The sequence below is a fragment of the Serinus canaria genome, chromosome 9 (genome assembly GCF_022539315.1).
Source record: "Serinus canaria isolate serCan28SL12 chromosome 9, serCan2020, whole genome shotgun sequence".
In the NCBI taxonomy this organism is placed as follows: Eukaryota; Metazoa; Chordata; class Aves; order Passeriformes; family Fringillidae; genus Serinus; species Serinus canaria.
In genome coordinates, this window is record NC_066323.1 from 13248271 (window position 1) to 13392449 (window position 144179).

At 40.8% G+C, this 144179-nt stretch overlaps 1 protein-coding gene across 3 annotated transcripts; it reads left to right on the forward strand.

Moving 5' to 3' along the window:
- Positions 1-11817: 11817 nt before the first annotated feature.
- PLOD2 (procollagen-lysine,2-oxoglutarate 5-dioxygenase 2) lies at positions 11818-60748 on the forward strand. Of its 3 annotated transcripts, none has more exons than XM_050977817.1 (20): positions 11818-11956; positions 27386-27477; positions 28917-29053; positions 34488-34651; positions 35722-35834; positions 37727-37790; positions 38521-38618; positions 40374-40475; positions 44176-44301; positions 45869-45990; positions 51152-51256; positions 51516-51641; positions 52809-52950; positions 54154-54216; positions 55525-55638; positions 56036-56101; positions 56579-56683; positions 57999-58145; positions 58373-58498; positions 59539-60748. In XM_050977817.1, exons 1-20 carry the CDS (start codon positions 11833-11835, stop codon positions 59692-59694), a joined length of 2292 nt encoding a protein of 763 aa, XP_050833774.1. In that variant the 5' UTR covers positions 11818-11832; the 3' UTR covers positions 59695-60748. The 3 variants fall into 3 exon arrangements, with proteins under 3 accessions (XP_050833774.1, XP_050833775.1, XP_030082990.1); XM_030227130.2 differs by lacking the exon at positions 11818-11956 and adding an exon at positions 13339-13836; XM_050977818.1 differs by lacking the exon at positions 54154-54216.
- Positions 60749-144179: the final 83431 nt, after the last annotated feature.

Below are 144179 nucleotides of genomic sequence, written 5' to 3' on the forward strand. Positions count from 1 at the left end.
GAGCTGTGGGCAGCAAATGCTGCATGGAAACTCCCAGGCTAACTGAGGCTTGTGCTGAAGGCTATAATTAAAGCTATTCATAAAAAGAGAAGTATAAACAAAAGGTAACTTGCTAATTTAAATGACCCAGTCATCTGTTTTGGCCCTGAAGACACTCAAGACTTTGGGGCTGCCTTGACCTTGGGGTTCACAGCAGCATTTTGCTGGTATTGTGTGTGACCAGCTCATCAGTACAGTAGTGTTTGCTAATTGAGGTCCTGGCTGCATGCTCCTGCTCTGAAGTGTAATCCTGCTCTTGTGGAAGTGTACAGCCTCTCCTGAATGTGGGGATTTTTTTTGCACAATTTGAGCAGCAGAACCTCCCAGGGTATCTGACCTTGCCCAGGCATTTCTTTGTGCTGCTCTGCTGTCTGTTCAGTTACAGCCTGCTGTACCACTGAGCTGTCATGTACAGCATTGAGGAGCTCCCTCCAGCAGTCTGTACATGCTGCAAGTTGTTCCTTTGGTTCTTTATGACCTTTCCCAAGCCCAGGCAATATTTCAGCTCAAGTTCAGCCTCCTGCTCTTACTGTGGCTCTCTCCAGCCACACATAACCACGCAGAGCAGCACTTGCTCTGGGGAATGTGAACAAAATGAATCCTCATACTGCAAGAGTGTGTAAATCTGGCAAAGTCCTACACATTAACACCTAAATCCTGCTTGCCTTTGCCCCTGCAGCCAATCTTGCTTTTTAACTGGTATAAAACTTTTTTTCTTTTTTTTTTTTTGATCCCACTGCATATGACTGGATGAAGGGACTGAGGCACACTGTTTTATAATCTATTTTTCTGAGAGCAGAATTTGTGGCTCGTGGAAAAATATAGGTCTTTCAGCAGACTGAGGCTGAGCTTGCAGACACTGTTTATGCCTGTGTTCTGCTTGGTGCCAGACTGGGACAGAAAAGGAATACAAGCAAAGTTGTTCAACACAGACAAGGGCTCACTGTGCCCTGTCCTTTCCACTGAACAAACTTTGGAAGGGCTGTTAGAGGTGGTAAGCTAATATTAGATTGCACCAAGAATTAAAGGTGGCCATTGAAATGAACAAGAACTTACCTATGTGTTGCAGAACATAAAAAAAAAAAGGAAAATAAAGGAAAATAAAAGAAAAAGAGAATTAGCTAGTGGGGTACTGGTAGAGAAGAGAGCAAAGACAGAGGAAGGCAAAATCTGCTGAATAAATCAACTAAATTTTTTGTGCAGTGCTTGTGCTCCATTTATGGTGTTCAACTTTTTAAGCAATATGCATAGCTGAATAAAATATGTGTGCAAAATTGCATATTAATGAAAAGGAATGAAAATAAATTTTAAAAAATCAGTGGTTATGCATGCTCTAAGGAAAATACTACAATTTGTTGCCAGAGTAAAACACCAGCTAATCAGCATCTCTCAAGCTGCAAATATGAAATCTTTTCAGCAAATTGTTTTTCCTGGGGATTTGCACTTCAGTAATTATGTGGTGAAATTTAGCAAAAGTTCTCACTATCAGAGAAACTCAAACCACATTTGCAGAGAGAAGTGTGCACAAGTGAAGTTTTTATCTTTTCAGAAAGAGGTATTGAGGTGTAAACATCTACAAAACACGTTTGACTTCACAATCCTTTGAGCCAAGATGGGCAAAGTCAAAGGCAAGGAGCTACCTGGTCCAGAGGTACCAAGAGCACTGATAAATCTCTGCATCCCAGATCACATCCAGCCAGAGCAGTATTTCTATCTGGGTACATTTGGGGGGATTTTTCACTGATCTACATTTATTATTAGAATTTGACTACTTAAAAATGCAAATATACCTGCTGACAAAGGGAAAAAAGCAAGAAAAGGATGCTAAAAATATCAGGGCTTGAAATCTCAGCTGAATAATCAAGCTGCAGTCTGGAGTGACTGGATGAAGGAGCATGATGAGAGCTTTTTTGGAGGTGTGCTGCCTGATTACAGGTAAAAATGGGAAACCTGTTGGAGTTCCTGAAGCTTCATTCCTTCCCTGAGACTGTTAGCTTCCACCCCAGACAGCTCCTGAGCTGTTTCCCTGCAAGTCATTTTGATTCTGGTGCTTTTTCTTTGGCTAGGAGGAAGAATGAGGCATTTTCCACCCAGGCTGCAACAAGTGATGCTGTCTGTCCTTTTGCTGCTGAGGTAAATGTGTATTGATAAAGCATTTGCAAATGCCCTCCTGCAAAGTCCCACAGCAGTTCTGGCAATAGCTGATGGCTCTTATTGGGCTGTCAGTGTGGCATCAGCACTTTACTCTGCTGAGGACCAAAATGTTTTAATCTGCACATGTTCATGTTTGGCTGTACTATGAGTGTCTGAAAGAGAAGTGCAGTGAGTGTGACATTCTGGTCAGAACACCTGATCAAGTGTCTCTTCTCATGGTAAATATAAGAACTATATTTCTTTTTTATCCCCCAAAGGAAAAAAAAAAAAGGCAGGTAGAACAATGAGGATACTCCTGTTAATCTAGCAATTTTGTGTTTAAAGTTTTTGTATGTGATGGAATAATGATCCTTGAATTAATGAGTATATTAGATTTAGTTAGACAGTGCCCTGTTTGTTGGAGATTTCTGTGACTGTGGAGCAGTAACTGAGTTTATTCCAAGTCCCATCAGTTCCATGCTATTAATGGAGCAGATCCCAAGTGCAAAAGATTTCTTTGGTTTGAAAGTTTATATATGCAGCTCCCAAAGGTGTTTTAGAGCAAGATTAAGAATTCATTCAATAAATTTAAAATCTGTAGAAGTCTGGAAAGCATTTAAATCCATAAGAGTAGCTTTCTCTTCCTCATCACCTCTGGAAAGGCACAGGATTCCCTTACAGCCCTGCTCTGGGGGGAGGGCAGGAGGACCCAGGTGCTGTGCAGGGGGGCTGGGGTCCCATTGCCAGTGTCCCCCAGGGACCTGCCAGCAGCAGGCACCTCAGGCACAGCACACATGGAGGAACAAAGCATATTTGCTGGTACCTGCTTTCTGCATCTCTGCTTGCTGACAAGTATTTTCCAGTGGGTTGTGGGTGACCACGTCACAGAGAAGTGCTGCTTCCTTGCTCTCATCCACCCACCATCTAAATTAGGTGTTTTATAAATATTTAATCACCAAAGTATCCAGGTCTTTGCCCAGTCATGCTCTCTGGTTATGGAACCCCAAAATGATGGGAATCACAGGCTGAAGTTTGCCTGGAGTTAGAAGTGAATGGACAAATTCAGAATGAAGCCTCCTCCATAATGACAGACTGATAAATCACGTCTGTTTTCCTCTACAATACAAAGAGGGAAAAAGCAAAAGAATGACCTAATTTAGTCATGGAGATGAATGGTGTGACAGGAGAGTGTTCCTAAAAACACACATGAAATGTAAATCCTCCTTTCCTGTGAGTGCCTGGGCAGCAGTTGACTTCTGTGACTCACTTTAAAGAAATTACATGGGAAAAGGTTTGGCTTTCTCTGGGATGAAAAGAACAAGAGTAAGTGATAGAAACGGTGATTGTAAAGAAAATTCCTGCCTAATATCCCCTGTCTGCACGATATGAAAAACAAACACAGCCAGTAAAGTTTTGATTGCTGCAGCAAGTTCCCTGTCTCTGGAGAGGTGAAGAGGACAGACTCCACAAACAGGGCTGCAAGGCTTTGAAGGTTGCCTGGAGAGTGCAGATCCCTTTCAGAAGAGAAAAGGAGTGCAACTCACCTGAGAGTCCTGGTGTGCTGACTGAGAGCTGTGGACATTTAGCCAGTAGCTTTTCCTCACTCCAGTTGGTCATTGGTGTGATGTGGAACCAGCCACAGGGGAGGCACAGCCAAAACAACTTCCCCAACTGGATGCAGGGAGAAAGAGTCAGAGTGGAAAAAGTGTGTGGATGGCCTACATGCAGCTGAGTTCCAACTCACAGCGTCTGTTTATGGAAGTTTATATTCAGCTACATACATCATCAGGTGTCTCCACACAGTCATAGGGCATAGGGGGAATAAAAAGCTAGAATTATGTTTGAGAACTTCAGAATTATTTGTAATAACTCAACAGAACAAATGTATATTGATAAACAGCAATGCTTCTGCTCATGAACAGCAGAAGGGAGAGATGAAGAGCAGGATTAAATGGCCTGGTCTTACTAAAACAAGAATCTTCATTCTCTCTGATGCTCATTTGGAACTAGACACAAGAGGTGTCAGGAACAAAAAAAGGCTCCCACTGAGATTTTGCAGAAGCCTGACTTTAGCAGTGTATAAATTTATCTGAATATCTGTTATTTAGAGGGGAATTTTTTTCTGCCTTTATATTGTCTCTGGTAGGTTGGAAATGGTGTCATAGAGCTCTCTCTGGCTTTGGTAGCTATTTGAGCAGGGTCCAATTTAAAGATTATATTTTGTTTTGGAAGCAAGTGATTCCCATTCTTTAGACTGGAAAGCTGGGGATGTTATCACTATTACCTCTTGTGGGGTGAACTTTTAAATTGGGTAATATGAGTGGCCTGTGGCAATAATAATACCTCACAATAGCTTTAGACAGTGATTTGAGGAGTCCTGATGGCTCAGTAAATATTTAGTAACAGTCTCAACATCATCATTCAAACTGCTAGCCCCCTGCTAGCCCGGGTGGTGCTCAGTAGATTTTTGCAGGCTGTCACTACAATGCTGTGCACAATGTGTCTGATTCTCTCTGGAGTCAAACAATACCGTATATACCTAACTGATACCCATAGTAAAATCTAATTAACAATATTCTGCTAAGATTACCCAATGTTCCTGCTGAGGAAAGATGTTTACTAAATACTTTTTATCTTCAAAAAACTTCTGTCAGGAAGCATCTTGAAAATGAGGATACATGAAAGGGAAATAATATGCTAATAGCTGATAGAAAGGGAATTTTCTGTTTATAATTTATATCACATATCTCTGGTTAGGAAGAATTTAGTGGGTTAACACAAATGTTTATGTAGCTTTTCCAAGCAGAGTAACAAATGCAGTATTACTGACCTCAGTATTTCCTGAATCACATGTACAAATCCCACTCCAGGAACCCGAATGCAAGTAATAATCAGTATTCTCAGTATGTGTGGGGAGCATTATAGCTGAGCCATAGTGAGTTCTGCAGTCACAATTTCAATAAATTCTAGACTGTAGCAGGCAGAATGTAAGCACAATGGGACAGCCACACTAATAAGACTTTCCTGTATGTAAGGGTTTAGGAGATGTGATAATTTGCTGGATAGCTGCCTGCCAGAGTTAGATACAGGGGCTGGAGGTTTCTCTTTATTTCATTCTGGCTTCATCAAAGAACACTGTTACTGTGTAAATGTCTCAAAGGCCAGCACAGCCTTACAGTGGTACAGGGATACAAGGAAAAGGAACTAGTGTCAACCCCTTTTCTTTGCCATGACAACAATTTGGCTTTTTCCTGGCCAAATTGGAGTAGGAGCCTCCTGGGGATGTGTGCTCTGTGCCTACCAAGTGTCCCTCCTCCTTGAGGTACCTTGGAACAGAGGCTGCCTGCACAGTTTGTCTGAGGGTACTTGGGGACTGTAATTTTCAATCTTCTAAACTCCACAAAAGTGATTTTGGCTACAGCATTTCATATTGCACATATCCTCTTGATGGAGTGAAAAAAGACTGAGAAAGAGGGAAAAGCAGAACAAGATGGAGACCCAGGTATGTCAGCACCTGATATTCAGTTTATGTGCCATTTTGTCCACTTTCTTCATTCTGCCTGGAACTTTATGAGCAGCCATTCAGAGTGCAGGGGTACTGCAGGGTACCTGGGACTTCTGCTGTTTATCCATCACAATTTTCTCCCCACTCTGGAGGATATTGCTGCCTTCCAATACATAAAGTTGGTTTAGTTTTCTTTAAAGAGAAAGGAATTTCTTTCCATCATGTTCCCTAATGCAGAATCAATCTGTATGTTGCCTTGAACACTCCAGGCTTAGGATTGTCTGGATATGAAGAGCCAGATCACCCCTGAAACTACCCTCCTAAAACCAGAACCAAATGTACTGCCAGTGTCAGGTTTTGCCAATCTTGACAAGTCATCAGAATTATTTTAGTTAGAGACTTCAACTTCTTGAGCATCCAAACTAAATAAGCACAACTTGCAGTCTCTGAATTCAAAGTAGCCATCCTCCTGGATTCTGTTGAGTGATGTGCTAAAAAATAATTAAATTTCAAAATCTTTTGAAAAGAGTTCTCTTGAGGTTCTGTTGGAACTTCTCAATTTATTTCAGTCTCTCTTTGAACAGTAGAAAGGTGAGTTGTCTTGAACACAGAGTGGATTACATTCATCAGAACTGCTGCTATTCAAAGTTTGCCTATTCTGTGCCCTTTTCTGTGTAAGCTGAGAACAGTCAAGCTCCCAGCATTAAAAAAAAAAGGATGTGTGCTTTTAGTCACTGGTCTAAAAAATACAGTGGAGAAGAACCATTCAGACTGGATGCATTTCCCTTTCACAGCACACAGCCTGTGGCCTAACACTTTTTTCATCCCTTCAGTAACTCCTGGCCATTTCAGTGTTAAAGCTCTGAATCTGTTTTGCTCTCACACTTGCCCTCTCAGCCACTGAGTGAAGGGATGGGGTACACAAGTGTGAGCTGACAGGTGGGATGCCTGCTCTGCAGAGAGAGCTTTCTAGGAGTGATCTGAACCTAACAGCCCTTCACATTCCCTGGTAACAAAAAGCTGTGTACACACACAGTGCAAGATGGGAGAAGAGGATTAGAAGGAACTCTCAAAGGTGTAAAGCTCCTAAATGTCTCTAAGTTTGAAAGCACACTCCCCTACTGATTGAGTCATGAGATTTTCTTGCTTCTTTGGCTTGTGCCAGGGACACTGCTCACAGCCTCAGCTTTCCTGGTAACTGTATTTAACTGTTCATTTAAATATGCTATTTTTGCTCTCCTTGTTTTTATTGGCTGCCACCTTTTTTCCCTGTAAAAGGTTTTTTTGTCAAGAGGCAAAATAGTTGGGTATTGAAAAGCCATATAATATTTTGACCAGCCACTAAATTAAGAAAAATCGGTGGTTCTTAGCTTTCCTTTACCTTTCCTGAGGCTGCTCTTTCACACACTGCCTGCTGAAAAGTGGGAGCTGAAAGGCTCTGTGGAAAGGGACTCTGCAGCAGCCAAATAATGGCCAGTCCATCTCCTTTCTTTTCTCTCCTGAGTCTAGTGCTCCAGAAATGCTGCCAGAAGTTGTTTTTGAGCCATCTGGGATTCCTCATTTGCATCATACAGGAAGTAGGAATAAGACTAATTTAATGGCAGTTTTGTTATAAATCAAACTAAATTACTAAAAAAAAACTACCTGTCAAAATTAGGACAGCAGTTTCTATTTACCTCAAACAAGTCAGCTGGAGAGAATGAGATCATTGTGGATAGACAGAACAGACATAAAACTCCCAGAGCAGGGGAAGCAGGAAAAGAAATTTTGACCAAAACCATTTCAGTAACAGAGGGTATGAAATCTGATGTCTTTCCGTAGGGGAATACTTGTGGGACATGGTTCTCTGCTCCAGTGGTTTTCCCAAATTGCCACTCTAGAACTCTCCTCTGCTCTTCTGAAATCACAAAAATAGCCAGATTTAGGGGAACTATTGTAAAACCCATCATGAGCTCCCCTCCCCTATGGATCACACACGTGTGACACCCCTCAGCCTGCTCAACCCCACAGGCTCACTTCAGTGGAGCAGCTCTTCAGTGATGGGGTTTTGACAGACACAAAACTCCAATCACTTCCCAGCTCCAGAAAATTTCTTAAAGGCATTTTTTCTACTAGTTTCTATTAATCCCACACAGCAAATGTTTAAAATTATTTTTCTTTTTGCCAGTTTTCTTGAATGTTGCTTCCTTTTCTATTATATTCTTTTCTGCATCCCCAAACTATAACAAAAGCAACACTTTAGTCATGTTGATGAATTGTGCATTTCAACACCTCTCATTTGAGGCTCTGGGAAGTATTTTATAGTTTATTGGGTGATGGGAGTGAAATCTTTACAAGATCAACCATGATCAGCAGGGATTACTCTGCAGGATTTAATTCTCAGTTTCTTTGCTTATATAAATCACATAAAAATGAATGCAATGGAAGTGAAAAATGAGGATCAGACCTTTATGTCCACTAGAAGCAGTACCAGAGGACTAATGCATCTGGTTTAAGGCCAGATCAGCAGGATTAACACTGACTTCTGTACCACAGGATAGGCCCTTGAGGCTGGAGCAACCATGTCCTAAATGCTAAAGGATGGACCACAGACAAAAATTTAGCAGGGCTTTTCATGGGTATTCATGTTTTGCTGCTGCCATCTCAGTGAAAGAATGCAACTCTCCTTGTAATTTCAAAGCCACTCGTTCAATCTCTTTGAGTAATTATGGGACGACAGCCGATTATACCCTGGAAATGCTTGCTAGCCCTATTAATCTTTTGCTCATAGGAGCTGTTTATAGCTAAAATTATAAATGAGTGAATGAAATGAAGTGATTTCTGATTGGGTGGTTTGGGACAGAAACCCTGACTCCAACCCAAAGGTTCCCCCAGAGCTCCACAGTGGAAGGTGCTGAGCATCCCTGGAAATCAGCGGGGGCTCAGCATCCCTGAGGAGCACTTGGCAGCTCTTGGCATGGTTGGATCACACCCATAATCACACCACTGCACCTCAGAGAAATATTCTGGTTGAAATTGAGGGTAAATTAAAGGGAGGAGACCAAAGGGAAACTATTTTCAGAGAGCGAGACTAGAATTTCAGTGCCATTTAGCCTGATTCTTAGGAAATAATTTGTCTGTGGAAGAGTTCTTATTAGGGTTGAAATACTTAAGAGGCCTTATTACAGGCTTGCACACACACACTAAGTCAGGCAGTGGGATGCACAGTTTAATGCCATGTCATTGCCAGATGGACTTTCGTGTCCCTATTGATATTTCTTTGAAAAAGAAGAAAAGTTAGTTATAATTTAATGTTAGTGTTTCATTGGCTTGTGGTCAAATTGAAACAACTTCAGGCACCTAAACTAAATATATCTGAAGAAATTTTTTTCCTATGACAAGGGGTTTTTATTTTTTTAAATTAATTTGGAATGTCAATTCCTATTAGTATTATTTTATAATAGCGAACATCTATTTTCAGCTAACTCTGACTCATGTAAAATACTGATATGTGTTGAATTTATAATTCAAAACTAGTGTTTTGTTTTTAGAAATTACACTAGGTAAATAATCGAAGTGGAAAAATTGGTATGACTTACTATCTCAAAGGTCTTTTAGAAATCTAGTTTCAAAAGTGAACTCATGTAACTAATATGATTAATAAGTTAGATCCATGATTTAAGCAAGAAGTCAAAACCTTTAATTTAATTTTATAGTTTATATCCACTTGATCCAGGCAGTGAAATCACTGTTATGGATTTACTGCTGTAACACACAGAGAGGACGAAATTCATGAAACAAGAAAGACATTTGAGAGGAAAATCTGGAATAGGAGATGAATCAATTTGTTCTTTATAGCAAATAACTAATGACTGCTGGTGTTCAAAATACATGGGGAATTTCTGATTTTGCCCAAACAAAACTTTATTATCTGTTAGAAAACTATGATCTTTATTGAGGTTAGGGACTTGGGATCCTTGCATGATGATTTTATATTATTCTTGGAATGCTGCTGGGGAATTGTTGAAAATCTCTTCTGTCTCTGGCTTTCCACTCATCAATCTTGTTATTTTTCTTTTGTTTTAATTAATGTATAATGAATAATTTTAGTGTTACAAGGTTAGGGAAGGAAGTTCATGTGACCGACACTTCTCCATTTTAGCATTTGTGGAAAAGGTAATCTAGTAGGGCTCCAGAATAAAAGAATGGTTTTGAGGCCAAGATGCAAGGTGAGGTAAATTCAGGGAGAGGAAAAGCCCTGCAGCTGCACACACTGGGTTTTGTTTTAAGGACAGTGAGATGAAGAGTAATTAGAGGATGTGAGAAAGGTCTCATAAGAAGTTCCTGTGGTTTAGAAAGCTTTCTGCAGCAGGACCTCCCTCCCTTTGACAGCACTGGTGGCTGGTACTGCAGTGAACTGTCTCTGTTTCCATTCCACGTGGCATTGGCTTCATGCATTTTGAAATACGAAATTGGTGGTGGTTTGGGTAAGATGGGTTCTAACCTCACGATAATTTCCTACAGACAATTAGGAGACAGGGAAAAGGAGGTACAGATGGGCAAATACAGACAGGGAGTTACTGGGACTGTAAAAGATCTCTCTAAATATCCAGGAAGAGCTACCGAAGGAATTAGGGTTAGAAACAATTCAGGAAGCTGTTGGCTTCTGCACAGGTCCTGTAGAATTTTTCTCAAATACTTGCCACCTAATTTCAGATATTATTGCTGAGCTGTTGAAAATACACAGGGTCTGAAAAATAAACAAATTTGCTAACTGATTATGAGATTAGAAAAACACTTTACACAGTTAATTTTGGAACTGAGGACTGCTTGCAGTTGCTCTTATTCTTGTTTTCCTCACTACTGTTGTAGTTTTAGGACAAAAAAAAATCCTTGGGCTCCCATGTTCAAGGCCTCACAACTAAAACTCTCTGCCATCCTCCATGCCTACTTAACAAAAGTTATTCATTTCTTATGAAGAAATTGCCTTGTTGCAGAGGAAAGGGAAAAAGGCTCAATAAAGTAAAATAATCAAAGGAACAAATAGTGAGAATAGCAAGAATGTGAGCCTGTTTCTTGGAACATCCACAGGAATTGCTTCAGGAGTTAACCTCTGTAGTTTAACAGGCATACTTTGACATTTCACTCAATACTGCCTATGTTATTCTTTAAAATTGTTTTGGTTTGAGAGTAAGTTTCATCTTAGGAGCTCTAATATTTAAATGTTTTAAGTGTTGCAGATGCTACACTAGCAATATATTCCTGAAGCAGCCTGCAAAAGCATCAGGAGAGCTGAAGACCCTGCTAACCACCAGCTGCCAGTTCAGGCCTTGAAGTTGGTATTTGTGCACAAAAGCAGCATTTCCAACCCAAGTGTCTGTGAGAGCAGGGCAAGAGAGAGCCCCTGGGCACTGCACAGCTGGTGCAGCTCAGTTCTGGAGTTTCACAAGCATTTTCCTTTCCATCAGCCAATGTCCGAGTGAAGCCTCTGGGGGTAGGAGAAGTCTTGACCACATCTGTCACTTTGAAAGCAGTATTTTGGGTAGCTTTCAGCTCTGTTTTCTCTCTGGGGACAAAGCTTGCCTTTTCTAAGAAGAGTCTAAAATTGAAACTAGCCTTCAAGAGACCATGGAAAATAACAAGAAAATGCATAAATTTCTAGTCCAAGTCGGGGCTTGCACTTACAGGTATGAGCTGTGTTTATATCACAGTCCCCTCAACCCATTTTCCTCCTACTTTAGAAATCTGTCTTTGCCAGCTATTTCCTTTCCTTTCACTGTTGCATATTTACAGAGTTCTTTCACCAATTCTTTTCATTCTTCCCTGCTACTGTTTACTTGTACATTTTGATAACAAAATGCCTCCAAGGATTCCTCTTGGATGCTCTCTCCTCTTTATGCCCATTGGTTTCCACCTAACAGTGCTGTTTCAGGACCTGTGTATTTTCTCTGGTGAAAGCAGCTGCTTATGGCTGTGATTTCTCAAAGCACTGGCTATGTACGTGACCATCAGCCCCTGATTTTACTCTCAAGTCTAGGGGCTGAAGCTTTGTCTGATTTCCATTCCATCCCTGGGAGCCATGACATCATCTCCATGGTATTCTGAAATTATACCCAATGGTCCTGTTTTTTCCTCTCAGACTTTATTGAAGAAATCTGTGATTTCTTTCAGGGTTGATGGTACTAAGTGTGTTCTACATGTCTTTAGTGATTTCTTCCCAATTTTTTTTTTTTCCAGCTTTGCAATTACACTTTCTATCTCTCAGTACAAGTGATGCCATTAAGTTGTACTGGATCTGCGGTGAGATTTGATCCGTGGAGGATCTCTTTTGAAATGCTTGTTTAAACTATTTTCTACCTTAGAACTACAGCTGTGATAGATTAACTATTTTTTCCATCTTCATTTTCCATTAGCCAAATTTCTTGAACTTGTTTATTGAAAAACCAAAACTGAAGATAGATGTATTGCAGGATTATCCCAGTCACGGCGTTGCTCGTTTTCAGCTAATGTGATGAGGTGATCAGCAGCAGTGGTGCTGCTTCTTGGAGGAATGAGCAGAGGCTGTTCATGGATGTGTGCAGTGCTGTGGTCATACTGTCTGCATTCAAAACATATTTGTTCTCTGCTGTGCCTGGAAGAGGTGGGAGGGAAAAGTACATAATGAGTAATTTCCCAAGAACTGGAGGATCGTTTTTCTTTCTCCATCAATTGCATAATTACATTTTTAGTTCCCAGCTGCTGCTTTCATGAGCCTCTACCTTGCAGAAGCTCCTTCAGACCAAGGACCCAATCTTTTTATTTGGTTTGCTATCCATCTCTGTTATCTGTGCAGTCTGATCCAGAAAGAATGAGCTCTTCCAATTGACCATAAAGGCATCTGGGAGAATAATGCAGGTTCTGGTTTCTGCCCTTGGTTCCAAATAGCAGCACACACTTAGAGCCGTAGTAGCCTAGGGCAAGTTTTCCCTTTCTTTCCCCCCTTTTTTTTTCTCTTCTCTATAGGTCCAAAAAAGAACATCTGTTAAGCCCATAGAGACATTTGGGATTAAAAAAAATGAGGTGTCTATTTGATGGTTATATACGTGGAACTCAAATACATGAATCTTGCTTTCACCACTAATTTTTGTTTTGGATTATGCCTTTGGTCTTCAAATAGTATTTCCAAGGTGTAAATCTACACTGATTCCAATAGGTTGACATCTGCTTTTAAAATTTTGTGTCACTTTTAAACATTTATGGTATTGAGTATGCTTTTTTAATGTCACTTTTAAACATTTATGGTATTTATTTGAATATGCTTTGTATCACAATAAGAAAAAGAGTGAAGGTGGGCCAGTACACTTTATCATCACCGATCCTGCCTGCAGTGATTTTTTTGGCTGTTATTTAACGGTAAAAATGGAGCAGTCTTGTGTGTTTTGACAAACGAACCAAGTCAGCTGAATGCTGAGCTGATGGAGGTTTTGACAGACGTGTCCTTCTCAAGCAGAGCGGATGGGCAGCGCGCTCCCGATGCCATCGGGGCACACCGGCGGAAGGCTCGCGTCGTTTCCAAGGGCTCACGGCGTAGCAGCTTCAGGCACTCACACCCTCTCAACCAAATCACACGTTTGGGAATACGTTTATCCACACATAAAGGCACTGAGCAGTGTCGGCGGGGCAGACGAGAGTAACTGCTGGCCCGGCAAACAGCACGGGGCTGGCACGGCCGAGCCCCCGGCCCTCCGGCCCCATTCCCGGGGCCGCGCCTGTGCGGGGCCGCGCCCGCGGCGGGCGGCGGGGCCGAGGCGGGGCTTGGCCGCTCGCCCCTCCCCGGCGGCGGCGGCGGCGGCGGCACCGTGCGCCGACAGCGGCTCCTGTTGCGCCGCCGGTGCCCGGGCTGCGCCGGCCCTCCCACCGCCGTATAAAGCCCGGCGCGGGGGGAGCGCCCGTGGCTGCTGCCCGCCGCGGAGGAGGAGGAGGAGCGCTGTCTGCCCGCCGCGGTCCCCAGGCGCCTTCTCCCCTCTCCTTTTCCACGCCCGCCCCTTTCCCCCGCTGCCGGGGGCCGGTGGCGCGGGCAGGCCGGCGGGTGCGGAGGGCGAAGATGGCGAGGAGCGGCGCCCGGTGGCCGCGGCTCCTGCTGCCGGCGCTGCTCGCCCTGGCGCTGCCGGCGGCGGCGGAGCGGCACCCCGGCCCCGCAGGTGAGCGCGGTGCGGGGGCTGGGATGCGGTGCGGGGGCCGAGTTGGGATGCGGTGGCCGCGGGAGGTGTGTGCGGGGGCCGGGATGCGGTGCGGGGGCTGGGATGCGGTAGCCGTGCCCGCGGGAGGTGTGTGCGGGCGGCGGGGATGCGCTGCTGGCCGGGCGACATCGGCCGCTTTATGCCTGGCGGCTCGGCAACATCCGCCAGGAAGGGAACGCCGGGACCCGCCGCTTGGCCGTGTTATTTATTTATTTATGTATTTATGTATTTATTTATTTATTTATTTATTTCCCACCGGCCCGTCCCTGCCCCGCACGGTAACGCGGAGCGGCTCGGAGCTGGGGGAAGGGGCTGCCGGGGCAGCGCTCTCCAGGTTGTTGTCGAGACGAACAGCTCGGCTGAAAGCGTCTTAACCCGCCCTGGAGTTCATAGATGCCTAATTCCATTTAAGGGAAAAAAAAAAAAAAGAAAAAAAAGAAAATGATTCCATAAGGGGAATTGAGACTCCTAAACTTTCTCGTTGCCTGCTCCCCCGCCCTTTTTCTCCCATCTCCACGAGGCAAGGTGTTGATGAACATATTTTTCCAGTGCTCGGAAAAGCAATAGCATCAGTCACTGCTTCCCTGAACTTCAGCAGCCGCTGATGAGGTTTCCTACTTCGTGCAAAAGTCAGCCGGAGCCTCCAGTGCCCCTTCCCATCCTGCAAAGCCTTCCCTGCCTTTCACTAGAGTTTGCTTCAAAGAGCCAGGATGTAGAAAGAAATTTCATCTTCCGCATGTAAAATAAAGAAATGTATACAGGAAATTCCCTCAGAGAGAGGTGTCCAAGCACATGTATATCCAGCCATATGCCAAAACCTATTTTTTGCTCTAATACTGTTTAGAGTATGTACTTCTGATTTCTATTCTAGGCATACAAAGGTATTTCATCCCACTACATTCTTATCACATGAAATCCAAAATAGTTTATTTCTTGAAGAGTTATCAAGTTATTTTAATATCTAGCTTAATTTCTTCTGGAGTGAATCAAGGAGGCTTCTTTATTTGAGCAACAAGTTTTGTCAGCAGGTTCTAACTTTGATATTAAAACTACTACTTTAGTTGATAAGTAGTATAAAAAGTTAAAATAATTTAAAAAACCCAAAACTGTTGAAGAATACCAGACCACTCAATGAAGTTCTAACTTCCAGTTTTTGTAGTACTCTGCTACTTTTGGTCATTCAGAGTATTTCTCTGAAGGCTGTGGTGTGGTTGCTGTGTGTTGGGAGGTGTGAGCATTGCCGTTCAGCCTTTGCTGCCCTTCGGAATGCACCCCCCGGGAACAGGTTTGAGCAAAAAGTTGAGCTCCTATCCCTGTTTTCAGGGCAGTGAGATTGTAAGTTGAACTTCTTTGGAAATTAGTTATGGTAAACAGTTATTCTCGCAAACATATCTGTTCAAATAATGTTTTGTTTTACCTGCACTTGAAATGTGGGCTCTCAGGCTGGTGTAAACTAATAGCTGACATGGTAAGGATTCTTCTTTATTCCTTCAGCTTTTCAAATGTGTGCGAAGCAGAGTTCCTATTCCAGACAGCAATGTATGATTCAGCAGCCCAAAAATAGACTGCTTTGTCTATATCAGTAATAGAAATGATTCCACACAAGTTACAGTGCAAGAAAGCACTGGTAGGTTTATGTGGTGTTCATGCAGGAAGACCTTAATTCTTTTAATTTAGACACGAGCAGCCTGAGTTGTAGCAATTCTCTGCTGAACTGAAACCACTCTGAGAGCAGTTTCTTGACCTCAGACACTGCCTGCTGTGTTACTTGTTTTTATTCGTTTTAACCCTTCAATGCTTTCCCTAAGTCTGTGCTGTATTACTTGAAGGAGTAATACAGTAAACAAACCTTATGGTGCCTCTATTTCTAGAAATCTGTTTTTCAGTTTCTAGTCTCTTGATACTTTGTACAATTCAGTGTAAAACAGCCGGAGAAGGCACAATTTCCATGTCAGTTTTTACTGCAGTCCATTAGTGTTGCTTACTTGCAACAAAAGCTCTAACAAGACTGTCTGGAACCAACTGCCAAGCTGCATCTTTATTTCTCAATCAGACCTTCCTCAGAAGGGTTTGAAAAAGTGATTTTGGGAGAGCTGCCTGTTGCACAGCGCTGCTCACAGGGAGCAATCAGTGCGGCCCTGTGGCAAAGTGTGTTTGCAGAAATCCCTCCTCTCCTTCCTTGGCCGCAGGGTTATGTTTCAGGCAGTCACAGAGAAGAGCACTGTTGAGCTCAGAAACACTGGCTCCTGTGTGGTGGAGATGCAAAAGTTTCTGTGTTAAAACATCAGGGCTGAAATATTTTCATTGCGCTACGCTTGCTGCTTGCAGATTGCTCATTGTGACACGCAGAAAGTCAGTAGAAACAGCATTTGTGATTGTGTGAGAGGCACACACTCTCTTGGCAGCAGATGTAAATGATGTTCTCACCTAGGGTGTTTTATCAATCAGCTGTTTGCAGGAAAATGGCTTTGCAGACTTGGACTCTGCTCCCCAGAGCGGCTGCGGTGGCTCGGCCGGAGCCACGCTGAGCATCGGGGCCCGGGTGGTGATGGTGGCTGTCAGGAGGAGGTTGAAGTGGGCCCCATGGTTTGTGGCTGTCTGTGTGCCCTCCCAAAGCAGGACGGGTGGCCCGGGGTGCTCCAGCAGCGTGGGTGGCTTCCCAGAGCAGCTGGGCTGGGAGGTGTGGCGGCTCAGCTGGATGTGGAGCACTGAGCCACCGGGCTCTCCTCCACCCCAGCATCCATCAAGTGCTGGTCACAAATGGTTCAAGCAGTAACTGCTGGCTGGTCTAGCTCTGCAAGGACTGCCTTTGATACAGCATGTACTGCTGCCATTTCTGTTAATTGGGGCTCAGCCCAATGCTCTGAGTGACAGCGGTCGATAGGCTTTTCCTTCTGGGTCACCTCTGGAGCCCAAACAAGAAAATTTAGTCATTCAACCATCCTGACATACTTATTAGAAGTACTGGCAGACTCGGCATGCTTGGGGAAGGAGAGGCCATAAGCACAGCTCTCTGTGCCTGCCTCTGTCTCTCTGCCCTGTTTTCTGTCTTTTGCCTCTTTACTGGTGCCACGTCTGTCTCCCCTTGTCACCACAGTACCTAAAAGTGCTACATAAACCTGTGTTGTGGAAAAACCTCCTCCGGATATCTTGGGAGTTTTGTACCCTTTTTGTGAGGACTGTATGAAAGAGCTGCTCCTTAGAGGAGAAGGGGAAAAGCAGAGGGTGGTGGAGCCAGAGCTGACTGTGCAGTAGGCAGTGCTTGGGTTACCTGTGTCTGGGGCACGTCGTGCAGGTACCGTCAGTGTGCACCACTTAGATGGAATTACCTACTCCTGGAGATATCTTTAGCTTCCTGCTTTGAAATAAATAGTGAATGACAAATGAAACTGTGTCTAGTGGGAGGTCTGGGTGTTTGGAAGTTAGTTAAAAATGATCAAGCATTGCGGTAGAGGTGCAAAGCAGTGAAGTTGTGCTTTAATCGTGTATTCTTTCCTGGAAAATACTCATCCTTGAAGATACCCAAGGTTTGCAGTCTGAGTTCTCCGTAGCACTTGGGTTAGAGGCTGCACAATGCCAGTCTCTTTGGCTAAAAACAAACAAAACAAACAAAAAAACCCCCCATAGATTAATTTCTTTCTTTTCATAGGTGAAGGTAATAATTAAGCTGTGAAAGTACACCACAGGGTTGGTTGTGTCATTGCTTTGCTCTGACATATGGTGGGGTTACTGCAACTTTGATTGTGAACTGCATTTTCAGTTAAAGGAAGGAGAATGAAGCAGTTGTGACCTTTTCCAACAGCACTGGGTGCTGTAAATTGCACTGAAGGGGTGCAGTGGGATGACCACTGTATTTATCTGAGCCGGGGGGGGTTTGTGTGAAATGTGTTTCTGTCAAGGATATAAACTAGCATTATTTCTCAGGGTTTTCTTTAGGTTGGTGGCATATTCTGGGGAGTTATCATTAATGGGCAAGTTTTTAGCTTTTTCCTTCAGTGCTGCTTACTTAAGCATAAATGACTTTGTCTTTTCATGGGGAAATGTTTAGTTTGCCTGTTGAATTAGCACTATTGCACTGTGTAATCAAAAGCAGTATCTTTCCATTTGTGTAGAGCTGCCAGTCTGAATTACAAATTAGTTGACATGCTGTTTAAGTGAATTCCCTTGTCATGGGGAGTAAGCATGCTCACAGTAAGGGCATTTTTGTTTTCATTTATAATGTTAATTTTTTATAGTTTTTGAGGGACCAGTTGCAAACAGATTGGAAAGGGAAGAATATTTTTGATCCCTCTTAATTTGAACAGTAGCAGGATTCTCTCCAGCACAAAAAACAACCAAACAGATTAGCAGCAGGTTTGCGTATCATGTGTAGCAATGTACCTCTAGAGAATAAATGACACTTAACTCGCAAGGAATACATGCTTGCAAGCACAGCCTGACACTACAAGTAGCTTTAGGATTAATAGAACTGCTTCTCAATTTCTTCCTTAAGGTGAGTTTGATTTTAAAAATATGGATTATAGTAATGATAAGGGGACTAAATACATGAAGTCACAGTTTTATCCCAGATATCTGTTTGTGTAAGGAAAGAGAAAGTATATTTTTGAAGCTGCAGTATTTGTAATAAATGGAAACATACTGTAAGGGAACAAAGACCAAAAAAAAAAAGCTAAACAAAAATAGGCTTGTCATTTAAGTGCCACTCCTCTGAGAATGGATTCTGTACATGTGGTTCTGTGTTAATGTGCTGAATTAACCCATTCTTGCTGAAATCAGCTGTGTAGAAACTAATCAACATCTGATAGCATTTTTCTTTTTTTTTAAAAATAAAAATAGATTCTTTAATTTTGTAATTCACATAAAACTTTAATACAGTATCTTTGGAAGCATTTTACTTAATTTTGCCTTACTTCACTGCAAAGCCATTGTGTTGGATCAGAGCCAGGCCCATAACTTTAATACCTGAAGCTGCTGGGTGAAATGTATGATGTTAAAAACACCTTTAAATATCCATCATACGTGCCATGTCGTGGTGTCTTGTGTCACAAGTAGCACAGAATTTTTATTTCACGATTTGAAGGACCGAGTTGTACAGGACAGGGCACAAGTGTGGAGTTTGAATTTCTTGTTCACTCGGAAAAGGGAACTGGGAAAAGTATGGGATTTTTTTTTAAATTTGTTTCTGGGGTAGCGTAACGTGTGTGAAGAATTTATGTGTCCAGTGTTTGGACACAGGGCCAGATGTGAAGCTGTAGGGCAGCTTTTTCAGATGAACTGACTGATCTGGGTGGTAGCATCTGCTCACAACATGAACCACAGAGAGGCACGAAGGACAGCAAAGGACAGCTGTGGGTCTTCAGGGTGGCCCCACTTCCAGCTCAATTCCTCTCTGCTTTCTTTTTTCTAGTTGAAGGAGAAACTATTATTGCAAATCTTATCTGCTGAGTTTCATCAATGGATTGATAAACTGTCAAAAGATTGACTTCAGCAATGCCTGGGGCTGTGTGCCATCGCTTCTGTTTAAACAGCTGGGTTTGTGAAACAGCAGCCCAAGAAGGAGCATGCTCTTCTGCAGATACATATTTATGAGAGAGACAAGAGAGGGCAAGGCTGCAAGAAGGCAGAAGCTGAGTAAACTTTCTCACTTAGCCAGCTGATGCTAATTGTGTCCTGCTCTCAGCTGCACAGCCCTGATGACAGTTTATAGCGTGGCTGTCCAAGCTGTGCGTTCAGGCAAGACACAGCCTGTGCCATGACTCCATCCACTCCCTCTCAAGATGTTTGTGGTTTCGTTTCTATTTGGGCACCCATAAACAGCTGCAACCTGATCTGCTCCCCATTTGTCAGGAAGTTAGGCAGCTAGGAGTTCCTTCATGCATGGCAATGATGTCATTTACAAACAGTGGATTTTAATTTTTTTCTTAGTTTGGGAACTAAGGCACACGTCTTATCTTTGCTTTTCTGCAGAATAACTGACTCAGTATGCGGAGTCTCATCCAAGTCCTCTGAAGCTGATGGAAAAGCACTTTACTGCTGCTTGTATTTGGCTTTGTTTAACTATCAAAACAAGGAAATCTTGCATTAGAGTGAGGGCAGGCCTGAGCCCTGGCCAGTGCTGCACTCAGGGCTGACGGGTGTGATTGATGAGTGCACATACAGTTCTTAATGAGCTCTTGTTGACTATATAGTCAATACTACTGAATTAAAAGAAAGTAAGTTAAGAGCTGAGATGTAATCAGCTTTCAAATGTTTCCTGAAATCAGTTGTATATTGGGAGTTCCTGCTAACCCTTGAAAGTGTGTGTAGGTATGGATAAACACACACAGAAGGAGCTGTGGTTTGTTTGTCACAGATTTTTATTTAATTGGTCTTGAACTGGCTCTGTTCAACATTTGACCATTTCAATGTAACTGTTTAAGCTGCTGTATTGGTGTGACATCAGAAGCAGTGTGATAACAGACAGCAGTGAGCAGCAGCTCTGTACACTTGCCATGTGAGTCAGTCTGCCCGGGAGAGGAAAGTGCCTGTTCTCACCACTGCCTGCTGAGAATTAAAGCCTGAGGGAATTTCAGTTTGTAGGGGAAAAAAAAAAAAAATTGTGGTGTCCTGTCCAGGGGCTGTGTGTTAGCAAGTGCTAATCTAACATAGATTCTCTACTGTGAGAAAATTGAGAGCAGCTCCTGCTTAGTGCAAGGATGTGTTTTTTAATTCAGCTTCTCTGTTCCTGTGAAACGCCTGAGAAGAGGGAGAACCCTGTAACAGGCAGCCTGTACTGTGGCTGAGGAAGCTGCAACTGTACCAGCCATTTGAAACTGGGAAATGATACTTTGTGTATTTCTTTCCCTAGAGAGCTCCTGGAAGCTTCTCTCCTTTATTAGGTCTATTCCCTATCTTGGGACAGTGTTGGCAGCTTCAATACCAGCAGCTATAAGATTTACAGATAACATGGAAGAGCACAGGAAGGATTATCCATAGAGAGCCCATGCATTGAGTGATCCTGATAAATGCCAATTTTGGTTATAAACTGTTTGCAACGGCTTAAAGACAGAAGTACCTTCTATTTTTTTTTTCTTTCCTTTTTTTTCTGCAGGTTGAACCAGTATAAAGAGCAGGTGGTAGCAGAGGTGATACCTGTCTACCTCTTAGTTCTGCCATCAAAAGAAAGATTGATACAAATCTGTTAGTAGGTGGCCAAGAAGAATCTCATAAGTTTTTGGAAATTACAAAAGTAATGTTTGTGTTACTGTCTGTATTTTGCAGCAAGACCTGCATGCATAGAAGTGCAGTGATTAAAGGGAGGTTTGTCATACAGAGGAAAACAGATCAAACTGAGGTCTCAGTAAGGTCAGTTTCTTCAAATTCTGGCTTTTAAAGGCATTGGTTCCTAGAAAACCTTCTCTCTCACACAAGAATTGCATTGGTATAGAAAATCAGTATGTACTAGGTGCTTGGTAATCCATGACTGCTCTTAACTTGCTATCTTTTCATTCCAATTTTATAATTTATTTTAACTTGTACCACTTTCTGATCTTTCATGAGCTTTTCAAGCATATTTTGTCTCCCATCCAAGGACAGTTTTTAGCATCAATCCAACCATACTGCTGAGCTGCAGAGAATCCAGTCTGATTATGTGATCATGGCTATGGTTAGTGGGACTTTGAAGCCAGTCTGCCTCTGGAGGAAGCAGTGAAGTGTGGGATGAGTGGAGGCATGCAGCACTGTTCTGAGCTTTGGATAAAGATCAGATTAAAAAAACTTCAGGACTCCCAAGTATGAAGTAGTATTGTTTTATGCCCCAGTCATCTTTCCCCCTCCTGCAGTGTAATGCACATTTATTTCCTGAGAAAAGAAGATGACCATGTTTGCTATTTCAGCACATTGTTGTGTTTCTAAAGAATCCTAGGGGGAAAATAAACAGCTGTCGGATGGCTCTGTCTTTTCTCTCCTTATGCCAAACTTTTATTTGACCAGAAGCTCTTCTGTTGGCTTACTGCTTTATTTGAGCATATGTATGTCATGAGCTCTCACTGGATGTGTATATACATATATATACACATATAGTTTGTGTTTTTCTCATTGTGAACTTAAGATCTTTGTTTGCTGCTGGATTACAGTAACCAAGCAGATGTCTGTAGGTATAACTTATAATCATGGTTACATTGTATATGATGGGGTTTTCCCATCTCCAGCTGTTTGACATCTTTACAGAGTAGGCGGATTTTCAAATATTTTGACACAGAATCCTAAGTTAAGGCAATAACTCCTATTCATAGTGGAAAATCCAAATTCTTTTTGCAGAGTCTAATATTGCCTTTGTCAGTGATAAGTGTAAGATTGTGTTGTGCTAAAAGATCTGGGTTTTGAAAGTGGTCTGTGGTATTTTAGCTGTCTTAATGGTTCTTGGGATTTTGAGCATACAGGCTGAGTCCATATAAATGAGAAAGTTGCTCTTGGCACCACTGGTGATTCTCTAGTTATCTGTAGAGCTTCAGCTTGAAAGCATGTGGAAAAATTGTGTTTTGTGCTCTTTAAGTTCAACAAGAGGAATCCATGCTGAAAACAGTTTTTCAGTTGTGTTGAGCTTTAATGCATTTCTCCAATGATAAAGAAGCATGCTTCTATGAGTGTCAAAGCATGCTGAATCAAGTCTTTGCTTTGCTTGGAGTTTGTTTGGGGTTTTTTCCCTCCTTTTTTTCTTTTTTTTTTTTTTTTTTTTTTTTTTTTTTTTTTGGTTTTGTTTTGTTTTGTTTTGTTTTTGGGGGAAACTATATTCTGTTGGTTTCCCACATTACCAGAGATTCAGGAGACATAGTAGATACTTACACAGCTTTATCAATGAGCCTGGATACATCCATGTGCTTCTTCCAGGAATCTGTTCAGCCTATGCTTTAGTACTACCAGACTTTTTTTTTCCATTTTGTGTGGGTTTTTTTTTTCTTAAACCAACAGAAATATTCCTAGTATCCTTCCAGTTTCCAAGCTTTTTCTGTGATTTCTAGCAACTCATTTATTAGCTTGCTGTTGATTTATTTTGCATATTGTAATAAGTGACTTTGGATATCAATCTTTCCATTAAATGAGCAATCATTCCTGTGTTGAGCAGCTCAGGGTGGGATGTAATCTGCAAACAGGAAAGTAGGCTGTTTTATGTAGACACTAGAATATGGATAAAAATGTATTACAAGTACCAAACATCATTTGTTTACCATTATAAGCCACTAGTTTTAATGATAGAGATAGATTTTAATGTCATAATGTGGTACCATGAACAGATGTCTTTTGATCTTGCAGCTCACTTCTACTCCAGAGGAGTCTGTAGTAGAATCCAAAGACTAAATGTCAGCTTCTGTGTGGCTGTGAGCAATATCCTCAGTTTTGGCTGCTCTGAATCTGCTATACCAGTGCCCACAACCCCTGGTAGAAATTATGTAGTAATCTCTGAGTGTTCATTCAAGATAAATAAGAACCATGTGGGTGTGTGAGGAATGACTGTAGTTCTTTGCATGCTTCTTTGCCAGGATACGAGGAGAAAGGTCACCGCTACTTAAAGCAGTCCTGCCACACCAATTCCTGGCTTAGCCCCTGCCAGGCAATGCTCTGAAGGCAAAGCCTCTGGTTTATTGATCTTTTTTCTGGAAATAAATATTTATGATGCAGTCAGGTCCCTGGTGGTAGCAGCAAAAAAAGACTAGAAGTTTGTTTTGATAAACTTTCACTGGATTTCCTAACGCGCTGCATGTGCTCCGTGTGCAGTGTTGTTGTCTTTCACAACTTGTGTGCTAGAGGGTTTCTAATTTGCATGTGAAAATGAATTCTGTTAGTCACTGGATATACTTTTCTTGGCTAAACTCGTGCCCTCTCAGGCTTGTTTTCAAAACAGAGCAGCTGTTTTGTGGGTGTAACTATCGGAAATCTGTCTGACACAATTTCATCCTAGTAACCGAACGCATACCTGGCATGGAGCTCTTGGGAGATTTTTTTTTCATGCCTTCCTGTTGAACTTCAGCATAGGGTTCACATTTCCTTTTTGCTCAAACTGACTTGTGGAAATAAATGCCAAGCTCAGCAATGGCCTGGGTGAGTGCCAAGGTGCCTCTGGCAGGCTGCGTGCGGGGGAGCCGCCAGCCCGTACCCTCTGTGGCACCTCAGCACCCTGCAGTGGGAAGCTGGGGAGCCACCTGCTGTGCTCTTGGTCTCATGGAAGCTGTCTTCATGGTTCTTGGGGTTTTGAGCATTCAGGCTGAGTCCATATAAATGGAGAAGTTGCTGTTGGCACCACTGGTGATTCTCTAGTTATCTGCAGAGCTTCAGCTTGTCTTGAAAGCATGCAGAAAAATTGGGTTTTGTGCTCTTTAAGTTTGTGCACTTTGAGGATGCTGTTCCTGTTGGAACACTCCCAAGATTGGATTTGTCCCTGTGTGGGGTGGATAGTCAGGCTGAACTGCAGAGCTGAAGCCTGTGTGTAAGATCACACAGCAGAGCTCCTGGGGGTGCACACCTCAGTGGAGGGGTGGGGGTTTGTGGAGGGCATGGTGAAGCAGGAATGGTGTCTAGCTGCAGCTGGAATTCCATGGGGAGATTTTGCAGTTTTGTTACTCACTGGGGAGTGCCAGGCTGCAGAGGCAGCTTGGGGTCTGAGTAATTGCAAGCACGCTTCCACTGCTGTGCCTGGGTCTTCCCTGCACAGCTGGAGACAGGGATGCTGCGGGGGGCTCACTCAGGAGGGCTCTGGTGCAGCCCTGAACCTCTGCACCCCCAGGGCATCCTGGGGCCAAACCTGCACTGTGCTCAGGGACACTGTGAGTGGCAGCAGCTGAAATAGCTGAGCACATCCTGAAATGGAAATGACACCTGGATAAAATTACTGCCTTGGGAATGTTGTGCTTCACATTGACACTCCTGTGAGATCATGAAAGTCACTGTATCCAACACACAACTGGGATAAGCGTTCCAAGAAGTTGTTGAAAATGTAGTAAGCAAGGAATAGATTTTTCAAAGTGAATGAAGTTGAAAAGGTTGGAAAGAAATTAGCAGAAGTATTTAGTGGTCAGAAGCATTCTCTTCACTCACTTCCACTGGAAGAAATAAACATCTCCCATGCTATGTTTAGTGGAAATCTGCCAGTGAAATTGTTCAAGTTGTCACATCTAAATATAATCACAGCAACCTACAGGAACTAGGTTAATATTTTTATTAGCTGGAGGAGAATGGTTCTGCTTTTCTCATTTGGTTAATAATACCCTATATAATGTGCCAAGGTAACTATCATTTACTGTAGTTTCCATTGTCTCTCTATTTATACTATATATAGAACAAAAGCATGTTTCTCTGCTCTTTGGTCAGACACAGCTTAAAAAAAATGAAACCACCACAAAAGCCAAACAAACCAAAACAAAAGAGGCCCCAGTGAAGACTGAGTAATCAAGACAGAAACTCTAATTCTAAGGGGACTTCAAATGCTATAATTACAGTTCTGCTGCACTTAAAAAATTATTTAAGTACCACCTGCACTTAAGAGTCAGTGGTGCAACAGACATAAAATAAAGCCTCTTCAACTACTTCAAGTCTAATTAAAAGAAAAGACCATGGGTAAGCATGTTAAAAAGAAAACATTTTCCATGTAAATAGTACCTTTAAAATAGCTTTCTTTTGTTCTGTGGCTGTTTGCAAACTCCAGTCTGGCAGCCCACTTGGATTGCTTCATTGTCTGGTGGTGCAGTACAGGCTCTTTTACCATTTCATATCAGTATAAACTGTATTATTTGCCTGCTCAGCTTTCTTCATTTTGTACAGTTCAGGTTGAAATCCTTTATGATTTGGCACGTTATTCTTTTTCCTCCTGTTCCACAAAAGTCAAGTAACATACCAGACTCCATAGTCAATCTTGAAATACATGAATAATGTGTATTCCATTAAGAGAGAGTAACAATATCCATAAAGAACAGTGGATTATTTTTTGCTTGCCAAACTGTACTTGTATGTTAGTTTAAACTTTCTTTGACTTGGTAACTGTGGAAGGAATCTGATGCAGCCCACATTGAGTCATTTACATCATGTTGTCAAGTACAGATTTTTGAGATCTTTGCTGTTGGCATTTCCTAGCAATGTGTAGGTGTGAAATATGCCTTATTCAAACCAAATTCCATCCAGACTTGAATTTCATTAGAGCAGGGGGTTTTGTTCTGCTCTACAAACTGTTCTGTATTCTGACAGGTATTTCTGCCTGACTGAGTCAATACACTTGAAGTATTGGCTGCAGAGCATGGCATGAGTGAGTTGCAAGGTGAATTTCTTCTACAGCGTGGGAACTGGGTCATCATCTTTTGTGTTGACTTTTGTTGGTGTCACATAACAAAATGGGAAGGTGTGAGTGGTTTGAATACTCTCAGGATGATGTCCTGGCTGTCTGAGGGCTGCTGAGCCTGTAGTGGTGGATGAGGCTGAAGAATTAATAGGAATGTTTTCCATAGCAGACCCTTCTTGCACATGTTACTGGATTAAGGAAGGTAAATCCAGAAGATGTTTTTTAACAAGTAATGCAGTAACAGGCACTCTGTCTGGAATACTCATCATAGGTGATTAATTTTATTTTATTGTAAGGATTGATCTCATGGGCTCTGGTTAGAGCACAGCCATTGCCTGAACTTGGCCTGAATTGGGGAAGCTGCAATGTACTCTGACATCCAGGCTGCTCTGATGAAATACTTGATTTTAGGTAGAGATGAAACCTTCTCATAGCTCCAAATTATTTAATTTCATTATGCAGCATATTGCATAGGATTCTAAATGTGTTTCAGTAGTTTAATTGGGAAGCTATTTAGTGGAAATTCATGACCCCATTTGAACTGTGTTAAAAGCTCTGGAATGTGAGGAGGAAATTGGTTGCATGGTCACTTGCCTGTGTGCAATAACGGGGCAAAATCAGCTGTGCTCTGATGTATCTATGCTCTGGATAAAAAAACAACCAAGCAAACTCTTTAATCTTTTGTCTTTTCCCAAGGATTTAAAAGCATTAAACACTGTTTGTTGGGGGATTGGTTTCATTGGTTGGGTTTTTTTACTTAATTTCATGAAGAGTATGCACTGTTGGTTTTCAGGGGAGCTACTGGGGTTGGGTGAAGTTCTCTTGCCACCACTCAGTCCTATGGTAAGAGGTAACAGGATTAGCTCAGACTGAAAAGCAGCAAGTTATTTTTGTTTTGAAGATTTCTTCTTGTCCAGTAGTCACACTAGCTTTGTTTTTATGTCTTGAACTAGTTGTTTACAGAGCAGACAGACTTATTTGCTTTGTCTTCCAGAGGGTAATTTTAAATGCAGCACTTTGCCCCTAGCAGTTGTTGTTTGGTAATGTCTCACACCTGTACTGTGGCAGGGTATTTGCCTCCTCTCTTTGAATGAGATGCAGAAAGTCATAGAGCCCCCTGAGCTAGTGCTGCTGTTCATTGCATTTTATGTCACAAACTGTGCCCTGAAAGCATATTAATACATGTTCTTTCCTTTTCTTCCTCAGATAAACTTCTGGTCTTTACTGTAGCAACTAAAGAAACCGATGGCTTTCACCGTTTCATGCGAACTGCAAAGCACTTCAACTACACAGTGAAGGTATTGTGTCTTTGGTAGCAGCTGTTTGTGCTGTCCATGCTGTGAAACAGAACCAGTAAATGGCAGCTGACCTTGCCTTGGCTTCACTGTGTGCTGGGACAGAGGGAAACAGCAGGGCTGGGGGGCAGGAAGGGCTCCTGCTGCTCTCCCTGTTGCTTACCTGCTGCTGCCCCTCTGAACCACCATGGGAGGGAGGTGCTTCCACTGCCTTAGGAGCTGCCTCTGGGGTTTGTAGCTATCATGGTCAGCATCTCCTCACTCACAGGTTCTGGCATGTTTTATCACAGAGCCTTGTTTTTCAGTGTGGCCCATTTTGTTTGTATGAACACTTCTGGGAGCTGTGCTGCACTCAAGGGCTTTGGATCTCTCTCCTTAAGCAAGGCTGCAGCACTGCTGCAAGGAAGGAGGAAGGCTCACAACTGAAAATTTCTCTGTGTTTCCCAGAAGCCTGTAATTTCTGAGAGGACAATGTGTTTCTATCATTCTTTCCAGCCTTTTCTGCCCCTGTATGTCACGTACTTAGGTTGGCCTCTGCGTGACCTTGGGAGAAAGGGAGGGCACTAACCTTCTAAACTTTCCCCAAAATTGGTTCTGCCAAGAGAAAATCCAGGAATTCAGATGCTGTTATGAATTTTTTGTTCTTACTTACCACAGTGCCTGCACTATAAATAGGAAATTATTTGGGTCTTTGACTTCTACCACTGAATTTAGAGGACTGAGAGAACCTTTCTTAAAATGATAAAGCTGTAGTAGAGCCCCTGAGCAGCCTGAGCTCTGGACACATCTTTTAGCTTTGTAGATTTGTCCAAAACATCATGCAATGTAGTTCTTACAGGCTTTATATGTTCTGAAAACCTTATGTTCAAAACAGGTAGAGAGCTTTTTTCACTTTTTTCTTTTTTTGACATGCAATCTGCTATAGTGCTTGGCTGGGGAAGAGTTTTATGTTTAACTTAGTTTTAGCAGTGAGCTGTGTACTAGAAAACTTATCCTTTCCTTTTTGTACAAAAAAACTTGCAATTTGTATTAGTTATACCCTGATCCACCCAGGTCTTTTGTGCCTCCTGTTCCTAAAGGGATGTTACTGAATTTTAAAGGTCTCATTCAGAATGTTTTTCTAATACAGATTTTGAGACAATCCTTAGCTTTCTTCCTATTTTTTTTTTCCTGAAGGAGACGCATTTGAGTAAATGGCAGTAGCAGGCAACTGCTTGATTCTTATTTGGTTAAGAAATGTCTCTCCCATGTTTTTGTAGTGATGTCATTGTGCTGAATGTTGCCTCAGACATGGAAAACCTAGGATGCTGGAAGTGCTGGCTTGCTATGCTTTAATGTGTTGCTTCTGCTTTAGCATCTGTTTTCAATAAGGGTCTGCTTTAAAAAAGCCTCATGGGTTTGGGTACTAGCAAAAAGTGCTTTTTTTTCCCCTCTTATTGCAGGTTCTGGGAAAAGGTGAAGAATGGAAAGGTGGTGATCTGCCCAACTCTATTGGCGGAGGGCAGAAAGTTCGGCTGCTGAAGGAGGGCATTGAAAGCTATGCTGATCAAGAGGATTTGGTTGTACTGTTTGTGGAATGGTGAGCAAACCTGGCTTCCTGTCTGTGTTTGAGTTTGGACAGACATGCAGCACTAGCTCCTGTGACATGCTGGAAGTTGCATGATGCCTTTGTTCTTCGCTGTTTTATTTGAGAGAGTTGGTGTCTTTTTTTCTTCATTCATAAAAATAGTGGATTGCTTTTGGAGCAATCGTTACTTTTTAACAGATTTACAGATGTAAGAGTTGTTCATAGTTTTGCTGCCTCGAGGGGGTAAAAGAATGTTGCTGGGAGCTGACAGGCTTGCAGGCAAGCATTTGTCCTCTCCCTGTTCAGCTGCAGTGAGAGCAGGATGTGGCTGCAGGCTGGGAGTGTGGATGGGAGGGGGTGCAAAAGCAGCTCCAGAAATAGTGTCCAGGAGGGAGCAGAGACATAATCTTGTTCCATGAAGTAACAGTGATATGGAGGCAGCAGGAAAAGGGCTCCCTGAGGAAAGCACTTAACAGGAGAGTGTCTGTGTGTTAGAGAGCTGAAACAAGAGCTGGTGTCAGATGTAGCCTGGTGCCTGTGCTCTCTGTGTGATGGAAGCAGGGAGAGAGAGTGCTGCTGCAGGTGCCAGATCATAGCTCACAGCACAGCTATGCTTGAGCATCCTCCCTGCAGGCCAGATAGGCCTCTCCTGTCACAGAAAGCATAGACCTCAAAACACACTTTCTCTGGTGCTTCCCTCTGCTTTTTCTCTTCCTCTTATTTTCCTCCTGTGACAGCAGCATGACCAGAGTAGCTCAGAATCCAGCTTGCAGCAGATACCAGGCTCTTCCACACTGATGTTAACCAGAGCAGGGTCACAGCTCTGGAATAATCACTGCAAGGAAGGTGTGGGACCAGGTCTGGAATCAGGGACAGGAAGCTCCAGTGGCAGCCTTGGAGAGGGGCAGCTGAGTGTGAGCTGGGAGAGAGTCATGGATGGGTTCACCCCTGCTGCTGGTACCACGACATGCTGGAATGTCTGCTCCAGAATTCTCTATCAGCTTGTAACCTGCTTTATGTATTTAAAACTTGACAGTTGAAGAAACTTAGGGGCACTTTTTTAAGGCTTGGCAGGTTTGGCACAGCAGACATCATCACAAGGCAAAGTGGCTGGACACTGGCAATTTGTGGAAAGTTAATTTGTTTTTTATAAGTTAACTTTTTGGGAAAGTTGGAGTAGCCATTAAACTGGTAGTGAATTCAAATATGTTACCTTATTTTCTGTTCCAATTTTACCTCTTGTGATGAATAAAAGAAATACCTAGAAAGCAAAAAATCTAAATAATTGTCACTAATTTATGAATAAGCATTATAAGGGATGCCTATTATGTTGAGTATTTTTTATGCATGCTTAGGTCTCTAAAGTTACCTAGTTTGACAATACACATCCAGTTTTTGAATCTCTTTTTTTATTGACTTGTTCAATTTTGCATTTGCTAAATGGAAAAAAAATCTTTCTAAAAGTAAATACATTATGTGTTTGTTCATAGTGTTGTCCTACTAATCATACAAGAACTGAAACTTTCAAAGGTTAATTTCACAGATTTTGTTCTGTGCTAAAGCTTGAATAAAACAAGCATTTCCCAAATGTTTTCTATTTCCATTGAATTTCTTTGTTTCTGAATTTATTACCCTAATTCATAACTATTTTCTTCCTGTGTGGTAAGATATGCAAATTTATTATCACATTGGTGCAGAGGTCTAGCTCAAATTTTTCTCCACCATAATTTGCTCTCTGGAGGGCCAGGCTGTCTGCTGGCACAGATGGGAGAGTACAGAGGACCGTGTGTGTCGAAGTGCAAAAGCCATAATCTTTCTTCCCATGAAAAATCACAAGATTTAAGGCTTCCCAAGTTCCTAAAGTCCAAAATCCCAAGTACATATTTGTTTAAAGCTGGTGGAACTGATTCCAGACAGGAGAGAAAAAAACAGTTTGCTGATTCTAGCATTATATTTTAATTCTAACAAGCTTTTGCATTTCCAGAAATCCTGGTTTGCAATTTAAACACTGATCAATGTAGCAGTAAGTTTGGAAAAGACAAATGTCATGAACTTCCTTTCTTCTTCAAGTGTTTTTTATTATATTCATTGTGAAGCATTTGGAATATTAATCTTGGGGGTGGGGAAAGGAAATGTCTGGTTTGCTTACTGTAACTAGGAAAGTAATTTCTAGGGAGCTGTTTACTTAACAAACTTGGTTTCTTGGTTTGTTTTTTTTTTTTTTTTTCCCAGCAGTTTTTTATATGGCTCAGAATTCTGGTAATAGTTTGATCTTCTGTGGACAGCTTGTGCCTATGTGTAGATAGCAAAATGCCTGCAGATGGAACACTATTTAAATTAGGCTTGTTTTTGCTTGAGCCAACTTTGGGTTTGTTTTGGACCATTTCAGATTGGACTGGCTAATGGCCAATGTAGACTGGATAAATTGGTTGGTGCTGTGACTGTTCATCCAGAACTCTCACAGGCATCTCTTTGTATCATGGAAGAAATTTGAAGTGTCTCAGTTTGTTGTTTGTTTTGTTGTGTTTTTTTAACATTCATCAGAAACTAAGGGATAATTGTATTTTCTATGTATCTCAAAATGGTTAAGGTGTGGTGCTGGTGGGGACACAGTCTAAGTGACAGAATAGTTTGGTGTCTGTTTTGTGACATTGTTAGTCACTACTAGGGACTATCTTGAATTGTGAGCTCTTACCCTGCAGCTCCATTAGTGGCAAGTTCTGATTGTTGAAGTTGTGGGTGCCAAACTTGCATGGTCATTTCTAGAGCACCTGAGTCTGCTGCAGTTTCCCTGTGTTGCTGGGAGTGCAGGGTGCATAGCCAGGATGCTTTGCTGCTGCAAAAGACAGAGAGGGAGGGGTGGGTTCCAGTCCCAAGCATCTGCCATCTGGGAGCTTCAGGAAATGGGATTAGGTTGTGGAAACTTTCTGGGTTTTTTTTTTTTTTCTTTTTTTTTTTCTTCTTGCTTTCTACTTAATTTGAAGGATTTGTGAAGAATAAATAAAAGAGTCTCTGAGCTGTTCCTGCTTGCCAGGGAAGCCTGCTTTTTCTTTTTCCTGGATATGTCCACACTGTTTTTCCCTGTCAAATTTTGAAGTCTTGTTTAAAGTAAGTCATTGTGTTACCCTTAATAACAGTATAAACTGTCAAGGATAGTCCTGGGACCTGTTTTGTGATGGTTTTAGTGGTGCAGACCTGAAGTGAATCCCCCCTTTCAGCAGGAGGTGGGGTCTGACTGGGCTGAATGTAATCTGACAGAGCAGGTAAACAAAGCAAATGATGCAAATTTAACACACTTTACAGGTGTTAAGTTTTCAAAAGTGGGAGCCTCCTAAAGCAGCTGGTGAGGGTGCTGGCAGCAAGGTGGAGGTCCTGCCCAGGAAGGAGGTGTGGTGACAGTCAGGACAGGAGGGCCTTGCCCATTAATGGGGAGTGCTGGGTTAACAGAGCTGCATGATATCCATTGCACTTTAGCAGCTCAGCTCTGGGGTTAGGATTACAAACTGTGCTCTGTTAAGTAGCATGTCCCTTTCACAAGCAGAGCCTGTGGCTGGCCCAGCATGTTGCTCAACTTTGGCTTTCTTTCACAGAATGACAGTCCTTGGAAGCAATGTTCCAGGGTGTTTGGTTCCTTCCTGCAGCTGCAGGTCCCAGCAGCAGCAGCAGCACTGCCCTGCTCACGGAGGAGAAGCACAGCCTGCCATGAGCTGTTCAGTTAAAGGCTCAGACAGATCTCTTTTTGTCTGCCCTCAATGTGTCTCCTGTTTCTTGTGTGTTCTACAGCCTTGGTCTGGCATGGAGTCGGGCTGCAGAAACTGAATGGAAAAGGGAGTGAAATGTATTCCTGTAAATTTGGGCAGAAAGAGGCATTTTTTGTGAAACTGGGGAAGGTCCAAAATGTACTATTTCTTTCATGCATTCTTCTGCCAAAGTTGCAGAAAAACATAGCAGTTTTCAGAAAACCACTTACTTATATAGACTACATAACAGAGTTCCTCTCCAGGGTTTATACTTTGCTTTGTGGTGAAAATATTTTTTTACATTTGTGAGCCAGCTGTTGTTCAGTTCTCTTAGGCCAATTTCATGAAATCCTCTTTGAAGAAATACATCTTGAATAATTTCAGAACTGCAATAAAGGAGGACAATAGGTCAGTAATGGTTGATCTGTTGGCACTATTGCTGGGTAATCCATAGCAATGCAAAATATTCTGTGTACTGCAGGTGGGGCTGCTGCTGTCCTAGTTAGTCCAGCTAAAAGGCTTTGCAAGAAAAGTCTTGGTCAAGGTTAGACCTTGGTTTTGGTAGCTCTACTGTTACTTTGCCTGTTATCAGGGCTAGTGATTTTCAATTTTTAAGGTATATGTGTAGGGCAAGAATATTCCTGTGCTCAAATGAGGAAACTGCAACGCTGAGATGCTGCCATTAAAATATTTTGCTGTTTCATCCAGAGACTGATCTGTGATGGGATTCCAATTTCACTGTGACATTCTTCATGCTGTGTAAAGAGAACCTTGAAGTGGGAGGCATTGGCACAGGTCACCCAGAGCAGCTGTGGATGCCCAACCCCTGGCAAATTCTGAGTCCAGACTGGATGGGGCTTTGAGCAGGCTGGTCTAGTGTGTGGCATCCCTGCCCATGCTGGGGGGATTGGTTTGTTTGCTCGGTGGTGTTCCCAACCCCCTGTGCCCACCAGGCATTGATTTAGATTTGGCTCGGCCAGAAGAAACCACCAGGCTTGGGATGCTCCATTCTTGCAGGACCTTGGCCAAACGCAGGCAGATTTCATTCTGGTTTGGCACACTGTTGGGTGTCTAACAGCCAAAGATGAGCCCCACCTTTAGGCCTTTATCCTCAAAAGGAATTGTGACTCAAAGGCAGGTAAAGTTTTTCATAAACAGGTATTGTGATACTTTGAGCCTTTTAAGTCCTCAGCACATTAAAGAGGTTGAAGGAGAAATCCTTGCCTTGTCAGGGTGCAAAACACTTTTTATGGGCAACTAGACTTCATTGAGATCTAAGAGCCAGTGCTGTTGTGTTTAGGAACAAGATCATCTACATTTTCTCTGTGAAAGTCATCTAAGTCATCCTTCAGTCCTACTTTTCATCTGTTAAAGTTTGGTATTTTAAATTGTTGTTCTTAAAAACATAAGCAAAATACCTGAAAAAGGAAAATCAATTTCAGAGAAACAAAATGTGAAGAAAAAAGAATGTCCAAGATGTGGAAGACTAAGATGCAGAAGGAGAAACTGCTTTGGATAAGTTGTACTGATTGAAGTTTCTCTCCTAAAAGGGTTTAGAATTTTTACATGGTGGTTAAATATGATTTAATTGAGTCATTTTTCAGAATGAAAGGGCTGTTTGATTTTTAAATTTGAATATTTCAGTTTTGAACACAGAAACATTAAAATGAAGCCAACCTAACGGATGTATTTTCTTTCCTTTTAAGCTATGATGTTATCTTTGCTGGGGGCCCTGAAGAGCTGCTAAAGAAATTTCAGGAAGCTAATCACAAAGTGGTGTTTGCAGCAGATGGGCTGATTTGGCCAGATAAAAGGCTGGCTGACAAATACCCTGTTGTCCGGAGTGGGAAGCGATTCCTGAACTCAGGAGGCAAGTGGGATTCTCAAACCCTTGAACTTGAGCATGGCCCATCTCTGTTATCTGCCCTGTGTACTTGTTGCATGTGGAGCTGCTCCTGAATTACCCAGTACAAAGCTGATTTCTGGACATGCTGTACAGCTCCTCTTCTCTGCTCAGGCCCGGCTTGCATTCACATTTGCAGTGTGTGTTTGGCAAAAGCTTGTACAAAGCAGAGGAGCAGGGTCAGGGTCTAGCCAGCAGCTGTGCATGGCAGTGTAAGGCTGTGCTGGGGTGAGCCCCTTGCTGCAGGAACAATGCAGTGCACAAGCCCAGCAGAGCAGGAGTGCTATTTATAGCCTGGCCACAGAATTCCCAAACTCTGGAGATCTCTGCACACAGGGTGCATGTGCTGGCAGCTCTGCCTGGCCTGGCAGCATGGCTTGCTTACACAGCTCCTTCTGCAAGGCATGGGAGCTGCTCCCTGTAATCTCAATGACAGATGAATTCTGAAATACTCCTTAAATGCCAGCTTTGCTAATAATTTAGCACTTGATTAACGCATGCACTGATACAAGCACTGTGCTGTGTGAAGCCATTGAGTGTGTCATTTCTGGGGCACCCTTCTTCAGAGTGCAGATCTGGGAGTGTCCCTGTTTCTTTCCCTCACCTATCTGTCCTGTCTTTTGTTATTTTGGTGTATATTGGTTTTGAGTTGAATTCTCATTGTATTTCTGGCAGTATTAGATTCAGGCATCTCTGCCAGTAAGAAGTGATTGATGAAAAGGAAACTTTTTCCACAGATGGGCTTCTTGGGAAAGTGATAGTCTGATATCATGCTTTGGCGTTCTCAGAACTATCCCAAGCAGTTCTGATTTATTTTTTTCCTTAAAATACCATTAGTATAAAAATAGCCAATAATTATTTACTTTTTGAAACAGACCTGTTACATACCACAGGAAGAAGATTGGATTTTGAGCCAAGTTTCATAAATTTCATAGTTTTTCTTTACTGGCAGCTCTCAGAATGAAGTTCCTGGTTGTTGGACAGTATTGGCAGGGTAGTGTTTTTTATGGAAATAACCTGTGTGTGTGATGTTGCAGGATTTATTGGTTATGCTCCATCCATAAATCGTATTGTGCAGCAATGGAATCTGCAGGATAATGATGATGACCAGCTGTTTTACACCAAAATCTATGTTGACCCATTGGCAAGGGTAGGTAGTAACTCGCTTTCTCTTTTCTTCCTGCTTGAAATAACACGCTGCTCCTCATAAAACACCAGGAGATGAAAAGACAAGGAATGCTGTCTGTACTGGAGTGCCATGTTGACAGTTGTTTGTTCTCCTGAGGTTCCACTGCTGGAATGATGAACAGGCTCCCCAAGGGTCGTGACTTGATATATTATTTCAGGCTGTTTTCAGCCCCAGGCAGGTTGTGCTTCATTGTTAGAAATAGCAGCTCTGAGGTATATGATCAGACACGTTTATCTCAATGAGGGTCCCAGGTACTTGGCAGTTTGATGGCCAGAGAATGTGGCATTTTGCCAGGGTGTCACTGAACTACTTGCTGATCCAGTGTTTTATACTTTGGCTTGCTGCCATTTCAGATCCTGCCTTCAGCTTTCTGTGCAGATAGGTTCAGTAAAGCTGCATTGTAAATTTTGGGTAAAGACCTCTCTGTGTCCTCACCTAAAACAAAGTTCTCTGCTGAGTTGCAGTGTTGAAGCATGACAGGTGTTAGAGGCGTGTCCCTGATGCTGCAAAAAGAGGGATAAAGGAAGCTGACAATATATTGATGCAAAAAGAGTTTAGAAGGTGATATAGAAGAATTTTGAGAAGGATTTTGGTAACTTGTATGCTTAAGGCAGATACAAAGTTTTTGAAATATATGCATGTTGTTTCTGGCATAACTTCATGGAAAATCAGGCTTGTTTGGATACAGATTCAGAAACAGAATAGAATATTTCTGTTGGAAGGGACCTGCAGTGATCATCTAGTCTGACTGGCTGACCAATATGGGCCTGACCAAAAGCCAAAGTGTGTTACTAAGCTCGTTGACCAAATGCTTTTTAAGTGTTTGACAGGCTGGAGGTATTGACCACCTGTCTAGGAATAGATCCTGGGTTTGACCACCCTGTTCATAAAGAAATGTTTCTGAATGTCCAGTCTGAACCTTCCCTAGTGCAGCTTTGAACCATCCCCCCCAGCTCAGCACCTCCCTCTCCCCTTGCCCTCCTCAGGAAGCTGCAGGGAGCACAGAGGCTCCTCTAAACCAGACAAACCTCAGCTGCTCCTCATGGGGAACTCCCTCCAGCCTTTAATGACTGAGTTGCTTTACATGCAAGTTCAGTCAGATGCCAGGTATGCAACTGAAGAGACAGGTAGAGATATTAAAGCTGATTCTGCATCCAAGTCAGAAGTAACATAATTGGTTGTCTAAATGGATTGTCTTCTGGTCCAAAGCTGTGTATCTGCACAGCACTGCTGCACCATGACTCAAAACACCCCCATGGTGCTTCCTGTCCATCACCACTGATTCTCTGGGTAGTGATAATGTGCCCAATGCTGTAGAATGTGTAAGAAGATCTTGGAAGACCAAAACAAAGGATGTCATCTGTTTTTAAGTGTGTTTTAAATGTTACATACTTGAATCAGCATTTTGTAAATGGTAAAGCATGGTATTTAAAGTAAGCTAGGATTAGTAATACAACATTAGGAACATACTTTAAAACCACCAGTGTTTTCTATCCTGACATGATACTTAAATTTGACTTTTATATTCTTGTGACACTGAAACACAGCATGTTTTGTTTCTTGGCCAAGACAAGTTAATTTCTTTTTTTTTTTAAGACACAAATTTTCTTTGGCTTATACTGCAAAATTGCAGTTCCTGTGGAGAGTTATGACCTTTATCCTTCAAGTTTAAAGTCTCTGCATATGCAAAACTGCTTGCTATAGAACTGCACAACTTGGGAATGCAGACAAATCCAACAATTTGAAGAACACATTTTCCCTGATTCCTTGCTGCCACTGTGGTATAATTGCAGTGTTGCTGTACAAACATTGGCTTTTAGCATGCCTCAACAGCTTTGGTACTTTGATTTCAGGAGCGCATTAACATTACTTTGGACCACAAATGTGCAATTTTCCAGACCCTAAATGGAGCTGTTGGTAAGTGTGTGATTGGCACATGGTGTGTTTCATTAACTGTTATTGACACTTTTTTTCCTGCCTAACCATGAATGTAGTTCTTTAAACGTGTGCCTGTTTTAAGGAAGTGTTTGCATGGGGAAAGCTGATCACCAGATTAGTTACAGGTCTTTTGGGTTGATTATTAATTGAATTCTCTCATTGTAAAATATTTGATTTAAAATGGAAAATATCGTCTGAAATAAATGAAGTTGGCAGTAAATATAGAGTTGAGAATAATTTTTCTATTTGCCTTTCCAAAACCTAATTACAGGAGTAAGATTAGTAATTAAAATTGCATTTTAGATGTTCTCAAGCAAATGGCTATACATAATGAAGTTGAATAATGTAGACTTTCCTTTATTTAATTGTCATGAACTTAAATGGAAAAATGCATCTGTGCAAACTTCCTTTCTTACATCTGACTTTTAATTTTGGAACAACTTTTTTGTAGTCAGATCATATCTGAAATAACTGATTTCTCTATAAATAGCAGTGCTGAAGCTGCTGATGAGAAAATCTGAAGTTTGATGTCACCTTTTTTATCATAAGGAGCTTGGAATTCAAGATCTAATTAGAAAAAGTGAACAAAAGCTTCTAAATTAATAATACTGACAATGATACAGCAAGGTATATTGTGTCATCAAAGACTTAAAAACTCTGAAATTTTAGCTTTTTAATGAACTTACTGTACTGCTTTGATGATTTGCAGATGAAGTCCTTTTGAAATTTGAAGAAGGAAAAGTAAGAGCAAGGAATTCAGTGTATGACACCCTACCAGTGACCATTCATGGAAATGGTCCAACTAAAGTGAGTGACAGTTTGGTTTTATTTTCATGTAAAACCGAGACATCCATGAAGGCAAAAAAGAAAATAGAGGAGTGTGAAATACTCATAGCACACTACCAGTGCACATTTCCATTTAATGTTATTAGGAATTGAGAGGATAAAAGCCCCCTTTGAATTCGTGTTATTCTGCTGTCACTTTAACTTGCTATTGCTGCTGAAACAACGAATTTTGCTCCCAAATTCATCATAGCATGGGATATTGGAAGCAAGTAAGCTTTTGTTAATTTTTTTCGCTAACACAGAGCTGTTCTTGAAGGCAGTGAAGAATGTCCATCTGGTTATTAAATCAGAATAATAGGGGGCAGGTTAATCTAGCCAGGAGTGATGGGCTGGGATATAAAACAGTAACACATCTGTTCCTACCCTAGACCCAGGTGTGTGTATGCACATATGTAAAGAGATAGATTGCATTTAGGCTAAAGAAGAAGTCTCTGTGCAAGAGTGTCTGTCTAGGTACAGGTGTGGCTTTTGCCATTGCCCTCAGTGTCACTGGTCACTGCTGTCACTGTGCCCAGGTCAGCTTTGGGCCCGTGGTGGAGCCCTGTCTGCCCTGTGAAAGAGCTGTTTTGGCAGGTTCTGTTCTTGTGTGAGGATTCAGTGGTTCTGAGGTGCCTGCACAGTTTCTCAGAGAAGTGGCTGTGTTTTGGTAATGTGGCAGCTGCATCTCTGTTCTGTGTGAAGAATTGTACAGGTGGATCCTTTGCAGTGCTGTCTGTTGGCTGAAGGATTGGGCATGGCTGCTTTCTAATTGCTTCTGAATAAATGTTCCTTACTGTAGCTCCTTCTTTGCAGAAGAATGCCTTTCAGGAGAATGGAGTAGAGTTTGAAACTCACTAATATCCCAGGGACTGCTGCTTCTTTCTTTGTGCCCTTGTATTTTGATTTTGGAATCAGTGAATACAGTGATGCCTTTATCTGTTTGCCTTATAAATGCTCACTAGGGGTGAAATGTGTCACCAATTCCTTCCATTTTTGCCTCAATTCAATCCTCAAATTCTGTCATCATTGGCTTTGCTGACATGTTGCCAATAAAAGGGGAGGTTCTGTATTTTACAGTTGGGCAAACAGCTTAGGATGGAACTTCTTATAATAATCCAAGAGTTATGCTACATAAAAAAAAAAACCCAAAAAAAACCCCTCCACCTCTGCCTGTAGTGATGTTTTAAAAACAAAGAGGAAACTTTTGTTATGCATCACTTTGTCAGTGTGGTTAAATTTTTCTGTTTTAAACCCAGGGTGGAATCAAAGGGACAATAATATATTAGGCAAAAAGTTTTCTCTAGTTAGTAAATAAACTGGCATAAAAAAATTCCCAGAATTCACTCCCAATAGTTAAAAATATTTTATTCATGAGATACTCCTGCTTTGTACTAAATCTCTCCAGTCTGCAGATTAGTAAATTGCACTGGTTAGATACACTTCTTGAAATGTATACCAAATAATTTTTATATTCTGATGTGTAATGCTTTTATTTTTCACCTCAAGGGCATGTCATTTTTATGAAATACTCATTTTTGTAGACTTCATGGTACATAAGTAATCTGTTATTTCAACAAAAAGAATGAGATAGCTTTTACCTGCTATTTTTTATGTTTGTTTCCTGTCAGTTGCCTTTAGTTGCAAGTGATTGAATGAGTAAACCTGAATTGTTTGAAATGCACAGATCATCCTTTGCATGCATCTTTCATTAATTTAAATTGTTCATTGCTCTATCAGATTCACCTGAATTATTTGGGAAACTATATTCCCAATGCTTGGACACGGGAAACTGGCTGCAGTGTTTGTGATTTGGACCTTCTAGACCTGTCAGCAGTCAAGGTAAGAGCACCCTGCACTGGAGCAAGGCCCTTGTGGTGCAGCTGAGAGGTGTTCAGTGATTCCTAGGGCCAAGTGGCTTCTTCATGCCATATGGTTCACTACTTTCAGGAATATTTTTATTTATGTATTTTAATATAGGTTTGCACAGTGCTGAAGATGATGCCATACCCAAAAGACCTCCAGATCTTCACCTCTGTTCAGTGAGGGTGAAAGAAAAATTTTTGAATTGTGCAAGGTTCTAGAGAGTAATTAGGATTTTGGAAGAGGTAGAAAGACTCTGGGTATTTCAGATTTTTTGACTTACAAAACAGTCAGTATGCATCATTCGAACGACTTCTGTTGCAAATAGAGTTTAATGCTTAACTAACATGATTACAATTACTGTTTTCTGAGATTAAGCAGTCCAAAACTGCTTTGCCTTGTAGAAGAAAATGCAAATATTTGTATTGTGTAAGCAAATGTGTTCCTGTAGAAGAAGATCTGGATTTCAGTACAGTTTTCAGCATTCTTGTAGGACAAATACACACATACACATGGCATGTGTGTATATCCAGTACTTGGCAGCTTTGGCTCTTCCACTCCAGGCATGATGTCTTTCATGTCTCTGTAAATATTTCAGCTTGTACACAGTAAATTTGAGGCAGAGTAAATACTGACCTCTACCATGTGGAGTTGTAAGACTTGGATGAAAAAGTAAATTCTGATTATGTCTAACAGGATCTTTCCAGCAGATGTTTTGTTTCTGTTCTGTATTGAAGGTTTGAATGAGAACATGTAAAGGACAGCATGAAAGAAATAGTGGCTTGTTATCTTTGTCATGAAAGGAAAAGGTGAAAGAATTTGTGGGCAATAAGTACCTAATGGACTGGAATATAAACTAAAAAAGGTTTTGCTGGAATTTTAATAACTTTCAGATTCTTTCTCTGTTTTAAATTTTATTTTCTCTTTTAAGATAAACATTTGAATGGTGTTATAATTAGATAGCATTTGCACTCCCATTATAAATTTCACCTGAGGAAAAGATGTTGTCAAAGATGTTTTTCCAATGATGTTGGTGTTTAAGATGTGGTTTTGGAGCAGTTAAATCTGAAAGTCAGTAAGGGGATGCAATGATTTACTGGATAGCTTCCTATAGTTTGTGTGCATCTGCTTGGAATTTGTCTTCTTTACTGTAGTGCATTCTTTGGACTTCATGCCTCACTCAGCCTGCCAGAAGAAACAACAAGGCTTTTCCTTGGCCTCAGTGGAGGTGTTTACTTCAGGCATTTCTAAGCACCAGCAGGATTTCATTTTCTGAACGTGCTCTCTGTTCAGGCCAGTCTGGTTGCTACTAAACAAGAAATTTTCAGTGAAAAGAGCAGTTCCTGTTCTGTGCCTTTAATAATTTTCTCCATATTGTTTTATTTAACTGCCTGCATTTATACATTCATATCTTCTGAGGATCTTGCCTTTTTTTTTTTTTTTTTTTTGATTGCCTACAAAGGAGCTCAGAGGTACATATGCAAGGTCTTTGCTCAGTCCTTGTCCTTTTGACAGAAACAGGATCTCCTTGTCTGCAAACATGACTGAGGTTGGAAAAACTGCTCTCTTCTGGTAATGTCAGCAGCCTGTGCCTCCCCCAAATTAACCACCTGTTCAGGTAGAAACAGCATAATGGAAAATAAGTTGAAGAGGGCACCTGGACTCAATAAGTGCAAATTGTTTCTACTTTCTTAAGGGGGTTTTGGTTTTGGTTTTTTTTTTTCCTGAAGCCTAAATTAAGTTTATTGCCCAACTTAGACTCCCTAGAAGTGCTTTTAGATTCTAAAGCTTCTCACTGGTATGGAGACTTTCCGATGTGGCTGGAAAGGATGATCTCACTCCTCATTTCACTGGCAACTCCTGTGGCAAGAGATCCTGGACTTTGCTCTGTGCAATTGTACTGAGACATTGTCCTGTGTTTCTTCCAAAAATTGTCTTACACTCAACTACTGTTTATTAAAAAGTAAACTTTAAAAGTCAAAAACATGATCTCACTGAAAATGAGAAAATCTATCAGAGAAAATGCAACCTCTGGGTGCAGACTGGGTATTCCCAAAGAGGTTTTGCTGAGAGGCAACTTCTGATTTCACATACTCAGAATGCTCATTGTGACCTAGATTCAGATGATGCAGTGACAGCTCTTTGTGGTAAACCAAGGTCTGAATTGATGACCTCTGTGCTTTGAGGAGATGCAGTTTACAGGAATTCCCCCCCTAATTTTTTAAACACCATTGTGCTTTGGTCACTCTGAGATTTCAGTGTGGAGCCCAGCAGTTCATGTTTCAGTGTAACGAAGCAGTGTCAGCGATTCCTCATTGTCCCCCTTGCCTTTGCACATCCAGCCTGAACCTCTTCTGTTTCCCCTGGAGAACAAGGGCAGAATGACTCTGAGTTAGAAAAATGACAAAGTGCAGTGCCTGCAGCAGTTGGAGTCAGTGTGCCCAGCTTAGCCCGGGCAGCTTTCCTTGTCCCTGGCCATCAGTGGCACCAGTGCCCGTGCCAGCCCCAGCAGTGCCAGCAGAGGGGTCACAGGTGCTTTGCTGGAGACACAGCAGTGCATTGCTGGTTGTTCTGCAGTTATTGGGGTGTCTGTGTGGCTGTGCCTGCCCAGCAGTCCTTATGAGGTTTGCAGCTGTGAGCAGGGGGGTCAGGGCAAACACGGGCTGTGTCTGGGTTCCCATGCAGACAGTGACTCTGAAACCTCAGCATGTGTTGATGCTTTATCCAGACACTTCTCAAGTGGGTGTTGGCCTGCTTAGAAAGCTAGCTGGCAGCCTTTTATGCTCATATAAGGTTTCTCTCTGAGAAACCTTGTAATGGATTAGATTTTTATAGTAATTGTCTGGTTTAGAGATGGAAATAATCTTTAGTCAGTGTATTTCTTTGTGTAGGAGTTGAGGCCTTTGAAGGTTAAATTTTTTTGTCTTGCAAACTGCAGTGATACGCTTCAGGACTACAGAAAAGTGCTGTCTGTGTTTCTTTTAGTGGTCATGATCTCATGCTCTCTATCAAGCACATACAAAGCAGCCAAATACCATCAAAAGATGTGAATTCACTTTAAAATAAGGTCCACGAAAGTTGAGTATCTTGGATGTAAGGATAGCAGCTCCGTTAGTTTATTAGAGATTTTCTAAAATCAGTGAGTAGGGAAGGAATGCAGGGCCCAGTTAAAATGAGTGGGGAGAAATAGTGCATATACATTTATAGAAGGGTATTGCAGTCTTTGGCTTAAAGTACAGCTGAGTGAAATATTTTGTGGTATTCATTCTTTAGCTATTTTTTTAAAAAAACTGCTCTCCTCTGTATTTTCTTGTAAATGTAATCTGTGTCTGTACCTTGTTTAAAAAAAAAGAAAAAGATTTGCCATTCTGTTCTAGGTGTATGTCCTTAAATGATTCTTTTGCTGTTTTAGTTTTTTTAAAGTAAGAATTTTAAAACCATTTTACATTATTTCCTACTTCCAGTGTGTGCTTCATACCAGTATTAAATCCATTATCTTTGCTTATTTTGTGAAGCCAGTGGGAATAAAGGGTGCATAGCACTTCTGAGCCCACTGGTTTGGATTGTTTGAAAGCTGTGTGGACTAAGCTTACTACATGACGTTAGTTGCTCTTTACTATAACTAATCTTAGAAAAGAGGCAAGTCTTATTGGTTGTATCAAAATATCATTTTTTTTAGGAATATCCAAGAGTAAAAATTGGTGTTTTCATTGAACAACCCACTCCTTTCCTAACTAAATTTTTAGACAGACTGTTGACTCTGGACTACCCACGGGAGGCACTCAGTATCTTTGTTCATAATAATGTAAGTATGACTTTATCATTGTACAAAGCTCAATTTTGGAAATTATACAATGAATCAGAGTGTGGAGTACATGGATTTGATATAAGAACACAGTTAAAATGCCTAGAAAGAGATAATCCTTCAGAATTTAGTATGCAGAGCTGGAAAAAAATGTGTCAGGACTTAGTGAAGTCTATTTAAAGAAACTGCTTAGATTATTTAACTAATGAAAAAATGTAATTTGAAGTGTGTGCTTCTGGAGGAAGTACTGACTGACATGAAACAGTGGAGTAAAATAAGAACAGAACAGTTCCAGCTGGAAGGGGCTGCAGTGACCATCTGGGCCAGCTGCTGACCACCTCAGGCCTGAGCAACAGGGACACCAAATTATTGACAACTGTCACCTGATAGGTGACATGGGACCTTTTTCTGATCTTGCTGATACCCCAGTGCATTTTTGTGTCTGTTGGCACTCCTGCTGGGTGCCATGGAAAGATTGGTGTGTTCAGATGTGTTTTGCCTGGAACTACAGATAAGTTGTTTTTGAATACTCCCTGCTAATTACCTAATGATCTGGCATTGCTGATACTTCCCCAGTGACTCCATCAGCATTGCTGTTCTGGTCCAATGCAAGCTGTCCCTGCCCAAGGCAGGGGGGTTGGAAGGAGATATCTAAAGTCCTTTCCAACCCAAATAATTCTGTGTTTCTAATGAGTGAGGTGTCAAATGTTTGCAATTATTTTGGAAAAAAAATGAGGCTGGAAGAGAAATGGGAGTAAAATTTAGTTGTGCTCCTTTTCAGTGTGCATGCATTGCTGTTGGTATGACAGAAAAAGGGAATCAGTAATAGAAGTGGAGCTTATCTCTAAGTGCTCATTGTGGTTTGTAAGGGGATTTTGAGGGTATAAATGTGATGGGCACATGGGAATTGTAGGCTGTGCTGGTTTTGTAGCTTCAGCCTAAAGTTTTATGGTGTTTGAAAGGGAATATAAAGACTGAACAGCTTTTTATTATAGAGGGGGAAAACCCCTACCCAATATTTCAATTATTCTAATGGCAGCCATAATAGGCAAAAGCTACAGTGAGGGCACAGGTTTGGAATGACTGCCTGCAGCTGAGAGCTCTTAAATAAATAGAAAATTAAGGAGGAAGGTGAATAGAAGTTAAAGGAACAATCAGTGGGACTGCATTTTAAAGAAACAATGGCTGTGCCTGTGCAGTTTGGTACAGGTTCAGCTCCCTCTCTAAAGTGGTTCAGGAGGAGCATACAAAACTCCTGCACGCCCCTGAGGTTGTAGATGGGTTTTAAAGACTGTAACATATATATTCTGAAAAATAATGCATAGCTAATTTGTGAATCTTGAATTGTTGTACAGCTTTGATTAACACTGCTGATGTGTTGGATTATTTTTCTGAAGTTTTGGGCAGAGGAAGTTCATTTTAATGACAGATATACTGGAATATCTTCAGACACTGTTTGCCATCTGTTTCTTTAGGACAGAATACAGTGTGTTCTTGGACACTGTGTTTGTGATTCATAGTTACTGGTGTCTTGCATTTGCAATAAAAAATGTTTACGTGATTACAGGAGGTTTACCATGAAAAGCACATCAAGAAATTCTGGGAAAAAGCCAAGAACATTATCAGAAATATTAAAATTGTTGGGCCTGAAGAAAACCTGAGTCAAGCAGAAGCCCGGAACATGGGAATGTAAGTTCTAATTTATAAATCTGTAATATTGTATACACTCACATTTTTTCCTCTTGCCACATGTATTATTTTGTGCCTTTAATGTTTACATCTTCATCTGTGAAAATGGGAGCTTTTGTGGTAGAAAAGATCTAGACAAGACATAAATTGTCAAGTATTTGATGGTTTCTGTCTAATATAAAAAGCTGTTGATCATTGTGAAAAAAATCTCTCTGGTTTGGGCTACTTCAATAGTCTGTCATCTTGTCTTGTGATGATAGCCTAGACAATGCATAGTATTTTTATTTTCCAGCTACCTTACTGCAGAATTTTTTTCATTTTTGTGTTGGATGTGCTTTTAACAATTGCTCTTTTGTTGTCCTAGTGGTTACTCTTTTTTCTAAAGTGACATTCTATTTAAGTACACATATGGTTAAGGCTTGACCTGGATGTGCAGGTGACTGAATTCTCTTTCCTCATGTGGTTCAGAGGCAGCAATATCCTTCAGAAGTGCTCAAGATGAAGTTTCTCACAAAGGCAGCTGACTTTATCTTGTGTTTGGTCTTGCTTTTTTCTTTTGTTCTTGTTGAATATCCAAAACTTTAGCTTTTAAACCTGTCACTTTCTGTGCCCAAAGTTGAGCCTTGGGGTTTGTATCCCCTGTCAGCCCTGCTGGGTCTCTTCAGTGCTGCAGCTGGCTCCTGCAGAGTGGCTAGTGGCTCTCCCAGCACACCAGCCACACGATGGAGTGTCCCAGCCCAGGATCCCACCGAGATCAGGGGCACCTTGCTGTGGCCCTGCAGCAGCATTCATTCCCTGATAACACTTGGACTCACTCTTCTGACACATCTTCCCTGAGTGGCAGAGCAGAGGAGTTAATTTCAGAAGGCCATTTCTGTTCAGAGGTTGAGCATTGGCTGTTCGTAGCCTCAGCTGAAAGAATGAAGGCCTTGAGTCTCTGTGGTGTTCTTGGAAATTTGTTTGAGTGGGGCTTTGTTGTGCTGAAGCCACGGGAAGGCTGATCTCTGGCTGAGGTCCACACCTCTCCCCTTGCCTTTCTAGGAAATGCTGCAGATGTCCAGTGGTAGTCTAAGCACCCATCCACATGTTTGTAAATCATTCTTTCTCTGTTTCTAATGCTCTCTAAAGCAGATGTACATGGATGACAAACTTTTTTTTTGGTGCACATTACGTGGAACTGATGTGGAGTTTCTGGAGTTGCCTTTTCCTTTTTTGTTGTTGTATGGACAACCTAAGGCAGAATCTTCAGTGTCATCAATGTCTATGGTCATACTAAATCTCACCCAAAGACCTGCAAACCTGTCATCTTTTTGTAGATCCTACTGACTTATAGCAGCTCTTGAAACACTTGAGTGGCATTTCCATGTCTTTTTTTAACCTTTTTTACAAAGGTTAAAAAGAAAAGCCAACTAAGTACGAGTTCTTACAGTTCTTTTTTTCTTGAAGGAAAAATCATCTTTGTTTTTGCCTTGGTTGCAGATGAGATTTCAGCCAGCTGTTACAGAATTTGTTATGACAGAAAACATGAAAAGCAATTAAATATGTTCAAGTAATAACAGAAAGTTGGAAAATATTCACTTCTGAGCTTTTATTTATAAAAAGTATGTTTTCCATAATATTATTTCTCCTGGTACTTACAGCCTTCAGGATTTCTCTTTTGGGATAGTTGGTTCTTTTTTGTTCTTCCCTCGAAAATATTAGTAACAGAAGAGGGTAGGAATTTTCCAAAACTTTATAAAAAATGTCATTTATCTCAGCTTCTCAGTGGGAATGTGCACATCGTGGCTGTCTGGAGAGATGCAAAATGTAACCCTAAATGGCAGGAGATGTCACCCAGGCTTTTGGTTGCAGACTTGTATCTGGAACACCTTTTCTTTCAGAGGTCTGTCAGATGATTTAAGTGTCCTCCCTCTGGACTTTCAGTCCATATTTAGAATTGTATTTCCAAACTGAGAGGTCTGAAAATGATAACTTGATTAATTGCAAGTTCAAACTATGTCTAAAAAAAAGAAAGATGGCTCAATGGTAGAGAAGTTGGGTGTACAACATGTCTCTGTCACAACCAGACAAGCAGACCCTTGGACTATCTCAATGGAAAGTGTGATGAAGGGAAGAGCTGTGACATTCTCCCATTTTCAGATGAGGTCACTGTTCCAGATGGACTTGTGGTTTGTAAAGTCAGTCAGACATCACTCTGATTGCAAAACACTTTCAACTGATCCACTGAGCTTCACTTCACACTGCCAACCAAAAACCCTGGCTTTCTTTGAATTGTTGTTAATTGCTGCTCTGAAATTGCTCTAAGGGGTGTACAAGGACACAGCTTTCTTTTCAACATTTGGTCTCACTTCAGAGCAGGTGGAAAGCAAGGAGATTGAAGAGTTTAGCCTTTGAATGTAGATAAGGAAGCATTTTACACGTGAGCTTTGCCAGAAAGCACTTTCCATGTGCTCCTTGGAGTGACCTGGATATGCATACAGATAGATTCACATCTGGAATTTCTACATCTGGAGAGTTAGCATGGACTCTGAGAATGTAACACTAAAGCATGGGAATATAAAGGGTTACATTTATTTCCTTGGGCAAAGCTGCTGGGCAGCACTGAAAGCCTAAAGAGAAGCTGCATTAATTTCTGGTCAATGTGTTTGCTTTATTAATTTTGACTGAACCTTTTATCACTTTCTTTCCCTCCATGTGAAACCTGTGGTGTTTTGGGGAGATTTTTTTGCACTTTAAGGTTAGTGACCTTAAAGTGCAAAAGATCACCAAATGGCAAAACTTCATGCTTGCAGCATAATTCTTCCAGCATTTCCAGATACAAGCCACCATGTCAAATGTGAAGGAGAAGTTCTGCCATGTGGTGATCCAGTCTTCAACACTGCAGAGAAGGAAATAAGGAGGAAAAAATAAGTCAGAACAGTAACCTTGAAATTTCCTGACTGTTTAGGACAGGAATGCTTTCAGAGAGTTCTCAGTAGAGTTCTGAATGACTGAGTGTGACTTAGACCAAAACTTTTAATTTAGTATTTTGTGGTTTGGATTATAGTGTGAAAGAGGCACAGGAGGGTTTCTAATGCTAAGCCCATGGCACCAGTTGGAATAGAATTTTCTGGGTCTGGATTTAAAAGGGATGGGGGCAGAAGAAAAGACAAAAGTTAAAGGATGATGCATTTTGCTATTATGTAATTAATCTTCCAGGTATATTTTCCTATAACTAAATATAAATTTGTTCCACTTTATCACATTTTTATAATGAAAAAAAATAAATCTGTTCATGTTTTTGTTAGCAGCAGAGGGTTTACCTGCTTTAGGGGTAGTGCTGGCAAGTGTTGTGGCTGGAGCCCTGGACTGGGATGAGGTCTCAGGTCTATTTTCCTCACTAGAATAAGGATAAAGGAGCTGAATGTTTTTGGAAGAAGTTTTACATCTAATGCCAAGTGCAGTACAAAAGTCAGGTTACTGTTAGTAGTAGTAATTAAGCCAATGATAACTCTACATGTGACTTGTGTTCAGTGCTAGTAAAGCTTTGAACAGGATGGATTACTAAAGGAAAACACCACAAAGACTGAACCATGTATAGCCAAAATAAAACCTGCTGGCTTCAGGTGGGGCCATTATGTGAGAAGGTGCTGATTAAGGGATTTCTGTCATAAAAATGTCTGTAAAAGGTGTCAGGTAAGGCAAGCCCAGAGACTGACCAGGGATGTAAACTGGGTGTGTGTTCAAACACAGTGATTCTAGCAGCAGTGGGAAGATCATTTCTGACACATGGGTATTTTAATTTTTTTTCTGAAACTATTGCTAGATCTTTAGTGATCAAGCTTAAAGAGGAAGGAGTGCTTAAAGTTATGGAATAAAAAAGCTCTGCCTTCCACTGTGATTCCAACAAAGTCATACCTCTTGAGTTCTTTGAGCAGAAGAAAGTTTGAACAGAAAGACCCAGAAGGGGTTGATTAGTAGTAATTCTGATGGAAGATTTAGTGCCAGAGTTGGAGGGGGATGCAAGAAGAGCAGGCAGGCAGCCATGGCAGCCCTTAGCTTGCCTTGTATGTATCTGTCACACAGAGAGCTTTGCCTTTGCAGAAAACAGTCACAATCAATCAAATCAGTGGAACTTGAACTGAAGCACTGATTGTAGATATTTTAAAACAAGAACTAAGATAATGTTTCAAGCTGTTATGTTGGAATTAAAACAGGGAAAATAGACAAATTCAATAGTGCCACCTGCATGATAGGAAGCTATTGCTGTAGTATTGACTTGAGGAAATTGTTCCACCTTCTCTAAAAGTATATTTGATTTCCTATTTCCTATCAATCTCCTATTATTCTGATGGCATAGGAAAGCTGAATTCACTATACCAAGTTTTGGCCTAGCAAGTCCACCCTTCCAAAAGCCTACAAAATAGTCTGTGTATCTTTCATATTTACAGTAGAATGTGTTTTCTTTGTCTTTCTCTTCAAGCCATGGGAATTTGTGCAGTTTATTCTTCTGAGATCAAAATCACAACTGATAGAAATAGTGTATGGAGACATTCAGTTTTTTTCTCCAGTATTAATTCACTGCCTTTGCAATTGGTTTATATTTCTCTTTACCAACTTGGTCAAAAAGACAAAGAAAAGGTCTTTAAATATATGTTTCTTTATAAAAGTTTATAAGTTTTTGTCTTACACTCTCCATAAGGTTTCAATTACCATTCAGATTGTATCTGTGGAATCTTTTTCCAAAGACAGCATTGCAGCCACTTGCTAGAGGAGCTTCCTAAATAAGGTCATACTTCACTCTTAAGTGATTGTACTGCTACCCAGCTATATAAATTAATGGCATCTCCCCCTGCCCCATTTTCTATTAGGACAATTTGTAGAAGGTATTACAGAACTTGGTAAAGGCTAAAGGCCAGTTAGTTAATTAAAAGAAAAATATAAGGTATCTAATCCATGTATTTTAATCTTCTAGTTAATGAAACTGCTGTAGTCTAAAGGCACCTTTCTTTACAATACTTTGCTGCAGAGGACTTTTAATGTAATGAATCAGTTCAATACTTATAGTTTGGGGTTTTTTTAAATCTTTTTGTCTGTTTTGTTTGTGAATTTTGTCTGGACATGTGTCCATGTGGACAGTCTTATTAACATGATCATTAATAATTCTTCTTTGTCTTTTTAGGGACCTTTGTCGCCAGGATAAAACATGTGAATATTACTTAAGCATAGATGCAGATGTCGTGCTGACAAACCCAAAAACTTTAAGGATACTGATAGAACAGAACAGGTATAGTAAATCTCTTATTCTGTAGAATTTCCTCTAAATTGAAAGGATTCTCTGGGGTCTGTCCAGAGAAAATAAGATCCTGTTTGTTTTTGCAGAGTTAAATCCTCTTTGTTTACTTGTGGTATTTCATTGCCATAGTTCATAACAGGCTCGGGTGCCAGCAATTCACAAAGCATTTTGTTCCTGTCAAACAGCAATTCCTGATGTGAATTTCAATTTCAGATTTTCATGTGTTCTTATTCAATATGTCACTTCACAGGAAGATAATTGCTCCCCTAGTAACTCGCCACGGGAAGCTTTGGTCCAATTTCTGGGGTGCTCTGAGCCCTGATGGTTATTATGCTCGATCAGAAGATTATGTGGACATTGTCCAAGGGAACAGAGTGTAAGTAACTGCAAACTAATTGTCAGGGCACCCAGGATGGTTATTAGCAACATATTGCATGAAGATATATGAGCATGGCATTACTCCTGGAGAGATGAGGTTAGGTATATTGTTTTGTGTTTTCTGTTTCATAGAAATTCACTTGTTTGTTCCCACTCACAACTTGAAAACAAAGCCAAGTGTTTATGTGATGAGCTGGTGTTAGGTCTGGGCACAGCCATTAGTGGTACCTGTCTGATGGTGTCTGGTTGCTCTACCAGTGTGCAGTACAGAAAAAGGCAAGATAAACAAATAGCAAACCCAAAACTCTGCATCCCTGGAACCTCAGGCAGAAGGAATGGTTGTTGTATTCATGGAATGACTTTGTCATCTCCTTGGGGCAAATGCTTAATCCATGGAACAGCTACAACTTCTTTGTGTGTTTCATCCTGTCTATGATGTCATGTATATGCTGAGGAGTTCCTCAGCAATACTTGTGTCAAGGATAAACTTCTGGGCTTATCCCTCCCCTAAATATAAGTTGTTCTAAGCTTGACTGTTCCATATGGGGATGCCTTTTCTTTGCTCTGGAAGAACAAAAGGGTCTGAAACAAACTGCTTTGATAGGGCTGGCTTGTTTTCAGTCCTGCTGTACTAAAAGATGTGCTTGTGTCACTGAGAGGGGGGGAATCTGCAGAGGGAGCATTTTGAAAGCAATGCTTTTGTGTTGATATTGGCCCAACTCACATACATACATGGCCTGCTCTGGTCTGTGAGTATTTGTGTGAGGAGGTCAGACCAGCTGTGTGAAGTCTTTAAACTCATTTAAAAATCTGTTTTGGAGTTACTTTCTCCATCTGGTATTGTAAAATAATATAAAAGAGAGTTTGACTGATGGCATTAACTATGGAAACATGGAGTACATGTGTAGTTAAAATTCCATAGAGAATTTGACCTTGCAATATTTTTATAACAGTATTTCATAAAAAATTGAATTACTGCCTACGCCTGCTTTTGAGATGTCCAGATGTAGTTTTCCAAGTGTCTTGGGAACCTTTCAGCTTCTTCTCCTTGCAACTTGTTTAGTCTTGTCAGCAAATACAGAGATGCTGATTTCATAGAATAGGCAACAAATTAGTTTTCATAGCTTTAAACTATTTCTGTGTTGTTTTTTCTTATTTTCAACAGAGGAGTATGGAATATCCCTTATATGGCTAATATATATTTAATTAAGGGACAGACTCTGAGATCTGAGATGAAAGAAAAGAACTACTTCATGCGTGATAAGCTGGATCCTGATATGGCCCTCTGCAGGAATGCCAGGGAGATGGTAAGGTGTCCCTGCCACAGCTTGCTTCCAAATACACACATTTCTTTGTGTCCTGCTGTACTCAGACTGCTTCACTTGATTGATCTGGGATATTATATTTTACTTCTAATTCAAAGTACTGGCCAATTTTTGTGTGATAAAACTCTTCAGGTGTATTATTTTAAATTGTTGAGAACAGAGGTTTTTTCAAGGCCAATGCACTGATGCAATGACTGCATGGTGTTTTCTAGTTAAATTCCCTGAAAATTTCTGTTGAGGTTAAAATACCTTTCTCCTTGGCACAACCTCAGTAGATGAAAGAGGGCTCAACTGCTCTGCTATGTATGACTTAAAATTTACCAATGCATTTGAGGCATCTCTCTTGTGCACATTTTTATACAGTGTGAAACTTCCAGCAGACAGAGTTGGAGTATTTTGCCATTTTTTTTAGGTAGATATATATTGGAACTAGAGATGGGCAGTGTTAAATAAAAAGCTTAGGTGATTTAGGAAATGGTAGAAATCTTCTTAGGGAGCATGAATTACCCATTAATTTTTCTAGATAGATTAAAAATGTACCAGATAAATGCTACTTGTGTTAACCTGGAAGTAATGAGAGAACTTTTTTGTACTGTGAAGTTATAAATCTGTAAATCCATATTTCTACTGATATTTACACTAGTTTCAGCACAGAGACAAATCAGACCTAAACCAGACCTATTTCCAGACACTATAGCATTGAAAAAAATTTTTGCTGAATTGAACAAGAAAAGTTGGCAAGTATTAATTTTTTTATTCCCTCATAACAAGGCATGATCTCCTCTGTTTGTACTGATTCTTCAGAACATCCCCGTCCAGTCCTGTTGTATTCAAACCTCCTCAGCACCAGTTCCTGCAAAACCTCTGCTTTCCATGTGCTCATTAAACTAATCTGACTGGCTCATGAGAAAATTGCTTCCTCTTTTCCTCCTTGTCAGCCTGGGCTGTAGGAGGGTTTGGAACGTGCTTGTTTCTGTACTGCAGCAGATAAGAAGGGGCTGGTGGAAACAGCTTTGACATGTGTGTGGAGAGCTTTGCTTGGAGATGCATGTTGTCTGGAAAGGCATATCAGCTTTGGGCAAAGGCTGCTATTTCCCTGGTGTACCTGTGGAAACCTAAAACTAGCTGGGAAAAGAGCAAGAGGTTGTGTCAGAAAACTGATGTGATGATTCTCCTTCATTTTAGACTTTACAAAGGGAAAAAGACTCCCCTTCTTCGGAAACATTCCATATGCTCAGAGCCCCAAAGGTGTTGCTTTATTTGTTTTTTATTAATTAGTTATTACTACATGCAGTATCACTCTACCACAGGAAGATGCTCCTCCTCTGTCCACTTCCTCTGATGAAATACTGCTCTGGCTTTCTCTTCAGTCTGCTAAGGGTCAGGTTTTTGCCAGGGACAGGTTTTCCATGCCCAGCTGAAAGCATCTCAGAGAGGCTTTGTTTCCTCAGGGGGGTTTCTCAGTGCTTGTAGGGTCAAGGTGTGCTGGCACTGCTTCTGTAGCTAAAGTGGGGGAGCAGTCCTAGGAAGGAGAAAAGCTCAGATCACCTGTAGCTCTGCCAGGCCCCCTCAGTGACCACATTGTCACTTGAAGCTGGTTTTTTTCACCCAGGCCCTCCTTATTCTCCCTGCTGCAGATATTTTATGATTTGGTAAGTGCCCAGAACTGGGCATGTTTAACACAGTCATTACCTTTCTAACAGTTTAACTCTTTTTCAGACAAAAACATAGACAGACATACCAAAGTACCCAAATGGTAATGTCTTCATCTGCTGCAAATCCAAAAGTCACTAATATTTCAGAAAAAAAGTTTTAGTCTGAAAAACAAACTAAGAAAAATCCCAAAAAGAACCTAAGTTTCTTTTTAAAAATACTATTTTCTGCTACTACTTCTAATCAAGAAAGTACTGTTAATACCTTCTGTTAATAGCTTGATAATAAAGCTGTATCTTACTTGATATCTTGCATATAATTACATGAACAGACTTCAGAGTGCTCAGCTGTTTTGGATGCTGATCTGAATATTCTTGTGTGCTGTATTTGCCAATATCTTTTATTTCAGGCCAATTCACCAGATGGATCATGTAGTGAATACTCTGAAATAAGTTTCTTGTTCTGACTCTCATGAACCCTTTGATTGTTAGCTTATTCTTTCAGATTTGAATTGGAAACTAAACCCTAGATGTTGGTATTGTTGTGTGTGAGCAATTTCAGTTTGAGATCAGATTCTTTCAGTGTGTCTGCTTAAGTTTTCTGGAAAGCAAATCAACCAATCCCTCCTCTGCTTTTTCCTTTCTATAACTCTACATGTGTTCTCAACAATAAATGTTTTGTTCTAATGTGTTTAGAAAATAAATGCAAGTAAATGCTTGTAAACAAGAAGTTATGCAGAGTAGTTGGTGATTAGAGTCAACCCTTTGAAAATTAGGATGCTCTTTTACAATATATGTGTACAAATGTGTGATTATATTTTATAAAAGCACAATCATGAAAACCTTTTAAAAGCTTTGCTAAGATGGACAGTTTTGCTAATGATGCTTTCTCTAATTGGCATAGGGTGTTTTCATGTACATTACCAACAGACATGAATTTGGAAGACTTCTTTCTACAGCCAATTACAATACTTCCCACTACCACAATGACCTCTGGCAGATATTTGAGAATCCTGTGGTAAGCATCTAATTATTGCTAAAAATTTATTTCACTTTTAAAAAAGTATAAATTTATATATTATAAAGGATGTGAAATTAAAGGCTTTATGTGGAGAACTTTTGTTTACTGTGTTAAATATTGCTTGTGTGCTTAAAGGTGTTGTTACCCACCTAAGCAAATGACAATATATCATACCAGCAAGCCAGCTGGTGACCAGAGCATGAAATTGGAGATATGGCCCTGAGGTAACAGGTTTCATGATTTTTGACATGATGGGAATGAGTTTGTTTGAGAAGAAGAAATTTTTAAATTGTTTCTGTTGCTTTCAGTAAAGCAAATGAATGGAGTATAAATAATTTTTGATCACTTGCAAATGTCAGTGTTCTGTTGTAATATTTTTAAATAATTTTTTTAGGATTGGAAGGAAACTTACATAAATCCAAACTACTCAAAGATATTCACTGATAACATAGTAGAACAGGTGAGTATAAGTAGTTTTTTAGAAATTTATGTGACTGATAATAAATTGGCATGCAGTAAATATTTCCATGCAAATGCTGCTTTGGTCTGTGACCAAACAGTTTTTTGATGTTTTGGATCAGAACTGAATTTTTGCCATTTGATATAGGCTGCTTGCTTTTATGCAACTGATCTGGGCAGAGCACTTGTGTTGGATGGCGAGCTGTGACAATTAGGGACAGTGATTTCATGAACATTGCCTCTCTAAGAAGCTGGGATAAGTTTTCTCTGTGTAAAGCAACGTTAAGTTTTAAGCTGTTTTCCCCCACTAAGCTGAAATGTGGAAGGCCAGGGTTGTTAGAGCCATAAGGCACAGGAGGGGTGGGTGCACTGACACGTTCTTGTGCTGGGCCAGGGCTTAGAGTGTAGCTCATGGTTTTTGCTTTTGTGAGAATGTGCTTGAGAATCGAGTTTTTAATTGTTTGGGGTTTTCTTGTAGCCCTGTCCAGATGTGTTTTGGTTTCCCATATTTTCTGACACTGCCTGTGATGAATTAGTAGAAGAAATGGAACACTTTGGGCAATGGTCTGGTGGAAAACACCAAGTAAGTGTCAGCCTATATAAACGTAATCTTAATGAGAGATCTTAACTACTTTTACAACAGTAGGTCACAGTGTACTGCAACAAACAAACATCCCAACAATTGCCAAGGTCTGTAACATCTGCTCTGTGGTATGAAGTGCTTAGTTTAGTCTACCATGTAGCTGCTTCTTCAGTAGATTTAGAGGCATTCTTCAATTAATTTTGTGGTATGCTGACCCGGGCTGGATGCCAGGCACCCACCAAAGTCACTCTGTCACTGCCCTCAACTGGACAGGAGAGAGAAAGTAAAAAAAAAAAGTGACTTGAGAGATAAGGGCAGAGAGAGATCATTCAATAGCCCACACAGGGCAAAACAGACTCAGTTTGAGGAAATTAGTTTCTGCTCTGGTTCAATTGGTAATACAGTGAGCGATGAAACAACATTTTAAAAACACCTTTCCTCCACTTATCCCCTTTCTGAAAGGCACTGCCACCACAGGGGTGCTGTCCCTGTCACTGCTGGGCTCAGCCTGGGCAGTGGCAGCTCTCTTGCAGTGGCTGGCATTGGCTGCACAGGGGAGGTTTGCAGGAGCCAGCCCTGCAGCCCCTCTGCTGCCCCAGCTGTGCCACACCAACCCAGTGCAGACTTTGAATCTGCAGGTTAGACACTGGCAGTGGTGCAGCTCTGTAGCAGGTACCTGACTGTTACACAGGGCTGGTTTTGGATAGCTGTTGATAACTGTTCAGACAAGTTGTACTCATTTACCTCTGAAGTACTGATTTGTCAGACTTGTCCCCCCAAGGACCTGAGTTACCTGAAAATGTTATGAGCTACTGTGTCAATGTTCTCAGAGAATTCAAGGTATTTATTAACTGCCACTAAAATCAGAGGAATGTTTCTCTTATTCACAAATGTGGTACCGTGAAAAACTATAGTCATAATTGTTATGTAGGTAGGAGCCTCTGGAAAGAATTTTAACATACTTCTACAAATTGTTTCATCTTATATTACCCTGTCAAGTTGAGGCCTGCAGTCTCTTGATCTGATAGCATTTCAGTTGCATCTGCAGCTCAATAAATAAAACTTATTATCTCAAGAAGCCCTTTTATCTACAGATGACACATCTGAATATTGGCTCATCCTGTAAAAACTTTGAGTTTTTGCTCTCAGCACACTTTTTTCCTTGATGTTCAGCTGTGGAATTGCTGTACAGACAGCCCCTGAAACGTTGCTTTGTTGCAGTTCTGTGATTCTGTGGATTTCAAAAAAATATTTGTTGAAATGTCAGAAGCATGCCCTGTTCCTGTTTCCAAGCTGTTTGTGGTGTTTTCCCTAGGACAGCCGCATTTCTGGAGGTTATGAAAATGTCCCAACCGATGACATTCACATGAAGCAAATAGGACTGGATAATGAATGGCTGCACTTCATCCGAGAGTTCATTGCCCCAGTAACACTAAAAGTCTTTGCTGGCTATTATACCAAGGTATGGGTTAAAAGCTTTTGCAGAAATTGCTCCATGGTGGGACTAAATTTAAGTATTTTAATGAATACTTAAATACTCTTTGGTTTGGTTGAGAGTTTATATCTGGCATAGCTGTAAAGATGAATGTTGCTGATTTATTATTTTAACTCAGATTTAAACAAAATCCCAAGAATCCTGTGTGTGACTTGGCAGGTCACAGCTTGAAGTCTGACTGTGTTTTGTTGCAGGGCTATGCTCTGCTGAACTTTGTTGTGAAATACAGCCCTGACAGACAGCGCTCGCTCAGACCTCACCACGACTCCTCTACCTTCACCATCAACATCGCCCTCAACAAAGTAGGAGAGGACTTCCAGGTGAGTTACTGGCTTAAAAATGTTGTCCTTTGAGTATCTAACAGTAGAGGCTAAACAAATACACTTAGAGACCCAGCTGAGAAGGAAAAGATGCACATCACCAATTGAGATGCGTTATGCCTTGTGGTTTTTTGACCAGCACTAAATTTGCTCAGCTCCAGGATCCAGAATTGTTGATGCAGTCAGGCTGAATTGAGCAAACTGGTTTCAGATGGTGGGAGAGAAGGGGTTTGAGAAAAACTTAGGAGATGTTTTAGGAGTAATTTCATTTTTAACATTTCTGAAATGCTTCATTTCTGTACAGTGAAAAACAGTTTTTCAAAAGAGTTTAAATTGTGCCAAGTTGACTCAAGTGCCTTCTTTTCTGTAGAATTTTTTAATGATTCTTTATTAGATCAGCCACAGAATGAAAATTTTTAACTCTTGTGTCTGTTTAGTTTTTTTCTGAGCTAAATTATTTTCTAGTCTGATATTGATTCAAATAAAACAGTCCCCAGAGTGTGGAGCTAGGCAGGGCAGTGACAACAATATCCAACTTCTACTCACAGAGAGATTTAACCTGTTGTGTTTATAAGCCTTTATCATTCATAGTACTTAACACCAATAAATATGCTTGGCACACTTATTTTAGAAAGCACACCTTCAGAGTGAAACCAGCAGCCAGATTAATTCATTTAAGATTCCTTTAAATGCTGTCCTGGGCAGGGGTGGAGTCCTGAAACAAGGCCTGTGAACACAATTTGCTTCTCTCTGGTGGAATCTATAGTGAAGTTATTGAAGATCTGTTTGTCAGATTTGTTGCTTGAATGAGTTGCTATCCAGTGAATGCTGAAGCAAGACAAGGGGAAATCTGATTGCAAATGCTTGTCTGTTAATTAATGCTCTAAAGATGGTGTCATGAAAACAACCTTGCTAAGAGATGGTAAAAGAAAAAAACCCAGCCTATTAATAGCAAATTATTGTGATGGATGTACAAAAAGGAATTTATTAAAGCACAAGTTAAATGTTTGGGAATTATTGTGTTTGTGTTTTTGCTACAGGGAGGTGGATGTAAATTCCTTAGGTACAACTGTTCCATTGAGTCCCCCAGGAAAGGATGGAGCTTCATGCACCCAGGAAGACTTACACATTTACACGAAGGACTTCCTATCCTGAATGGCACAAGATACATTGCAGTATCATTTATTGATCCTTAATTTTATTTTTCTTTGTCCTCTTCAACAGCAGTGTTCTTTGCATAAACATTTATTTATAGATCTCTTCTGGAAGATGGTGATAAAAGAAACTAAGTTACTGTTACTACACAGCAGAGGTACTTTGGGCTAAAAGGAGGAAAACAGAAAATGTTCTAATAATGTTGGAGATTTCTTGATATCTGCTCTGAGCCTTGAGTCCCAAAGTAAACTTGTCCTACTTGTTTTTCCATTCTGCTGTCCTAAAGAGTGGGTAAGGAGAGAAAATGGAAAAGCACAGTGAACCCATTTCTTCGTTGAAAAAACCCCAAACCCCAAGGAATGCTAAATACAAAATCACCGGGAAAATTGATCGTGGTTTTCACCCAGTTAAGTGACACAGCTCAAGTTTGGTGGTCTGTATATTTGGTGCCAACCAAAGAAAGGAAAGTCACAGCATAAAAACAAAATCAAATGAATCTTGTTTACAGTTGTTTCTGGTAAGCAATAATTCTATATGCTGGTTTATACTGAAGGGAAAGCGTCTCTGTAGCCTGGTCTCTTAATTCATTGCCAATACTGAAATGTACACCCTTAGAAGAAAAAAATAAATTAATTGCGGAGATGGAACGAGGATGAAATCCTTTATCTAAGGAGGAAATGTTTTATCATTTGTTCTGAGAACTTATCCTGTTGAAAGCTTACTTTTCTTCAGCAAGTGACCTTTGTTTAAAGTGAGTTATTTTTCTAAATGTGTAGTTGCACCCAATGGATACTGGAAATTTGATGCTTATTTTCAGAACGCTGGTAAATTTTATTAGGATGTTTTATAGGGACAGTTTTCTACTCTTAAAATTACTTGAATTTTGTATCAGGAAAATGAAACGGTGGCAGTCTCTTTTAAAGCTAAGGGTCTTAACTTGACATTTATTTTGAAGAAATTGGTTTAAAATATTCCTACTGTATCTACTGTTTGTAATTTAAAGAAACTTGAAGCTAACTGTCTCAAAGTCTACCGTGCCAAAATGCACGACGTGTTGGAAAACCTTGAGAAAAATAAAGGGTAATTTTAAATTAATGGAGCAGCTGTTACTTGACTGTATCAGGTAGTTTCTTTGCACTCGTGATTGTTCTTAAAATACTGATTTACTGACAATATTTCCTAATGATCTGTAGGTGGGAGATGGGCATGTTAGATTTTGGGTTGTTTGCTGTTGGAGTTATTTCAGTGAGTGCCTGTGTCCCAAGCCTTGCATTACACTTTCAGAACAGCCCCAGCAGGAGTGATGGTTCCTGGGTTTGTGTTTATATGGAGGCTGTTTGATGATCTGAGCAGTCCTTCACTTTTTAACTGTGTGTCTTTGAAGAAGCTTTATATCACATTTTCTAAACAGAAACTTTATGTGCAGCTGTCAGGATTAGGAGAGAGTTTCAAAGATTTTTCTTTTACTGAAAATACCCACATTTGCTGATGTCCCTGTTCTGCAGTTTTGAGGAATGAGTTTTGCCATATTTAAAGTTATGCTGAAGCAAATGCATCAAAGTGAATTAACCTCAATAATATATTAAAATGGGCTGGCTTGAAAAGGAGTGGCTTTTGACAGGAAATTTTTTGCTTTCTTTCAATTTCTCTTTACACTGTCATCTTTTTTGCTTTTCAGGCTAATATTTGGGGGTTGCTATCCCTCTGCTTTGTTTCCTGGTTGTGGAACAGCTGTCTCAGTGTCTCTCTCTCTACTGCCTGTGCTTAGAAAAACCTTACAGATAAGAAAACCTTCAAGCCTTCAGAATGAAAACAGCCTTTGTTAGTCATCTTTTCCTGAGCATTGTTCTGGGGTCTCTTTGGCTAACTTAGAACAGAATAAGATTTCTTACCATTGGATCAGTTAACAGGCAGTTTATTGTTTTGAGATTTCTTGGAAAAAAAATCACAAAAATACAATCCTGTAGCACAGGGGAGTTTATGGATTTCTGCAGAATTTTTCCTCCCCCCCATAACTGGTATTTTAGTTATGTATTCTGTAATTCTCAGCAAAAATTCTCTTTTTTTTTTGTGTGTATTTTGCCTCAAGAAAGCCCCGAGGGCTTTAATTACTGCTAAACGTTTGTGTTTGCAACTCTTAGTTGACTCTGTCACGTAGTGACAAGTAACTCTGTGTTCACTGTGCTGCACATTTGTGGGAAGGGAAAATGTGTTTGCCATGCTTGAGTTACTAACGTTCTCTTATTTCTTCTTTCAATAAAATATTTGCAAAGGGTGGCAGCTGCCTCTCAAGTGGACAGCAACAGGTATGGAAGGGTTCTCATTAACTTCTTGGGAACTCACACACACCAGGAAAAGAATTTTTTTCTGCAGAGTTCACCTGAATTAGTTCTGAAAGCATTGACAAAACAGAAGGGCCACTATTAGAAGATTCTCTCTATATTTCATTACTTTTAAAAGTACTTAGACTCTCGTGTCTCTTTAGCAAAGTTTGTTTTGGGGCATAGAAGGCATAGAAACAGCAGCCAGCTAAATTCCAGCAATGTATGAGAAACCTCAGGAGTACAGGGACACAAGGGTGCTCTGCAGCAGATGAGGCATTTGTAAAGTATTTTGTTTGTTCTGCTTTCATCAGGCCTCACTTTTCCCTGGTAAGTGCTGTGGTGTGGGTAAGAGAACAATATATAGGCAATAGATTTCTGAATTATTCCTTTTGCTTAAAAATACTGAATATTGCTTGGTTTTATTTTGTGTTTGTGAACTATTCCAGCTGTACTCCTAAGAAATCTTCAGTGCTTTTGCTCATGTTTTACACATTGAATCTTCTTTAACATCACTGTTCAACAAGTAATTCCAGTGTCTATTTGTCAGTTCATTTCCCTGTTCCCAAAGGATTACTGTTTCATGCTTACTGTCAGTGGGTAGGAGTAAGGCTGACAAGCCCCACAAGAATAGTTTTTTTCAGTGAGGCAGTAATAGTGAAATCTATTTGATTGTGCCTGTTTCTTTATGATGACTTTCCCCCCACATCTGCTGTATTCATGGACTAAATGCTAATTCCACAGCAGCTTCTCTTCTGCAGCAGATAAAGATATTAAAGAGACAGAAGATCTAGTAAGGACCTACTAGATTTAGTAGGATCTACTTCTTTCCTCCCACGTGTGTGTAACCAGTTTTGCTTTTGTTTCTCTGCTTGAAAGAACTGGTTTAGATTTTTCTCTTTAGCTACTGCAATGAGCTTTTTGAAGGACTTCAGGTTTATCTGATTTATTTCTGATATGGGCTTCAGTGGATTCAGTTCTGCAATGAGTAAGTATTTTTTTGAATCTGCCTCTGTGAATTCTCACTTTCTTGCATGGCAGACTAAGCTGCTCTGCTATTTTTGAGAGTGGAAGGGAAGACAATACCTGACTCAGCAGTCCCTGTGACTGAAGTGTCAAATAAATTACTTGACTGTTACTTTTTTTTTGGGATTTTTTTTTTTGATTCCACAGCCAACTATCAATTGGATGGCAGAGCTTTCACAAAATACAGTTGTAGAATTGATATTGGTAGTTCTTAGAGATGAGATTCACACTGGTAGTGTTAACTGTAGAGTTGGATAAATAAGTAATTAATTTATGACTGCCAGGATTTTGTTGTACCTAGATGGTGGAAGTGCCACCTAAATGGCTTTCCAACACAAATTCTTTCTGTATCTTAGTGTAAGAAGGTGGAATCTGATAAAGCAGATTGTCTTGTTCAACAGTGCTGAAGAACCTAGGTCAAAACCTTAAATGCAAATGGAAAGAGAAGCTTTTATTTTCTTCAGTGAAATATTTGGCACTTTGTCTACTTTTTTTTTTTTTTTCCTCTTCTGTGTGTAATTCTCTTCCTATTTGACATATGGGTCAAATCTGTATAAGTGCATCCCACTTACAGGGTGGTGGCTGTCTTTGGTTGTGTTTCAGGGCTAGGGGGAGGAAGGGGTGGGTGGAAGTTCAGAATTCCCCCCACACAATTCCTTCCTCCTGCAGCTGTTTGCACAGAGCCTGTTCCTACTAACAAGGAGCTAACAACTAACAGGAGGAGGTCTGAGAAGCACTTGATATCCTGGCATGATGCAAAGGCTGTTAAATGCAGGATCATCTTTTTCTCTTGGCAATTTATTGCTTCTGGAAAGTGAGTTTTCTGAACTAAGCTTCACTGCACAAGAGCTGTTTTGGCTGTGCTAAAGCAATGCCCCTCAGGATTATTTTGCACAAGGATCAAATGTAAGATCAGCTCTCTGATAAAATCATATTAGTCTTAAGATATTTAATAGAGTGTGGCAGGAGTTCAAAAGTAGGATTTCAGTCAGCATGATTACAGCCTGTGCTGGCATCAGTGCAGCTGCAGAAGCAGCAAAGCTGAGAGCCTGGCCAGCCACGAGGGTCTTGGCCTGGGGTGATGCTGTGCTGCTTAGGCAGTGGAGAGAACTGTGCTTTCTAGAAAAGACCTGCTGGTCTTGTGGGTCCTGTGCATCCCTTTGTACTTGCCTGCTCCACTTACTTGTGTTTTATGGTTGTTGAATGTCTGAGTGCCTGAGGTTGGCAAGGGAGATGTATAGTCATATAGTAACAGACTCAGGAACTGCTCTGCTGGCCTCAAACCAGAGTTCTCCTATTTCCCAGAAATTTACTTAGTTGTTAGAGGAGTTGCTCAAATACCAGTGACTCTGTACCATTTTGTTTCTGCAGCCTGCTGAGAGGGAGGAGCAGAGAAAGAAGGAAGGGAGCAGAATAAATTTATTAGAAGCTGCTTCCTTGCTGCAGTGTCTGTAGCGTGGACAGGGCATGGAAGCATTGCATTTTCAGAGCCTGAGTTGGAATGACAATCAGCATGAGCAGCAATGTAAACCCATGAGATGATTTACCATATTTAATAGTTTAGAACATCAGGACCTACCTCTCAGAGTGGGCTTTGACACTTGAGGCTTTAAGCTTCCTCAGAGGTGAGTCAGTGGTCTCCTGTAGCGTGCGGTCATCACCGTGTGCGAACAGAAGCTTGGCAGCCTTGCTGTTTCCCACTTCTCCACATCTCCAGCAGCAGGACTAGCAGAATAACTGCTCAGCTCTTTGTTCCTTAAAGCAAACTGCTGACTGCTAACAATTATCACTCTTCTCTAAGGGGAAGGTTCAACTTCAAAGTGTGCAGCTTGTGATGTTAATGTTTGAATGATAGGTCTTTCTCCACCTCTTGTGCTAGCAGTCAGGATGGAGATGGAATTGGTGAGGGTAGCAGAGAGAGTAAGCTTCATCCTGCTCTGATCCCGCAGTAAGCACACTGATTAAAGAGAAATCTAGGGTTTACTGCTAGAGTTTGATCCAACTTAGTTGCCCCAGGATGTGTATAAAGAGCTTAGAGAAAATGGAGTGTGCTTTTTAAAGATTAACTCCTCTGATGTTTTAGCTCCTAAATTATATCAAGTCTCTGAGCTTATGAGATATGAAGATTTTGGGGAGTTAACTTCCTTTTTTCCTCAGAGACCTCTAACACAGATATGGTAAGAAGTGTATTACACTTATTTCTGGAAGAAGTGCCTTCTAAAGGAAAGTACTCCAGCATGAGGTAAATAGAGTGCATGAGAAGCTGGGGCACAGAGTATGAAGTATGAGGTACTAGAAGCCAGTTTTATCTCTGGCAGGGCTGGGAGAATGTACGAGGTGGGCGGGTACAGAGTGCAACAATGAACTTCTGGGACAGCCAAATTTAGAGACTCATCATCTCTGAATCACTTTTGTGCACTGTGATTCACCCAGGCAGATATTTCAAGCACTTGGTCATTGTTTAAACATGTACCACGTAAAGTAGGCTGGGTCCTGGTATATAAAAGAGTTTGCTATAGAATTCCTACATCCAGACTTGTCTTTGCTGTGCCATCAGGAATTGTAAACTGGAGATTTTGATAGAGTTACTTGACAATAGAGGAAATTCTCAGTTCTTATACTTCAATCACATGTGTTAATCTGCATGAGAGCATTTTGGCCACATGTGCTATGAACTTTTGGTTCTCTTAGCCTCCTTGCCTGTGTTGCCATCACTCAGGCATACAGTGCACGTCTCTCCATCCCAACTGTGCCCCCTCCACATCTCATGTGTTTGCCAGATGTCAGCTTTCCAGGGACACAAAACCAGCATGGGTGGCCAATGGCTTTTGCATGAATGCAGGCAGGAGCAAGGCAGAGACAAGGGATCTTTATTCTCAAGTGTTCTTGAAGTGTAAATTTTTAAGCTGCTTCTTCAGAGCTCTGCAGAGCTCTGCTCTGTGAAAAAGCACAGATGAGGTTTCCTGATTTCTGTGAGAGGTCTGTGCAGCCCGTGGGATGAGGTGGGCACAGAGGGCTCCAGGCAAGAGCAGCTTCTCAGGTGAGCCCTTCATCCTGAGCTTGTGGCTCCTGGAGCAGGTGACCTGTGCCATGTTTCACTGCTGTGGTCTGTCTTTGGTGAGGGCTTTTAGTCTTCATCTCATTATCCATCAGTGTATGCACATGAACAAAACCTATCTTTCATTTTCCCTATAGCCTGGCTGTAGCTTAGCCTTGTTCTGCAAATAGGGATTTTTCATTGTGCAGCTCATACTGAAAAATATTATCCCTTTTTCTGAAAATTAGGGCACAGAGAAGAGTTCATAGGGATGGCTTCATTTTTCTGTAAATATTTCTAAAAAAGAGCACATGAATATGAACTTCACATGAATTAATTGATCCATGTTAGTTGTTCAAACAGCAAAAGCAGAAAAAATGAGATGTTCTTTAGCTTGAACACAGTGGTATGGGAAATGCTCTGTTTTCCCACATTAGGTAGACATAATCTATCTGAAGTTACACAAAGAAGGAAAGGCTGAATGGACATCCCAGTATGTTTCCAAAATTGCTGTGCAGGTGTTCTTGAACTGTTTTTTGAGCAAATAAATGGCTCTGTTCTTGGCAAGCTGTTTCCATTTTTATTTACTTTTAGTATCGAGGCAACAAAAGTACATTAATGTACTGCTATAGCAGCATTTGAGAGATGGGAATCAGAAGCTCAAAATAAATAAATAGAGATTATATTGCAGAAGAGAGAAAAACTTTGCAGCCATTGAGACAACAAAAATATTCCCTACGTGGAGGATTTTATGACCAGAACCCTGAGATGGCACTTGAGGAATGTCATCAAATTACCACAGCCTGAAGAAAAAAAAAATTTTTTTGGGCATAATTTTAACTCTCTTTAAAAAGAGCTTCTAGTTTCAGACTGTATTCCTGAAGGGTCTTTTCTTCATGTACAACCAAAATGAGAGATTTCATTAAAACATATATATTCAGAAATAAAGCCAAACTACCAACCTAGTCAAGGTTCCTTATCTCAGATGCCCCTACTTGCAATGCTCTAATGCCTGCCCAGTCTCATGCTGGGCATTAACATTCCAGGGTAAGTTCTGCTAAGCTAGCAGGCAAGTTTAGGGACAGGTGTATTTTTGACAGGTTTCATGCAGTACTGGCACTGATTGCACCTGTGAGTGCAGGTTGCTCATTTAAGCATTAATTTCAGCTTTTACACACAGCTTCTACATGTCCCCTGCTTGTGGGTACGTAAGAACAGGGAAGAAGTTTGCAAAACCCTTGGGCCTAAAGTGCTACGTTATCTATTTCCTGCAAAGCAGGAGGTGTGGTTTGATAGTGAGACCACAGAGGCCAAGGGTTGAGAGTCCACAATTCTGGTGTCTTGCACAAATTTCACATTTGGGGTTTAAAAGATGATTGCTGAATGGAAGGATGCTAATCTCAGAGGATGCTGAAGTCTCACCTGGCTCTTACAGCTGGGAATTAGACACTCTTTTCCTGAGGATGGGAGCAAATGAACCCTTTCTGTCTTGGTAATTAGGAAATCCAGCTAGAGCTCCTTGTTTTTTTCTTGTGGATCTGTGGGAGCAGGATGGCAATGGCAGAGTAGCACCAGGGCTGGATGGGTGTCCAAGCAGAGCACTGAGACAGAGCAAAGCCTCTGGAAGAGGGAAGGCTGACACCACATCTGTGCCTTTTCCATGGCCCTGGTCAGGGCTGGCTTCTTATGCCCTTCTTATTTACTTGGTTTTTTGTTTTTTTTTTAATTGGGAAATGAAGGAAGCTAGTACAGTTCTTGAACAATGTAAATCACTAGAACTATAGAAATGAGAAGTGAATACTTCTTTCTTTCAGAGAAATAGCAGAAATACATATGTGTATCTGAGTGTTTACATATGAACAAACTCTGGTTGACAAAGTGTAGGAGATCTGCATTAAGCAAATCTTATTCTTTTTTTCTGGAAATGCCCTTACAGAGTTATTTGATTCCTGCAGATAATGGAGTAAAATATGCACAAAGTAAAACTGCAGCTCCTTGCTAATGCAAAAGGAATTGGTCTCATAAGGCTGAAAAGTTTTTTGTTTTGCTTCCCAAAGAAACTTTAGAAAAGGGTACTCATGTATTTATTGTAAAAACTCAAAAATAAATTTTGCTTCTGTGTAATTCTTTTACAAATATTCCCATCTGCTTCTGCCCCTTTGTTTTTGATGTGCTTATCTCCAAGCTGAGGATTTTATGTGCAGCATGCTGTATTGTAATGCTGCTTCTTTACTTCAAAGGCAAGCCAAGGAAGCTCTTTTGGACTGAATATCTTCCACAGAAAATCTGCTCATGATAAAAACTTACAGCAAACTTTACTAGATTTTTATCTTTTCTCTTTTAAATGTCTAAGAAGTGATGAGTGTTTGTTGCTAATGATAAGAATGTTTTCCTCTCACTACTGAAGTTTGCAGATTTTTTTAAAAAAACCCTACTAAAGAAAACTGATCTGGGATTCAGTTTCATTTTTAAAAGTAAAGAAATAAGTTTGTGTGTTTGATTTTTTGGGGTTTTTGTTTGTTGGGATTTTTTCTTTAATAATGGAACCAAGTAGATGTATACAAAGCAAAGTTACAAATCTTAATCCATAGGAAATGAGTTTGGAAAAAGTGCAAGGCAGTGGAATTGAGTGAGCAAGTGTCAACATTGCATATCATGGTCTATCCTTCATGCAAAAAATAACATTAAATGTCTTCTTTCAATTGACTTGCTCAGCTGTAATGGAGAGTGAAATATATTGATCATGTCAGAAGTTAACAGATCCACTGCTATTCCATTTTATGTTCTAAGGGGCTGAATTCCCAGTAGGCCCCTCTGCTCATTTCTAACATTTGGCCAGTGGGAATAGTAGGAATTATTTATAAGGCTACTAATTGGAACCCCTATGTTCTCCCACCCCAACTTTAGTTTACTCTGTTTCCTTGCCAACAGTTTTTAGATGCATTTAATTCACTAATCTTTGCCTTTGCTGTGCTGCCTTCCTTGTGTGTTGCTGGTGCAGTGTCCTGTGGTCCAAGCAGAGCCCTGCTAAGCCATGGCACTTCTCCATCCCTTGTGCCAGCTCCTCTCTTGAACCCAGTGTTTTCCTAAACGCCTGTGCTCCACTGGTAAAGAGATTACAGAGATGCCTGCAGTCCTTCCTCACTCTTTTATGGAACATTTCACTGCCTCCCTTGGATTCCTGGAAGTTGGTTGAAGATACAGAGCTTCATTGTGTGTTCCCACCTGGCTTGAGTTCAGCATGTTGGTAGCCCTGTGTATAAAGTGAACCTTGATAAAGAGAATATTCTTCCTTTTCATCTAGCTTTCCAACTGCCTAAGCTTTGAATTATGAATGTTTTTCTGTGTAGTAGAGTGGTGTGGGAAAGGAGAAAACAGTCCAACAAGGCAGCCAACACCACTGGCAATAAAAATGCTACTTAAATGTGAAGCATGGTTTCTCCATGGTATGCTTCTGCAGGCTCCAGTTCATCTCTCTTCATCCCTCCTTCAGTTCAGAAATAAATATACTGAAACCAAATGCCAAAATAGAGATTTCCTTTTTAGAGTAGCTGTAAGGTCATGACTGTCTAAAGACTTGCATAGATAGTGGACTAACAGCTTTGCATAGTGTCAATTTTGTATTTATTTATCATTCAGGAAATTGTTTGAAGGTGTGTTAAAAAACTCTTTGAACTGAACTTCAGCCCTCTGCAAGCTGGAGTGCATTATGTTTTAGTTAAATGATAGCACATGAAGCTCAAAGAAGGCCCTCTGAATATGTGTAAAGTTGCTTTTTGTGCTCATTTCCATGAGAACTTGGGGCAGAAGGCTATTAGAATTCTCATATTCACTAAACTTAAACCAAGAATAATAACAGCATTGAAAAATGCTTATAATTTAGGAGTGAGTTTTGGATAGTCCTACAATAGTCTCCTGTCTGCTTAAGCTTCTGGTAATTTATTCTGCTATCTTGGGTATGTGTTGCATAAATATACCACAAGAACATTATTTGATTTATTTGGTGGTTACTTAAGGCTGCTTACAGGAATAATCTTTAAAACTCTAATAAATAGAGACTAAATAACCATAATTTTGAAACAATGTAAGTGTATGAACAATGAAATTATGAGATCTGTTTTGGGGCCGTGCCTGCAAAATGCTGAATTTCTGAACATTTGACTTAAGCTTATTAGAAATGACCTTTCTCAATTTCATTTCATGATCTGTGTGTTCTATCAACTCTCTTCTGTAATTTGCTGGGGAGGTCAAAATATTTAAACTAGTTAATAAAAATGTGAGCAGACATTGGAAGACAGTGGAAGGGAAAAAAGGCTTTTTCTTATCCAGGTAATTTTTCTCTGGCGAGTAGAAGTTGCAAATAAAGTAGTGCCTTTATCCTCTCTGCCATCCTGCAGCCAAAATTGCACAGATGCTTGTTAAAACCAGGATGGGGTCTGGATAATAGAAATTAGGAGAGAAGGAAAAGCTGGAAAAACACTTCCACCATAATACTTAAGGTACAGTTGTAGGAGACAAGCAATATAGTCACATTTGTAGAGTGTGCATTTGTCCACATACACCTAAAAATGCCATGAATAATACTTGCATGCCCACATTTTTAGGTGGAAGTTGCAATTTACAACCTGGGAGAGGATGAAACAGTGTCTGGCAATGGAGCGGCGCTCGCACAGCCTTTCATCTACGTGCGTCAAAGCATTTGATGGGAAAATTGTGGCTCAGAACTGATTCCTTCATTCCATTTGGCAGCAAATCTGGGAAGAGGCTGCAGAGTTTGGGTTTCCAGCCTTGGCCATGGCCCCTGGCTGAGTGACTCAGTTGCCAGGCGAGCGCTTCCCGGCAGCGCGGCCGGGGCTGGGGCTCCGAGCAGGGACAGCAGACACAGCCTCTGCCAGCTCCGTCTGCACAGCGAGGAAACAAACACAGAACCTTCCCAACAAGCTGATGTTTGGTGCGGGATCTCTTTCCTGGTCCTATTCTGTTACTTTCTAAAAATGTCTTCTGGTATGAGCCCAAAATCAGCCGGACTGCGGGAGCCAGGAGCGGCAGCAGAGCCAAAGCGATGCCGTGGGAGCATCTCTTCCCTTCCCTGGTCAGCAGAGAGCCTGCACCTCCCTGCTCTGTGCTCAGCCTCTCCTGTACCTGTTCTACCTTCCAATGAAGTGCTACCTCTGAGTCCCATGCTCTCAGGTGTTTGCCAGATGTCAGCTTTCCAGGGACACAAAACCAGCATGGGTGGCCAATGGCTTTTGTGTGAATGCAGGCAGGAGCAAGGCAGAGACAAGGGATCTTTATTCTCAAGTGTTCTTGAAGTGTAAATTTTAAAGCTGCTTCTTCAGAGCTCTGCAGAGCTCTGCTCTGTGAAAAAGCACAGATGAGGTTTCCTGATTTCTGTGAGAGGTCTGTGCAGCCCGTGGGATGAGGTGGGCACAGAGGGCTCCAGGCAAGAGCAGCTTCTCAGGTGAGCCCTTCATCCTGAGCTTGTGGCTCCTGGAGCAGGTGACCTGTGCCATGTTTCACTGCTGTGGTCTGTCTTTGGTGAGGGCTTTTGTAAATTAACATATAGAGGTTGTGTTAATACATGATGGGGCTAATTATTTGGTTAATGTTTTCCTAGATGGTGGTTGAATGTGCCACTTCCATGTGGTGTATGGTGGTGAGTATGAAGTTACCTGGAGAGCTTTTTGCTAATTATTTGGATAAAAGAAAATAACAGTTACCTCCCAGAAGTAAAATGTCATCATATTTCTCTGAAATTATTTACTGTCCCAAATATTGAAACCCCTTTTTTTTTTTTAAATATCTTAATTCCTTACCAAAACACTCAAATGTTTCAGGTGACCACTGACATACATGTTTAGTTGTACATTTTTAAAGCCAGGTCAAAAAAATAATATAGAACTTAAAACCATATTAAAAAAAAAAAATCACAGACCCATGTCTTGAAGTGTCTTAACAAGAGGCAGGTGAATAGAGCAATTTTCATCTGCTCTAATTTGATGGATTTTTCTACTCAGTCAGAAAAATTTACATGGAAATTTTGCATACTTCAGTGAGTGCATTAACCAATTATGTGGTTTTTAGGCTTCAGTGAAAAATACAAAAAGAAAAAATGATGTACATTTTACACCTTAAATCTGTAAAATGCTTGGACTATTATGTTTTATGAATAGTTTATGAATTAGTTTTTTTACCTGGTCTGGAATTAAAGATCTTGGGCTGCTGACTAATAGAATGTGAAATCTTTGTGTTACCTCATAAGTTCTGTGTTGGCAAAGTTCAGTTGTTTCAATGTAACTTTATTGTCAAAGGAAGTCATTATCAGAAGAGGCAGTTTCTTGGTGGGTTTGGAAAGCCAAAAATCCATTTGGAACTTTTTGGATTGGCTTTTGATTTTATGGGTGTGGCAGATCAGAGAATACAACTGCAATTTTTTCCTTACTTGAGATTGCTGATGTCATCTTCTGTGTGAACTGAAAAGTTACAGTTTTGAGCCTTTTCATGCCTTTCCTTTCTAGATATGGTAAATGGGAAGAGCAGTTTCCAAAAAAAAAAAAATAGCTGGAAAATAAGGGAATTCCCAAACTGGCCTTAAAGACTAATCTAGAAAAAAAAATTTCCTTATCTTGCTTGGTGGCTACTTAGTGTTTTGCTCCTTTAAATGCACTATAGGAGCACATGAAGGGTTAAGAACCTTTTATCCTGTAAGAATGGAAAATGTAGCAAGTATCTTTATTTATCATAGCGTTTCTGTGGTTGGTAGTAATGAGTCAGGTTAAATCAGACTGATGGGGCAAGGGGGGAAAGGACAACTTTCCTCAGAGAGAAAGCAGAGTGTTGGAAAGAGGTGCATGGAGTGGCTCTTGTGCCACGTGTCAGCACTGCTTCACCAGGGCCACAGTGCTGCACACCCTGGTTATCCTACAGCCCTCTGCAACCACAGCTGGGCTGTCAGCTGGGTAGGTCATGCTGTGTTTGTCCTGAGAGGTCATTCTTGGCCAGGGATCAATGCAGATCTGGCACTCCCAGATAGTTTGGAAAGGACGGAGCAGTGCTGGAGAGCCGAGCTCTCGTCCCGTCGCTGGAGAGTTTGGAGGTGTGGAGTGGGTTCAGTGCTTTGGGCTGTGGGTGGGTGCAGGGAGATCTCTTTGTGGTGTGGCTCTGCTTTCCCTCGGCAGCCATCCTCGCTGCAGGAGCACAGGAGGAGGTGTGGATGCAGGAGGTGGGGCTGCTGTGCCACTGCCAGGGCATCTGCTTCCTCTACCACCCGCACAGCTTCACTGGGCTCGGCTGACACGCCTGGGAAGCAACAACAGAAATGTCCTCCTGCCATTTTTAGTCCTGACTGACATTTATAGCATCAGGCACAGAAGATGTTCCTCAGCTCTGGGTGAATGAAGCCTCTAAATCAAGAGCTGTATGGCTGCTAATAAAGCAGCTGCTTACTCATCAGATCTTGCATCCTTGGGAATTCTTCACGTCTCTGGTCAGGTTTCATTTCTTAGATATATGGAAAGTATATGTCCATCAAGGAAGACACTCTTAAGGACAAATAAATGTGTGTAGTATATTTTATTTGAAATGTCACTTGGATGGAGGTGCTTTCAGAAATTACTTTTTAACTGGACGAGTATTTCAGAGCTGAAGTGATTCAGAGGAAGAATAAAGCCTGTGAAACTCACTTCCAGCAGGGGTGGAAATTTGTCTCCTGCTCCATTGTATAATCCAACAGTAGGTTAGAAGTGCTTTCAGCTGCAGAACCAGGTCTTCTAAAAGCAGCTTGTACAGACAACTGCTTCTTCCACGTCCTGACTCTAATGGGTGTTGGCTTCTGTGTTTGCAGCCATGAGGAGGAAGTTCAGCTTGAGGGCTTGTGCCAAAGCTATCCCTGAGAACAGAGGCCACGAGTCCTGGCTGCTGCCAGGCTCTCCCCACAGCACTGGGAGCCTCAGGCTCCTGCAGAGAGGCATTGGGAGCTGGGAAATGGGAACCAGGCCATGGGTGCTTTTGGCACCATCCATCACCCTCTCTTTTTATATGACAGCATACCTGGGGTTTGGTGTCCCTTAATTCCTCCCTTACAGCACAGAATAAATATTTGTCCTGAATGTCTCTCTATCTCCTAGTATTTGGAAATCTCTGAAGGTGTGTGGGTATAAGAACTGGACAGGGAATAAAGAGGAATGTTTCTGTTAAAGCTGCTGCTGAAGAGAAGAGAAAAGTAGCTTTTAATCTTTTTTTTCTCCCTCCTCCTCCTCCTCCTCAGAAGCCAAATCCAGCAAAATTACCATTTCAGGAAATGCACAGATTTGCTTTAAAATTTTCCTTCTGCTTCAATGTATTTTCTTTGCTGGCTCACCTCTGGAATTCATCTGCATTCATTGTGTCAGCAGTCACTATAGCCTAAACACCACTGTAAAAGTTTCCAGAGGATTTTATTAATTTGACTCCTTGTGTTATGCTGATACCCAATCAATGGATTGATCGTGGCAAGAAAGATTTCAAAATTTGACTTTGCCAGTGCATGGTAATTTCAGATTTAAACTTGGAGATTGTTAAGGGAAAATGGTGGCTCCTTCAGGCTTTATTGGACAGATGTATATGAATGCTGATTATGCTATTTATTGTGTAGATCTCAACTGACTGCATACTAATCAGCTGCTTTTTCCTTAGCTAGCCTGGAGTTGCTTTTCTAGCAGTTTCTACTCTCCTCATTCCCTCGCCACGTATGTACTTTCTCTCCTCGTCTTTTATTCTGCACAGATGCTCTGTTGATGTTCTTTAAACACAGGCAGGGAAAAGCCCCTCATCATAAATATTTCCTTTTTTTTTGTTCACCCCTCTTTGTCAGGGAAGCATTTGGCCACGTCTTCACGTTCCCTTCCTACCAGTATTGCTTCCAGATGTTGTCTTGGTGCTTTTCTCTTGTTTGCGTTTGGGTTGTCACTTGATCATTAGCACTCTGTTTTTGAGAGGGAAGCCTTTGACTTGGTAGCAAGCAGACATGAGCCCAAGCCACAACTGTCTGACCTCAGCTTCCTCCGTTTGAGGTTGTGCTTGGATTGAAGATGCTGGTTTGGCCTATGGCAACAGTCAGACCCAGCCACAAAGTGCATTTCTGGATTCAGAGGGGGATTTTACCAATGATCCAACACTACACAGCTTATGACTTTATGGTAGCTGTGTGTAGAGTCAAATCCTGCTGCCAAAGATTCAACCCCTCTCCTTTTGTTTGGAGCACTGCTATGGACAGCTTGCATCTTCTGAGGAATTAAATAACCTGAAACTCTGTGCTTGATGTGATTTTGTTCTTGAGGGCCAAAAATGTCAGTATTGTATATTAGTGAGAGCATCTCTGCCCAATGACCCTGGCACAGACCTGACCTGTGCTGCTCTGGTAAGAGGAATTGGAGCTCAGGTTCTTCTTGCAGCTGCCTCAAACACCTTTTCCTTGCCATTGCTCCTAGAGGAGTCTTGGGGAAGTCAACTTTATTGGAGTAACAGATGTGACAGTGCTGGGGCTTTGCAGAGAGGATTACCAATTATTAATTACCAATGTAAGTAGCAAAACAAGCTCTATTAACCTATGTTCCTCCCAGCTCTCACTACTCATGAATTAAGCACAAGAAAAGGAGAATGCTCTTTTCTCACATAGCCCAGCTAATCCCATCCTGTCTCCTGGCTGTTGCTTTTGGCATGAAGAAACCAAATATTAGCTTCCCAGTGTTTAAGTGATGTCTGTGCTTTGTGAATTGCTGATTTTGAAGTGTTTCCTACCTCCTGCTGGTGGAGAATTTGCTCCTTTACCCCTTCCTTAGGAAGTGGAAAATTAGCTGGAGACCAACTTAACTGTATGCAATCCCCAAATCAGTGCAGCCAGAGTTCAGAATGCAGACAGGCCCTAAATTCAGTCTGGTGCAGAAATGGGGACCTGCAGTCCCCAGGTGACAAAACATGGGAAGAGTCACACAAGTGACAAAGACTCTGTTATAACAAGGCTGTTTCAGACAAATTCACCCCAGCCTAGGCAAGGGAGAGGTCTTCATCAAATTTCAAGCAAGAATGGTTTGTCTGGAGTTTCTCAAGACTGAAGCTTCCCACTGCCAGGCAAAGGATGGAAAAAAAATCACTCCATCATTAAAAACTGCTGAAGAAATTGAAGAGTTGCTTTTGTTCCAGCAAACTTCACGTATCTCTTCTCCTCCCTTGGCTGGAAGAAAGTCAGCATAAATACCATCTTGTAAACTGTGGTTGATCTGGCAAGATGCAGATGTTTATTCCTAAGGAACAATTTCCTATGCAGCAGACTTGTTCCAAAAGTAGTCCAGAAGTGATTAAATCTGGAGAACAATGTTGCATTTACACGATCCACAGGCAGTCAGCTCATCTGTGCTCACTCCTCCTCAGCTGGAAAGAAGCAGATAATGCCCAGATTTCTCTCTCTGCGGTGAAGGTGTGAAGGAGCTCGGGGGCTCTCCCTTTGCTCGGCCCACAGGAGGGCAACATCGAGCTGCGGCTGAAACAGGCACTGCCCCAGCAGGTGAGCAGTTTGCTAATACAAGAACCAATGGATTGAAACCAACGGGCTCATTTAGAGGTGTTATAGACTATGGCTATTTAGTGGGATGTCAGTCTGCATCCTTGGCTTTGGTTGTATTTGTGGTTAATCTGAAATTGCTCTAAATTCCTTTTGCCATCTGTAGCCAACAACATATGATGTGAAGAATAAGACAAAGTTGTTTGCTAGGGTGTAGTCCTGTTTTTTTTTCTTCATGCTTCTCTTGCCAAACTGCATTGCATAGTTGAATTTTGTGTTGAGGAAAATGGACTCCTGGGGTTACAATTTTAAGTTGTGGCATTATCTAAAAGCACCTGCATGTTAAAGGCTGTGCTACACAGATTGCAGGCTGAGAACTGCACAGTACTGATGGCATGAGGTTCAGTTATTTCAGCAACATAGCAGCTTTGGTGTTTAATGCAGCTGGCTTGCAGGAGCAGTGTAGCAAGGGTAGGGGCACAAAGGGTTTGTTTTGCAGTAACCTGCAGTCTCCATAAATGCTGATCACACTCTGGAGTGAGGTGCTTTGGGAGGCTGAGAAGCCTCACTCTAGAGGAGCTGAAATATGGAGCAGATCTGCCAGATCCTAAGAGGCTGGGAAACCAGATCAGACAGAGCTTGGCACTCAGGCTTTCTGAGTCTCTGGCTACGTGATATTTTCAGGTTCATAGGACTATAGAATATGCTTGTTGGAAGAGACCTGCCAGGGTTATTGAGTAACAGATGAGCAAAGGGAGAGAAGATTTGTGACTGCAAATGAGACTTCCCAAACCTTTCTTCTGCTGTATCCCTTTGGCTGCAAAGCTGGTTTTGCCAGGGGAATTACCTGAACTCTCAGGGTCTTCTCTCCAAGGGGGGGTGGAGACCCAGATGGAGGTTGTGATATACCAGGCACTAATAATATTTTTGTTTCTAAGCAAAATTATCTGGAGGGATAAACAAGGCAAAGTGACTTAGGAAAGGTGATGTCTTCTATTAGACCAACTAATCCACAGTCTGGGTGAGGGAGGTTTCAGGTTTTATATGGATGTTAGTGGTATGGTTAAGAGATCTTCATTCAGGTGCTTTGGGGTTTCATATAGGCAGTATATTGCCAACTAAAACAAAATTTATAGTTTGGAAACTCCCCCTTCCCCAGAAATAGAAGCTAAAAGCGTTATTGAAACTGAAAACCAAGAGTCTGTAACAAGACATGGATTTTTGTGCCAAGTTCCATGGTTCTGCAAGGGGATAATACTTGAATTTCCTTTCTAGTGTTCAAACCAGGAAAGAATGACCTAGTCTTCTCCCCAGCCCTCCTTTTTCCTTTTTTTTTTTTTTTTTACCCCAGGAGCTCCTGAAGTATATTGGCATATACTAAAACAACATTGATAGGACATTATAGATGATGGATTGGTGTGTAAAGGATACTTTCTGGTATTTTATTACAAAAGCAATTGTTTGGATGTGTATCACTTCTAGTTTAGCCAGAGGCAGTTATATGGTTTCATATAGCCAGTAAGATTAACTCTCTGTGAATTGAAATTGTGGGAAGCTATCAATCTTGCAAGGACTCAGAACAAATCTCAAGTAGAAGAACAGGCTTGTGTCCATTTTGCTCTTTATCAGCAAATGCCATTTTTGGGTCCTTGGGAGCTAGACTTGCTCCAAATCATTATTCTTTAATGAAGGAAAAAAGGAATCAGTCTGGAAATGATTTGCCCTTCAAACCTACTCTGTTTGCCTTCTGTGTTTGGATTCCCAAACAACAGCTTTGTCTGTGCAGTCCTGGCCTTGCCAGTGAGAAGTGTAGGTCTTGGATGCATTAGTTCAACTGGTTATCAGCGAAGGGTGTAGGTACTAAGGGATACTAGGGGTGTGTGGGACTGGATGGGAGACATCTCAAAGACATCCCTGCTGCTGTGAGAAAGGCCCATAAAGCTGGAATGTTACGTTTGCATTGGCAGTTGATTTACAGCAATGGGATGATGTGGTATGGAAATATGATATTCATTAAAAAGCCCCCATTTTCCCCTCCACCTCCAAAAAGCATGAAGTGTTTGAACTGGATCCATTTATAGCACAGGCTTCTACATTAAACAGTGTCAAATGGCAAAACTCAGAGAAAGCTCTGAAACTGGGGAAGGAGACAGGATATGGGGTGGTTACAGGTGTTAATATTATTTCAACATAAATGTAAAAGCCTGCTATTCTTTACTCTGTAGCCTTGCTAAATCAAGGCTCAGACAGCATAAACATTGAACAATGATGACAACCTCTTGGACAGAGCTGCACACATCCCACCACTAAGGATGGTGTGCAATAGCTTTCTGCTACCAAGTACTGGTGAGTGCTTTCTGGCTTGGTTTGCTTTTTTTCAATTGAAAAATATGATTTCAGAGTGGAGCTGTGTTTTTGCATGCACGTGGCTGTGTTTGTGTGTAAACCCACTGCTTTCAATGGGTGTGAGTGCCAGGGCCAGGCTGTGACTGGCTGCAGTCGGGACCTGCCGGAGCAGCCACGGCTGGGGCACAAATCCACACAGCTGCTGTGACTGCCTTAGTCAGGGCCTGCAGAGCCTGTGCCCAGGGCACTGCACCATATAAAAGGAGCAAAGATGAACTGATGTTTCCAAATTCTGCCACTGAAAAATTTGTTTGACACGCCTGCACTCGCGTGCACACACACAAATTCTTAAAAGGAAGTGCATGCACTGTACCCTCTGTATTTAATCCCTCAGACACCCAGCCTCTGAACTCCCATAACTGATTTGGAATTTATTCCCTAGCAGTGACTTCCTACTGTGGAGGAGGAGTCAGAGACTTCACAAAGTGTTCTGGGACTTGTACTGAGCGTAGGCAGAACCTGGCAAGGGCTGGGGGATTTGGGAGCCCTTAAAGCAGGGCTGTGGGAGGCTCAGGAGGGCAGGTGGTCAGCACAGAACCTCGTGGCAGCCAGTGAGGGTGAGAAGCAGAGGTTTTGCAGCTAAAAAGCAGATCCCCAACTGCAGGCAGTTGCCATAATTTCCGACAAGCAGAGGCTGATGTTGTGCCAGTGCTTTATAAACCTTCCCAAAGCACTGAGCCTCTCTCTGAGGGGAGTGGGGACATGGACAGGAACAGGCCCCCCTGGTGATGCTCTGAGCTTGCTGCCAGCTCTGTCACTGCACTAGCATGGCACTTCTGAGTTAGCCAGCCCTGCAGAGAAACAAGTGCATTGGTGTGGGCCCTGTGCTGCCCTGATGAAGGCAGATGGCTTTGGGATCAGCTCAGGTGCTCTGTGCCCTCCAGGGCATGAACACAAGCTGGTTCCAAGTGTCACGGGTGGGTGAAAGACAATTTGTTTATTGACCTGTAAGAAAGAATGGGAAGCTCTCAGGTGGGTACAAACACCTGAATTCTCCTGAAGTACATGGTGATGTGTCTCCTCAAAACCTCTTACTGTAGGAGCAAGAGGTAGGATTATAGCTTTAGGACTTAGCATGTGGTGATGAATGTAATCCAAAATTCCAGGAATTCTAAACTCCTTAACAACACTAAGGAATTGAAATCTAAAGCTGTGGATTATCAGCAGAAGAGAAAGTACATCTTGACTTCATAGAGTCCAGAGCCAGTTTCCACCTCTGCAGTAGTGAAAATCTCTTTAAGCAGAGGTGTCCATTTTAGGTTGTTTAAATAACGTGTCAGAAGAGCAGAGTTGTGTGCATGGAGAAGGGCATGATTGATGAGTGGGTGGAGAATAACTATTACTTTGATGTTTAATATTTCAGGCTAGCAGGAACCAGAGACGGATGTTTTCATTACATTTTCTGTCTTCAAAAGATGGTAAATTAAGGGTGGTCCTGGGTAGCAAGGTGCTTTTCAAAAAGTGCAAGGAAACAGCACTGAAATTGATGTATTAGTCATTCCTCTCTTTGTCCTCTGAAAAATGAAAATGCTGCATGCTGGATTATGGAACTCTGCTGATGGTGCCATTTGTCATGAAAAACTGTGCTTGCTTTCTGCAGCACCTTTTTTAATAATTGATACCTACTCTAAGATCTAAACTCACAGTATTTGTGCAGTGACAGAAAATAAAACCTCCAATAGAGAGCCATAGATAATAAATTGACCTTTTCTTATGCTTTTTCTACTGATATTTTGAGCAGAATTGTCATATCTGGAGAAAATACTTATTAAAACTTTTAAAAGTGAGCAGTCAAGGAGCTGATATATCTGGAAACAGGAACTACAAAGAGCATGCGATGCTACCATTTGGGGAGTTTATATGGTTCTATGTATTCACTTTGTCTTAGTTCAAAACATCTGCATTGCTAAGAAGAAGCAGTGATGATTTTTTAAAAAAAATAGATATGGTAAAGGTAAGGAAAGAAGGCAGCTACTACTTGAAATATCAGATTATCTAAGTTTTTTCAATATTTGTTAACCTAATTGCCAAGAGCAATTCTCTGCCCTAGCAAATATGGTTACATCTGTGCTGTCTGTGCTCCCAGTGGTGAAACTGGAGTCAGGAACCATTAGGTCCATCAGTACACCAAAGCTGTTGGTGTAAAGCCTCAGAGCTGGTGTTTGGGTTCCCTGGAAATTCCTCTAACCAAGGGGAGCAGTGACCAGCAGTCAGTTCTTGGCTGAGGGATCACTTATTTGGTGCCAAGCTCTTTTATCAAGCAAGGGATCCATAAGCCTCTGAGCTGCTGGGCCTTTTTGTGCTAGACAATCAATACCAGTGTCTCACAAACCCAGTGTCCTTGAAGAGCTGGAAAGGTCAAAGGATGTTGATTTGAGCTGACAGGACCCTTTTCCATTAGGAATTCTACAAGCAGAAGTACCTGACTTTAGAAAGCCATCCTAGATTTTTTTTGTTGTTTCAAAAGTTGTTTCAGATAGTCCATATAACTAAGGATTTTTCTTTCATTTCTTCCTGAAAAGAACTTCTGCCAGATTTCAGCAGAGGTGGAAAGCTTGAGGTCAGTGTATGGACAAACTGAGCAACACCAGCGCTGGCACTGAGCTCTGGCAGAGGTGTTCAGCTCTGTTTTGAAAGGGCCACCTCCAGGAGCAAGAGGCAAGTTCAACAACATAATATTTTCCATTTTTCTCTGAGTGTTGATGGTTTTCAAACTGGTAAGATTTATTTCATAAAGCCAGAGAAGGAAATACCACCACCAAAAGTCAGAACACTCTGTTTGCAGCCAGGTCTCCTTGGGAATGGCTGGCTTGCATTTTCCACACTGCAGCTACCTCAGCTACAGCGAGCTGTTCTGGCTGACCTAACAGGGGGATGGTTTTCAGCAAACACTTTAAAAAAACCTAGAAAAGAACAAGCAGAGTGGATGGATTGCTAGCAGTTCTAAATGCATATTTGATGAATTTATGATAAAATTTTGCTGGCATGTATTTGGATGAAGGCAAAAATCCTTGCAGTGCTAAACAGCAGAAAGTGGTGCACATTAGTTTTAGTTTAGTGCCAGGAATCTGGTAACCTTCTTCCTCAAAGGAAAAGTCATTTAAGTGTACATACAGGAAGAAACTGCTAATTCTGTTTTTTTATTAAAGGGCTAAACATCCATTTCTTATATTTTAAGAATGAAGGAATATTTGTCCTGTTAATTTTCTTGGTAATCATACCTTCACTAAGTTTTCTCTCTGCTTGCTGCCTTCTACAAAGATTTATATGGTACACATTCACCAGTGAATAGATTTTGGATATCTTTTGGATAGTTAATTCCTGTAACCACTCCCCTCTTTCCCACTTCTTCAGCCTATAAAAATTAACTGCACAAACTTTACTCATTAAAAATAATGGAATATCTCAATCTATTATTTCCCATGGTTTTTTCCTCTCTCTATATTTTAAACATTAAAATATTGAGTGTATTATTGTGGGGAACATACATTATGTGAAAGTATTTCTGCATTGGACACATTAAAATCAATCTCTTCTTGCCCATTAAAATCAGGTGTTGGCTGGTCTGCAGTGCCTGCTGTTAAATATCTTTGTCTTTCTCTGCACAGATTTTGTGTCTTGAAAGTAAGAGAGGTTTGACTTGTGATCCTTGACCATCTCTGCATTTCCATACAACTGGTGGAGCACTTTCCTTCTGGTAGGAAAACTATTCCAGAGAACATTACAAACCTTGGATGAGGACATTACAAATGGATGTAATTTCATATTTCTTCCTAGACAAGGTGTGCATATGCATGTAATAACAGTGAAAGCAAAAAAAGCACAGCCCAGGAGTGCAGAAGCACTCACACTGGGTATTATTGGAGAATGGCCATTTTAACAGAGATAAATCAAAATCTTGCTGCTGTAGCCTTAATTAACTACAAACCTTAACAAACTGTTAGGTCACGTTTGCAGTTAAATGCCTTTGTATTGATTAGAAAACAAAGTAAATTAAGTATTAAAAAACCCATTTCACAAAACCAAAATAGCCATGTGTTTTTCTTGCCTTTTTTGTTGCTGTTCCTGGGATGTACTTAACCCTTTTCACATCTAGCAATGTTGCCATAACACAGGAGGGAGGAGTTTCTTACCCTCCAACATTTCTTTGCACGTGTTACTATTGCCTGCTGTGCTCTTTGCTGAAGAGAACATAAAGTTTCTGATGCTGAAGAGAATATTCAGAAACCTTTCTCAGAGTGTGCTTGCCAAAAGGCATTCAGCATTCCTGAGTCTGCTTGAGAAAAAGGCTAGTAGAGAGTTTAATTTCAATAAATAGCTTAATATTTATATTTAAGACACAAAATTTAAAATGTTTAACTGAATCATGATTTTTTTCCACATGGTCTGGAGGTCTTTGGAAATTTTTCTAATCTCAGTTTCTTAAATGTCCAAGTATAAAGCCACATTAGTATTCAGAAAGAATTTTTGAATCTTCATGCCTTATTTGCTCAGGCTAAGTATGCATCCCACTTTGATTAAGACTTCTCTGGTCCTGGAGTAAAATCATTAAAGATTCATAAACCACCATTGCTTTTTCTCCTCCTTGAGGATGTACTGACACACTTTATGCAATTATTTGTCTCAAGTATGTTTCTGAACTTTTAACCCCCTTTACATTCTCTTATGCCTACTTATATTAAGTCCAAAACTTTTCATTTCAAAGCATTTTAAAAAGCTAATATACAATTCATTTGACTTCAGTGAAAGTAAAATTATGAAAAAAAGCACCCTGTCATGGAAAGGCTCATTGCTAATTAACTACATGGGTGGTTTCCTATGAGGAATAATTTCTCTCCATTCTTTAATTTCCAGGTTAAAGTAGCTTTGAGTCTAGGCTCATCCTTTGGAAGGATATCTCTAGAAGTGACAGCTGGATAATTCTGTCCTCCAAGGTGAAGTCTGCAATCACATCTCATGTCTTCTGTTGCTCCATTTCTCTTTGAGGGTTGTTTTGTTTCACTCCTTTAAGAGCAGTAAGTCCATTCAGAGAAAAGTTCTGCTTTGCTGATGTGACTGAGATTGTGATGCTGGTGAGTGCCAAGGGTTTGAAGTGATCCTCGTAGTGGGCAGCACTCCCTGCTATCACTGCATGACCTGGATTCCATCCCATAATACCCTAGTTTCCTCAATCTCCCACCTTCTTACTACTGCAGCATCAGAACTCTCTTTGTAAATGTAGAACAAAACTCTTGCAGGCAACTCTTGTTTGCTAGCTCACCGAGCAGCAGGCACTTCTCTGTAACACAGCCTGCTCTGTGCTGAGATTGGGATCTTCTCTCTCCTGAACCTTTGGGATCTTCTCTCTCTCCTGAAGCTTTCCAGGAAGCTTTTGGCTGGATGGAAGCTTAGGGCAGTATCAGAGACACATTTGACCCCAGCATTCCTGCCCAGTCCATTCTTTCTATTGCTCATGTCAGCACACAGGTTCAGTGATGCTGGGGCTGTACAAATAGCTCCACCTCAGTTTCTGTGAAGTAAAAGAATCAGGAAAATATCTACTTGTGGATCTTTGCTGGTTTTCATTTAACAGCTTCTACAGCAATGAATCACATAATGTTTAGGTGACCTCTTGCAGCAGAATTACTGAATATTTAATACTGATGACAAAATAGACTCAAGACACAGATTTTTTACTGCGGTGAAAAAATTAGCACTTAGGTAGCAAATACACAGCAAATACACACCACCATGCCCTCAAACTGCCTGACTTAGGAATTCAGTACCTGATTAATGTGTCAGAAATGTGGGACATATTTGATCAAAGTTGGAGTATAAAAAGTTCATTGAAATGTTTTGAAAGGGTTGCAGTAAGATGGCTTTTAACCATGAGCCTTTTATTTTGGGATCAATATTCTAAATAAGCACCTTGAAAGCCATGTTTCTGCCACTGCAGCAGTGTGTTAAATAGAATAGGGGCAAGGATATAGGCAAGCTATATTCTGTCTTAGGTAACATTGCAGACTCTGATTTTAGAAAGTATTACAGTAACCCACTTTTCCTTGTAGCTGCTGCCACTTAGGCACTGTAAAGCATCCACAGTGGGGAGGAGGGATCTGGTGCTTAGTTTGAAAATTCTCAGACAGAAGACGCTCTGGTTTGTGTACGTCTAGAAAACCACATAATTCCCTGAAGTGTGTTCTGTCTCAAACAGAAACATTATTTCTTCCTGAGGAGTGGCCTGATTTCCTGATTTTCAGCATGGAAAAGGAATAAAAAAACCTCAACAGGTTGGAAAGCACTCTGAGACAAAAATAATGACACACAAAAGTTGTTGATCAGCATTTCCCTGTTTTGGAGGATGGTCTTTCCTCCTTGAAAGGCAGGAGGACCTGCCTAAGCAGTTACACTCTGCTGCTAGAGCCAAACTGCCCTCTGTGCCTTGAAGGACTTCGGTGCAGATGGAAAATCTTTATTGCCTGTGTGTAATGGTAATTTGGAACATCAGCCCAGTAGGTGAGGGTGGCAGTTTGCATCCAGGGATGGCCAGGGCAGCTTGTTCCATCCATGCCCTCCTGGAAGGTGAGGGGCTGGAAGCACGGGGCCCAGAGGTCATTCCTGGTGACTCCACCAGCCTCATTCCTTTTATTTTTCCGTAGCTTTCTAGACATTCTGTCCCATCTACATGATGATGTAATTATTTTTGCTAATGTGCTAGGGAGCTGAAAGGAGGTTGTAGGCAGGAGGGGGCTGATCTCTTCTCCAAGGTAACGAGGGAAAGGACAAGAGGAAATGCTCTCACATTGTGCCAAAGGAGGTTTTGACTGGATAGTAGGGAAACATTCATTCACTGAAAGGGTGGTCAGGCTTTGCTGCCCAGGGGAATGGTGGAATCACTTGTCCTTAGAAGTGCTCAAAAACAGTGGAGATGTGATGCTATAGACCTGGTTTAGTGCTGGACCTGGCAGTGATAGGTTAAAGGTTGGACTCAATGATCTTAGAGATGATTCTATGATTCTAGGAAATGCCTGGCTGCAAATTGTCCTTTAACCACTCAACTGAAAAAAGTATTTCACAAAGTACTTTTTTTTTCCTTTTTTCTTTTTTTTGAAGACCTTTGGAAATATGCAAGAAAACCTGAGGTTTGGCCCTTAATATATTACAGATGTTGTCATTATACTTACTAAACCACATGGTTGTTGTTGGAGCTCATGCTGGTGTTGCAGGAGCTGCTAGACCACTTCAGTAAAGCAGGTGGAGAGAAGCTGGAATTGAACCTTCTGTTTCTGCCCACTGGCCTGCAGGCATAGCTAAATACCTTCAGTGCACTTAGGGGAATAACAATAATTGCCTGCCAAATACAATTTAATTCCTGGTGACTGAGCAGATAACCTAGGGGCCTTGCACTGATGTTTTCCTGCCATTCCACTTTGTATTTTAAGTGATCTGTTTCTCTCTGCAAGCTCTGTGTTGTTTGCATTAGCATTTTTTAAAGCCCTGGTTACAGACCAGGGCTGAGAAGCAGCTCAGTCCCCAAACTGTTCAGAGCTGGAATTTTTTGTTATGATCAGAGGAAGAGTAGGGAGAGAGCAGAAGACAGGGAACCTGAGGAGTTCCCTGCTTAGCACTGACTTGCAAAGATCAGGTCTGGAGTCAAAATTAAATTCAAATAGTCTTTTTTGCCTTCTTGCACATCAATAGTCTATTATTAACACCTTAAATCTGTGGCTCAATATTAGTTTAATTAGCCTAATCTTAATAGGATAGCTCTAAGTATTAATCTACATTGTTCAGGGACCACCTAAATGATGTTGGTTGGTAACTGCTTGCAAATCGCAAATATGCATTGATCTTTCCTGCCCACCCTTGCTTTCAAGTGGAGTTGATGTTCAGGAAAACTTCTTTACCATAAAGCCAATCCAAATCTTGGAACTGCTGCAGTGAATACATTGACAGCACAGGGTATGTGCAAACAGATGAGGATAACAAACAATTCAGATTTGTTTTCAGGAAAAATACCAACTCTCCTGGCTGACAAACCACCATTACTGTGCTACTCACTTCCCAGGGCCTAGCTCATTTTCTTACAGGTTCAGCTCCCTGTTACCATTAGAATTGATAAGAATTTTAACTCTGACAGAACCATAATATGTAAATGCATTCCTGTTTCCAAATCCATCAATGACAGGGTTTAGACTTCCATGCACAGGAGTTGAAGGCACTAGAATAAGTCCTCTCCCATAAAAATGGATCTTTAATAAACCAGGTCAAGATCCACTCTGAATACCCTTGTTGGAAACACTCACCACTGAGTTTGTTATGACAGAGCTTGCTGAGATGTGACAGCAGAAGAGGGGACAGGATTAGGGAGAAAACTCAGCAGGCCACCAGGGAAACAGGGTGTCTTGAGTGCTGCTGGGCTCTTTGCCAGAGTCAGGGTTCAGCTAATCCTGGGGTCCTGAGGCTGCAGGGATGAGCTCTAGAGGAGCTCTCAAAGGAAATTCCAGCTGGCTGGGAAATTGCTGGCATGAGCACAGGGGTGTGGAAGGGAGGCTGTGAGTTTCTTCCCTAGGACATAGATCCCCTTTCCTATTGAACTGTGGTACAGTTCCAAGTATTTGAGCACTATTAACTCCTTTGTGCTGCCAGAAACAATACCAGGAGCAGTTCATCAGCCGTGTGAAAGGGGAAATCCTGCATATAATAATAATGCTGCAACACCAAGACATATAACCAATCTTTTAATAATGAAATAATTCAAATATTTCCATTTCTTACTTATTTTTTCTAGGTAACTGTTCCTGCTTTGCCATTCTTGCTGCATATGGAGGATTAGATATTATGTGTTCTTGAATTATCATGGTTGATTTAACCACTTGGAGACATCATGTCAATGGAATTAGGTGAAAATCCCATAAACCACCAGAATTGCACATCTAGAAGCACATGGAGTTCAGAGTCAATATTTCTGCTGGAATGAAGATGTAGAGCACATTTCTGTTTCCATTTGCTCATACTGACTTTCCAAATTGCTGACATGCAGTGGTATGAAAAGCATTCCTACTACACTTTGTGTGAATCAAAAGCTCTTTTTTCTCTCAATTTATTTCTCATTTTTTTTCCCCCCAAATTCACACTTCCAAGAAGTAACAAAATCAATTTTGTACACCCCAAAGCTGGTTTTGATGCTTTATTGTAAGGGATCAATCAGCATTTAGTCTCCAGCTGTAGAATGTCCACATCTTGGATCCTTAGAGTTATCAGGCAGCTTGAACTTATTTGTACTTATGCTCCAGAGGACTTAAAAAAGCAGATAGAATATGAAGAGGCAGATTTAAACATTAAAAAAAAAAAGAGAAAGGAGTCCTTAGAAATCTGTGAGCTGTTTGTGACCTGAAAGCAAGCAGGGGACACAGCTGTCCTTCCAAGGAAGAAGTCAGGTAGGCTTTAGAGAGCTGAATGCAACAGGAAATGTGAGATTCACTGAAGTATTAGAAGTGTTTTGGCACAATACCCAGGATATTTGCATTGACCTGTGTAACACTGCTGCAAAAAACTTCTGCAGCTCCCACCATCCTCAGAAATACCTGATACCCCTTTTTATTTTCCCCCTAAATGCTTTAAGACATGTTCATTTAGATATTTTGTATCAGGCATTCCTACCATCAGGGAGGCTGTAAATAGATTTCTGAAAACTGTGGAACTTTTTAATGTACATTTTGTCAATTCTTGGCAAAAAATAAATTGATTGAAAAGGCACTCAGTAAAGCATTCCAGACTTCCATATTCAGAATTCAACAAAATGCTTAAAAACAATTAGAAAATACATCAGATAATAGGGAGGGAGTTCAGTAATGGAGCACTGCTTTTTCTTTTTTCTTTAATAATCAATCAAAAGTTTCCATGTAAAAAAGGTTTCATATTAGACTTTATGATAATGTGATTTTATCCTTGCTGGGATAACCCTGACTACTCTTCACTGAAGTAATAAAGGGCTGCAGGAATACCCATGTACCCTACTGTTTATGTATTTAGTTCTCATGCATATTCCTATTTAGAGACTGAAGAAAAACCAGTAACAATTAAAGTACAAATCCTGTCAGAAAAGAGGCTTTGTGAGAGATGCAGAAAACTTAATAAAAATAAAAAAAGTCTGCTTGCTGGTTTTAAAACCAGATGTGATAGGTCCCTATGAAATCATTTCCTACTGCTATCATGCTGATCAGCTGCACAGACTGTGTTACTTGAACAGATGGTCTCTACTTCTCTTGCAAACTCCAGAGTTACTGGATGACAGAGGCATTTAAATTTGAAGTCCTTTAAAAAAAAATTGTCCTGTTTTAGATTGACTTCTTGATGAAGATTCACATTTTTTTACTACAGGGTAATATTTCCCCAAAGCTTAAATCCCTACCTCTTTATTTCTGGAATGCTTCACAGGTTCAGCCTCCAGCTTTTGCTGTGTTATGTTGGTCTGGCTCCCAGCTCCAAGGGCTCTATTTTCTGTCCAGTGCCTGCTACACTCCACCCATCAGCCTGTGTGATTGAAGGAAGGCAGCATTAGGCAATCTTTGCTTACAAAAGCATCTTCCAGAAGAACTCAGAGACTTTCAAACCCTCTGCGTTTGGTTTCTTGGGTAAGAAAACAGCTACTGGTCCAATGGCTGTCTTGAGGGCTTCCAGGTAAATGGGAACAGTTGTAGGAACCAGCTTTATGACTATGGCCAGTCAGTCTGACACAAGGCAGCAATCAGGCACAGAATCCTCAGCTCTTTCCCATCTGTCTTTGTGTAGCATTGTCTGGCAGGGTGGATTGTGCATATACATAGATATATATATATATACACACACACATGTAAGTATGTTTAAATGCTTCCAGTCAATATAAGACAGAGCTGTGACTACTGTAATGCTGCACATTGCACTGAACACTTTATGAACTCAGAATTTATGTTACTGTTTGGTTTTGTTTTGCTTTTCTGTCACGTGTTTTCTTAGAAAGACCTCGAGCTGACAATACATCAAGCGAGTTCTAAGTTAACAACTTTACTGCCTTATTTTATATTTCTAGAAATTATGTTGGAGAATTTAGTACCTGTGAAATTCTCATGGCTTTAGGGCTAAATTCAATACAAGGATCTATAGAGGCACAGCTAGCACACACCATGACAGATGGATAAAGAAGCTGCAACTCCATTTGTTTGGAAGGAGTTGCGTGACTCAAACCTGAGCACAAAAACTGAGTTTTTGGTAAACATACAGACAGGAGCAGCCCCTGGACTGCAGGGCTCACAGGAGCACTCTTGCAGCTGCTCCACATGGGGAGAGATGCTTGGTCCCTTCCTCACAGACAAAATCCAGAGAAGCAGCTCTCTAGGCTCAGCTATCACAAGAAGCTATAACTAATGTCTCTCCCCAAATGACTGCCTAACCCCAGAGCTCCCTCACCCACCACCTTCACCTCAGCTGGCAGCATCTCTGCTTCTTCTGCCCATGTTTGGGGTGACAAAAATAAGTGGCAGATTGGACAGGCATATCATCTGCATGTTTGAGATCATCCAGCCTTCACAGATCTGACATAATGAAACATTAATTCATACACCATCAATTTTTTCTGCAGTTGACATTAGATTGATCCCGAGTGTCTGCTCACATCTGCTTGAAGGATTTGTATTTTACACTTCTTGCTGAGCACATAATGAAATGTAAATTCCCTGACTCACCATGTACAAAAATGGCTTACAAAAAGGATTTTCTCTCTCTCTGTCATATAATTCAACAAAGCCAGGTCTCTGCTTGCTCTTTCAGCTGATTTAGCACCCTTTCACTCAGGAGAGGAGACCAGGGAATTTACCTTTCTTACATAATCTTTATTACCTTCTGGACCAGCCTCTTAGCATCCTCCCTGGGTTTAATTTTTGACTGAGATAAGCCATTTGAGACAGATCTGAAGACAAATTCCTATTGACCCAGAGCCCAGGGAGTCCTTAAGGATCATCTTGATCTTCATGATCTTCACTCTGCTGTTCTGCAAGTACTTCCCTCACAAAGGGAGCTTAGGCAGTGATTGCAGCAGTTGTGAGTTGTTTCACATATTCTTTCATAGAAATAAATGACATAGCTCTATTGCATTTCTTTTCCACTTTGTTACCAATTTATGACTTTTTCTATAAATCTGTGAAATCTTTACTAGGTTAATGGGCATGCCTGTCCTGCAGCAGAGGATCTGTGTGGCTTGTAATCTGTGAGAAATTATGTGAACTATTTGGAGGCTAAACTTTTTTATTATTTAGAGAAGCTCAGGGAATGGATGTGCACGTTTATCTACAATGGCTCTCAGGTGCTCTTTGGCATCAGTGCTGCTCTCTGCTCCTCTCCACAGGGGAAGAATTGCAGTTGTAGAGAGGTGACCTCAGGAATTGCCATTAATTAACACTTCCACATGTAAATTAGCGCCTCTATCACAGGCATGCAGAGAGGCTGCTGCTCCATCAGAAATGGGGGCACTCAAGTTACCAACAGCTCTGTCCAAATGTGAGCAGCTCCTTCCTGCATCTTCTGCCAGGCCAAGCACATGGGCATGCACATATCCACCTCTGAGAGAAAGGAAAATATTCCTGAGGATGTTAGTGGCAAAGGAAGTTATATTGCCAGAACGTGTCATCTCCAACAAAAATCACATTTTCTAGTCCTCTCAAAATACAAAGAGCTTTCCAACTGTGTGAGGCTCATGGTCTGAAAACTCTCCTAGAGTGTCTAAATACAGAGAAATTCAATTTTTTTTATAACACTGGGGCACAGAAGTTTTTATTTTCTTTCAAGTATTTCTTAATTTTTTCAGTCAATCTATGTGTTTATCTCTTAATATTACAAAATTTAGAAAATATATGGAGGTGCTCTAAAAAATTTTTTATGTTGTTCTGGCACATAAATCAGATGCTAGAGGGACCAGCTATTTTTAAAATTGTCTCAAGGCTGTAAGAAAATTAATAGTTATTTTTGAATATAGCTGTTCCTTCAGCTTGATCACACGATGTGGATTTATAACCTCCTTGATTCCAAACATTTAAACATAAGCATTTTCAATACTGTCTGGAGGAGGGCCATGGATCTGCTTGCTATGGGATTGATGAAATTATCTTTCTGATAAACAGCAGGCAGTTGGACTGCCAATAGTCACAAATAGTACTCAGGGACAAAATAATCTGGCTGTAGAAGAAGAATCCTTTATTTTGTAATAGTAAATGGGAAAATATTGGTATGGAATATCAATAATTCTGCCAGGAAAGCCTTGTACATAATGAAAAATAATACATATTAATACAATAATAAGCCTTATACATAATGAAAAATATTCTCTGGCATGTAAATTGCACTACATAAGAAAAATTAAGAAACAGAGCTTTTCTGCTTCAAATACCTTTTCTCTTTTCCTAGTGTCACTGTTGCATGGCAAGAGGAATGGCAGAGCTTCTGAACATGGAGGAACCAGCTGGTACCTGGAATCAGGTTCCTTCTCTCTGTTTGGGAACCCTTGGAGTGCCTTCCCATGTTTTTTTCTGGGCTATCAACTGTCCTCTACCTTTTGTTGCTGTGGGGTCTTTTAGGGCTTGGCTTTGCTGCTTTGGGGGTTTGACACCAAGGCCAGTGACGGAGACTCGAGTGCCTGAGGGCTGAGAATGGAGCAGGGCTGGTGCAGTGAGTCTGCTGGAGCTGGGTGATTTGGGGACAGCCTTAAGGAGATGCAGGAGCCCTGTGCTGCAAAGCATCCTTCTCCCCGTGGGGCAGAGTTACTCCTGGGACAGGAGGTGGTGTCTGTGCCCCTGTGGTGCCTCCCCAGGCTCAGGGGCTGAATGTTTGCTCAACCAATTCTTGTGAAGTTTTAGACCCTGGCTGCAAGAAGGCTTTTTACTTAATGTACATTTACAGCAGGGAATAATGCCTCTTTTCTCATGGAAACAGTCTTGCTGGATGAGAGGAACTGGTGCCTATAAATTCAACCTTCCTAACCTGTAAATCTTATCACAAAGGGGCAGAAAATTTCCATCCTGCTCCTTTTCAAGTCCTTCAAAGGAGAAACAAATATGGAGTTAACATATATACGATCATGAGCCCTGTGAGTTTGGCATTTCCTGGTGGTGTGCCAGTGGCAGAACCACAAATGCACATGTAGCAACTCCTCTTACGGAAATCTCCTTCATCCTCTGAGAGCCAGAGATGTTTCCAGTTAGGAAAAACAGACCATCAAGTGGTGTGGTGGCACTTACCACCACAAACAGAGGTCTTTGATGAGATCACATGCATGGGTCTGCTCTGCCTGTGCAGGATATAATTTGCCTGCTCCACAAATGGCAACAAAAGAAATCAAAATCGGTGCCTCCTGGTCCTTGTGGCCTGGTGTGTATCACATTGTTTATTTAAATACATCACATTGTTTATTTAAATATATCACATTGTTTATTGAAACAGATCAATGAATCTGGGGATCTATTGTACAGCTTAAGCCGTTCTGGAAATTGAAAATGGAAGATAAATATTTCAGCACTGGAACAGTAAAAATGCAAATTTTTGCCTTTTTTTGCCTGCTTGAGGGATGTGGTTATGCATAAACATTTCCAATGGGAGCTATGACTGTAGCTGGATGCAGTTTGCACTGGCAGCACAAGGCCCCATCCAGAACTAATCTCTTTCACAGCTCAGTCTGAAACCCCTATCAGTACAACTCATCTAAAAAGATATTTCTCATGCACACTGCTTTTAAAGTAATTATTTAAATTACTATCACTGTTCTGTTTTCCACAGAGCCTGTCAGAAGTCCTGCTTGGCCTCCATTTACAGTCTGGGAATTCAGGCACAAGAAAAATCTGCAAAATCTTGTAGAATTCCCTGCATTCAGTGTTATGAGTACTTCTGTGTGGTTTAATTCTACAGGGGTTTTTTGAAACTGATCCTTATAACAACTTCAGCTTCCAGGTACAGCACTCCAAATGGGTGAGAGTCTTAAACTAATTTTGCCCATCTTAGAAGGCATATTAGTTAGAGACTAAGTTTTGGGCAGAACAGGTTCTAATGAAACTCGATTAAACCAGAAACATAATTTAGTAACACAAGTTGGTTTTGGTGAACAAAAAATAATAACAATAAAAAAAAAAACAAAAAAAAAAAACCACAGCACTTTTTAGGTAGTGATAAAAATGTCAGCTTTCTCCTTGGTTCATGAGAGTTGGCTCCACAGAGATGCTGAGTGGTGAATCTCAAAACAGGAATAAACTGCTTCCCTTCCTAATGGCAATCTGCCATGAGAGATATCTGCTGAAAGGGTGGGAGAGCAGCTACCAGGGGATGCATCCTGGGCCCACAATACATCAGAACCACAGGGGACTGAGAAGTGCACACTAAACCAGTTACTTCATTACAATAAACCAGAGCTGCAGCAGAGCTGGGAGTTTGTCAGATAAGGCACACCGCAGCAAAGTTCCCGTTTCGCCCCTGCTTTTCAGTACACTGCTTTAGTTACACTGTTCAGTTTAGAGTAAACGCTGAGATGGGAGTGACAGCACAGCCAGAGCCATAAGAGCAAGCCAGCCCTGAGCCCTGCTGAGCCAGCAGGAGAACAGACTCCCTGAGGGGTCAGAATGGCTGAGGGTGCTGTCTGGAACAAACACCCCACTGGGATGCTGAGCTTCAGCTGCTCTGATGGATGTCTCAGCAAGCTGGCTGCTACCAGCCTTGTCAAACATATTCCTGCACCAACACAGAAGGGCAAAAATAGCTCTCTCACTTCTTGTTAGACCTCCATGGCCAGGATATCCCTGTCCAGATGAGCAAGTCATTTCTCATTTAGAGAAGCACAGCTCCCAGAGTGCTGGCACACATCCTGCTGGGCTGCAGGACATTTCCAAGCACCACCTGCAGGCTGGCTCACAGCTGGCAGAGGAGCAGGGGTGGTCTCCAGACCCCACTGCCCTGGTGCTGACACTGCACGTCCAGCTGTGCTTACAGGGACTTGGAACTGCTTCATGCTATGGTAAAGCCCCTATTTAGGCTGACTTAAAGCAGCTTTTAATCTCTGCTAATGAAAATCTGCCGTTATGATCCTAAGTCTTTTTCCAAATACCTCTGCAGCTTTGGGTGCAATCCAACACCCACTGACTTAGAAGAAAACCATCTGACTGTAGAAGGCCATTTCTGCTGACAATCCTGAGGCTGCCCAACAGGGGTAGAGTCCAAAATTCAGCAGGGGCTCCCCTGACCATCCTACGCTCCCAGTGTGCTTGCACAGGCCTCCTGCACACACCCTGGGCAGGGCACAGCTGGCACTCTGCTCCGAGCTGTGCCAGGGGATGAGGAGTCCACAGCTTTTCTTGGAGCACTGCTGCCACAGCTCAAGTGCTCCCCAGGTGGTTCTTTCTTTTCTAAAGGAACCTGAGGTTTTGCACAATCACAGCCTCAGATTCCAGTTTCTATAGTAATGTAAGTTGCCTCCTGTGAGCAGAGGAAAGGTTGATCAAATTTGTAGTGTTTTTACTCTTCTGCTTAGCCAGAGCAGATGAGCCTCCAAGCAAAATAATCTGCAGCCTGGAGGGACCACTGGGCTTGGCACTCGAGCTTCACTTCATAGGCATCTCCTTTGCCAGCACGTCTGAGCTAGAAAGAGCAAACCTGGACATGACAGCTGAGGAGAATGAGAGCAGGTTAGGAAACACTAATGACTGCTCACTTCCAGACTCCCCCCACAGCTGAGGGAACTGAGTGATGAGTTTTGACTGGAGCAACATCCATGCATTTGTGGCTTTCCCTGCTCAGCAGCCCCGGGGGTGCCTCACCTGGAGCAGAGTGTGGCCCGGGCTGGCTCTGCTGCTGCTGCTCAGGTAATTCCCTTACTTTGGGAAGAGGTTTGGGCACTTTGTTAAGTAAGGGGCAGCTCTGCAGAGCAGGCTGAGAAGGGCCAGCAGAGCTTGGAGGCTGTCAGTGCAGGGACATGGTGACGTGTGGGGGGTGACTGCAGAGGCTCAGCCTCTTCGATGTGGGCACTGACAAGTTCCTGAGGTAAACCACTAAAGTGCCATTGCAGCCTCCTGTCACAATAAGAGAGACAGTGACAGGGAGGAAACCTGACATGAACTGCTCAGGAGGAGCCCAGGTGTGCAGGGGGCCAGGGCCCCTGCTCATGGAGCAGTGCTGCTGCCCCAGCCTCCGTGCTCAGCCCTGAGGTGAGGCTCCAGCAGGGCAAAATGAGCCATTTAATGAGCTCCAGGGGGCTTTGTGCCTCTTGCCAGCTCCTCATTAGTGAAGGACTGCTCTACAAAGGCAAAGCCCATCCTCCTGTGCAGGCAGAGGCTGCTGGGGCTGCTGCTGATTTACAGAGCTCAGCTGTTCTGGGTTAAGCAGTCGCATATGGGAGCTTGTTGGGAGCTTCCTTCAAGTAAGCCCTAAAGTAAGTTACATCTTTATGGGAAAATGTTTAAAAATAAAACCATATGAAGAAGCATGCAGGAGTGCAGGCTGGAAGGGCAAAGACAGCTCTGGTTTTATTTTGCTGTAGCTCACTGTCTGCATCTGGTAAACAAGAAGAGGAGGAAGCAACCACTAAAAGTGAAGTTACTATTTCAAGGGTGAAGAAAATGGAGATTATACCAAACTTACCTTCAAATATTTTTATTGATCTTAGGGGTTTTTTTCCTGCTCCTTATGGGCAACAGAACTATAGTTTTTTTTTGCCTTTATTTCTGTTTCTCCAGTTGTGAGAAATTATTATAGTGGGGACAGGCAGTGGAAATTGCATAAGCTGGAGTTATCATCACTCTCCTGGGACCAGGAGTGTTTCAGTATCTGGTTTTCATCTCTGCTAGATCAGAGCAGATCCTTTATGTGGGATGGTGATTCCAACAAGGTTGTGGCTTTGAAGGAAATGTTTCTGTGCAAATGTAAATTTTTTGACTACTAGAAAAATATGGCACAGAAATGTGACTCCAGCACAGCTACTCTGCCAGCAGGAGAGAATCTGAGGTGCAGGGTAGAGTCCATCATATGAGAGCTGAATGTGAAGGACATAATTTCATACAGTTTGCTCTTACCCTGGTTCTCAGGGAGCAGTGAGTGATTTTGGCTGTCTTTAGTTAGGAAATGCAGTTACAGTTTGCAAGGGAGCTGACAGAGGCTTCTCAGGAATGATGGGCTCATAGTTAATGGAAAATTGTTTCATGGTGGCAGATAAGTTGGAAAAGAAATGGCTTCTCCTGGGGAAGCCCAGACCTTCCCTTAGTATAGGCTGATTTCCCATCTTTCAGACCTCTAGGAAAAGGTCCATGAATACCAGCTCACAGTGTGAAAAATTAATATTACCTACTTATAGCCTCTGTTCTTTTCCAGTGTGTTCTGCCACAAGATTTGGAGTATTTTCACAATCAACAAGGGTAAAGGAAAACATTTTGAGAAGTTGGCAGGAACATGCTAACAGTTTAGCAGGAAGCTGAACACTCTATTTCCATGGAAGTGTATAAACTGAGATCTTTTTATAAGTAGGAGGAAATGAAGCTTATGTTTTGCGGGTTTAAAAATAAGTTACTGTATCTACCACATATTGCATTAAAATAAAAAGTCAAGGAAGCTAAAGTTACTCACACATGCCCAAAGAGGCACACTCAATTTCATCTATAAATACCTGGAACTGATGCATTCATTGACAGGTAAATGGTATAATGACAGAGAAAGACATTTGTGAATTACTTCTGTCCTTAGAAAGGCTTTTCCCTTCTCATGCCATGGCCCATGTCCTTCCTCCATGACATTTCTCACACCACACCTGAGGCAATGGGACACTCACCTCATCTGAGGCCTCTCAGTATTACTACTTATTAATAATTATTACTTATTAATACTCAGTGTTAATAAGTCTTATTTGCTTAATTGGACTTCAGTCCCAATGCTGACATTCCCTTTCTGTGGGCCTGCATAAGCAATTTCAGTGGAGCTGAATCCAAGTTCAGCAAACTGATGGATATAATCTTCATTGGCATCACAGAGAGCTTTTTGCCTTTTTATTTTCATGAAATATATGGCATAAAAATATTGCCATATTTATATTAGAGTCATAAGAACTCTCCTGCTCTTTTACTTATGATCACATTGGTAAAGAGCATCCAAGACCATCCATTTCACTGACAGCTTTTTCACTTACACATGAGGCTGCCACCATTTTACTTCAGGATTCATATTCAATGTTTGTTATCCAAAGTCTGATCTGCCAAGCTATTTTCCATCTTACTTAGATGTTTGCCTCCAATCTGCTGACCTGTACTTCTACATGTGGTTTTCCTACACCATAAAGTGCCCTGGGCTCAGGAGCCAGTGCACCAGCTTTTACACAAACATCTTTGTTCCCTCCCAGCCCTTTTCTGTTTTGGCACTATCACATAGTGCTGCTGCTCTGACATGTATGAAAGGTTTCTTCAGCGTAAATGTTACATCTAATGGAGCAGGAATGGCCAAGGACAGTAAGAGACAACAAAAATGTGTGAAAGAGGCAGGAGCTTGCCCTGTGAAGGAGAGTGGCTCAGGTAGTCCATGAGAGGTCAATGACAGAGACAGAGATGCTCCTACTCAGAGGAAACCCAGGGGAGCTGGCACTGGTACCTTGCTGGAGGCTTGTTTATCCACATGACAGAGTGTGTGTGTGTGTGCACTGGGGATGCCACAGGGAGCTGCAGTGCTGATGGTCCTCCTGGGAATCCCTGCCTGGCCAGGGTTCAGAGGCCTGAGGGATCAGTGCACACGTGCAGCCTTGCTGTGCTTTGGCCAAGTGCAACAATGTGCTGCTCTGAAAGCAAGTTCTGCTTGAGAGACAACTTCATGGTTAAAATAAGGAATTAGGTTTAAAGGAAAAAGTAACTATGAAACCTCCATGGGCTATATAAAGATGTGCTGAAGGACAAAGGAAAAGTAAATTGAGTCTACTGGCATAATATTCTCTAGGCAACCTATCCTGCTGCAGTTTGGTGATAGTATTATAACTGTGTCTCTGTAGCCATTTTGAGTACCTGGAGGCATAAAATAATAGCAGCAGGATTAAATAACTGATTGGCAAATGCTGGTTTGTTGGTTTTTTTAAATTTTTCAATGGTTGGTAAGTAGATACAATTATATTATTATTATTACTAATATTGTTATGTGATCTTTTAATTTTGATTTAATTCTTGTTCTAAAATAAAGTCTTCCTACACAGGAGCATTTTTAAAACCAGCAGACTATCTGTACTACTCACCCTTTATTTGGTTTAGTTTGGGTTTACTCCCTGCACTAATATCATTGCCAATCGGATATGGGTAACAGCACCTTCTAGGCTTAGTTAGCCCAGAAGTGCAAACATTTCACACTGAGACAAAAGCAGCCTGCTTTAGGTTAAGATTGCTACAAAATAGATTAAAAAAACCTGCTTTTCTGTCAAAGGTCTGTAATTCTTCTTTTCACAACTCTTATCCCCTATTCCACCTTGTCTTCTCTGTCTTTAAGAGAGCACTTTTCTTTCCTAGAAAACTTTATTGGTTCTTCTGTTTCTTCCAGTTAATTATTATCATGCTGGTTTTCAGTAGATTATGTATCTATTAAAACACTTGGTCTTTAAGTCTTGGTCTATTTGGAAGCCCACAGAATGAACACAAGGACTGGATATCTCACCAAAATTGTGTTCACCATGACTATAATGTTACCATTAAGGCCCAAAATCCTAATATAAGGTCCCAAAATTGTAACATTAGCATTATAATGTAATAATATTGCATTAAAATATTGTATTTATGGTTCCACAGTCCCCATTTTGATATAAGCTAAAACCCTCTTGGGCATGGTGGCTTTGATCTATGTCCATGCAGCTTAGCATTTGGATACAGACTTTTGACCAGTCAAAACACAACAGTCTTTATTTTAAGGGCAGAGAACAGACTCCAAGTGAGCTCCTTCCAGGGGCAGCTAATGCTAAAGTCATAAAACTGTGTGAGCTTTGCAGCAGAACACACATAGAGGTTCATCAGAGGGTGTTTTACACAAGAAACAAATCATATCACACACAATATATTTTTGAAAGTAGGTTAAATGCTTTATACATTCACAAAAAAAGGACAAAATGTCAAAATAGCATAACTGCAGTCTATGTGGTGATGAGTTTTAACACATAAATGAGATCAGACAAGTAAGTATTTTGGCAAAAATCTGTGAAAGCTTCTCAGTTGAGCCAGAAGGAGGATTCTGTGCCAGTTTGAAATTGACATATATTTCTACACAGCTATTTCTTTGATGCATATAGAAAGCCATATTTGACACCTTATTTAAAAGATTCCACTCTGTATGAAACAATTCTGTACTAAGTGGAAAATGGCTTAAAGTGCACACTTGACTTTTCTATTGGAACAACGATTTCTGCAGATGGTTGAAGTTTTGTCACATGTTCCTGTGATTCCCATAACCCAAAGGCAGCTGAGGAACCATTCCACAGTTCAACTTTCTTTGAAGACAATGTGAGCCCTTCCCCAGATTTGGGATAACAATCACAATTTTTATTTAAATGTCAACTATATTCATATTTCATTGATTTTAGATCCATCCATGATTTTTTTTTCCAATAACAATCATAGGACTCAAACTATAGAGCAAATTTCCTTTCTTATATCTCACTTCTCCCAGTCAGGTGTTGCCATATATTTTTGCCTTGCTGTCCATAGTTTCTGAGATGCTTTCAGACACTGCTATAAAGTCCATTGATCTCCTCAGGAAAATGGGGAATTCAGGAGAGCTGTTGTACAAGTGATGCAAACAGAACAGTAACACTTGAAGTTGGATGCACCCAGTCTGGCAGTAAATGTTGGGGCTTCTAAGGTCATTAATTTTATATGTATTTTATACCCATGGAATTGAAGACAGCCCTGTCTCCTGTGAAATTTTTAACTGTAAAATACTGTATAGCAGAACAGCTCTAATAAATTATTTCCTGTAAAACCTTGGGCCACAATTCTATTGACATAAATCCTGCGAGTTGCTGCAATGTTGGTCACCAGTCTCTCTGCTGTGAGAGATCATAATGGAAATCCTCCTTTTCCCACCATGCAGATGAGGAAAAGTCTTTCTTTTGGGCTATTGTCCAGCAGAACATGGAATAGGCCAGGGCAGCACATGCTCTTTCAACTCTTGCAGGAATTTTCTGCTGTGAGAATCTCCTCTACAAGAACACCATTTAATTCGTCTTTTCATCAAATTTGAAATCAGTAAGAAGAAGTGAGTAAAAGAAATGTCTGAACCATGACTTTCCAGGAGGAAAAACATGAAAGCTACTATGGGAAAAAAAGTTTGAAAGAGTTGTAGAAGTTTTTTTATTTACACATAATTTATTTTTTTTAAGTTTCTTCTTTCTTATATTTGTACATGTTCCTGGATTTTGCTTTCTCTCAACAAAAGAAAAACTATAAAAATTAAAAGAATGACACAAACCCCATTCTTATTATAGGAAGGGTTTCCATTTCTATTTTAATGGTTTTGAAAGGGAGGAAAACAAATGAGCAAAATACCTGGTCATAAGATATTGGCATTACTAGGAATGCTGTCCACTGATGGCAACACACTGCTCCAAAAAATGTCTCATGCACTTCCCAGAGAGGTGTTGTCCCCTGATTTCCAGTGACAGCTGAACCTTGGCTGCTGCTGAGTTTTTCTGCCTTCTTTAGCCTCGGTCACAACTTGACCTCCATACAAAACCCTGTGAGGGTTTTGGAGAACTTTTGGAGAACTATGGAGAACTTTCTTTCTCACAGCTGAAGAAACATCAAAGGAATGACTGGATTTATTCTGCTGAGGTGGTGAAACCTGCCTGAAATCGTCTTGGCACATGCAGGACTAATTTATTTTGTTCCAGTTAACATGTGGAGCTGTTTGCTTTGCACTGCATATTCATTTAGCTGTCATCACTGGGGGTGGGTTTCCATTTTCCACTCTGTGTCTGAGCAGTGCTTTGGTAGGAAACTGTTCCTCCAGGAACGTAGGAAAAACTGATCTATAGCAGCCATAAAAGCAGGCAAGGTGGAAAACGGTTTTACCTGCAGGTATTGATATTTCATTGCACACTTCAGTCCCCGCTGAGCAATTGCTCATAAAAAGAAAATGTTTTGGTTAAGCTGGCAAAGATTAGAAATGCCACATATGACACACCTCAGATAGCATTCCTGGCCTGGAATGTGGGTGCCCCATAAATGACAGATATGACACAGTAAATAGATGGCAGAAAAATCAGACATGTGAAGATCCTATATCCTGAAATGGAAATAAAACTGGAATTTCATAGCAAGAGATTGCAATATGACAACAGAAGCATTAAAATAATATTTTTTTCTGAAGATTCAGAGACTTTATTACTTATTTTATTTTAGATCTTACATTTCAGAGGTCCAGAAAACTGCAGGAAAAAAGTTTCTAGTTTTCATGTGGGTTTTGTCTTTTGGAATAGGTGTTCCAAAACACATGAAGTATTATTTGCTGAAGATATATGTGGCCAGTAGAGCTCTGCAGGATATTTTCATTCCTCCCACAATGACATCACTTCTCTGCAAGCCTTCTATATCAACACCTTGCTGTTTGGAAAAAGCCATTTATTTTTGTATTCTGTATTCGTTGCTTTACACTACTTGTGTGGCTGAAAATCCTGTCTGAACAAAGCAAATTACAAAGTGTCATTGGAATGGCCAAATTCCATGGAGAAGGGCCCCCAAATCACAGGCTGAGAGCAACCACAAAATGATGACTAAAAAATTGCAGAGAAGTACTCCCTTTTCTATTCTATTCTAGAATAAGCACTGCTGTGCTAAGGAAAGGTGGGAAGCAGAGGAATGGAGAAGATTCATCCTGCCATCAAATAGTTCCAGCCTCAATGTTAAATAAACCCTGTTCCACAAACACATTGCTTTGTTAAAAAATAGTTTTCTTCCCTGCTTGAGAATCAGATTAGGATAAAGTGGAGAAGTTATCTTGTTGGAGTAAATAATTGGGAATAAACAGCTGGGGATGGGCAAGCCCAATACCTGTGTTTGCTCATGCACAGTCCTCATAAGGAAAGGCAAGAGGAGCATTTGCAAACCCTTACTGCCCTTTCTGCAGCCTAAAGACTTTCTCTCTGGGTGAGCTCTCTTAGAAAATCTTACCAGTCTAATAACAGTGAGTCCAGAGAGAGACAAAAATATCTCCCAGAATTCTCTTTTAGAAAAAATATTAGGAAACATGGCATGTATTACACTCCATTTAAGAAATATGTTAGAACAGTAACCATGAAAGTCAAGGGTAGGTTTGCTTTTTCAGGGAAATACAAGTTTCAAATTCAGCTGTGTAGGTGGGACTGGCCTCTCCTCAGCTCTGTAGGTTTGAAAACTGCAAGCTATGCACTGTGGAGATTTGCATGTTGAACATTGATTCTGATATCATTTTGTCTTGCAATCTTAAGCCAGAATTGTTTCATGTTAGAGCAGTTTCCAGAGCAGTTTCCAGACATATCATAATTACTTTTTGGTTATTTTGGGATTATTTGTGCAAAACCAGCCCAGTGGCCCAAGGCAGGAGGCATTGAAAGCCTGGAAGTGCTCTGGAAGTGGAGACCCCAGCATCCTCAGACAGAGCAGCTCCACACATTCACCTCACCCAGCAAAAGGTGGGGATCCAAACACTCTCAGGGGGGCTCTGCTTTCCTTGGCAATGCTGAGACTAATTTAGCTTACATGATGGGTGACTTTGATTAGGAGAGAAGAGAAAGAGATCCAAAGAGTGGCCTTGAGTTTGATTCTGAGGGATCCAAACAAGTAATAGAACAATTTCTTTCTATGCTCAACTGGAAAGACTGTCTCATCAGATCTAGATTAGCCTGAGATAGTGATGGAGCTCCAGGTCTGCACCCATTTCAGAATAAACTGTGCACTCAGAGACTCCTGAGCTCTGACAAGGTAAAACTGATTCATTCAGGAGCAGAGGGAAAGAGGTGAGTTAGAGAAAAGCTGTCCCTCACTGAGAGCAGCACAAGCCCTAAGAAAATAATGCATATCAAAAGCCAGGGGATGATAGAGAAAAACTTGGCAAGATCCAAGATAGACCCTGATTTATTATACAGATAATGTTTTTTGGCAAATTAAAGCACAATGATGAAGAAATTTTCCAGGCTGGGACATAATTTTATACCAATTTTTCAATTTGTTTAATTTTGAGCTTGGCATAGGAACATCAGAAGGAGGACACTACTTGAAGGAGCTCCATTTTGTGTATGTTTTGCATCTAAAATAATTTATTATTTTTTATGAGTTATATGATTCCATGTTTCCCCTATCAAACTTTATTTTAATTATTTGTCTGTCTCAGTAAGCTTCTCTTAGCACATTTGCAAAAGATGTGTGCAATGCATTAAGCTGTGCCAACTTCTTCCAAAGCAGCTGATGAGAAAAACTAACTAACTTAACCTAGAAATAATGGGTTTTTCTTTTTACTACTGTTTCAGTGGTCCAGTCTTCATCCCAGTCTTATTGTGAAATATATAATCAGGAAGGTGTATTTTGACAGCTCTTCTGAAGCTGAGTAGAGAATAATTAAAGCAAATAGCAATTAACCTGTGGCAGGGAAGGCATCATAATGTAAGTGCCGCTTCAGGGAAATTTCTGTTGTAAAATCAAAAGGATAGACAAGGAGAAAAATAGTGTTTGAGGCAAGCTGCCAGTCAAATTATGTTCAGTATGGTTGATTTAGTGTTCCTTCATCTTCCTAGTCAGAGTCGTGATCTTGAGGAACATATTAGGAGCTTGCAAAGAGCTATAAATGTAGAGGATATAAAATGGAATAAAGACAACATTGAAATTTAGGATTAGAAAAATGAAACATATATATATATATATATATATGCATATTTATATATATATGCACTTACTGAAAATGAAAAATGAACAAGACTTATGTAACTAGGCTTAGTTCTGTTATTTATAAAATATGAGTTTTATTGGGTTTTATGCTTTTTAGTGACTAAATTGCTGAATACACTGAGGCATGTCAGTAAAAGCTTTAAAATGGCTATACAGGGTAAAACCAAAGTCCATTGTATGCTGTCTCAAGCAATGAGTAAAAGCAGATGTCTAAGACAGACCAAACATGAAATCAGAAACTATCTCAGTCAGAGAGAGTATTCCTTTTTTTAACCCTGTTCTTTATAATTTCTAACATTTGTCTTTATTTTTCTGTTCTTGGAGCTGATGTTCTCATGGACTGCATATTACTCTGCAAGATGCAGTCTGCTGTAATTTATAATACATCATGTTATATGTGAAATGATGGTTTATCTTTTCCTCATCTATATCATTTCACATTCATTTTGTTGAATTGTATCTGCCATTTAAATGACCAGTTGCCCATCTCAAAGGGTTTTTTCTTTCTTTAGTGAATCATCAACTTCTGCTCCTACTCTCTGTTTTCAGCTCTTTTATCCTCATTTGACAAGGGAGATTTTGAGAGCCTTTTGGAAAGCCAGATATATTATATTAGGTGGATCTTCTTTATCGCAGACTTTTTGTCTCCTTCAAAAAAACAAAGAATAAAGATTCATTTATGTTTTAGTTTATCTGTTCCAATTTTTCTTGTACTTTCAAATGATTTTTAAAGTATCAATATCAAATTTACTGTCTCATAATTCTGTGCTCTTCTCAGGACACACATTTATCATCTATTATGTTTCTCAGCCCTCAAGTACCGAGGTGGTTTTGATCTAGAGCTCATGAAACACAGCCAGGTTAATTATTGCCTCACAGATAAACTTTAGAGTGGCTGGAGATGGTCCTGGCAGATCTGCCTCTTGCCTGGACTGATTTTCCTGATGTTTATGTTGATTTGTTCCCAACTATCCTTAGATGTTCTAATCTACTTTATATTCCACAGAATGGGAACCAAACTGTGCAATGTAGTCAGACCCTCTCATACTCTTCAGGGGCTCTCTACCCTCTGCTAATTTGTCTGTAAATGTTGCTGCTAATGTCAATGGATTTAAATTGCAAAATTCCAGAATTTAGTTTTCCAGCTCATGAGCCGAAGAACAGAAGCAACAGGAAAGTCACTTTAGAGGAACAGCAAAGTGCTGTTTCCATTTGTCTTTCTGCTTGGTATGAAAAAAAATTGTCTGCACCCACAAGCACAGTATTGCAGAAAGTCTAGCATTGAAAAACCACACCACTCCTCCATATAAAAACATGGACTCTGAAGAAATTCTGGAATAGCTGGCAGGAAGAAGAGTCCCCATCTTTCATTCATCTGCCTTACTTGAGCAGTAACAGAAGGTGCATAAGAGAGATCTGATCCAGCAGAATCTGTCACTCTACTTCCTTTAATCAAGAAAACCCTGCTGTACATCTTAAACACAAGAGTTTCCCAGGAACTCAGAAACTATTCAGAATGCTGCACTGACTGCATCAAGTATTACAAAGGGCTCTAGTTGACATAAAAAAATGTTATTGTTCAGCAGCAGGGACCATGAGCAACTTAGCTGTAATGTCACACTATCAGCTCTAAGGCAAAAGGAACAACTACAATGTTTGCTTAGTAAAAAATGATAAAAATGAGAATAAAAGAGTAACCTGAGCTTCTGCTGCAGGATGAGTCAGACACTGGAGCAGCAGCCAAGCCCTGCCATGAGTGAGGCAGGGGCTGGTGGCAGGCACTGCTTGGAAAGCTGGTGGAAGCTGGAGTCTGGAGCCAAAGCTCGCTGGAGAATTACTGTAGATTAATTTCTGTTGGTGTTGAAGGGTGCATCTGTCCTCAATCCTTTGCTTGTCATGACTCTCCTTCGCTCAAGTGGACTGGAAAGAGATAAAGCTGAAAAGGCATTTTACTAGGGAGATAAAAACTGCTGGGATCTCTAACATTACAAAATAATCTACCTTCCCAAATGCAGACTGGAGAGCAGGTATTGTCCAAATGGTCCAGGTAATACAGCCTGGTACAGGTGAAGGACTTCAGCATGTCCAAAGCAAAATGTATTTTCATTCTGCCATGAATTTTGGTGAAGGGATTAATTTGAAACTGATAGGAGCTCACACATCAATTTTGCTCAAATATCAACAAATATTTAGTTTTGTTTTCAAAAGGCCAAGCTTTTAGATAGAGAGAGAAACAGTCAATAAAAGAAAGTGGGACGGAAAGGTTATTTTTAAAACAAAGGCAAAAAATGTTTAAAAACTGTATCCCAGGGATATGTGAAAATTAGTAGTTGAGAGATTGTTGGACAAATAACCCTCTCTTGTAGAGCTGAAAAGAGCAAGCAGGAAAAACAAGCTGAATCTTAGAAGATTTAGGCAAAGCAACAGATGAGAGAGAAGACACGAGGAAGTGAAAGCTGCCAGACTTTGCAGAGGAAATGAAGAACACACTGCAAACCTTGGATAGCACAATGAAAGAGCAAGGGAAGGTGGGAGGTTTAAGGCAATGCAGGATATCCTACAGGATATGGGCATGCTGTGCTTTCAGTAGGAGCATGAATGCAGCTTGTGGGTGTGGAGACAGGAGAGCTAATGCAAGAGGGCATTAGTGAGAGAGTGTGACAGGAGAGCTGGCACAGACACAGGGATTTACTGCTCAGCCCCCGGTGATGAACAGCCTGGCATGGAATGCTGCAAGGCTCTGAACAGGATTTAATCATTCCTTCAGGTGTGGCTGGAAGGGGCAGAGAACACCTTTTAGCTGTGTAGCGTGGCAGTGACTGAGGCATGCAAGGAGATGGGGAAATGAGGCCAAGAGAAAATTCGGTTTTGATTGCCCCAGGCAGGGGCAGGGAAACAAAGGGGGACAGAGACAGAAGCGAAGATCCAGAAAGAAAAGGGCTTGAAAGGCAACACTGAGAACAGAGAGCAATCCACCAAGGCACTCAGTCTCTGAGAGCTCAGGGTGCTGACTGTGGTAGCTGGATTTTAGGTAAGGCTGAGAAATGAGGCTGTGGTGCTGGGAGCTCAGCAGGGAGGGAGCTGAGACCCCAGTGACACCGGGCAGTGACCCTGGGCTGCTTTGGGACAGCTCTGCTGACACCAGTCCTGCACAAGGAGCTGCCCACAGCAACCACTCAGGGCAGGAAATTATTCTGGTATGGAGTGTGAGCTCTCCTTTTCCACATGTTAAAGACCTGCAGCCATCCTCCCACCACAAAGCACCTTTAAACATGTATTCCCATGGCCCAGAGGGTCACAGACACTCAGGTGGTGACAGGCAGCAAGCCAGCATGAGATCTGAAAGGTAATGTATACATTCTACATTAAATATTTATATACATTATATATAAATGTAAAGTATTGTCTAAAAGGTAATGAGGAAAGTCCAGTGCTGAATCTCACACAAACATCCACCCACTAAGATGGAGTGCTAATGTTCCTAGCACTAACAGTGAAAGCAGGTTTTTTGGGCTAGAGGGACACTCATCTATTACATTTGTTTATTTAATATGGACCTTGTGTGGGAAGAAAACATGTAAGAGTCACAGCAGCAAGTTTAGCAATTATTTTTACAATAATCTGTGGATTACAATCTATTTGTCATTTCCCATTCTGTAGTCAGCAGAACCCAATCATTTTTATCAGCACTTCTAGTGCTACAAAACACCATCAAGGCTGGAGAAAAATGGGGATATAAAAGTAATCTCTGCAACAGGTAGGGGTGTTTACATATAGATAGCATGTTTAGTTTGATAAATACTTCTTCATGTAGTCAGATAGTTTTCTAAATATCTGATATCAAGAAAACACCAGAAGGTGCCAAGCTCCATTTCTGTTTTGTAGATAGAGTAAAATGAACTGAATTTATAAATGCCACTGGTGTGCCACTCATTTGCTGACATTAAATTCTGAAAATTGTGAAGAGGGACAGCAAAAGAAAGGCTATTTTATTTTAATAGAGAAGTGACAGTTCTGTGAACTTTCATTGTCATTTCTCATATGAGCTTGCCAAGCAGCATGAGTGAAAATGACACTTGGGAAAAGAGGCCAACATGGTGAATTTAGTGACAATTTGTTGTTTTTTGTTTTTCCCAGACACCTTTCTTGAAAGAAATGGGGAACTCTGAAAGTCAAAACAATTTTGAACACAAAATAGAATTGAGAGAAACTTATTACAAATTAATTGTGTTGGTTTACCCTGCCAAAAACCACAAAAAAATCCAGGAGGGGAGGGGGGGTTGGATTTCTTTTTCCTTTGCATTCTTTGCATTTTTGCAATAACTTCAATTAAATAGGAAAATATATAGGCTATTCTTCTAAAATGAAACATATAAATATATAGATATACATTAACATGACACCAAACCCCAGCCACCTGAATGTTCCTTTGCATTTTTGAATTATTTTTCTGGTACAGTTTAATACTGTTCCAGGTAAGGGACCAAAAAAAAAAAAAAAAAAAAGACCACACCAAATATCATGCAGAACATATAAAAGAGTATTTCAAGATTGTTTTCAAAGCACAGTGTTGGGAATTGGTGGGCAGATTTACCACTGGGTTGGAGTCCTTGTACCTGCCAGCCTGACTCCTCTGCCCTGGCAGGGATGGGAGCTCACCCTTGGCCAGCCCAGGGCAGGGGAGGTTTCACAGCTCCATCCCTGCTGCCCAGGGGCCAGCCCGAGGGGCACAGGGGACAAAGAGTGAGTACAGCAGCAGCTCTGCTGTGCTGGGCACCACAGAGCCCAGGGCTGCCCCTCACACTGCCCAGGAAGGAGAGCTCTCCCTCCAGCTGGGACTGTTCTCCTCACCCTGCTCCACAAAGGTACCAAAACCCAGGAGAAAAATTGTCACTTAAAAAAAAAATTAAAAATTTTAAAAAATGGTTTATTTAATAAAGCCTTATAGGTTATTTTCTCAATTTCCAAAAATGGATTAATTGAAGTGTCCATTTTAACTGATTGTGCATGCCAGTACAGGCTACAGCTGAAAAATTGTATTCACAGCCTTCCCAAAAGTCTTATTTTTCATGGCTCATTAACTTTGGTGCAGTCTGCTCCAGGCTGAAATCTTACAAGATTCCAGTTCTAAAGTGTTTTCTTTAAGAACTGATAACTAAAAATGACTGGCAAGTTCAATGGTATATAAAAAATAAGTTATTAGCGTTAGACACTTCTAATTTACAGGGCTTGAAAATGTCAGATAAGGAAAAGGTGGCAGACAGTTATCACTGCTAATTACCTTCCAGCTCTGTTCTGGATACATTTAATTGCAGGAGCTGTGAATGAAGAGCTGCTCTTCAATGTGCAAGAAAAAGACTAGAATTACTTTGCACGAACTTCAATAAGAATGTCTTTGTCAAAGGTGAATGGCACTCAGAGAATTACCTCAGCAGCCAGGAAAATGTCCTTTCCCAGAGCTGTGGGAGAAAAGAAGGGAGAGGGATCTCTGGCAAGCTTTGGTCATTCCTTTGCCAGCTCTTTGGAGGCAGCAGGGTGCTCACAGCCTCCCCAGCTCCCCAGCCTGCCCACCCTGCCCAGGGTCAGAAACAATTCCCCAGTGTGAGCTCCATGGCTGCTCTCAGAGCTAGAACCAAGAACTTTCCTGTCCTGCAGCAGTCACTAAAATGCAGCCCCGGTGGTGCAGGACACCTCTGAGTCATCCCTGGGCAGGGAGTGGGACCTGCCCACCTCTGGGCACCCATGGTGGATGTGAGTATTGAATGCAGGGGCTTGTTCTCTCACTGCCCCTCCCTGCAGGTGTGCCCCTGCTCCCCAGGTAACCCACCTCTCCTAGAAAAGCACAGTTTAACATTTGTGGGGCAGGAAAGGTTCACTATGTGTTTGACAGCACTTTAATTATTGCCACATGCTAAGTGTGACAATCTGCAGAGCTGGGAGGGGCTCAGGTATGAAAGTATTTACATACTTTACAAAAGTATGTAAAATTCAACAGGGTTTGTTTCTGCCACTTCACTTTGTTTTCCATTTCTCAGATACTGAAGGAGCTTGGCCTTATATTTACAGCCAAACACATTAATAGTTAAATTTTTTTATACTCCCTTCAAAAGAAATATTTGGAATTTGTCTTCTTGGAGGGGGTGGGGAACTAACTGCCTGGCTTAAAGAAAAAAGGACCTTTATTATTACACAACATGCGTCATGTTTCCATTATCAGGTGGTTTGAAAAAATGCTTTGAAAAAATGCTTTGAAAACAATGTTTCCAGAGAATCCAAACCCAAGTCAATACATTGTTTTGTCAACATCAACTATACTCTGTAAAGGAGGTACCCATTTAACAGGAATTGAATTTATTGATTAAATACTGGGAGAAAGGATGTTCCAAAAAAATCGACACATTTCAAATATTTTAGATTTTTTTGTTCTAGGTTTGTATTTTGAAACTTGGCTTTACGTTACACCATATATCTTAAGACTGAAACTGCTTCAAAGAAAGAAAAATGGTTTCAATATGTATGAAGAATTTCTTTCCATATGTCATGAAGGAAAAAAAAAATGTTTTGACAACTGTTTTCCCAGGAGACAGGATTTGTATGTTCTAAGGAGCAGTAACGTGTCAGCAGCTAAGCTGGGGAACAGCAGCACTTTGAAATAGCCAGTGAGCATGGCTGGTCCAAAAGACATTTTTCTAAAAAACCAAGCTGCAATGCCATTTTTCATTTAGCTGGTGACTGGCAGTCAACATTTCTTTTGGATTTGAATAAACACTCTCTATATAGTGATTTCTTAGCATTTTAGTGTCCATTCTTCCTCTCTTCTCTAGATATTCTGGGCTTTGGTATGTCCCTTCCTGTGATGTTTGGGATGTGGTTTTCTTCCTTTCCATTTTTAAAGATGACCTTGCAGGTAAATCTGCTTTCAAAGGTCCCTTGGCTCCATTTAAAATCCAGACCTTTAAACACGGTCTTTAATAGTTGTAAAATGTTCTCATAAATTCCAAGCTATGTATTTTCTATATTGTTTCTTTATGGTTCATTTAGTGTGACATTATATAAAAATTTTAAAGAGGCATTTCCTTCTCAATCACTTTTGAGGGACGTGTCTGGAAATAACTCTTAAAACTTTCTGTTTGAGCCATTAATTAGCACACTTCTTGTTAACTGCTGCTGTAGCTTTTAATTCACTGGCAGCAGCACACTCCTGGTGTGATGGATGAGCTGTAAAGGTTTAGATGGATAGGCTGTTTGCATGTCACAGTAAAATGAGATATGGCATTCACTTCCAAAATGAACTTTATGGGATAATACTTTATAGAAGTGATGATGTCGTCCTGGATGCTGCAGCTTTGTAAGTAAATACAAATAATGCTCCATGTGTTTTATTGGCCTTTGTCAGCTTAACCTTTAACAGAAAATTAAGACAAATTCAGAGCAGTATTTTAAGCTGAAAGGGGTATTAACATAATGTCATAAATAACAACTCCAGAATTTATGTAGGCAGCTATGAAAAAAGAAACAAAGGTTCCTTGAACATAAGAAAAAGCCTGCTCTGAGGGAAAATCAAAAAGTCTCATGGAAACAGAAAGAGTTACTGGAAATCAGAACCCCTAGAGGTGGGGAGAAATTTAGTGGCTCTGGTTTTATTTTGACTCTTCTATAAAATAAAAAAAGTTTTAATATTGCCCAACAGTTTTCTATTAGGTATAACAAACTGCAGTGTAGAAAGCTTTTCACCTAAGGGGAATTAATGACCAAGGGAAAAACCAAAGAGAAAAATGAGAGGGACATATGTGGAGTTAGCACAGCACTGGTCACCATCCTCCTTTTTGCCCTTGAAAGTGCTGAGGGATTAAGGGCAGTGAGGGGCTCAGATGTCAGTGCAGTGACAGGGCCAGAAGAATGCTTCAGAGAGGAAAAGCAGCCCAAGGAAAGCAGAGGAACCACAGCAGGTTCTGCCCTTCCTTCTCTTGGTCACCAGGAGCTCTCTCACAGCAGTAAAGGGCAAGGCTTGGGCAGCATCTCCTGTTTGTGCAGCAGGAATGGAGCTGGGAAGCAGTGCCGGGATGAAACCCATCCTGGGGGGGTTCCAGAGGAGGGCACGAGGCTGAGAGAGAGCCTGGCTCACCTGGCCCTGGCAGCAGGTGCCCAGCCCTGGCTGCCCCCTGGCAGAGCACAGCTCCTGCACTCAGAGAGCAGCAGGGAGCACCCCCAGCACTGCAGCCTCAAGTGGAGCTCTCAGGGAATTGTCAGGGACGTTGATGAATCACACTGACATTTTGTCTGTGCTCGATGGGAGCTAAAAAGTGAAAAAGTAATTTCATTCTGTAGTAGATTTTCAAAATACCTGGAGGCAGATATTTCCCTGGGTCATGGCCCGGTCTTGTAACTTTCCTTCTGCAAACTCCTTCCCTTTTTGCTTCTTATAGCTGGTGCTCTTGTATGTGGCATAATAATAATAACAATAAGACATTTAGGGTAAAGAGAGCTGCCAATGGATCTACTAGCATCAAGACTCAGTTATCTACAAATTGAGCAGTATTTTCTTTTGGTCATTACAAATAGAATTAATGAAAGGCAAAAATGAAAAATGCTTTTTAAAGGTGGATGAATCTAATAAATAATAGCCAGGAAAAAAATTCCAAACAAAAAATGTTGTCAATTTACTTTCTACAAAACTTGGCGGGGTTTTGGCAGTCAGCATTAAATGCAACTTTGCTCTACTGCTGTGCATCATCTCAGGACAAAAATATTACACAATGCTTGTATTTAATGTATTCTACTTATGTCAGTCAGTAAGTGATAGTATGTCCTATCTAATTAAATCCAGATTTCTGTGCATCTTTTCATTTACTTACTGTGCAAATAATGGAAGCTAGCATTAAAGTATTAGAATCAGATAAAATTGCATTTCATATTAATACAGAGTGTGGGAATGTATAATTTAAAATGTATCTTATGAAATGTAATCTCCTTTACATATTGCATAGAGCTCTGATATTGATCAAGCTGTTTCCAGGAGTGTATGATGAGAGGAGAAAATGAGTGTGTTATCCTCCCTCCAGGGATAAGCTCCCTTCTTGCTGATCTCTCACACTGCTTCTTCGAGTCAAACTCGTTCTTGTTTGATCTTTTTCTCCTTGTTTAAGCAAGGTTATTTTCCAGCAGGAATGTTGGAATGCAGTCAGTCTCTCTCCTGTAGATACTTTGCAGAGCAGTGGGTGAGCAATCCAGGGCCTCTCCAGCCCTGTCCCTTCTCTGGTCCCACTGGGATCAGCTCCTAAGACAAACTTGGCTCTGTTTGCCCAGTTCCAGAGCAGCTTAGGCTCCCCTCAGCAGGGTGTGGGTGACAAAGGCACTCAGGCCCAGAGCTGCCCTTGGCAGGAGCAGGGCTCTGAAGGGCTGCAGGGAGTGCCAGGACTCCTGGCACCCACAGGTCAGCATGTCCAGCTTGGCTGCCAGCTGGAAAATGCAGCCTGCTTGGATACAGAGCAGGCTCAAAGTCCCTCTTCTGAGCACTGCATCCTTCAGGGTGGCTCTTGTGTCATTCACACCAACTGAATCCTCTGGGCACAAGTCCTGTGAGAATGAGGGCCTCAATATTCAGGTGCAGGATCTTCTCTTTGCCACACCAATGTCACCTACTTGTGACCAAGGATTTGCTTTTGAAATCACAGGTTTGCTTTGTATCAGAAACATTCAAACATTGTCATCCTGGACTACTCACACACCCATTTGTAACTGAATCTCTTTAAAATCCTCTTTTGTTGCTGATGAAAATATCTCTAATAATCCTGTAAAAATCCATCTATGCAATCTTGAGAGAGGCACTATTAAAATTAAGAAGGACTTTCAAATTTAGGAGACACTGTAGGATTAGAGCCTTATGTTTTAATATCCAACATCAATTCTTCAAAGAAATGTATTCAGAGTTGTTCACCAGCAATATGGAAGGTGGCAGGTGTCTTCCTGCATTGATATCTGCTGGCTGAGGGCCAAAAAGCAAAAATTAGTGATGCAGAAATGTGAAATTAAAAATTAACTCATAAAAACATGACAAGAATATTGCCTATATCTCTGGAACAATAATTTTTACAGCTAATTTTTTTTAGCTTTTTCATTAACCAGGCACTTAAAAATTTTTAAACTAATGAAATTATCTGAGAAAAAACAAAATTGCAGCTATTTTCACTCAGTGTTGTTTACCCTTTGAGAAGCAAAATTGTCTGCCAAATGTGCAATGATTCCTTTCTTTAAATTCTGACTGGCAGGAAAAAAAATCTGCTCTCTGCAAAAATTATCTGATCTTTTAGCTGTCTCAAGGATGTGTCTCCTTTTATCAGATGATGCCCTTTCTTCCTTGAGTGGAAAACTCACTGTGCTCCATAAACAGTCACTTTGCATTATGCAGATTATTTCCCAAGAAAGGTAAGGGAATGGGCTTTTGACAATGATGGAAACAACGAGGCATGAAGAATTCAGAGAAGATCAAAGGTGCTCATTAGTTTAGATGGTAGGAAATAGAGCCATTAACAATAGCACAGTATCTTTCTTGTTACTCTTTCATACAGTATGAAATCCCATAATTGTTGCATCAGAAAATGCCTCATTTACTTTTCATGAATCAAATATTTAAAAGAAATTCTTATACTTCATATCACATGTAGCAGACAGACCCCCTCATTCATTGTATTTCTTTGATGTGGTTTTTTTTATTACTTGAAAGGCTAATTCAGATTGCAGAGGTTTTATGAATATTTTATAGACTCAGTGTTGTGAATGATCAGAAATGTCTCTCTCTGATATGCTCTGGGCTTACAGTTCAGCAGTGCTCAGATTCAACCCAGCAGAGGAATGGATGGTGGAAGCAAAAACCCAGTTGAATCCTCTTCCATATTCCTGCATTTCTACCCAGAGCATTCTTCTGGCAGCTACAGGTGCCTCCCACATGTAGAGCTGAGCACATCAGTGGTGCAAAGTAATTTCTTATTCATGTCTCTTTGCTCAGACACAACTAAGAGAATCTGATTTAGGCAATTTCATGTTTTAACCACTGACTTAGTTCAACCTAAAACTATTTTTGATCTTATTTATTTTCTTGCTTTAAATGATAAAGGTCTGCAAATCTCCTAGTACATGGTTTAGCAGTTCTAATATTACTCTTTCCCTGCTCCATTTGAGGTTGAAGTATAACAATAATACAACTGGTTTAATTAAATTTTTATTGCTTCTTTATGTCTTCTATGATTACCAGATTGGTGCTGTATTTAGATACTGAATTATTTTTATTTAGTAGCACATAAATAGGTTTTAAATTCTATCCACTATGGGCTTTCTCCCTGTATACCCTGCAAAAGAAAAAGGAATCTGTGTATTTAAAATTTTGTGATGGAATATTCTGGGCAAAGCAGTGGATACATCAGCAAAGGCCAGATAAAAACCACCATAAAAATAGATCTTCAGCATCCACAGAAAGCAAGAAATCATACTGAAAAAACCTGCCAGAATACCACTAAAACCCACCATACATGCAGAAATCACTTGTTTGTAATGTAATGGACACAGTCTCTTTGTTCAATAGTGATAAGAACCCCATCAAGCCAATTCTGCTTGCTCATGCAAGGTCTGTGTCCCCTGCATTGCTCAGGTTTGCTGTGAACCCCTTCAGGTAGAAAACCCCAACTCTCCTCTAAGAGGCTTGAAAAGCCAGCCTTGATCCTGTGCCCCAGCCAGCTGCTCCCCTGCTCACAGCAGTTTGTGTGTGACATCCAACCACTATGTCAGGATAAAGGCTCTCATCTCTTTTTGTGCTGATTTGAAGGACAAACTCACCAATGTTTTGGGAATCCCTCTTTTTTTTCCACAGCAGTGCATTCCCACAGTTGAACATGAGCAGGGAAATTGGTGTCCCTGCTTTCAGAAGTCCTTGGGTGTTCTCCATGACGAGCAGAGCGGAGGCTGGCACTGCTCTCAAGTCATGGGAGCATCCACAGAGAAGGGATGTGGGAGGGTTTGTGCAGTTCCTCTCCCTCCTGTTCTGCTGTTCCAGAGCCTGCAAACAGCTGCCAGTGTGGTTCATCATTGCAAGCAGTAAAATAACACCGGTACATGAATGCAAAATATGGGTGCACTGGGAGGGCATGGGAGGGTGGGAGAGAAAAAAAAGACAGATTTTAATGACCTCTGTCTACTCCCAAAGTAAAGACATCCCCACTGTTATTCAGCACCATGAAGATATGTTTTAACAATAACCTTTAAAATAATGGTAAGAAATATAAATTATATTGCCTGTACTCCAGAGTTTGAAAAGAAAATCAGCTTCTGCTTCATTTGGTAGGAAGCCTTCCCATACTCCAGAGAACAGGGTGCAAAGCCACAGTTTTGCATTGTTAAACAGGTTTGGTATTCCAGCTAGGTACTGAAATTCCTTTAAATAAATATTAATACTTGGAAAAACTCTGAACCATGTAAAACCCACCATTTCAAATTCCTTTCCAGCACTTTAGCTTATGCAAGACTGACACAAAAAGTAACTTCTGAAGCCTCTAGAGGCAAGAAGGTTTAACTTCTGTTTTAATTTTTCCTAAAAAAACCAAAAAATTGAAGCCATGCTCGAGTAATCATTTTTAATGAAAAAATGTAGCCCTGTGAGGTAAACTCTGATCATAAACCTGATCTTGTGAAAGAAGTGCATCTCAAGACTATCCTGAGTAATTGCTGCATGTTTCAAGACATCATTAAGATGATCATTATTAAGATGAGCAGCTTTTAGTGCTGGTTAACTGTGACACTGCTGATTTGTGAATGTGTGCATCTTACATTTTTGTCATGCTGTCTTTCAACAGCTCCTTCACACTGTGCCTCAGAACATGGGACAGGTTTCTGTTTTCAGAGGGGTTTATTGTCTCCCTCCCTTGCAATTCCATTAGCTGATGGGAAGAAATGGTGATGGGCTTGTGCATCGTGCCCTGAGATCTGCATCCCACAGGCTTTTCTGGTCAGAGTTTTCAATCATTTAACACATATGAAGATCATGCTGAAAGGTGAGATCCCAGTACACAAGCCAGCTATGAAACAGCAGACTTTGTGGTAGTTTTTCTTCTCAAACTATTGGCTCAGAGGGGACAGGGAGGGTAGGGAAATGTGCTGCACAATAAAGAATCTCCTGACTCAGCCTAAGGGAAGAGATATTTTTCTGGTTCTGTGATCCAGATCCCCAACAGGCAAGACCAGACTGAGGCAGATGGATCAGGCAGATGCAGAACAACACCAGACATAAAAACCTCAAATAAATCTTCCAGTCTATGTCCCAAGCTCTTTAGTATGATGCATCATTGCCCTGTAAGTTTTAAAAAGGAAAGCACAAGAAACAAAGCCATTTTCCTACCTTTTTACTGAATTCTGCATTTTATGTTCTTTCATAAAAAGCAGACTAAATCTATTAACTGCAGCCATCTTACAGTCTGAGGGCCATTTTCTGCCTGCAAGCTGTGATCAATTTATGAAGTACAGAGGGAAAAAGGCAGCCAGAGCAGGATAGAAAATCTCCTGTAAGATGCCAGCCCCAGGCTGGCACCTCAGGTGCCCTCTTTGTGGGCAGCAGCACCTCCACACTCATGGCAGGGGGTGAGAAAATAGTTGAAATGAAGTCATCTCTTTACAGAGCAGTAATGTCATCCCTAAAACTTTTCTTCAGTCACTTTTCTTAAGTTCCACTTCACGGATTTCAGGGCACCCAAAATTTACTTCCAGAAAAACAGAATTTAAATAAAGGACTCCAACTGTGTCACCTTTTAAATGATTTCTTGTTCTTCATGATACTGGCAACCTGATACCAGAAATTCCACACCCCTTTATCTGTCTTAAGAAGAGCTTACAGACTTAGAAGCAATTTTCCCACTCTATCAAAATTCTACAGAGGACATGAGAAAAGTCAGAAGAAAAGCTCTGATTTCCCTGACTTTGACCACAGAGCTCTCCAAAAAGCATATTGAATATCATTGCACCCAAAGAGAGAAACATCATCCCATCACCTCTTTAATCTATGATGGATGGTGTTATATGGCAATAACAGCAATACAATGCCAGCTTTGTCTTTTTTGGGGTTTCATGTAAACCAAATCCTCCAAAGGAAGCCAAATTTAAAAATAAAAACAAAGAGAGCTGAACTTTAAATGCTACTACAATGTAAGTGTGCAGCAAGGGGTTCTTTTTTATTTGAAAACACATGCAAGCTCAAAATACAAACCCAGAAAAGCACAGGATTTTCCCAGGGTGGTCTCCTTGCTTTAGTGAGTCTCAGGCTGTGATTATCCAGATCAGGTGTCAGAGCAGAGAAATGATGTTGGAGCCTGCCTGGGCCTGCCTTCATTTGCCCTGGAACCAATGTGCAGGGATCAGAAGGAAAGATCTGAATGGTTCCTTTAAAGAGAGGTGTAAGAGCTGAGCCATGGCAAGGCTTGGATGTCTCTACATGGAAAGCACAACGTGGAGGGAGGTACAATGAGCTTTAGGAGTTCCAGGGAGATGTGTTCTGTCCTAAGCAATTCTTTTCAGGAGAAATGATGAGTTAAACCAGTGGGTTTGTTCTAGGTGTGTTTGCTGTTTTGTGATCTTCAGACAGGTGCAAGCACAACTCCATGTTTGTTAATGGCTCAGCAGGAAGGTGTTACCTGAATGCAAGATGAAATGTGCCTGGGAGAGGAGGAACTCTGCTGTGAGTCTGCAAGACAAGATGTAGGTGAGCTGTGGGTTAGAGGGAGTCTAATACAACAGTAAGTAAATGTTTAGCTCATAAGCCATGAGAAAAAGAATGAACTGCATTACTGAGCAGTTCAGAAGAGAAAGAAAAATGGATCCAACTCCTTGAATCCAGGCAGTTAGAAATGGTTTATAGTTTTAATAATCAAGACTGGAAATCACAATAAAATTTTTTAAAAACCCTGGACACTGTGACCTTTATCATTTTCCTTCCTTCCAATCATGGAAGATATTTGTGCCTATTGTGCATTTATCAGCACAATTTTCTGTAAGGTGTAAATATTGATAACTAAAATGCTGATGTTAAACCATAAAAAATCACTGTTAAATGAAAAACATGACTCAAGTTCACAGAAAACAAGCATTCCATACAGCCCAGTCATGGTACCTGTGGTGTGGAATTTCTCAGGGTGGTGAAAAGGGACATGTGGATTTTGCAGTTTCCCTGAGGGCATGTTAAACTTCACAGACACCTCTCCAGAGAATCCAGTGACTCAATCCTTGCTCCCTTCACCAAGGAAATCGAATGCAGTACATTCAGAAACTGAACTCTTCACATGGCAGCTTCAGTACTGAACAGAAAAACAACTGTGGGCTTGTCTTAAAGTAATCAAAGTTACCAAAGTAACCAAAACCTCTCAAATCTCTAGTTAGGACTCAAAGCTTGAGATGCTTGTGTCTAGGTGTAGAACACGCAAAGCCTTGGACTTGTGCAGAGTAATTGCTGAGTCCCATGTAGCACTCATTAATTTCTTTGGCCATGAACAGTAACACCTGTCAGTGGTGCATTAGCACAGTGCTGGAGGCCAAAAGCTCTGTTGTTGCTTTCTTTTGAGGTAATAAATGAAGTGCTGCCATTCACATTTCATAGCTAAGGATGTTAGCTACAGAGAGTTGAAGTGTCTTGCCTTAGGTCCCGGAGGAATTACTTAGTCTGAGTTGGTTATCACTTATTTCAGCCACATAAAAGAATTTGGATCTCAGTTTTCAACTATTTATCATGAAATATCTCATTGAGCAAAGAATAAAGAGTCAGCATCACTGTCATCATTCAACAGAAAATCATCTTGTGAGGGTGAGTCATCACCAAGTGCAGTTCTGCAACAGCACGGTGTTTTAACAAGAGCAAGGCTAGGGGCTAAATATTAGAGTTACAGAAAGCATATAATAAATACAAGATGACTAAAAACTCATCCAGTGTGGAAAAGAAGTGGATAGGGTGTGAATCACATCACAGGTTTCAGAATCTCACAGCTTAGGAAAACAGTTCTGATTTTGGCTTCACGTTTTCACCTTGTGAAACTCCCACTTTTTGCATTTTGATGGGAAAACCAGCCTTACTTCTTTTACATTTTTTGAGGCTTTTAAATTCCCAGACTCAAATAAAACCACAGAACAAACAACACCACCCAAGACCAAAGAAAAAATTTACAGGACACTCCATGTGCCCAAAGACAGTTGAATTTAGCAAATCTCCATGGAATATACAAACTTGAGTATTTAGTCCTAATTTGTTCTATGACATTGAGCATGCTTGCTCACCCAGGCTGGCTGCAAGGCTGACCCAGCACAATTACTAATTGTTACTTTATTAGGGTTTTTTGTCATTTGCAAATTTTACTAACAGTGATTTTATATCACTTTTCAGATACTTGCTACGTGTGACTCAAGAAGATTATTTACTCTGAATCAAGAGTATTTCTGTGAAAGACTTATAAAATCTGCTAGTGGAGATCTCTAATTGAAGATAACAATTTCTAATCTCATAGTAGATCAGAAGCCACTTACATTGAGATTATATTAGTTTTATAGACTTCTTTGAAATACATTGTTTTCTGTGTCATTAATTTCAAATATTTTTAAATTTTAGATGGTTTGGTCACTCAAAATGGATATTTGCTTTGAACTTCATTTTTCTAACTAATGGGTAAGTTTGCAACTTGATGATCAGATGTGCAGAAATAACTGACATTTATATTATCCCATAAACTTTCAATATGAATGGCAATAAACAGCCTAACTAGAAAGCTTATTGTTAATTTTAAATTGATTTGTGTCCTTTTAAGGATTATGATTTTAGTGTCCTCTGTAATTTTTACAGTTTATGGTGGATTTTGGTAGTAGAGGTTAATTCCTCTGATAAAGAAAAAATAGCACGTGCAATGGAATGTATTTACAAAGATTAATTTTGTTGCACAAATGATTAATCTCCTAAACTTTACAATGATAAATATCCAAATAAACTGAAAATGAGATCCAGATAATTTCCTAGACTCTCAGAAATTCTTAGAATGATGAGAAATGAGAATGCATTGGCAATGAGTTCTTGGTGATGTATGGGCAGACCAACACTTTGCCGAGCACCTCTGAAGCCTCACCTGTGCTTCTTGGGCTGAAATTCCTGCAGAACTACTGAGGGAACAAGGCAATTACAGAAGGAACACTGAAAGAGAAAAAAAAAATTAAATGCTATTTAATTAAATGTTATTTTCAGAATAATCTTTTGATTCCTATGAAAATAATTTAATCAGGATTTGGAAGGAGGTTGTTGACAACACCAGCATTGCAGAGCTGGAATCTTTTCAGGTTATATTAATAAAAATAAAGAAAGCTCTTCAAAGGATTTAATACCAAATGATGTATTTTAGTGCAGGTAATTACATATTAGTTTAAAACCATCAAACACTTAACTATTCATTTTGATTCAGTGTCAGAATTCTGATTTGAGTCAACAAGTTCTGGTGTTACACCCTGAGTTTTTCTTTTCCATCCCTTTCAGTGTGCAGATGCACTCAATGCTTCTGCAAATCAGCCTCATAACTCTGAAGAGCACTGAGGGATTCTTGTGGCTTTTGTTTATTTGTTTATTTGGTTTTGGTTTTGTTTTATTTTGTTTTGTGTCCCTGTCCATTCTCTCCAGGAAGGAAATTAATTTTGTTAAACCAGTTAATTTAGAAATGGGCTGGGAACTGAACTGACAGTTATAGTGTATTGTTACATTTTTTTATTTGAATAACAAACCATTTTTAATTCTTGGTGATGAATAAATGGCCATAGAATATTATTCCAAGCCAGTGTCACAGCTCAGAGGAAACTACAGAGCTTGCTGAGTACTGGCTGACTGAAAATCCCAGTCTGCTATCTTTGTAAATTCAGGATAACAGTGATTTTTCACTGAATTTTTGATAGGTCAAGCATACTTCAGATGTGGAATGATTTTTATTCACCACATTATCCTACAGTGTGACATTGTTTAGAAGGTTTTAAGCTAAAAATAAAAAAAAAATCTCAATATACCAGAAAATAATATCTTAAAGTATTCAGAAAGTCCTTCAAGTTATTAATTGCAGCATTTTTGGATACAGTCAGAGAGCTTGGCCATGGTGAGCTGCATCTTGCCTAAGGCTGAACAAGTATGAAGAAGACAAGGTGGCTTTATACCAATTGTGTATTGTATGAGTTCAAGGCTTTAGAAAGGGGCAGTTTGGCTTCCTCACCACAGGTGTGGTGTAAAAGCAGGTTCAGAGCTGCTCAAATCCCATCTCTGGGATTGCAGAAGCTGCACAAGTCAGAGACCAGTAGTGACACTTGGCTGCTTCCTACACGTCACAGAGGGATTTCTAAGAGACTCCTGGAGGTCTGACCAAGATGATGGCAAACAGGGACTGGTGAAGGCAGGTTTTCAACCCATCAGTTTCAACAAAATCTAATTTTATTACATAAAAACATATCTGCTTTAACGACCAACTTGATAAAGAACTATTTATGACCCAGACAAATACAAATTGGAAAGTGTCATATTCATGATTTCTCTCTGCTGCTTTTAATTTTTTGCTCTTTTTTACTTACATAAAAGTAAATAAATGAACCTCAAAGAGTCATAGAAGGAAACTTCTGTGCAAGGGACTTGCATTGCTTCATAAGAAAAATCTCAATTATAATAAAAGCAAGGTAGTGTCAAAAATGTCTATCAGCTTCTTGCTTCATTGCCACCTCACTTTTGCAAAAGAACATCCCAAAATAATTCATGCTAACCAGGCTGTAATGCAGGGTATCATTCACTAGAATGCCTCAGAAAGGACCATGCTCTTTTAGGAGCCAGGCAGCTCACCAAGGACATGGGGATGCACACAATCCAGCAAGCTCTTCTTTGGGAGGGTTCTTCTGCTGGTTTGATCAAGCAAATGAGCAGAAAGCCTGATAAATTCCCTTTTATAATGCTATAGCTGTGCAGATTCTATACAAGAAAAATATCATTCTTTAATATTTAAAAACTTCTTATCATGCCTTTGCTATAGCAGACACAAAGATCTCTGTAGAGGGAAGGAATTTAGTGCATTCTCTTTTTGCCAGTGCTACATTGCCTGTGGGAGGACCAGGAGGTGGCAATCTGTGTTCAGTCACTCCTTTAGACAAAAAATAATTGAAAATTAAAGTAGAAAATACTTCCTCAGCCTCTGAAACAATATGAAGGGGTAGAAAAAGCAAGACATGGTTTTGTAAATCCTCAACAATTTTGGAGAGCAGGAGTCACAAGTAAACTAGCATATTATTTAAAAAGTTGTTCCTGTAAAAGAGGGATGGCAAGAGAGCAAAATAAAATTGAGTCTTACAGGGGTGGAAGAAGCAGCTTACTGGAACTAATAACTAGTCCATGTAGGATAAATTTAAATTTAGTATATTAATATTAAACATTTTACAACACTGTATCCAAATTTCACTTTATTTTTCCACTAATCCATTTCCTATTACATTTTTTTTTGTACAGCCTCTCTGAAAGGGAATAAAACCCCAAAGTAAATAGTTGAATTATTTCTAACCAAATAACTTCTTCTTAAGACTCAGGTTTCTAACTAAATTATTTCTTCTTCCTCTTCTTGAAGTCAGGAGAAAATTGGCTGCTTGAGCTCCAATTACAGGCCTCTGCTTAAGAAAGATCTGTATAATTTTTATACCTGCTGAGACAGCACAATATTGCCTTGGTCTCTGAAAGGTCTCTGAGCTCAATTAAGATTTTCCAGAATGGTGTTGTCACCAGGGAATAGAGATTCCCAGAGCTGATTTGAAAAGAGGCACACCAGGCACTTGGACACTCAAACAGAGAAAGTCTCCAGTGCTCACAAGGCCCTTGGAATCAGAACATTTGCAGGAACTGGTGAGAATGATCTTAGATCAGAAGAGTTCCTTCTCCTAACCAAACAGCTTCCTGCGAGTGAACCTCAAATTTCAGCCTACAGCAACTCCAAGCACCTCTCTGCCCCCCAGTGACCTTTCATATCTAACAGGATGGAAAATGAAGAGAAGTTTTCCCCAAGGATCAGCAGAAGTTTCCTTCTGCTTGCTTTCATCCTGTTACTCCTGCTTAGAGTACCTCAGGTTATCCTAAACATTTCCAGGTTACCTCTGGATAACATCTCCCCCAGTGAGACTCCTGGCTGGAGTTCTCTCCTTTCCAGCCATGGTGCAATCAGGGAGGATGTCACCCTGAATTTTTAACATTTTCTAAGCCTTCTGATGCTGACATTCCTATAGAGAACTTTCTCACACACTTTCTGTAAATAACACATTGTTTTGCATTCTTTTATAGAAGAAGAGAAATTTGATAGACTGTTTGTCCAGTGTCATTGGAGAGGTGGCACTGTCACCCTCCAATCCACTGTCACTTTTAGAAAACTCTAAGTGTTAGAGTCAGAAAATAAAGTTCCCCTTTTGCTCTTCACCTTGAGAGCAGCTGTGTGTGCCTGTGTTCTTTCGTGTTCCATAGAGACAGGAGGACAATGTGGCTGCTGGAACCCCCTCAGCAAGAAGCCAGTCTTTAGCAATAAGGTAAAAAATGTGGCAAGAACCAGAAAGATTTAAAAACCCAACAAACCAATCAACCATCCAACAAATAAGCAAACAAATCCACCCCTCCCACCCCCACCAAACCACTTGCAGAATACTTGAGCCTGGAAAAAAGAATTACTTGGGTAGACATGCATTCTTCCAAGATTTTATGGAGACAATAAACCAAGAACTGGGTAATATGTTCTGATCATCTGATTTAAGCAGACTCAAAGTACTTGCCTAGTAAAATTATTGCTTTATATAACAGTTGGTTCTTTTTGTTTTGATTAATGACTCTGCTAGTTTCTAGGCAGCAACACTTCCTACAGCTACACTGGAGAAAGCACATTTTTTGGAACTGCTGCTACCTGCCAGTGAGAAAATAGTTGTCCTGCCAGGGCATTTTACAGAAAGTAATTAAACCTTGCTCTAAAATAGGAAGTGTCTAGTGTTGTTTTTATACATGGAAGAATTTTTGAGCATCCTGTTCTTGTTTTTTTCTAATTCCATTGCATTACCAACCATGTGAATCTTCAGAGAAGATAAATTGCCTTTGTTTGAAATAAATTTCCCAAATAAACACATATTCTCTCCAAATATCTTTGGAAACACTCATACTTCCTCACAACTCCTTTTGGTAGCTCAGACAGCTTTTACAGCTTGATTTTTTTTTTTTTTTTGAGCTCAGTGCAGTAGAAGCACATTGTGCACATGTCTTTTAGTGTTTATTCTTTGTCATTTACAGAGTTTGGTCACAGAACAAGGACTCATGAAAACAGAGCTTCATTTCACAGGCATATGAACCAAAATGGCAGCATTCAGATAAGGAAACTGAAAAGACTTTGACTGTTGCAGAAGCCTGAATACTGTGGTGACTTTTCCTGTCTAAATCAAGCACAGAAAACTGGCACTGCTACTTTTGATCAAGAAGAGTTGATTTGAAATGTGGTGGAAAAACACAACCCACAACCCACTGCTTCCACTTCTTCAGCTCTCAGGCAGCCTAGCAAACAAGAGTCAGACCAACATCAGCAACCAAGTACAAGCTCCTCATCCAACCTATCCTATCTTTCACAGAAATTGGATTAGGACAGAGGAACATGAGGCAGAATGCTGGAGTTTCAACACCTTTATAAAGAAACATCTTCATATTTTTAGCTTGTCTTTGAAAAACAGGAAGGATTAGGAAAACCAGACTGCTAATTTTTAGGTCACCCTGCTCTGAATGCAAAAACTTGGAACCAAGTCTTAAAAAAAATTATTTAAGGGATACAGTAGCAAAGAAAGTGCTTTGATTTCCAATTGCCAAACTGCATGGGTAAAATCTCATTAAAAACTGCATGGGATGAAAAATGCCAAAGTAGTAGTCAGATTTCAAGAGAGCTTCTGCCAGAGATTCATGTTCAATTGTATGAAGTGGACATATGGATTTAGTTATATTATGTGAGAAGAGTTTGGAGCATGGAAATAGTACTTCTGTAAAAAGCCAAGAAATGTAATGCAGAGGGACTGGGCAAAAAAAAAATTAAAAAAAATCTTTCAAACTAAGGCAGAAAGTGAAAGAAAAGATCACAGAGTTGTGGCATCTCTTGTCCTGTAATAAGATGAAAGCAGATTTCTCAAAGCATTCATGAGTAAATCCAGAACTTAGTGCCATATTTCAAAAATAAATGACAATATTCTGTGTACAGAAAAGGTTAACAGCCAGTCTGGTACTATAAACTAATTTGGTTTTGTTTCTAAATCCTGTTATTGTGGGTTTTAGTTGTTGGTTTTGTTGTTTCTTGGTTTTGCATTTTTTCCTTTTAAGAAACTTCCTACTGCAGAGACAGCCAGGCCAGAGACAACTCTATTAGCACAAAGCACATTCCAGCAAATGCCAAGGTCTCTCTCAGTGAATCCAGGGTGGAGCCCTCCCACCAGAGAGCCAGCCAACACTCCAAGAGCTTCCACTGCCACTCCAAGAGTATCAGCCATGGGTAGGTGGAGTCCATTTTTCACTTTTAACATCTTGCTTGCTGAGTTTGCATTTTGACTTTTCTGCTTTGTGCCAACGTTTCCCTCTGTTTCCCAGCTTCAATGGATGTCTCCTCATGCTGCTCTTCCCCAAACCTTCTGGCTCTGGAAGGAGATGAGAGGTTCTCTCTGTTACTTTTCTCTCCTGCAGAACTTTCTGAGAGTGATTAGTTGTTGTATTAGTTGATTACTGTTCAGATTGGTGCAGGCCAGAAAACACTTTTCTTGGACACTTAAACTTGCTTAGGATGTTATTTACCCACTATTATTCTAATTCCTTGCAAAAGATCCTGAGCTGCCTGTTTTCAGTCTGTATGATCTACAGATGCTACCAGGGGATGTAATCTACTTTCTCCCATATGCTTGGTCTGATCAGAATTAAGAAATCTTTGCTGGTGCCTTTCTTGTTTCAATAAACTCATCCAAATTCTCCTTGCAGTTAGATCTCTGCTGTATTTCAGTATCAGTGGAGCTGAAGAGTATAAAGGGCAATGTAAACACATTGTTATAAAAACATAAAATATTCCTAAGGAGAACTTTTCATACTAATAACTGAACTAGCTCTATGATCCTCCAGTCATACCACCTATGCCAGCAAATGCAGTTTCTTTTTCCCTGAAGTCATGGTCAAAGAACTAATTAAAAATGGTAAAAATATCAGGATCCCAAAAATGGCACTGTAAGACAAATCTGAGAAAATCTGGAGGTTTTAAACTCTCAAATTTCTTCAGCCTATCTGAGGTTCACAAAAAAAACGTTGTGTTTGATAAGAAATCCTAATGTTTGTCTGTTTATTCTCTCTTCATGCAGCTGTGGGCTAAGGACTTCTAAAAAAAGATGAAGACATAAAGACATGAAGACAATCAAGCAAACAGGACTGGCAGTGCCCAGCAAAAGGCTGAGGAGCTCTGATGCACACAGGAAAACTACAGAGCAAGTTTGAGTGATGACTTTAACCAACTCTATCTTTGACCTTTCCTCAGTCTTTTTAATTACTGTGATTTTCTTTTGCTTTATTGTGGTTTTTCAAAATGTGTCTGCACTTTACAAATGCTCTGTTTGCTTCAGTAGAAAGAGTCAAAACAAACAAGCAAAAAAACCAAGCCAAAAGTACAACCCCAAAGCTGGAAACTACATGTTAGGAGTAGGAATGGCCAAAGTGATTCCCAGCCCTGTTCAGAAGGGAGGAAGCAAAGGAGGGCCATGCTCCTGTGGCACTGCCTGTGACCCTGCCTGCACAGCCAGAGCCTGGCAGGGTCCACACACAGACCCCAGGCACTCCTGGACCAGCCTGGGCTGCCACTGAGCCCACGTTCCCTGGGAAGGAAAGGAGAGACAAACTCCTTTCAAACCAGCACTTCTGTATCAACTTATTAAAAAAAAAAAAAAGAAAAAACCATAAAAAGTTTTTACTACTTTGTTCAGAAGTAAAACACAGATGGGGACTGAAAAAACCCCATTTTAGGTTTTTTGGTGGAGCATTGCTTTCTGATGTGAAAGCAGCACCTGCCAAAGAGGCTGTCACTCACATGTACAAGTGAGCTGTACTGCAAAACTGAAAAATTAATGATACCATTGTTTATTTAATTACATGCTCTGTCCCTGCTCTATCTAGATAAACAAGCTGAATAAACTTCTGAAAGCTCTCAGGCTGAAGAGCCTGAATCCTATTATCAGCTGTTAAATTAAACATTTAGAAGTCCACATTCTATGAAAGGATATTTCCAAGGAATGATGGTACTGTTAAAACAGCACATTAAAAATATTTTAGCATTTTAAACAAAATTGCATTGAAATTTTCAAGACCTGAAATGGGCCCACAAATTAACTACTTCCATTTAATTTTTTTTTTTTTAATATATAAACCAAGGGGGATCATCTATTAAAGAAAAGATAGTGTATTTGCTTTGTAACATTTCTCACCTGAGATCACAGACCATACCAGAGTGTGAAATTCCTCTCTGCCTCTCTACAGGTCACTGTGACCAGGTGACATTTCAGAGCAGAGCACAGAAATTTCACACATTATTCAATGGTGAGACTCCAGGCCAGCACCAGGAGCATTTACAATTAGAAGTTGTGAGAGGCAAAGCAGATGTGCTTGAGCACAGAAACCACCTGGCAAGTGTCACTTTACAGTCCTGCATGTGCAGAAATGCTTTTCACCAGTGATGAAGTTCACAGCACCACTGGAATCCAATACTTTACTACACGAGAAACTGGCAGCAGGAGCAGCTGCAGGACAGAATTCCTCAGGCCAACTACACCTTTCTGGAGGGGGCAAAAAGAAGCTCATTATTCAGAGGTTTAAACCAGAATATGATATGCATGTGTCATTGGGATATCCACTGGTTTAGCAGCTTCAGCCATCATTGCTGAAGCCAGTATTTCTAATTTACACTTGGCTCTTGGACAGAGACTTTATTAAAAAGCCTAGCCAAGAAGAAATAGTGAGAAAAAATGTTTACCACATAAAATTCCATCTTTCTTTATGAGGCATTGAGCATAAAAGCCTATGGAATAGTACTCACCTTAAAACAACAAAACAAGGAAAAAATATTGTCCCTACTGAGTAACACAATAAACATAAAAGAACTTCAAAATTAGACAAGACTACCTACTCTTTCTGAGTAAGCAAAGAGAGCCAGTATGTGAAGTTTTATATTCATTCCACTGCACCCTTGTGTTATTTCTTTATCTGTAAACAAACTCTTATTTTGCACAATGCTGAAAGAAGAACAGCAATTTTCCCCATGAGTGGATAAAGGCCTCAGAATCAGAAATCTGACTCCTGTGCCAGCCTGTTCCCAGCTTTCCTTCATTACTTCTGTGATTTTTTGCTGTGAGGCAAAACACGGCGTGTCTCTGTCCCAGAAGCAGACTGCAGAGTGGCATGGGAAGGTTCAAGAAGGTTATTTATGCAAAATAACATTTTTCCAGTATAATGCACCCCTTGATTTAACACTGGATGCAATAATCTTTGCTCAGCAGTGGGAGTGCCAAAGCATCACACTGCTGCTAATGCAGTCTGAAAAAGAAGAGCTGATTTTGGCAACAGCAATGACAACACAAAGGCATGTCAGGACCCTGGGCCCAGAGTGAGTCACAGCATTTCTCCTCTGTGTCTTGTAACAAGAGGACAGGTCCTGTTCACAGCAGAGGCTGACTTGTTTAGCAGGGAATTTAGCAGCAGCTTGGGGCTGAGGCAAAGCTCTCAGGGGAGCTGTGTCTGGGTGAGCAGGGTGGTCCCCAGAGCCATCACTGTTCCCCAGCCTCTTTGGGGGCAGCACCAGAATCTTGTCCTGCACCATCAGACCCAGCTGTATTCAGCACAGGACATTTACCCTCCATTTATTCTATTTATTTGGGAGTGAGTGGGTCTCTAGCCAGGGCACAGCCATCTGTGACTGGCTGCAGGGACATGTGTGATACCCCTGTGCTTTGCACAGCCATTCAAAGGTTCCTGATCAATGGGGGAGAGTTGATGGGTTTGGCACTGGAGTGTCAGGAGGAAAAGGATCATGGGTTAAGCTCAGGTGCACAGAGATATTGATTTTGATGCTTGAAACTGAGCACTGTTCAGATTACAGCTCAGAGCTGTAATCACCCTTTGGTCCTTCTTGAACAGAGCAGGCAGAAATCTGACTTGGGTGATTAACTCATCTTATTAAAGTTTAGAAAAGAAAATAAGTACAAGTCAAATGAAAAAGCTCTGGCTGTGACTGAAACCAAGAATTCAATTGCCACTGTTCTGCAAACTGAGCAACCAGGGCTGTGCCCCATGACCCCTGGGCAGCATCAATGGTCTGCACTGGCACCTGAAGGCACTGTAAATCATCTGCCCAGGGCAATATTGCAGACCTCAATAGATCAGATTAGCCCTTACTGTCTTCAGAGGAGATTTACTAGGGCACTAATGGGTTTTTAGCCCTTCCATCTCACTCAGTGACACTTCCCCAGGAGTGTTATGCATATTTCTGGATAAATGGCAAACCATGCTGAGCAGTAACTGTTGTGCAGCAGACATGAACTTGGTTTTCCTTGGGCCCTGCAGGTGCAATGCAGAGTTCAACCAACAGCACATTGACAGCTCTCCTTACCTGGCTAGTGCCTGCCCACAAATCTCAGCCTGATCAGAAGCTGGGCTGCATTTCTGAGAGGCCAAATCTCTTCAGACATGGTGCCCTCCAACTTCCCAATGGAGTACTGAAGGAAACAAAACACAAAGCAGTCATGGGTTTCTGCCTAAGCAGGCTTGCAGCCCAAGTCTGTAAAGACTGAAATCTCTGTAGCTCACGTTAGGACAGGCACAGCACACTGCAGGCATGGTCTACAAAAAGCTAGTCACTTTGAACAAGACCTTTGTTGGAAGGGGGAAAATGCAATAAGAAAAATTTCACAGACCACCTGCCCAAAACCAGAGAACCAGCATTTCTCTGCTCTCTGCTCCACTACATGACCAGCCTGGCAACCTCAGCACTCTAGAGACACAAAAACTTCTTAAGAGGATGGATTCCCCCCCCCCCCAATTTGTTTTATGTAATTTAGAACCTTAACTGCAAATTCCTTGCAGCTCTGCAGGCTGAGAGGGGCAAAAAGCTTTAATGCAAATATAAAAGTGCCCAAGGAAGTCTGTGTGCAAGCAGAGAGCAGCTGCTGGCAGAGGCTCCAGCAGGGAGGCAGGGGCTGGGAGCTGCCTGCACAGGGCTGCCCAGGCAGATGTGCCACAGCCACCACAGCTGCAGGGCCTGCAGGGCCAGCTTTATCCTCAATGCTTTGTAGGTTGCTGCTCACCTCCTCTCCATGCTCCATTTGTTTTTTTAATAATCTGGTTTTCACACAATGCTGTGGAACAATATTGATCCAGTGGTGGTGGGCTTTTTTCCAAAGGGGTGACCTTTGGGGCTCTTTCTGCGTCTTGAATAACCTTTACCACAACCAGAGCAGCATAAAGAAGGGTTTATGATACAGGCTACTGGCCTATTTTTGATATTTGTTTCTACAGAATGACCTTTTCTTTTCCTTGAAGTTTTACTCTATTTATTCCAACTCTTCTCAAATCATTGCACTAGAGATGAAAATAAAAATGGATGATGATAATAATAATAAAAGAAGATATGGCATCCCTAATTTCCATAAAGTGAAAAGAGTTAATTTTTTAGTCCTTTCCAAAAAAATATAATCTCTCTTCTTTTATTCCAACTTTGACTGCTCTGAAAGACAGGGGAGAAGAAAGCCAGCAGGCAATGGGTATAACCAGCTACCTATTCTCTTCAATTCACTGCTCTAGGCATTCATTTAAATGTCAGGCTTGTTCTTTGCAATAGGCACCAAATTTCTTTTGTTGATTTTATCAGTAGATCTCACACTATTTATGAAAGTGGTTTTTCAATAACCAATGTTTAAAGAAAGAGCAGAAGTGTGCACATTCAGTTTTCTGAAGATGAAAAATATTACTTTTGTTCTTGAATAGTTTTACCTTACTCTATTTGAGGTCAGTCCAATCCTCCTCTTTATAACTCCACTATAATCTTGGAGAGCTTGAAAGAACTCTTCAACTCTTTTAACTATTCCCTTGTGATTGAACTTCCACATAACCTGTTATTTTCTTGAGTTTGCTTTTTTATTTTCACAAAGATTCTGAAATAAACCCCTGCCCTAAGCCCCTACATGAAGATTGTTGAAAAGACAACCAAAGTTGACCTCAATAACATTTACTTCTGTGGTTTGTCTGGCCCAAAGAAGGCTTACTTGGGAATTAACTTTTCTCTGTTTGATAACAATTGCAGCACATCCAGAGTCTACAGCTAACAGCCTAACCTGAAAAAGTAATTATAAACCATCAAAATACGTAGCAAAAGAATGCATTTATCCAACTTGTCCATTGTTTACAGAACAACAGGAGAGAAGTGACAAAATATTTCATTACTTTCTTATCTCTGGTCCTTTAAACTTTTCTTGAGGTGTACCTTTGCCCTGTGGAATGGGCAGCTTCCTGTTGGGAGCCAGGTATGAGCAGGCCTTTGGAATGCTGGTGCCAGTCAGGGCTTTCAGCATCAGTCCCTGCTCTGCACCTGACCACCCACCCAGCACTTTCTGTACCACAGCCCTCCCTGCCCCTCCTGCAGCGCCAGAACTCAGAGAGGCTCCCATCCTTCCAGGGTCTCTTTTGAATAACCTATCATATCAATCATATCATACCATACCATATCAATCATATCAATCATATCATACCATATCATATCATAATATCAACATATCATTCCAGGATCTCTTTTGAGAGACCCTCTCCAGGGCTGAATGCAGCACAGACACAAAGCTACCAAGTCATCCCTGGCTCAGTTTAAGCTGCCAGCCCTGACTCAATTCAAGGGGAGGGTGCCTTAGTTAAATTTGCACTGTCTGGCCATGAATTATGGCTACATTGCTCTGTCTTTGCTGTTCCATTCAAGTGCTCCAGTTTGATGTAAACAGGGCAGAAGGGGGCAGTGATCCATCAGAGCATTTAAGCTCTTCTTCAGTTTACAGTCCCTGCACTGTTCCATTGGAGTTAATGTTACACCTCTCCCTATTGGAACTCCAGGGTATGACTTTGCCAGTTGTGCCTTACCTTGAGTTTAAAGAGTTTTGGCACCTCCTTCAATGCTCATGGGAATTGTCAGAGAATGTTAACACCCAGCCTCAAAAGCCAGCCTGCTCTGCAAGGTAGTTTTGAATACAAAGATACAGCAAAGAGTTCACAGGGGCCTTGATTTGGGCACAATGACTGTATCCTCTCAGGAGGAAACACAAGAGATCAGAGTCCAACAGTTTTTCCCTCCCCATATCCATCCTAATTTCCCCCTGTGTTTGTTTTGCAGTCTAATACATCACAGTTGGCTCTGCTGGCTGATGCAATGTCACTGTAATGCTCTGAGACAAGTGCTGGTGTGTAAGTTATGGAGATGAGAGTGTGCAGGCAAGCCCTCATTAGCCTTAACTAATGATCCTCTGACAAAGTCACACCCAATTGAGAGGAGCACAAGTTACTGAAGCCTTGAGGCTTCTTGCACTGGGTTTTCAGAGAAAGGTGTTTTGTTTTTGCTCTGATTGAGTGAAACTATTCTCTGCCTTCCTTGCTTTGTAAGAGGCCTCAGTCCCTGAGTTATGTTGCTAAACTGTGCTGTGGTTTCTGGGAGACCTGACTTTTATGGGGAACAAAAGCCAGATTTGCCTGGGAGTGATCTGAGGCACAGTCTCACTGTGCTGCAGCAGTAATAAAACAAGGTGATCCTGCAGAGATATACAGGTGTTCTCTTCTGAATGTATGACTGACAGCCCCCAACAGCTAAATGAAGTAGGTCTTTGTTCTCTGAAAAACAATCAGTGCCCTGAAGACCTCGGGGAAAGCAGAGATGAGCTTTGGTTTCTGCAGAGGCTGGGAAGCACAACAGGTTACAGGGAGGGAGAGCACTGTGGAAAGCTGGCAGGAGCCACTCTCATCTTATGGACATTGCTTCCCTTCATTTCATGCTTAGTTATAGAGATCTCTTCTCAGTGCTTGTTTAGAGAGCAGTTTTTTCCTTAGATACAGTGATTTTCTCTACTTTCCTACTCAAGAAGTGACCTCTATGAGGGGAAGATTGTAGCTATTAATATTTGCACTTTATGATTACATTTAATTCCTTTTTAAAAAATTCCTTCCAGAAATCAATGGGTCAGGAAGAAGAGAAGGAGCAGCATCTTTTCTCAAAAGCTGCTGAGCCAGCTCAGGGTAAGAAGCTCCAGGAGATTTCAGGGGCAGGGGAGCCAAGCTGGAAGCTATTTCCATTGTTTCCAGAGTTCATGCAGTTTGTCTGAGCAGCTCTCCTTCAAAGCTCTGCCTGAATATCTCCAGGGCTGTAGAGACCTGGCCAGGCATGGAAGGCTGCAAAGCATTTCCAGGGAACTCTGTCATGGCAATGAAAGCACAGAAAAGCTAATGATGGCTCATAAAATCACTGCTTTCAAAAGGAGAAAAAGTGAGAGGCCTCATGGAGTAGGATTTGAGTACAAGAGAGCTGGACACAATTTCCAGCTTCACCAGGTGGGAATTCACTTAGCCCATCTCCCAGTCTGTGCCTCCACCCATACACTGGGGATGTAAATTCTACTCTCTTGGACTTTTTTGTTACTAGCATGACTAACATTGCTGATTTACTGATTGCTGTTCCTCAGGAGCACTGAGAAAAGGAGCCTAACTCTTTGAAACCTTTCCAGCAATCCAATCTCCCTTCCCCTCCAGCTTCAGTTTGCAGCCATGGAGTGAGCAGGAGCCATCTCAGGGTAGTGGTGAATTCTCTCTGCTTTACTCATCCTCAGCACAGCAGGAGGAAAGAGCAAGTTCCCTGCTGAGCACATGAGGATGTGTGAGGAGAGCGTGCATTTTCCTCTTTCTGTCTTATTAAATTAGAGTTACACACCTAAAATAATATATTTTTCCTGCCAAAATAGACTTGCTTTTCTCTAATTATGGCAATAACATTCTGACCATGGGGGAGTAGAACTTTTGTAGGCTCTGAGGGAACAAGCATGAGCCCTTCAGAGCATAAGTTTATGCACAAAATGAGGCACCTGCAGAAAGCTGGATGGCTTAGCACTACCCAGTGGATGTGCAGAATGATTAGGGTAAAACACTGCCAGAATAAATGGAGTAACATACCAAGTAAACCACACACCAGCATAAATAAATGAGACTTCAACATTAATAAAGCACATAAAGAAGAGTACCTCTAGCATTAGCAGGCAAATGCTATGTTCAATCTGGATTTCATTGAGGATTCATTTGACAGCTTGAGCTAGAAAACTAATCCTGACATCTCATCTTGATTGAATGACATTTTCTTGGTGTGTTCCTTTATGTGACTGGAAAGTTATATGTTTTAGTTAAAAATCCTTCCTAATCAAGACAGTTTGGAGTAGAAAAGAAGGGGAATTTAACATGAAGTTTCTTCCTGGAACAGTGATTCTCACTGGAAGATCCTTCAGTGCCCTGCACTTTAAACCACTGATGAAACCACAGAGCAGATCATGGAACAGCTGGGGTGACATCCTGCTCTAAGGAACTGTTCCTGTCAACATTCACCAGTGGGAAATGAGCCCAGAGAGTGAAAAGTACAGGAAAACTGTCCCCTGCATCCCCCATATTCCTGGTATGGCAAACTGCACCATTTTATTAAAATTACTGGGATAGATTTCTTACAAATACATAAACTAAAAATGAAATGTTAAAGTCTTCCTTTTAAGGGTGAAGAGAACATATACAGTACCTGGCTGTCAAATCAAAAAGCCATAAACATCTCCATGGTTTTAGCAATCATCCCCTTGTTTTACAAACCAACAGAACTGGAACATAATGTGAAAGTTGCACAAGGGCCAAAAAAAAGCTCTCCATAGCTTCAGTTTGGGGTGGAGGAAGGCTCCTGGTGAGGACACACCTCCCTAGGCTAGCAAAGAGCTCCACTTGCTGGCAGATGCAGCCCCTGAGTTATTGCTTCCCACTTCATTAACCACAGCAGAAATAAACAGCCATGAATCAATTGCCCAGCCCATCAAGGCAGAAGAAAAGAATTATATTGTTTAAGAGCCCCCAGTGACAGCTCACGTCCTTTCAAATCTAACTCCTGTCTGCAGTGAAACTTTGAACAAGTACAGGGACAAGGCAAGGTGGAGAAAAGGCTGAAGAATGACCCCAGACCCACTGGAGTCCTCCCATCAACAGCTCTTGGCTGAGCTCCAGAACTGAAGTCAGGAAGAGACATTTTGACACTACCTGTTCTTTCTGTGAGATCATTCTAGTCTGCTACACTGACATTTTGTGGTGGCAATTTAACCCAGATTATGCATAAAACCCCCATGCTTTGCTCTGTTTTAGTGCTCAATATACACAAGTTACAGGGCTTGTTTCTGAAGGCAGCATAATGCTGCATAAAAAGATGGAGCTCTCCATACATTTCTTCTGTAAATGGCCTTTATGAGTATTCTCCCACATCTTTATCATTCATTATACCATTATTCTTTTCACCTTTACAGCAAAGCTGAATATGGCTGGTAATTTTTGCCCACAGTTCTTCACAAGCACCTCATCAGCATTCACTCATGTGGATAAAATTACGTTTCATCGTGTACAAAAGGATATTTTACACAAAATGAACTATCAAAAACTATTTTTCTGTATGCCAGAAGTGTATATATATATATAATATATATATATATACACACACACACACATATATATATATATATATATATATATATATATATATATACTAGTCTTCATATTTATTTAATTGTAAAAATTAAAATGATTTTCAAACAGCTGGTAGGATCCCATGGAATAACACAGTGACAGGGCACTATAGCACTTTTCTAGAAAGGAGATAAGAATTTAAAGTGTTCAGGAGAAACAGAACAGGGACCAGAGATGACCCAAAAATTTTGTAAAGGGAATTTTGGTTGCAAAGTATTTACATACCATCAACTCAAATTACCAAAAGTAAATGCAAGAACCTTGGCAGCAAGGTTTCTGTGGTGGATTTGACCAAGATTGCTGGGAAGACATTCTGATTTTTTTCAGTTAGCCACCTAAATTGATTTGAGGGGGGTTTTTGTGTTTTTTCTTTTTTTTTTTTTTTTTTTTTCTTTTTGTGGCCAGGTTTTTCAATCAATTAGTGAAGGACAGATTGTGACACATTGCCAATACTTCACTCACTTTTTTCACAGTGTGCTGTGCCACAGGGACTGCTGATACACCAGTGGAATCTCTCTCCTTTAACCCCATGCACACATCCCAGCAAGCAGATAATCCTGATTGAGGCATTGGAACAGCAGTGCTCTCAGTCCCAGGAAACATTTAATGAGGAGAAATTCTTGTACTCCAGAAGCAGTGGGAAGGGTTCAGCAAGCTCTGCTCCTGGCCCTGCTGAGCACTGCTCCTTTCCAAGGAAACCACCCCCTCTTTGGGTGATGCCTGCAGGTCTCCACCATCATAATGCCCTGTCTTGTCTCTCAGAGGATTTAAGATTTGACTTTTCACACCATTCTCACAATGCCAGAGATCAGAATCAATGCACACAGGGGGGAAAGGAGCCCTATCCCTTGTTTGGCCTGTTTAATTAACTCCTTGGCAATACTAGCACAAAGGGAGACCCAACCTTCTGCTGCCTCAGCTGGCCTCTGATATAAAACACTTGCTTTCTAAACATAGCTTTCAAGGAAACATGCCTTCAGGAGTTAATTTAAGACTGAATCAGTGCATGCAGAAACTCCTGCTGCATTGCTCAGTTCTAAGGAAGAGCTAGTTTGAAGGAGAGAAAGTTCAATAATTATGCACCTTTCACCACAGACGGAAGCGTGCTGGCAAGATAATAAGAAACAGCCTGAGATAGATAAGCTTCTTTTATTTGTAGAAAGTGAACTGGGAGAAAAGTTCAAATCTTTTTTTCCCTACCAAATATTACACAAATGGCCTCTAGAGGGATCCAGGTTATTGCTTTTCTGTTGAAATCCCTTAAGCTTGGTTGTCATTTTTATTGTTGTTGTTTTTTTTTTTTTCCTTTCCCCTCTGTTACTTTTCAACTAGTGAATCATTCATCTAGAAATAATGGTGTAAAAAACTTGCATTTAAACCTCAGAGTTCATGACCAGGAGGAAGGTTTTTGAAAATCAAGAATTAAAAAAACTGGAGGGCAAGGTTCACATTCAGTGGAATTCCAGGCTCAAACAAATCAGCTCTCAGCTTATATCACATTCAATAAAGAAATAAAAATCCAAAGAAATTGCTAGGCATTCAGCTGCCTATGCGAAATGGAGCTGAACTGGGGAATCTACAGAGTCAGGTTAGGAATATGGTAAGAATTGGACTCCAGTTTCTGCAGAATGAGTCAGTATTTCCCACTTGAGCTCCTAGAGTTCTCATGAAAAATCAAATTGCTTGGAAGTCATTGTTCCTGGCTGGGGCTTTGTTTGCCTGAATTATTTCACCTAGTTAGAATTTTCACAGCTAAGTTTTTAGTAAAGCAGGAGTCCCAAGCGAAACAAAGAGCAAGAATTTAATTCTATGATGTCTGTATTCTACACATTCTGTATTCTGGATTCACCAAAAACCAGGTATAACAGGCAGAATTACAGGCAGTTTTTTTCTAATTAATAATGGATTAAAAAAGAATCCCTTTCTAAAATGGAATTGTTTAATTCATTGTGCAACTTGTTATTCCAACATAAATTTTCCTCTCCCTGCAATGTTTTGACATTATCTATAAAAACCATCACAAGTAGTTTTCCTCTGGCTGGAATTCACAGAAATATGGTTAAGTTTCTGTGGCATGCCTGGTTTTTGCTTTTGTAGTCTCTGGAACTTGAATACACATTTCTAATAATTACCTAATGCATTATTTAACTGTATGGTGCTCTTGAATGGTTTGACAAGTAAATTCCACCTATTCCCATTCCACTGCATTTTCTCTCAAGAGCCCAGAAGGAAAATAATGGGGTTTATGTGAATTTTTACTAATAAAACTACTTAATGAGGTTCTTCAGTGAATCTTGTCTCACAGGTTGGGGCTACCTGTCAAAAACAATATCAAAAAAAAACCCCAAAACCAAAATAAAACAACCCAACAAAACCAAACAAAAAACCCAAACAAAACATAACAAAACTCCCCCAAAAAACCCAAACAAAACAAAACAAAAATCCCAACTAGCCAAAAAACTACTAACACACAAAAACGACAAAAAACCCAAACCAAAAAAACAATAACTAAAAAAATCAAACAAGAAAAACCACAAGCAAAAAGCAAGACAGAAGGGAAGGAACCCTTGGATATTAAAAGGAGGATTTCTTCATGGAAAATAACAGCACAGTGTTCACAGAAGGCTACACCAAGAATGTTGCCCAAGATTTTTGCTGCTTTGGAGCAGTTAACCTTGCAGAGGGCTTTGGAATTCCAGGCATGCTGGGTCTCTGCTGTGCTCAGTTCAGAGCTCCTGGATGCCACTCAGGGCAGTTCTATTTTATCAGCTCCAGTGGGCTGCATCCCAGGGGGAAAGCTGCTGGACTTCTGTCATCACAGCCCAGCACAAATCCACCTGGCTGGAAGAAAGAGAAGATGTCAGATCACACCTGTTTAGGGGAAAAAAACACCAAAACAAACCTTAAAGGTGTTGGTGTGTATTTTCCAACCTGCAAACATGGAAAGAAAACTAAAGGAAAATTACTGCTGCTATTGATATGAGATGCAAATAATGATGTCATTGAACAGGGAATAGAAGAACCAGATATGGAATTTATAGGAACAGCAAAACCATTCCTCTCCAAGCTCAGAGTACACCCACTACAATTTTTAGTAGCACATCTGCTAATGAAACTCTAAATGCTTTGAACAGCAAGAACTAGTGGTGCTTGTCTTTAATTTTTGGAAAAATCTATTGGCCCATTCATTTTTGGTTCAGTATTTGATATGCACTGTTACACAGGTTTAAAAAAAAAAAAAGAACAACTCCACAATATTGCATGAAAAGAGAAAAACATTTCTTTTAGTGTTCCTTCACTTAGCAGTGGTACTTCTGGGAATTAAAGAGAGTGGGTGTTACACTTTTAAAAACATGAGAAGCCATTTCTACATCTTCTTTACACATGAATATTGTTAGTAGCTCTGGTTTTTGGATCAAGCCTCTAGGAAACAGGTCCTGATTTTTTGCAATGTTTCAGCATATCTGCCCTTTTGTCTAGACTCTTTTACCTTTTCACTGCCCATCTTGTCTCCTTACCTGTTCTTTGTCACCGATTTTCCATCTCTAGATGAAACATGAGCAAAGCAAAAGCGAGTAAAAAAGCTGCAATTTTAAAATGCAATCAAGCCTGAGCACAGAACCTCTCAGCAGCAGTCTAAGGTTGGCTTGTGATGGATGTAAATAATGCACAGAAGATGACCTTTCCCATTTACAGGAACTCTGTTCCTCAGATCTTTAACTAGATTCTGCCATGGAGTATAAAAATATCCATCTGAGAACTAATTCCCTTCTGATTCTTAAATTTTTTTCCCCTGTGATCTTGGACTGACCTGCTGTTGCAACTGATACATTCCCACTGTCACTTTTTATCCCCCAAACAGATGAAATCAGAAGGTGTCAGGGGGGTGTAGATGACCAAATTTCTTCTTTTTAATTTGGTGTCAAGCCCTAAAAACCCACAGCACTTCTTTGATATCCATACATATTTTGGATTTGCCAAACAAGGAACTGGGCTGAAGTTTGAAGAATAGGGTTTAACTTCTGACATTTGGTTTGATCACAGCAGAAACACAGGAAATTTTTCCTTAAGAAGTTGGTACATGAATAATTGCATAGAGAAACTTCAAATGGAGAACTCCAGTGAATATTTTTTCACTCCAGTTTCTAACACTTCTTTAATCACAAGGATAACTGCTTCTCCTGCAAAGGGAGCACTAACACACATGACCAGCAACTTTCATGGTCAGCTTTTAAGTTTGCTGTCAACCAGCTCAACACATATAAGTCTATAACACATTACCTTGCAATCCTCACCAGAACCCTCTAAGGCTTCCTGATTTTAGTGTTATATAAAATGTTGATTTTTCTTTTTTTTTTTTCTTCTTCTTTTAACAAATTCTGATTCTGGGTCTTCCCTCTTCCCATAGCCAACTTTGGCTTAGCTCAACACTTTCCCAAAAATGTACAAGAGCCTGGAAACAAAAAACCATGAATTCTTTTTGTGCTCAAGAATTTGGGTTAGACAAGTACAATTTTAATAGTATAAATTATTCACTTTCAATTGCACTAAATTTGTAAGCAGGCTTCCCTATTCATGAAATTGATTTATTCTAATATTACTTTTTCTACTCAAGTAATTTCAGTTTTACAATGTTGGAAACATAGAATTATTTAGGCCTCCAGCCTCCTGCTAAGGCTTACGTGCCTTCTTAACACCAAAATTCTCACTTTAGTAGAATACTGGAATCAAAGAAAGAAGAAAATTGTGCAAAATAAAGTGATGTAAAACCTCCTTCTCTGGGCAATAAGTTGTTTTACTCAAGGAGAAACAAGCAAACCTGAAACTATTTCAGGTTGAAATAGCACCTGTCACACACATTTGTGATTTACCATCATGCTCTCCTCTATTCTCAGGACACTGGGTGATTTCTTGCATAACTCCTTAACTCTGCATGCACTGAAATCTTCATTGCCCTACATTTTCCATTTCACCTGCTGACATTTTGTTTTCTTTGGCTTTTGTTTTTTCAGGAAAACAAGAGACAACATCTGGTAGATAAATTTCCATTTACTAGGTAGGAATAGAAAGGTTTTTTCCCTAATGAGTGTTCATGGAATTTTTCTGGAAAATAAGGAAGCCCCAGGAAAACATTCTTCTTGATTTAAATAAGTGTTGTGATCAGAGAAGCATTCTTGGCAATTTCCATTTCATTTCAGCCCCAAGCAGCTGTGATTCTGGAAAACCTGCATGGGAAGTGAATTCAGAGGATTTACCTGACCCTGTTATTGGGTCAGATGGACATGACAATGGGACTCGTTATTTTTCCATTGCATAGAAGAAAAACATTACTTTTTCTTCCCTACAGCCCAGCATATGTCTGAGAAGGTACACTACCTCGCCCTCTTCTAATTGGGTGTGGATTTTCTTAAATAATGTAGAAATAATGTAGAAAACTGGCTATATATTTTCTTAAATAATGTAGAAATAACTTGCACAAAGATCTGTTAGACTTCAGTTTAAATGAATCAATTGCTTCAAAAGCAGGAGAATATAGACAAAGAGACACGGAGAAGAGGGAGGGACAAGAAAGAGGGGAATCCCCTTAAAATCAACACTGCTCAAGAACTGATGGGCCCAGAACAAAACCAGTCAAATTGTATTGCTTAAATTTCAAGAACCTGATTCAGATAAGATATTTTCTATAGGTACTAAATGACTGCAAAACTAGTTTTTTACTGGCTTGTCAGCAAGGCATTTCAATTTCTTGTAATCAAGATAGATTGTAAAAAAACAACAGACTTGCATTGAGTAACAGGGATTGAGAAGCAGGTTTTTCCTAATGACTAAGTCATAAAAAGTGCATGGGAGCATATTAAACCTTCAAGCTAGTCAATATACTTTCCTTCTCAACTGAAAAAAAACCAAACTAAAAATCCAACCAACCAAAACAACAAAAACAAGCTGCTTAAAAATACTGGGAACAAAATAGAATTTTGATCACTGAATTGAAACTGAAGAGATTTCATCCTTTCCTTCACTGGGACAACAGAAAAATTTCACGAGTGTTTTCTATGAAGCAGCAACTTCATGTCACTAACATGTATTATGATAATAAACCAAGAACAAGAAAAGGAATATTATTTTATTAGGCAAAGCTAAAGCAATGTAGCTACCCAAATGCCACATGGCTTGTTGACACATTCCCTGGCATGAACAAGAGCATTGTTTTCTGTTTCTATAATGTACAAACTCCATTATATCTGGCAATTCAGCTAGATGTGTTTTCCCAATTAAAAAAGCTCAGTGATTCTTACTCTCTTCATAGAGGGTGTAAGGAATCCTGCAGTCTGCATTGTTGTATTTGCCTGCCACAACAGCAGTTTGACCCTTAATAGTGCAAAGGAAAAGGCTGCTGTAAAATTTTATATGCTCAGGGCTACATCT

What these genes read in the sequence shown, in the direction of transcription:
- PLOD2 (XM_050977817.1), top strand. Translation starts at nt 11,833, where the DNA reads ATGGTACTAAGTGTGTTCTACATGTCTTTAGTGATTTCTTCCCAATTT. An exon ending in ATACTGATAGAACAGAACAG is followed by an intron (nt 51,257 to 51,515) that starts GTATAGTAAATC and finishes GTCACTTCACAG; the next exon opens with GAAGATAATTGCTCCCCTAG. An exon ending in AGATATTTGAGAATCCTGTG is followed by an intron (nt 55,639 to 56,035) that starts GTAAGCATCTAA and finishes TAATTTTTTTAG; the next exon opens with GATTGGAAGGAAACTTACAT.